Source organism: Protomyctophum parallelum, assembly GCF_964188405.1.
Source record: "Protomyctophum parallelum genome assembly, chromosome: 20".
Lineage (NCBI taxonomy): Eukaryota > Metazoa > Chordata > Actinopteri > Myctophiformes > Myctophidae > Protomyctophum > Protomyctophum parallelum.
In genome coordinates this window covers 27,657,029-27,798,719 of record NC_139718.1, presented here as the reverse complement: position 1 = coordinate 27,798,719, position 141,691 = coordinate 27,657,029, and the positions used below count along the sequence as shown (strand labels likewise).

Sequence of the window (141,691 nt, the reverse complement as noted above, 5' to 3'; positions counted from 1 at the left end):
TGGGGCGCACTGCCTGCATGCCTCTGGGCTGCCTGTCAGCCTGTGTGTTACTCGATGTGTTAAGACTAAAAGCAGGCAGAGACGACCACAACTCTGTTGTGGTCTGGAAGAGTCATTCAAAAGTAAAAACCCTTTTACTTTTATATGACGCTTCCAGACCACAACGGAGTTGTGGCATGTCTCTGCCAGCGGACGGGTTGCGTCAACTTGCGTGAAGGAGCTACCTGGTTCTTCTTGTACGTGGGTGACTGGTCTATCTGGCAGGCCGTTACCACCACCTAGCGACATTATAGAGTTTTCATAAAGTGTGCGTTCTCATGTAGAGTGTCAACAAAAAATGAGAACTCAACAGACTTTGCCGTTTTCTCTGGAGACCGTCGCCGTCTGAAAGAGGCCTTAATCATACAACTGTGTGATGTGCCAACTGTGACAGGTGTATGAAAGCAGATGAATGAAATAAAGTCTCCATTCTCACCACCTAGGCTGGACAATAACTACTAGTAGTGTAACCGAAAGTACAGTAATGAGGAAGTAATGGGCCACAAGACGTTCTGGTAGGTTGGACAATATATAGCCCTGTACTTCTGGTTATACACCAGTACTTCTGTTCCAGGCATTATAAAGTTCATATCCTTGTGAGATGGAGATAAAACTGGAAGGATGGTTACTCACAGTCAAAAGCTGCTCAATGGTGAGGTAATCTTTCAGCTGTGCATTACGTCTGTAACCCCAGGACTTGGTGTCAATGGTCATGCAGTTTTCCCATTTATGTTTCAGCAGGTGTCCAGGCTGGTAGCGATCAGCGCAAGTGTAATAACCACCGTGGGTACAGATGGAGCCATAACCCCATCGATCATTTGTCACCACTGTGTCTCGCACAGGACTGCAGATGACACATGCTTGTTATTCACAGGTTTTAATCAACAGGGTTTATAGTAGGTGGAATGAAAATGAAACTCATGAAAGTCAGGTGACAGTCAGGTTGAAACTAGACATTATTAAACTGTTAGCTTTTTCTTTTCTCTTTACCTGTCATTGTAAAGCCAAGCCAGGAAGCCAGTGCTGTTCCAGTACTTATCAGGAGCATCACCATCCCCATCAGACCACAGAATGTCTGGTTTATACTTGGTGACAATTTCATACAGCTCAGGCAAGGTTTTAGTAGTAGGAAAGTAGTTGGTAGTAAAGACATTGGCTGCATCTTGTTCAAAGAGCGGGTTAAACCACTCAAAGAGAGAGTGGTAGAGCCCTAGATGCAGGTCGCTGTTAGCACGAAGAGCATTTGCCATTTCCCCAACCAAGTCTCTCTTAGGCCCAACATCCACTGCATTCCAGTTCCAGGAGTTCTTTGATCCCCATAGTGTGAAACCTAGGAAATAGAAAATATTCTATTGAAATATCTTTTGTAGGTCAATGACAATAGACATGCACTTCCTTTAGTCACAGCTAGTGAGCTCCAAAAGCAGCCAATAAATCAAGAAACATACTCAAGTGAATCTGAATACTGTACCTTCATGGTGTTTTGTTGTTAGTACAATATACTTTGCTCCTGATGAGACAAAGATATCAGTCCATTCCTTGGCATCAAAGAACTCAGCAGTGAATTGCGCTGCAAAATCTTGATACTTAAACTCCGGTGGGTAGTTTTTGTGCATAAATTCAACATAAGGTTGCATTTTCTGCTTCTGCCAATACCACCTGGAAGAAGTTAAATATCTCATTCATATTATTTAAATTTCTTAACCATGATGTCACTTTAACTGTTACCAGATACATGTTATAGTAGGCCTACACCGATCGTACTGCTATTTTCATAAGCTGGATATGTTTTCCAATTGCACAATAATAATTTCTGCCTACTGTAGAGCAGATAATTATTGGACTTGCACAGTATACTTGATTTAACTGTGCCTTCCTTTAATTGTGTGATTTGTTCCGAGTTCCTTCTTCTCCATTCTCACTTCCCATTATGAACTCTTACTGAGATGATGGGAGCTTGCACACAGAAATAAATATTTCTTTATCTTTCTCACCTGGCTTATTAGTCCCTTTCGGAACCTTGATCATAATGCCTTTTTTGTATTTGAGACGCCAATAACCAAAAATGTAGTACACTAGTACAGTACTATCAGGGTTCCGAAAGGGGCACTGTTGTCTGTAATCATGACGCGTTGAAAAGAAACAAACTTACCAAAACCATTCGCTGCCAAAGCTTGGAACAGAGAACACTCCCCAGTGTATGAAGATGCCAAACTTGGCTTGATCGTACCACTCCGGTAGTGGTCGAGAGTCTATAGATTCCCAGTTAGGCTCATATTTACTTCTGCAGGTACTGGCCATCATCAACACTACAGCAAATAGTGAAGCGATTGACATTTTCACTTAAGTCAAAACAAGGAAACAAACAAATGACACAGAACACGACCTTAGATAGTGCAGGATATCATGAATTCCCAAGGTGCTTGATCGTTACAAGTTCCAGTTTTGTTAATTTGATTCAGATGTGATAATACACTCTGATTTTACGTGATGATGATAGTGCACGAGAAGCGGTATATTCTTCTGCAACTGCCTGTTCCTGCTGGCTGCATAGAATCTGCAGCATAATGCGTAGAATAGATATATGCACGCGCTGCGCACTCCCTCCCCCCTACTTAACTGCTAACTTGAACTTCCGGGTGTCGTCCCTCACTACGTCGCTCTGGTCAAGGCCATTGATTGATTCATTCAGGGTTTGGGATGTTTGATTGCCAAGGCAATGGCTTATGGCTCTGATCATCAAGGGAAGAAAGTTAAGAAACCTATGTATATGGAAGAAACCCCCGCTCGCCCGGGCTGCTCTGTGACATTGAACTAATAGTACCAATTTGCAGACATGCGCAGTGTACATTGTTTTGGACGTTAGCGTGCTCACTGCTCAGCTGTACACATGTATGGATCAATTGACTGCCATTGTCATATCTCTGCAGGGGATTTTGACAAGGTACAGTATGTCAGAGGAGTGACAGTAATATATGCGGATAAACGTATTTGAACTCCTTTGATTTTTGTTAACGTTTCTCCTTTCTGTCAGGATATAGAAGAAGTAATAAAGAATTCAAGACAGGTATGCAGTCAGTCTTATTACTAGTACACTACACACTTAGCCCCATATGTGCCCTCTCCCTAGCTACAGAATGAGCGTAGGGAGAGGGCACATATGGGGCTAACTACACACTATGGCCCCTTTTCCACTATGGGGTGGAACCAGAACCAGAACTTTCCAGGACCCAGAACTACCAAGAACCATGTGTAGTTCCAGAACCAAGTTCTGCTTCCGTTTCCATATAACCAGAACCCAGAACCTGTTAAGTCTGCCCCCCCCCCCCCCCCCCCCCCCCCCTATTCCCCCACTGCTGAGTAGCTCGGCCGGCAGGGCCCCCTCCCCCTTGGCACGGCCGGGGGGGTCCCGGAATACAGAGATATTCATGTTTAAATAATGACTGGTTATTATTCAACAGTGGTGGAAAGTAGCTGTATATAGTATTCTACTTAAATACATTTCGGCCATTTGAAAATAGACAAACTACAAGCTCGATGAGACACGTGAGCTTGTAGATTGTCTATTTTCAAATTTATTTGCTTTATTGTACTTTTTTAAACCAATAATATGAACATATTTTTATATGCCACATGTGCCACAGCTGTGGCAGCCACATGCCACAGCTGTCACATATATTTCCTATACATAATAGATATACTGTATATGCACATACTGTAGTTTATATGAACATGGATATATGCAGCATACATTATATATAGGCTATATTTGCCGATATGGATTTCCTTTCCATGTGGGGAGTGGGACAACAGTAAAACACCCGTTTTAAATGCATTCGACCAGTTGTTCTCCAACCTTTACCTGTCTACAATATTTTGCTTAAACTGCAAGAGAAAAATATATATCATATAGGCTATAGCTCATATGATAAATGATAACCCACCTTTTGAATATAGCATTTAACATTGTGTGGGTTGCAATTATAGTGCCTCTTGAGCAGATTGAGCAAATTGTGCCATAACATCCAGTCCAGTTGTAATGTCAATATCAAGAAATGTGCAAATACAAATCATTTAACCGTTGTGCTAGTTGAATTTAATTCTTCCAATGTGTAGTATTGTGTACAGCACATTTCTAGTAATGATATGCCTAATGCCTTGCCCTGAAAAAGAAAGAAAATTCTGTTCTGGCAATTTAGAATAGATTAGATGGCGCTCTCGCGCGCGAGCACACGCACGCAAACACATACACGCACGCAAACACATACGCACACGCACACGCACACACACACATCTGCAGTTAGCCTAGCTGTTAGCTGTAGTGTAGAACAACAACTGCAAGCAAACAACTCGTCGCGACAGCTTTATGGCTCTCTCTCTCTCTCCCTCACGCACACACAAGCTCTGTCTCTCCCTCTCTCGTGGCCATAGTGTTTCTGTGTGCTTTTCCAGGTTATTTTTCTGTGTGTCCGCTGTCGCTGTGTCGCACTTAGGAGTTTAAAATGTGCGCTGTTGTGTTGTGTGCGCTTCTCCTCGCTCCGGTCTCCTCAGTGCTCAGAGTGCTGTCACCTCAGCTCGACCAATCGAGAGCAGCAGCGCTGCTGGCCCCGCCCATAGGTTCCCAGAACTCAGCGTTAGTACTACCTCAAAAGCAGGGCCGAAAAAAGGTTCTGAGAACCTGGTCTGAAACCGTGCCGTACCGCGCTGTGCGCTGTGGAAACAAACCCAGAACTAAAAAAAATAGGTTCAGGTTCTGGATAGTTCTGGTTCCACCCCATAGTGGAAAAGGGGCCTAAGTTAATATGTACACTTGACTGCATGAAAAAAATGATCAAGTATTTAAGTGATGTACACTACATTCTATGTTACACTTACACAGGCTGGACTGTTGGCAATTTTAGCAGTGGCAGAGCATGCTGGAGAATTTGACAAGATCATCCAGTTATCAGAGAGGTAACATGGTGGCAGTATAAAGTCTTTATCCTGTATTTTATATTGCTATAAGTTAAACTACAATACAGTAAGTAACACATTTCAACCCGGTGGTGCTGTAATGACAACTGCATTTCCCTTGGGAGCAGTATGGTCTGTCTATGAGCCTTGAGGTCCTTGTAATCATATACAGACCTATTAGCTTAATTTGTGAGGAATCTGTCAGTGAATGATTATAATGCATTTTGTTTTTCTTTTTGCAGATTTTCAGGTTTTATATTCCCTTGTTTAGGAGTCCATCCTGTTCAAGGATCACCCTCTGGTCAACAGAGGGGAGCCAATCTCCAGGTAAATATGGATTACTAATACTATGGCTAGGTGAGGACAATCCAAATCTTTGGATTCGTGTATGGGTTTCTGCAATAGTGAAATCTAATTGCTAATTTGCTTTGTTTAATACAGGATCTAGATGCTGCTTTACCCATCATAGAGAAATACAAAGACCACCTTGTGGCTATTGGGGAGGTAATGTACTGTATTCAACAAGTCTTCCTGATATCACTTAATTTAATGGCAGGCAGTGTAATTTCTCTTTGGTTCATAAATAAGCCACGTACATCAGTAACATTTGTGCTTTACTCTTTACTCTCTTTTAACAGGTGGGCTTGGATTTCACCCCAAGATATGTCAGTAATGACACTGATAAAGATAACCAGAGGCAGGTGCTCATACGTCAAGCAGAGATAGCCAAAACACTGGACCTGCCTCTGTGAGTTCTACCATACTGATATACTGTAAATGGAATAGAAAAACACTGGACTAACTGGTTGTTAGTATTGTTGCTGTAGTAAAATGTGTTCTATAATTCATTGTGTTTGTTGTTTCTTGTATTGACGCATAATAATATGGTGTAGAATATGTGAAGAGGTCGCAGTGACACTGATGAAGGCTGAATAGCCGAAACGTTTGTCCTGTGATGTATTGCAGAGAATAAAGCTTTTAAAAGTATATTCTTCAATTTACAATTTAGGCATTTAGCAGACGCTCTTAATCCAGAGCGACTTACATTAAGCAAGAACAAAAGCATGGGAATACATCACATAAAAGCATTTATCATGAAACATGCGTAAGCTAAGAAAGTAACAGTGGAATATCTATATAATGAAACTATACATATATACTACTATGCTATACATATGTACTATGGCGTGCTATGACTATATACAATGCAATTATAGTGCTGTCTACATAACATGCTATAAGTCTGTATCAAATGCTATCTAAGTCTACGGAAGTGCTATCTAAGGGGGTAGGGTAAGTGGCAGTGCTATGGGCCATGATGGAGTCTGAAAAGGTGGGTTTTCAGACTACGGCGGAAGATTGGGAGTGATGCTGCAGTTCTGACTGCAATGGGAAGTGCATTCCACAGTTTTGGAGCCAGAAGGGAGAAGAGTCTGGGACGTGTGGAGCGTTGTCCCGGCGTTTTTAGTGAGGGTACTTCAGCTTCCCTGCGTTGGCTGATCTGAGTGCGCGGGAGGGTTTGTAGGGTTCAATCATACTTGCAAGATATGGGGGAGCCATACCTTTGGTTGCTTTGAATGCCAGCATCAGAGTTTTATATTCTGTGCGGGCAGCGACCGGGAGCCAGTGGAGGGAGTGGAGCAGGGGGGAGACATGTGAGAATTTTGGCTGGTTGAAGACCAAGCGAGCTGCGGCATTTTGGATCAGCTGGAGAGGCTTAAGTGCGCATGCTGGTAGGCCAGTAAGGAGGGAGTTACAATAGTCGAGTTTTGACAAGACTGTTGTCTGGATTAGGAGCTGGGCTTTGTGTGTGCGACCTCTTCAGCTATTCTACAATAGTGATTTAAACTGGTAACGCACCATAAGTCAGAGCGAGGTGGTCACAAGAAAGTTATCTAATAATATGTTGTAGAAATGATCAAATTAAACTCAGCTCACTAGAGTATATATTATATATAAATATATATTATATTATTATTATACAAAGTTTTTAGTGCTAGCCTACTTTAAACATAGTTATTGTCTTGTGTCTTTAAATATTAGAAATGTTCATTCAAGGTCAGCAGGAAGACCTACCATCAACCTCTTAAAGGAACATGGTAAGTGCTAATTTATACTTTGTTACACAGCCATGTTGCTCTGGTCTGAGGACCCTTCGGCCCGAAACGTTACCACATTGAAGTAAAAGATATGTCTGGGAGCAGAAATTGTTGTGCAGAATTCATTATTCTTGATATGCTCGACAATATTTTGACAGATCGTAAAATGTTGTTGCACTGCTTGATGAACTATAAATTAGGCATACAAGTTTGATCACAAGAGCAGCTGTACAGAAGTCTTTCATTTTTCATTAGTCCTACAACTACAACCTATCTCAAACCCTCACCCTAAACCTAACCTCCCACGGGGCAGCACACCTAAACCCATGTCTAACCAATGACTAGTCTAAACTAAGTATGCACCCCTAAAAGGGTATGCATTGATTGGCATCCAAGTTCCTGCCAAACACCGCAGAGAATAGGGGTTCGAATCCTCCACAGTGCATCCTGCATGGCAAGAGCAATCTCTGTCGCTGCACACCCCATTGCAGTGATGCAAATAGCCTGCACCCTGCATCCTATAATAAAATGTCCCTGGGACCCATCTAAAAGACCACCCCTGGGTCCTGGGACGCATTACATTGAAAACCTATTTACACCACTGCCACTGAACACTGAACAAACTGTGTTTGGTCAGGGTGCCTGTTCAGTGAGGTGTGGAACTGAGAAGAATAGCATTTGACTGTCCTCTGCGAAAAACAACAATAGAGGCGCATGCTTAAAGTAAATGGAACGTCGAGTGGCAAAGCAACAGGCAAAGTGATCTTAACATTGTTTAACGTCGTTTAATGCAATCAGATTGGACTTTTCTGTTTGGATGTTTACTCTATAGTAAACAAAAAAAGAGAGATGTGTAAGATGTGTATACAGTATGTAAACTAAATGCAGCACCGTTGACATTTCACCAGGTGTCGAAAAAGTCCTACTCCATGCATTCGATGGGAAACCCTCAGTTGCCATGGAAGGAGTGAAAGCAGGCTACTTCTTCTCTATTCCACCATCTATAATAAGGAGTGAACAGGTATGACAGATTACTTATTTACTGTACACACACCACCAGTTTCACTGTAAAGGAACATACACCTTTTAAAGTTTTGGAGCATGATCCACATTACCTATCTTTCTCAACTGGTTTTACACCAACATAATGAAGTTTCATTTGACTATGGATTCAGGACCTAATAGTTAACTAACACAATATTAGTCTCTTCATGGTGTTGTTAATCGGCGACTCTGTCTGCATATATCATGATGGATCCCGACACACTTGGTTGAGAAACACCTGTTTATTTAGGTATAGTTGTACCAAATCACACCCAGACCGTCTGTCCCTGTGTATATGTCACACATTCAATACTAAACATTCCCCTGTGTTTGTATACAGTACAAGCACTTGTTACATAAATAAAACCACCACGGTCTGTTTAGGAAGCATGTTAACTTTTATTTTATTGACTTATTTCCCATTAAATGTTAATGATTAATGATTCTCTTCTCCGACCAAGAAGCAGAAGCTTGTGAAACAGCTACCCTTAGAGAGTATCTGTTTAGAAACGGATTCGCCAGCCCTGGGGCCAGAAAAGCAGGTAAAAATATCACAATATTGTATTACAATTATGCAATTAATTGAGGTTTTAATTGATTAAGTAGTTAAGTAATTGTAATTGCTAGTGAAGGGTGCACAGCTATTATTATTAATTCTGCCTTTGTAATTTATTTTTAGGCAAGATGTTTTTACTTCTCGTTTGTTCAAATGAATAAATTAATAATTAGGATCTTGTAACTTCAACAAATATTTGTATAATTATTATTTGCAAACTCATTCCTTGTTTTAATCCTAAAACAGGTGAGAAATGAGCCAAGGAACATCTCCATTTGTGCAGAGTACATCAGTAAGATCAAAGGGGTGCCCTTGGAGAAAGTGGTGGAGGTGACAACACAGAATGCCCTCCGACTGTTTCCAAAGCTTAAATCAGCCATCAGACCTTGACACGCCCAAGCCTTGGAAGATCATCTCATCATTAATCTCAGAAAAGTGTCTCTGAGATTATACATCCAAAGCTTTCTGTAACCATGGTCCATGTATCAGATTTTCTCCACATCAACTGAATGGGACTGTGTAGAAACATGGTGGAAGATGTATTCTGAGATTTGGATTGTAAAATCCAACTGGCCTATTATTATAAAATATTTTTTATTGAATTAATAAATATTAAAGTACTGACCAAATTGTAAGATGTGTTTCCTTGTAAAACTTTTGTTAAAAATATTTAAACTCTACTATAAGTAATTGATTGTTTTCCTTTGCCATAACCAAAACGTGTCAGATTTCATCTGTGCTATCACTGTGCTCACTGCTTACTGTAACTAAAATTGCATTGTGTGTAAACAGTGGTGGAATTTTATCATGCATGTAGCCTGTAAGTATAATTTAAAGACGGAGCGCTGTGTGGGCGTGTCTACATAAAAACGTCATTTTAACAAATACTGTACACTTTTTTTTTTTTTTAAAGTTCTTCCTCCTAATATACTTGATGGCTGATGATCATGTTTTAGGGTGGAAAAAATCATGGCACTCCCATCTTTAAGGTAGCCTAGCCTTGGACATGGTATATCATCAGACCCAAACTTCTTTATGCCCAAATGATACAGATATTTTGTTGCAATTTAGACATTTTAGAAACTTTCGACGATCATTCATACTTTTTTTGTTTGTTTTTACATTTTGGACAAAATAGCCAATTTTAAATGGATGACTAAATTTCCTGTTACGCCTTTGGAATGACCTTTTTACCAAATACAACTTTATACTTTTCTTTTGTATGCAGAATAACTTTTACGCTAACTGTGGTATTTTAACCAGTAACCACTGCGTGTGAAATTGGAACCTGACTGAATCTGACTGTCACTGACTCTGGATCAGATTTAGCCCTGGTCCAAGGCTTACAGCGACAGTCGCTGTAAGCCTTGGACCAGGGCTAGATCAGATTCAGATATAGTCCACACAGTTGTGGAGTCTGTCAAGATTTTGGGTCGGGCACACCCCCTGAGCGCAGTGGGCGTCAAGCGTCACGCTTGCTGGAGCAATATTGACAGCCTCTCCGACCATTAGAATATCTGTTGATACATGAAGATGTTGCTGAACTTTGCTTCATTGGTCCGGTCTACATGTACTAAATGTACCGTCGGGTAAATTTGCATGTCCTTCACTGTTCCCCTCGTAGTGTTGTTGAAAATAAACTGTGTCAGGTCAAAGGAAGGTGAACGTCAGCTTCTGTTGCTGTTTGACAATGCTGCATATGCCTATAATATGTACGTCGGAGACGAATAGGATTCTCTAGCTATTCTACTCTACTCTGTTATAGTTTGTGGCGTTTGGGGTAAGTTTTCCTTTGATCGATACATTTCGTTTAATGAAGTGCCATTCTTATCTGAATAACTCCATTTAGCTATATATAGGCTTATAGGCTATATGCCTATTGTGATTAGATATTTAGATAGACTAACTTTGGCATATTATGTTATCTTGGCTCCTTATCACACTGCCAACTAAGTTAATATTACACTTCTATGAGTATTTGTTTTGCATGTTGTTGCAAGGCAAGTGAAGGGTATAAAGTTTTGTACCAGCCATGTTTTTTTTGTTTTTGTTTTACAAACAATTGAAGGCTTATGTATTGTAATGATGCCATATTGTCTAAAACACACTAGCCACCACCTTATTGTAACTGAAAGACAGCTTAATAGTGCAAGTGCCCCCAACCATTATGTCTCTGACTGACCACACAACGCACTGTAAAACAATTATTGTCCCCACTCTTGTTATTTTTGGCTGTGCAGGTCTGAAAAGTACACCATGACAGGTGACATGGTGGTGTGGAGGGGGATGGTCTGGATGAAGCAAGTGGCCAGCAGAACTCAGGCGACCCAGAGACTGGTAAACTCCACTGCCACTATTATGTATGGCACCAGCTCAGCAAAGGTGAGCGTTCAACCACAATATTTATACCTCCGGGCTCCTGCAAGAGGGGATAGAGTTTCACAAAAGATGTTAACCCAGATACTAGAATGCTGTAACATTTTGAGATGAGTGGCTTAAGAATGTGTCAGGCAACAGTACCCATTCATCAGCTTAAAAGTTTTGTAGTGTTCCGGTTGCAATTTTGCATGCTCATTTACAGTATTTGTGTCATCAGCTCATCACTTGTTTATCCTGATACCGTGTCAGATCTCTCTCCTGATTGGATAAAATTGGTATCCCAACCTGAAAATCGATTTTCTGTTTACTAAAGAGCTGGAGAGACAGGGAGACTTCTGTTACTGAACAAATACTTTATAACAATGTGTACTGTATCAGAATATTGAGCTATTTAACACTTATTTGAACACAAATATATATCACTTAGGCCTACCCTAGCTTTAAGCACATGCCATGATTCACATTGTGTTTCTATTATAGGAGGCGCTCAAGAAACTGCAAAATACTGCATCGATTCACAAGTATTCAACAATGGCAGGAGCATGTCTCAGTGTTTCTGGAAACGTGTGTCCTGGACAGGGTTGCGTTGGAAGGTCCAGCAATAAACAAGTATCAAAGTATCAAAGGAACTGGTCAAGTCGTCCATTCTCTGGACATACACGCCTATTCAGCCAGGACAATTCCACTGTAGGACGGTTGACATCCGAGGATATTAATAAAGCAAGAAACAAGAAGAAGATCGACTCCAAGCAACACAGACAAGTGGTATCTCCTTTCAAGTGTTATGTTTAACAATATTGAATCACTCGCTACCACTGTACTTGTACATTCTCTTCCATGATTGCACAGGGATGATTTTATTAATAATATGAGTTGAAAATGTCTTCATTTTAATTCCAGCTCAGTGAGAGTGCCAGAGAGCAGAAGGTGCCTGTCACACGTCTTGGGAGACTGGTCAATTTCGGAGGTAGGTCTGCGGATATGAAGAAGCATGCATGCATGATGGTGTATTATGTCACCGTCCACTTCCTCTTTGTAGTATTATTCTCTTATTCCTATCTGGTCCAGTTTTTGGACCAGTTTCAAATCCCCAGACACTTTTCCCTTTTCACTTGGGTGGCTCAGTGGTAAATTCTGGTGCATCCGGCTTTGTTGAGCGTCTATATTATGAACACAATTGGCCCCTGTTCGGGCAAGGGAAGCCTAGCGAAAAAGTGAGGGTGATATTTCTCAATGTATGTGAGGAGCAGGCCAGAGGCCCCATGTCCTCCCGATGGCGGCCCCTCACTGGCAGGTGAACAAATAACAAATAATTGACCCTCAATTGTGTCAGTGGAGAAACTGTATTCAACATTGCAAGACTGTGGTTACGTCAGGGGGCTCCTAGGTATCAGACATGTTTTTCCATTGCATAATACTGACTCAACTTGCCTTTAATGTTTTTTCAATTGGGTACTTATTGGTACCTAGTACTTTTTTTGGTATCACCTCTGTCAAGGTTTCAAGCAACCTTGGGTTATAACAAAAAGTGACATAATCAAAACATCAATAGAGAATTATCACTAGTGTAATTGATTTTGTAACAAACTTTGTAGCTAGCCATTGTAAATGTGAAATGAGTCAACTGCAATGGCCTATTTCTCACCTAAAATCTTATCAACTTGTTGTTGGGCTGTATAAGTTAAATAGAGATAATGTCCATACATGTTGGCATTGTTCTTTAGCACTCTCCATGCAGAGGGTTGACCTCGCTAGTATGATGATCAGCTACATTGAGGGAGTAGTATCTGCAGTGGAAAACAAAGTACTTGTTAATGAAAGTGAGTTGAGCCGAGTCGTTGTCCAACCATGTAGTGGAAAAGTGAACTCTATGGACGTGAAGCATGTAAGAGCATGAAAGCTTGTCAAAAAAATCAAGACTTCCCAGAACAAATAAAAGGTAAAATTATTTTAAAAGACTTATGTTCCATATTGCTGTACTTATGTAAACAAAGTGTTTCTTATCATTCATCAGCTCTATAGTGCTATGGAGTGTGGGAAGTACAGATGTGAGCTTTTGCACAGGATTGGAATTACATTGACAACATACTGTATGTATGGATACTATAACTGAGGAAATCTTTCTGGGACATATGAGAGCTTCCGGGAACTCGGTTAACCCAAACAATATCAAATGTGTCTCAACCTGTAGCGTTGACTTTATTAGCACCACTTCTAATTTCACACCTCGACTCCCAATGGTTCTCAAAGTCGCCCTTTAGAGGTTAGAACTATGTCAGGTTAATTTAGTGCTAATGTAGTAAACATACTGATAATTCTTATCACAAGTTCTCAAACCCTCAGCAAGGTTTGCTTGTTTTTTGCCCCTGTTACCGGATCCAGCTGTTTGATAAGAATAGGTGTTGGTTCTCAAATGTTAGGCTGAAATATATGACACTTGTTTTACTTTAGAGGTAGATATTTTTGTTACTCTATTTAAAATGGTGTCTTGCTGTTCAGATTAATTGCATTCAAGTGCTGTTATTGAGAGCTGGCATCATCACTGGATCAAATTGTTTGATAAGAATAGGTGTGTGGGTTCTCAAATGTTAGGCTGCAATACTTTAATCCTTGACACTTGCTTTACTTTAGAGGTAGATATTTTTGTTACTCTATTTAAAAATGGTGTGAGGCTCTTTAGATTAATTGCATTCATTGATAAGTGCTGTAGTGTGTTATTGAGGCCTGAGGACTGTTTAAGAATAGATGTGTGGGTTTGGCTGCAATACTTGACAAATACTTTACATTGATTTACTTGGGTTGATATTTTTTATACTCTGTTTAAAGTAATGTATTGCTGTTCAGATAAATTGTGTTAATTGATCTGTGCTGTGTCTTTATGCAGGCCTGGCATTTGGACTTGGCCTTGGAGCAATTGCTGAAGTGGCAAAGAAGAGCTTTACACCCAAACAACAAGGTGGTAATTTAGAGCTGGATGTGTGCGTGTTACAAATCACATGTACAGCCATTTAGTCAACCATTCATTGCACCCCTATTAAATTGATAACATAGTGTCCATTTTTGTTTAGGGGATAAATCGTCTGTTATGGATTCCAATGCCTTTCTCTCAGAAGCAAATGCTGAACGAATTGTCCGAACACTATGCAAGGTTCGAGGTGCTGCTCTCAAAATGGGGCAGATGCTCAGCATTCAAGGTGAGGAGTGACCGAATGGAGATCCTTGACTGTATTTGTCTCAAGTAGGCCTACAATAAAGGCATCAGAATTGTTTTAAGGACTTTGGCATAGAGGCATATTTACAACTTCAGGTTTCAATTACTTAAGGCCTATTCATAGTCTGGATTTTCGGTGGTGAGGTGACCACCGCTCCGGTGGTGAGCTGACCACCGGAGCTGAAATAACGTTGAGCGGTGGTGAGTAAAAACAGAGAGAAGGGCTGGTGGTGGTTTGCTCTTCACCGCAGCTCGTGACGTCATGTTGTAGTTCGGTGGTCACCCCACCACCGAAAATCCAGACTATGTATGAGCCTTAACAGTCAAGGTCAAAGGGACTTTAATATACTGTGCGGCACAGTGCAAGACATGCTGCCCAGCACGTTTCTACAAATACACATTCAACAGGGACCAAAAATATACATAGAAAGTCAACTCATACATCACCTTCCCAACAAGTTGGATTGCTGTATCCTTCGTCTCATCCACAGTCACCAGTAAGCACTAAGCTAGATCCCTGGACCATCAGTGAAATGTCATCACCTAAAATAAACCTCTGGACCAGCTGCACACAAAAGTGCCATTCCAGGAATACTATTGTGGGCCTCAGGGCCTACATTTGCTCTCAGAAAATGATGGGCAGTGTAGTCGGCTGTGCTGTTGTCTTCATAAATGCAGCATAATTGACAGTGTTGTTGACATGTTTGTTGTTCCTTGTTACAGTATATTGCACTACCTTCAAATCTGTAGATAAAGCACAGTTTTATTGCTACTTTGTATTAAGTGCCCTTGATTGTTTCTTTCCTACTCTCTCAGATGATGCCTTCATTAACCCTCAGTTGGCCAAAATCTTTGAACGTGTTCGACAAAGTGCAGACTTCATGCCTACCAACCAGATGCTGGTATAGTGTGTTAGTTGTGGCTAATTAAGTACACTAATTATCCGTTTCACAGATAAGCTATTTGTTCTTTTGCTAATCTCTACAACAGAAAGTTGTTGCCGGTGACCTTGGGCCAAACTGGAGAGACAAGGTAGAGTACTTTGAAGACAAGCCATTTGCAGCTGCATCTATTGGCCAGGTGCATCTTGCAAGGTTGAAAGATGGTACAGAAGTGGCTATGAAGATTCAGGTGAGATTCAGGGGGTTGTGTTGCAAGTTGCAACCCAGGTATCGAATTCATTAGTGTAAGGTGTATGATTTAACGAGATTGAGATAATATTTTAATTTGCCTTTGTCTTAGTACCCTGGAGTCGCCCAGAGTATCGACAGTGACGTGAACAATATCATGACTGTTCTCAGCTTAAGCAATGCACTACCTGAAGGTAAAACACTGATAAATCTAGCAATAATATACTTAAAACTATAATGTTCACTATTCAGACATGTCATATTTTTCATTTTATTTCCTCTTTTGTTCTTTTAACTTGTATTAACAGGTCTGTTTCCTGAGCACTTGATTGAGGTTATGAGCCGTGAGCTGGCACTGGAGTGCGATTACGTAAGAGAGGCACAGTGTACCAAAAGATTCCAGTGAGTTGGCTGACTTCATCATATTGTCGATGTCGGGTGGAAACCTTCTATGTCCAAATCCATTCCTTTTTTATTATCCTAAAGGTGTTTTAAAATTGTGAAAATAACCGATCTACAAGCTTGTAGATCTAAAAAACAAAACGAAACAAAAGGAAAAAAACGTTCTGCCTGACCGTAACGATATCCTCTTGATTTTGTTACGGCTGGATAATATGGATGATATTATATTGTGATCCTAATGATTTGTTGTTTTGCAATGGTGGTTTTAACACACAATTGCAGGTTTTAACTTAGTATTTAATTTAAATAATTCAGTTAGTTTTCTCCATTTATAAACAATCTCATATGAAATGAGATTGAATGGTTTTACTGTAAATAATTTTAAATGTCCACATTGTATGCTATAATGTCTTTACTATTGCAATAATGCTATGAATGTTTTGACTGTGAAACAGTCTTATAAACACAAGGCAAGGAAGGGGAGTTCCCTCCCTCCATATATAGACAAATCCATGGAGGGGTGCCCAGAGCCATAGAAGAAGAGAGTGGCGACATGCTCATACTAGTGTCAACGCTAGTGGCGTCACTCAGACTCACTCTCATACTGGAGCTGGGGGTGCCCTGGGCGCAGCCATAGCTGAGGTGTCACGTAAATCGTGACTTGACACGTCAGCATTGATTGCCTACACCTGGCCTACAGGGCAATGCTCTGTATGCCCTTGCCTTTTACCTGTAGTTTGTTGTTGTGACACAGGGGGCTGTTGAAAGATCACCCTTATTTCTACGTGCCTGATGTGATTGATGAGCTGAGCAGCCAGCATGTCCTCACCTCCAGACTGGTGCAGGGTTACCCCCTGGACCAAGCCACAAATCTCTCTCAGGAGCTCAGGAACGAGGTATACCCATAGAACTTCACACAGCTGTTAACACTGCACACCTTTTCCCTGCCAAGAGGTGGTCCTAGTTTGGGAATGTTCAAGGTTGATGTGCCAAATGCTGAGATGCTCAGCCTTTTAACACGTCTGGTGTCTTGCCAGTTCATCATGTAACTACTTTATACACCGCAATCCTGATAGAAACTCCTGACATTTAACGATTGAGCATAGTACATTGCCATATTACTTCAAGTATAATAATGCAAACTGAGATTTTCCGACAATTTAACATTTTGTTTAAAAATAATACATTGACTTGTTATATTGTTTTGCCTCTACTAGATTTGTGAACAAATCTTGACGTTATGTTTGAGGGAGCTGTTTGAGTTCAGGTTCATGCAGACTGATCCAAACTGGTCCAACTTCTTCTTTGATATACAGGCTAACAAGGTAAGTTTGATACCATATTTCAGTATTCATACACAGTAGGCTATTGCTATGCATGAATATGAAGCTGTGATAAACTTGCATCCATAGGCTACAGATGCCTATAGTTTTCATTTCACTATGTATTTCTACCCTTTTCACTCAGGTTGCTCTATTAGATTTTGGGGCTACCCGAGAATTTGATAAGAGTTTCACTGATTCCTATATTGAGGTAAGTAACCAAGTTTTGATAAGAACTAGTTGGCTTGTGAAATTCATCTTGCAAGAGATTGTGTCAATATAACCAAAAACATTTAGCACTTTTTACGTAATCTGTAACATGTCTGCTTAACTTGGAGGTGGTCTCCCTACTCTTCCATTTTTGACCTGGGTGCTGGGTATGACACCTACTGGTTGACAATGGCAATTGGTTGTATTTTATTGTCTCCACCAGGCCGAAGGCATGGGGAGAGCGTATCTATTCTACGTCCGAGCATAGACATGGTAACGCCCCGCCTGCCTCTGATTGGCCTACCAACACTGCCCGTCTAGCCCCCATGGTCTCATTGACCAGACTGTCCTCCGAGACGCGAGGTTACTCCGTGGTGGGAAACAATACAGTTGTACAAGAGAATGGCAGCTTGGCACGCGCGACAGTAACTTGTAACTTTCATTTTTGTAGAAGAGGCAAACTAATATTGTTTATGCCGTTTGCTTTGATTGAATGATTGATTGAACATGTACGTTGTATGCTTTCATTTAGGTGTGTTCTAATTAAAGTGTTAGTGTTGATTATCGTGTATTAATTAATTAAAAGTAATTATAGTAAACTAATACTATTGTACTAAAAAAGATCAAGGGAAAAGAGACCTTTTTACAGTACAATAATATTTAAAGTTTATACATGTATGTAAATAAACGGCATAAAGAATATTAGTTTGCCTGTTCTACAAAAAAAGAAGTTACTGTCGCGCGTGCCAAGCTGTCATTCTCTTGTATTATATCGTACTTGTATTATTTATTTCCTACCAAGGAGTAACCTCACATCAGACTATCCAGCATAGCCGCTATCCACCTCGGAGGAAACTATGGCAAGGCCGGCATATGGTGTCTGTAGGCCAATCGGAGGCAGGTGGGGCGTTACCATGTCTATGCTCGGACGACTTACACAACCATATACGCATTGGGAGAGAGTATGTTTTGCACACGTCCATGTGTCTGTGTGTCTGTGTGTGCGTCCGTCCGTCTGTTACCAGCTAATCTCCGGCACCGTTAACCGAGTCGATGCCAAATTTTGTACACACACTCCCTGGATGCCAACGATGAACCTCTGCCCCAAATTTCCAGAACAGCCTGTTATAGCGCCAAGAAATGGCCCGAGGGGCAATTTATCTAGTTTAACTTTTATTGAGAGGCAATAAAGTCATTGCGACCGAAGGTCCAAATTACTATGAAAACCTGCATTTCCGTGTGTCACGTCACACCTCCATATATGGTCACACCCGTGACATGCCTGCATATATGGTCACGCCTCGTGACATCATGCCTCCATCTCCATATATGGAGCTGACCTGTTCTGACCACCCATATGTTGATCCTCCCCACGCGTCCTTCATCTTCGATGTCTCCCTTTTGATGGATACCTGTCCATTCAAACTCTAGACGGCCGGCGAAAACTAAACGGGCTCGAAACTAAACAGGAAACTAAACAGGCTCGAAACTTAAGGCCCGGCCCTACCTGGGCCCTCATCAAACCCTGTACACTTAAGCGCTCAGATTCCGATTCAGATTATTTGCCATTGTGTTACACACATAGGAATTTGCTTTGAATGAGTGCATTCAATTATTTTTTCACAAATACCAACAGACACAAGACAACACTGTGCAGGGAAATAAATATAAAGTGCAGGGTTATAGTTCATAGTGCATCAATGCTGCCGATGTTTAAAGTGCCGGTGTCACTAGGGGGCAGGGGTCATTGAGCAGCCTGGCAGCTGAGGGGAATAACCTTTGTCTGTGGCGGGCTTTCGTAGCCTTCGGCGGCCACAATCTTCTCCCATAGGGGAGAGGAGGCCGTGGGCAGGGTGGGAGGGGTCGGCCATAATCTTCCTTGCTCTCTTCAGCGCCCTGGAGTCGTGCAGGGACTTGAGGGAGGGCAGAGGGCGGCCAATCACCCTCTCCGCAGAGCGAATCACCCGCTGCAGCTTGGTGATTCGCTCCATATATGGCCAATACAGAATTCATGGATATGTTGATCTGACCCCCCCCCATGCCAAAGCGCCAGCGCTCGCCCAGTAGTCTGCCGTCACCCAGGCGGATGCGTGCATGCGACATTGCTTCTTGCCCTCAGGGCGTCTGACTGGTAGTATGTGTCAGTGGAATTGCATTGCTAGCGAACAGCTTGGAAGTTAATTTCCTGTCAGGTAGTGATATTCACAACACTGCAACATGAAATAAACATGGTCCCAGAATGTTTATGGTCAAGTGTGAAAAGGTCTTGGAAGCAAACTGGATGTGAAGCCTCTTGCCATGTATTTACAGCAGTAGTAGTGGCTAGATACTGAAGGTAATAGATAACAAATTTAGCCATACATGTGCTTTACTTTAGCTCTTCCAACAATAATGTTACAAGAGATTGTTCAACGGTTACAATCCAGCCAAAAGCCACAGGCAATGGGTTTATTATTACTGTAGTATATGACATGCATGGCCTCTGATCTGAATAATCTGATTCAGTCTCTTATCTTCAGTTGATCAAGGCAGCAGGACGGCAAGACAGAGAAGGTGTATTGCTGAGATCAAGGGATATGAAGTTCCTCACAGGCTATGAGACAAAGGTATGAATCAGAAACACTGGAGAAAAAACTCAAACATCTATTCTATAGTATTCTTATGCTGAAAGGTCTGTAAAGAAAAGAACTGATTTACAGTAAAGTATAAAAATGTACAAGAAATTTGTATTTTTGCATAACATATATCAAAGATTGACAAATGTACTGTAACAATCATTTACCACTTGAACCCTAATCCCTATCCTGGGGGCGAACATTGAACGGAAATCTCAGATCGACTATTTTTGGCAAAGAGATGTTGTGTAAGGGAATAACGAAGGTGGTTTAGACCAGTGATTCCCAACCTGTGTACCGTGGCACTTTAGTGTGCTGTCTGAAATGCCCAAGTGTGCCGGCAAAGAAATGGAATGAATGTAACACCTCCCCGGACAACAATAGCTGCGCTGCATAACTGCATTCCATTGACAACTCGTCCATTACAGACACACAGACAATCGCCTGTCCATTTAGTGAAGTGACTCTCTGCCGTCTTTATTACATCTTGTGTGAGTAAATATATTTGTTCTGGTTCCAAATACATTGTAGCAGCAGGTGTGTGTGTGTGTGTGGATATAGATATATGGTGTAAATAATTATATATATATATTATATACTGTATATATGCGTGTGCGACACACACACACACACACACACACACACACTTCGATTTCTTTATTTGAATCCACAAATTACAATTAATTTTACAAGGAAACAAATATAACAGGGTTGACAGTTCATGTTCACTTAGGGATACACATGGCACCTCCTTCTCCACACAGACAAACTGCCTATAACAGACGAGACAGAACAGTATTTGGCAAGTTGTTTGGCTTTGCTTTTTGTCATGCCAGCTATTCTTAGGCCACTCATGGTCAGTTTATGCACATGGCCCAGGCTTCCGAATATCAGTATGGCAAATCTACAGCGATACCCCAAGTTTGTTATACTTCCAAGTAATGGTTGATACTTAGAATATTTATCTTGGAATGCCTGGTCCATGTACAAATCAAAGACACAGCCCACCTCCAGAATCAGGACCTCCTTGTGTCTGGTGTCAACAAAGACAACATCAGGTGTATTCGGGATGTTAGCAAAGACATCGCATGCACAGCTAAACCAATCTGGTAACACTCTTGAATGTGTATACATTGCTGCACTAGATGGCACATACTTTCGAACTGCATCAGACACTATGTCAACAATCCGGTCGTGGCGAGCAATATATACGTTTTTGTATGCACTACATCCATTTGTTATGTGTGCGATGGATTCTAGGTGTTGTTCAGAATCATGATGGTTTATACAGAGTGGAGTGTGGGTGTCAGGATACCAGATTGACAGATTGTACTTGGTTGGTAATACTTGTAGTCTTGCTTTGATGGTGAATTTTAAAACATCCTCCCCAATAGCAGCATTTTTGTACATTGAATGTGAAACAGAGTGATCAGCTGAATCAACACAGGCCAACTTTCCCTGCAGTCGAAGGCCACGCCAATGTTCTCTGACTTCAGTCTGTTTCGTGCTAAGCAGAACCCTTCTTGCCGTTTCTTCCTGTAGTCTAGTGTCCGCACCCTGGTGGGTGAGGGTAGCCTTCACTACCACGCTGGAGTCTGTAATTAATCCATCAGAGATGGGCACATTTTCGTTGTTTTTTGCCCATTTTAGCTGGACTCCTGTTCGATGGCAAAGGTCGTTGAGATCTGGCCAATCAGACCAGACCCCGAAGCCCTTGGCTTGTGAGTCCAGTTTCCCAGAGTCTTTCCTCCTAAAGCCTAGGAAGTTATTCTGGTCTGCAGCAGCCAGGGGTACCTTCCTCCTGCGCAGGTCCAGTAGGAGCGATGCCCTGGCCATTTCTCTGACGGTGCCATCATCATTATTGAGCATGTGCAGTAGGTGGCTTAGCCGTGTTGCTGCATAAGTCCACTCTACATTTGGGACCCCCAGCCCCCCTTCGCCATATGAAAGGAAGAGTATGTCTCGTGTGGAGTGTGAGTTTAGGCCAACCCATTTTCTGGCCAGCTGGACAGTTCTATTTGTCATGTCTCTCAGTGCATGTTGTGGGATGTGTACATTGGCAAATAGGTGTTGTATCTTCGCCAGGGCCACTTCTCTCACAGCCTCGAGCTTCATGACTATAGGGAGGGGGGACAGATCGATCAGGTCGAGTCGACAGTGAAACTCTCTGGTGAGCTCCTCGACTTGCTCCCCCCACTCACCAGCGATGTTGAACTTATGGCCCAGGTATGGGTACGTCTCATTACGGGCGTACACCCTGATGGGTTGTCCCATAATGAAATGCCCAAGTGTGCCGGCAAAGAAATGGAATGAATGTAACACCTCCCCGGACAACAATAGCTGCGCTGCATAACTGCATTCCATTGACAACTCGTCCATTACAGACACACAGACAATCGCCTGTCCATTTAGTGAAGTGACCCTCTGCCGTCTTTATTACATCTTGTGTGAGTAAATATATTTGTTTTGGTTCCAAATACATTGTAGCAGCAGGTGTGTGTGTGGATATAGATATATGGTGTAAATAATTATATATATATTATATACTGTATATACGCATGTGCGACACACACACACACACACAAACACACACACACACACAGTATATCTAGGTGTGCCCTGGGATATTTTGGCTATGAAAAGTGTGCCCTGGCCGAAAAAAGGTTGGGAAACACTGGTTTAGACCAAATAGTTAAGGATTATTGGAAAATAAATCCCTTCAAGGCAAACTAGGTCAGGCACAAATAACGACTGTCATGGTACATCATCTCTTATTTAAAGGTTGTGTGCACTAATGATGTTGTCTTACAAGGTTATGGAGAATGCCCATGTGGATGCAGTGATGATCCTGGGGGAGGCCTTCTCATCCACAGAGCCCTTCCACTTTGGAGCCCAGAGCACCACGGAACGCATTCACCAGCTCATCCCTGTGATGTTGAGGGAACGCCTCACACCTCCACCGGAGGAGACCTACTCCCTCCACCGCAAGATGGGTGGTTCTTTCCTCATCTGCTCCAAACTTAATGCTAAAATATCCTGCAGGAACATGTTTGAGGAGACCTATGCCAATTACTGGAAAGATGGTCGCCCCAAGCCGGCTCATCGGTAAACCAGATCCAGTCAGTTTCCCCAAGAAGTGTGATAGCATTACCATAATCTTTATCTGTTGGTTATTGTAGATATGTTAGATTTACTTAGTGTTAAAGTTTTTTTTGTTTTTTTTGGGGGGGACGGGACTAAATTCAGTAAAATCCATAGGCAGGAACAGCCAAAGGAGTTGATCTGACCTCTTACACTGGCAGAAGAAATTCATTGTGCAAATGATTTTCACTTGTAATAACTGTCTTGTGTATCTGTCTGTGAAAGAAATAACTTGGATGCGTTCTTTGTCATGAAAGTTAGTGGTACCTGGTAATCATGAATAGATAGAATAACTTGTAGGTCCTCAAGGTCAAAATGACAATCAGTCATATCTCAGGAATGGAGCAACATAGAACAAGAGATGCTAGGTCAGGCAAGGTTGTATTTGTTTGTGTTGACATTTTAGTTTTTGCATAACTACTGTATTATTCAATAACCAATTGTATAACATTATGTGGAAAAGACAATCACTGGGATAAACCCAGTGCTGTGTGCCTTAGATTTAAAGGTTTCATGACATTTTCATTTATTTTTTCTTTTAGGTTTTATAACCTCAATTACACCCACACAACCTGAACTTTGAACATTCTGTGGATTTTCTGTGGCCTGGGGCTTTCTCTGTGTTCTGAAGCCTTTTGAGCTGCAATGAAAACAGGCAAACAGGCCTCAACAGTGACATCTGCTGGCAAATTGTAATGTCATATATGGGATTTGTGGACTCTTATCACAGTCCATAGGAAAATCTGAGCACTTGTTTGAGCCAGAAAACCCCAGACCAAAAATCTACTGAACGTGTCGGGGCTATTTTCGCTACTTCTTAAACGTTTGTTTTCTAATTTATGGATTTTCTTAGATTTCATCTTCATGAAATTACTGAGGAAAAAAATCATTGAATTTTGTATTTAATTCATGATTCTTTTTGTATTTTGTTTTGCTTTTTTGAAAATGTTTTGCAATAATACAAAATGTAGGAAACTAAAAAATAACCCACTGTTTGGGAACCAGTGGGTTAAACTGTTAAAGGACCACACCAGACCTTTTGACATGTGGGCCCTTTGTATTTTTATTGAATATCTTTTTCCGTTATTTATATGTTGGCCTATTCATGTCTGATGCAGCATGCCTCTCAAAACATCTTTAAGTCATACTATGTAATTTAATGGAGTGTTTTGGCAACACCTCTGGTAGCTACTGTAAGTGTCATTACAGCATCTGTTCACAGCTTGTTTTGCTGCTGGCGTAGCTAGTACATTTCTGTGTTATAAGAAAAGAAAAAAGATCACTTCATGCGAGTGCCTGACTGCCATTTTGGGGCAGACACCGGAAGACACTTCACACAAATTGTGTTTAAGGGGCACGGTGGCGCCAGTGCTGTCGCCTCACAGCTAGAAGGTCCTGGGTTCGATTCCCGCTGGGGGCGTGTTCTCTCCTCCACATCATCAGTGCCCATACCCGAGGTGGTGTTGGCGAAAGGGTCTGTCTGTGCGGAGTTTGAATGTTCTCCCCGTGTCCCCTAGGGTAGGTACAGTAGGTACCCTACCCTCACAAAAAATATGCAGTAATCCTGGTCTCTAAACTACCTCCCCCTGGCCACCCGGGGCGCCTGATGGAGGGGAAAGGAACTGCTCAGAATAACGTGTTCCACGTGCTACGTCCGGCCGGGGAAACGCCCCTATCAGGTGATAAGAAGCAGCTTGGACTCCTCATGCATAGAAGGAAGCATGAGGCCAGTCTGCTGCCCCCCAGGTTGGCAGAGGAAGTGTAGCGCCCAGGATTACATTAGATAATTGACACTGGGTGAAAAAATGGGTTGCAAATTATAATGAAGTGTATTCTTTTGATGGGTGTGGCACATTTTGTGTGGTTTCAAAAGATGTTTTGAGTAATACATAACCATGATTTATTTTAGACCGGTATATCTCAATAACAAAATGATATGGTCCCACTTGTCAAAAAAGCTGACCTGGTTTAGTCTTTTACCTTTAATTACTATAAAACTAATCTTTGATTAGTTATGTAGTAATTTTTTAACATTGTGTGAAGACTATATGCATTGTCATGAACATAGAACTACTTAACTATGTAGCTGTACTACATACTGTATTCAACAAATACTAAATGAAGTATCTACACTGTTAAGAGGAATTATTTTTCTTTTGCTCATATGAGCATGATATATGACTCATAACAAATTAGTGATATTTGTTGTAATGAAAGGTCAAAGGAAAATAAAGTTTTCAATTTTGTAAAATATATCTTCAACCTTTTGACTGATTCAGTAGTAGTAATCCAGACAACAGTCTTGTCAAAACTCGACTATTGTAACTCCCTCCTTACTGGCCTACCAGCATGTGCAAGCCTCTCCAGCTGATCCAAAATGGATCAGAAGACCAAGCTCGCTTGGTCTTCAACCAGCCAAAATTCTCACATGTCTCCCCCCTGCTCCGCTCCCTCCACTGGCTCCCGGTCTCTGCCCGCACAGAATACAAAACTCTGATGCTGGCATTCAAAGCAACCAAAGGTATGGCTCCCCAATATCTTGAAAGTATGATCGAACCCTACAAACCCTCCCGCGCACTCAGATCAGCCAACGCAGGGAAGCTGGAAGTACCCTCACTAAAAACGCCGGGACAACGCTCCACACGTCCCAAACTCTTCTCCCTTCTGGCTCCAAAACTGTGGAATGCACTTCCCATTGCAGTCAGAACTGCAGCATCACTCCCAATCTTCTGCCGTAGTCTGAAAACCCACCTTTTCAGACTCCATCATGGCCCATAGCACTTACCCCACCCCCTTAGATAGCATTTCTGTAGACTTACTGTAGATAGCATTTGATACAGACTTATAGCATGTTATGTAGACAGCACTATAATTGCATTGTATGTAGTCATAGCACGTCATAGTACATATGTATAGCATAGTAGTATAGATGTATAGTTTACATGTATAGCTTCATTATATAGATATTCCACTGTTACTTTCTTAGCTTACACATGTTTCTTGATAAATGTTTTTATGTGATCTATTCCCATGCTTTTTTGTTCTTGCTTAATGTAAGTCGCTCTGGATTAAGAGCGTCTGCTAAATGCCTAAATTGTAAATTGTACACAGATTCCTCAGTGTTCATTCTGATAGATTTATTGACATCTTTACTTACAAAATTCACATGAATTGATAAACATTTGTACATACAGTATCTGTCAAAAGGATATAACATAAATATCTAAATAATACAGTATGTAAAGAAATTGTTACAGGCTATAGTTACAAATGCAAACATTCCTTGGTTGCACAGTAGCCTAAGCGTGTTAAAACAAAAAACAAACAAAAGATCCAATCTCTCAAAAGGGTCAATGTTTTTTGCCACAATCAGTGTTCAGTCTGTGAGGTCTTGGCACTGTGTGCAGTAGACCATGTCATCAGAGAAATGTTCCACTTGGACTGTGATGCTGGAAAATCCAAACTCAGAGCGGAGAAGATCTGTTGACTCCATGAGGACCATCTGTGGGTTGGCATCTTCCTCTGAGCAAGAAACAGAGAACATTTGCTTTGTGTTATAAACCAACTAATAAACTGAGCTTTGAAGTTAATTTGTGTACAGTAGACCAGTTGTAGGCAACCGGCCCACCAGCTATATGAAAAATATAACTTTTTTTTAAATAACTAAAAGTCCTCTTCTTGTTCAACATTCAAAGATGTGGTCAGTACAAAATGATTAAGACAATGTTTTCTATTTACACCTGTACGATTTGATTACACACACAGTTGTATCATTGTGCAGTTTAACCACACATCTTTATTAGCTATATCAAGTTATTATAACAATAGTTATTATTGTACAAGATGGTCTGCCACCAGATCCAGTTCCTAAATTAGCCATTGATTATGTTCAGCATCTAAATTTAATACATAGAAAAACATTTGGCCATGGCCAAACTTATTTGCCGACCCCTGCAGTAGACTACAGTATACTTGACATGTAAAAAGATGAATATTATGAATGTTTAAGGACATTTTCAAAATGTTATTGTTAATCCAAAAGCCAGAGACTACTCCGTATTAACTAACGGCCTCCATGCTTAAAATAGAAACTGATACGGTTGTACCAAGCACAGTTCACCATCAGACATGTTTTTTTGTTTCAGCTGGGAGTTTACCGATGGCCACGTGGACAGAGAGCAGCGAATGGCTCATACTGAGCCCCCACATGTGCAGATTGTGTGTAGCCTTGACGCCTCGTACAGATAACAGCAATGCTCTCACAGTGTCAATGTTTGTATCTTTAGGGGCACCTGTTGGGACAAATGATACATATATGGGGAAGAATAATGTGTTGATTCATCGAGGACATAACACCATGTGACACAATATAAGACCATAAAACTACTACTGTACAATATAATGTTGCCACACTGGAGACATGATTTTACCTTCCATGAGTATTCTTAAAACATCCTTTAAGATTTTGAACGTTGTTCCCAGAACAAGAAGAGCAAACAGGAAGGTGCAAAGAGGATCTGCTATTTTGAACTTGGGCTGTGGATCATACAGAAAAAGCACACATTAGTGTGATTAGGGTAGCTTTTAATATTAGACTAAACCGATCCTGGTTGTTAAAGGACCACTTCACCAATCATCACTAATAATAATGATAAAATTGGCACAGTTTTTTTCTACTCAGTCTGTGTCTCATAGGAGGGGTCTGGGCAGTTCAGAAACCCGTCCACCAGTGACATCATCAATGAGGAATCCAAGCTAATAAAAATCTTGTTTTGCTCAACGATGATGTCACCGGTGGACGGGTTTCTGAACTGCCCACAGCCCTCCTATGAGACACAGACTGAGTAGAAATACATTGTCACTTTATCATGATTATTAGTGAGGACCTATTATATGAAGATAGGTTGAAAAGTGGTGAAGTGGTCCTTTAAGGGGGACACTGGGCATGATACCCCACCACAGCAGATTTTCTTTTTGTGTCACACTCCTTAACATACAGTACAGTAGATTGTGTCCCATGCCATACTTCCCTTTGTACTGACCCAAAAATAGATGATGATGGAAGCCAGCAGGACCCCGATACTCTGCAACAGGTCCCCTACAACATGGATGAAAGCTGCCCTTACACTGGTATTGCCATGGGAGTGGGAGTCTCTTTTAGGTTGGCTATAGGAAAGACCATGGCTGTGACCATGTGAGCTTCCAGACTGGTGGAGAATTAGAGCCATTCTGAATAATCAAATGAAAGCCTATTTTTAGAATGCATACTAATACATAACATAAAATAACAATTGAAAGTTGCTCTACACTTGACTTGAGATTTTTAACAATTAAAAACAAATGACAAACAGCCAAATATATCATTACATTACAGACTGGAATGAAAATATCTTGCAGAACGACTCTAATGTATACTTCAGCCATGTTGCTCTCACCAAATAATTATACAGTAAGTGTCATATCATATCACACAGCCATACAAGAACGTATAAATTAGGCATTAGTTGCATCGGAGACAAAATACTGTATGGATGTGTTATGGCTGAAATGCCCCATAAAGAAAGTGAGAGTGACCTCACATGCACACTTACAGGATGTTGACACCCACAGCACAGCCTGAAGTGATGACCATGATGTGACTGTGGATCTCATAATCGTCATTCATGATCCTCTGGGTGGCTACGAACACCAGCACACCAGTCACAGCCCAGATGGACAGAAGTGACATCAATGCTCCAAGAATCTCTGTATTTTGAGTATATTAGTTTAGTCATTGGCACCTGCATACAAGAGCAATCTATAAATGTAATATTATAATATAAAAGTAATGAAAAATACAAAAAGACTAATGAATGCATTGTACAATGTTTAGGGTTGGCAAACATGCACATCATTTTATAGTTCTTGGTCTTTTGAGCAAACCTGCACGATGCCAGCCAAAGGTCATGCTTTTTGTGGGGGGTTTGGATGAAATCCACAGACAAAATAGGCTGATTATAATGCTGCCAAAATCTGTCAGTAGATGTGCTGCATCTGTCATTATGGCCAGACTGTGTGCTGCATAGCCACCTGCAGGGGACGGAACACAAGGAAACATTCATCTAGCAGCTCCATCAAAAGGGAAGACTGTAATTATGTCATCAGAATCACTAAAGTCCTCAAATGTAAAGAGGTTTCTTTTGGTTACATTTTAGCAGTATAAACTGGCACATGGTACACAGTGTGTAGAGGATAAACACACCTAAACACGTTGAACCACACAATGTTTTTTGGAATTGCATCAAACTGATGAAAGTTATAAATAATGTATGCCAATATAAAATACACGAATTAATGATACTAAAGACAAGTAATTTTAAAATGTCACAAGATTGCCCCAAAGTTGTCTAATATTGATCATGAGTGGAAGTCATAGTTTACTCACTTTTTGTATTTACCAGTGAAATATTTGTTTATTTTCATTGTTACAATCTCAATATTATAGAACCAAGACACCAGTACATGCTGGCCTGGAATGTACTTATTGTTGAGTAACTATGACAAACTTACAAATATGACACAAGCGCCCATCTTATCTGTATAACTGCTTTTGTATATTACCGGTATGTACTTAACCACAATCCTGTATTTATTTTCTCCTGTGAGCTCAAGGAATCAAGTTGTCTCTTAGAAATATTAAAGTCTCCAACTCTGTTTGCCTCAATATTCTGATTGATCCAGAATCCACACCACATTCTGTATAAAGACATACTAGTACAACACTGGTAGATACATTCGTTCTGTTCTATATTCTATGTCTTCTCTGTAATGGACAGTGTGTTGAGTAACTTGAATTGCTGTAAAGTATTTTTATTGAGTTTAATCTTACCAATCATTTCTCCTACCATAAATAACAGGCTGACAATACAGGCCAAAATAAGCTTCCTTTTGGCAAAGCGCTTCTCGTGGCTTTCCATCAATGACACGGTGTCATTTTCATGGCAATGTCCATGAGACTGCCTTACATTGTCACCACTAGATCCACCGTCACTGTTCTCTGTAGAAGGGGAGTCATTTCTCACAATGTCCTGATATGGCCTGAGGGAAAATAAGTACCGTCAGGTTACATGGTTCCCATAGAAGTGTATAGAAGTGTTATGTGATAAGCCACGTTTCCTTGCCACGTTTCCTTGCCCACAAATTGTGATTTGCCAGAAGCATGCACGCAATTCTATTAAAACCATGAAACAGCAAAAGTATTTGTGCTTATTACAAAAAATATTGCATGCACCACAAATAGACAATCCCAAAACAAATGGATATAAGATGTGCACACCAACAATTCCTTTAGGTGCTTCCGTGAGTGCTGGTTTTCTCTTTTAGCGATTTTTCTGTTAAAGAATATTTCAGATCCCCATAAATGAATTTTAAACTAAATAAAACTCACACACACAAATTACATCTATTTATGAAAACATACCAACCTCATAAGGATTGAATGAGCTGAAGAATAATCCTCAGTGAGAGGGCGTTTCTCCAAATCCATTGATATTTCCAAATCTTTTATTGCATCGTATAAGAATCAATTTCTTTCCCATGTAACCTGCTTAAAGCTATAAAGCTTTTTGAGCTTAAAAAGGTGTACACTTACAGACGCAAGGCTGTGGCCTTGGCTCAGCTAGGGGTGGAGAGCTGGGGCTGCAAAGAGCCAATGACAAGACATGACTCTAGACACGTTACATGGGCTCTGCAGGTGAGAATTACAACGGAACATAGATCACATCCTGTTGAAGACAATATTTGGATTTTGAGTAGAAATTCTCTCTTTTTTGAGGACAAACGATTCGATTTCCTCTTCTTTGAAATAGAGAACAGGAGCTATTTGTGTATGCCTATTCAAGGAATAGTGTTTCTATAAAATTAGGCACCATTCCCAGAATAGAGAACTTTATTATATTGGACCCATATATTGGATTGCCAATATACTGTACGGGCATATTGGTTGGATGATCAGTTCTTCACAAATGGATATCTGAACTACTCAACAGAGGGCACCGCATTCTCCAGTCTTTGCTGCGCACGGTGAGTTTGCCAAATTTAACATAGGATTACATGATCTTTTGCAATGTTTTCCATTTACTGTAATGTCAAGTTGCCAAAACACAATTGTACTCTTATACTGTAGCGATATAGAACATTAAAGAATTGTACAAATTCATCCAGCCACTGCAGTAAATATGAGCCACTGACATCAGCTGGACCTGTGCTTTCACCTTTTTCAATAAATAACCAGGGCCCCCTGCTGGCTCGACCAGTTCATGCATGGATTATCACAACTTGAAATCAGCATCCATAAAGCACAAATGCTACACACTAAAGATATTTGAATTTGTAGGTACATAAAAATATTTGTGTATACAGTGTGTGCATGCATACAGTATAAGGGTACTTCTTGGAAGAAGAAAACTCACGCAGTATACTGTATGTACAGTATTCCTCAACTTTATTTTATCATGCACTCCGTACCGTACCCGAAATAAAAACTGACAAGAAATATTTGTTTGAAATGTAATAATTTCTGGGAATGTTTTTGAAAGCAAAATGAAGCCTATTCCGTGTTAATCTTTGATCAAAAAGCCAGTTTAAAATATCAGTTTGACAATGCAATAAAATAAAACCAAATAATATCTAGAACAAGAAACAATTGTGGAAAAGAAAATAACAACTTCAGTTCACTGCAAAATAGATTTTCATAAACTACGACACACTGACCTAAACTAAACCTACAGTATGTCAAGTACATTTTGCAAATAACGTTTAGGATTTGTTTTAACACTCGATCATACAGGTTAGTTTACCACAGCAGGACCATTCAGACCGTTTACTTAAATTACTTGCAAAAATATTTCTATGAATTAAGTGTTTTCAATTAATCAAACATATATTGTAAATAGGTCCCAACAGTTATTTGCAATTGCATACAAACATGCCAGCCATTTCTCTTTCATGTCATACTAAGGGGCAGGGAAACCACACTTTTTCAAGGTATGATGTACTGCAAGTGCAAAATGGCTGCCTTTTAATATGGTCCATTGACCCAGGTCTCTGTAGAACAAGTGAACATTAAAGAAAATATATCAAATGAATACAGACCATTATGTTGAGCTGTATTATACAGAACAGAATGAAAAATGTAACTGTACATAAAAACACAATTCCCATCTTCACAATAATTTCACAAGACTTACAGCCAATATAAAACCTCTCTCACACTATGGAGCGAGTATCATCTTTCAAAGAGAGCTTCTTAATAATAATTGACCGGCTCCCTCTCCACACAAAACAGGCTCTTCAGGTATTCTCTCTGACGACTCAGAGGAGTAACCGAGTAATTGAAACTGAGCTTACATTTTACTTGCTTAAAATATTGTTAGCACAGACATGGGTTTAACAATATTTATGGGTATATGTCTCGGGTTATATGAATTCTAAGCAAGAGTATAAACTAGTTTAAACCTACCGAAATCTATGTGCTGTTGCATGGTGTAGGGGAAAGTAGATCATTGGCTATTCTAAATTAAAAGTTCCATGTCAGAATTTTAAGTTGTGTGTCTAGTCTTATGTTACATTTGATAACTCTGATAAGCAATGAGATCCTAATAGACACAGATACAACTCATTTGGTAGTGATGCTACAAGTCTTTATGTGTCTGCGTCTCCATCTATTTTCTATTAGCCTTACAATATCTGATTCTACAATTCTAGTCTTCTGTCAACAAACAAGTCTGCCAAAGCAGACATAGGTTAATCATCCATCATCCCAGGGTAATACAAATTCTTTACAACAATGTAAAAAAGTGGTTTGGATGTGAATTTACAAGCATGTACTGTATCTGGTTTACTACCAGTATTTCTATTTTCTCAGTATGTGTCTATGAGCACCATTCAGTTTTACTGTATCTGCTGTAAATGGATGAGTACCTCACCTCTTGGTCTCTATCAATTTGTCCCAGGCCACTGTGATACATTCAAGATGTAATATTGTAAGGACTTTGTTTTTGAATGTGCCAACAGGCCCTGACCCAACAGTGGTAACGTTTAGACTGAGGCTGAAGGGTTTACATTGCACATCAATATCAAGCATCCAAGAATGCAGAGGGAATGATCAGTATTTGCTCAACAGGCTTTTGTCATTTCTTATACAGTATGTGCAACATAATTCACCCATAAGTGGAAAGTAAATTATAAACATAATTGGATTAAATAAATAGCCTCCAATGTTTGATCAAAGCAAAGATAAACCCTTAGCATTAAGAAAGACTTGCCATATATATATTAAAGACATAATAGCACGATCACTCCTGTAAACAAATAACCTCTGATAACAAGTACATTTTAATAGCAACTGCAGTCTTTGGAAAAAATAAAGAACATTCAATATTGTGATGTAAGAATACCATTCAAACCCATGACCAACCACAGTCAAAGTTAATCACTAAAGGAGTTGGTCATTGTCTATGGATTCATTGTAAAGATTCTATAGTAGCAAGAGAGCCACTCACTTATTCTTCTGTTGCAAGGTGGTAGGCTGCAGTGCCATAAGAGCCAGAAGGCCCTGAATTTCCATTGGCTGTCGTGTGGGGCTGGATGACTATTGGCACATTCTCACCTGCAGGAGGAATCAGGGAAATGTGAATACGACCAGTCAGCTAGAAAACCCATTATCTAAAACATTAAAGCTAATTAAATAGCATAAAGCTAAATGTTAGGTCCTTTTAGGTTGAGTATAATCTCTAATCTGTCAAATACTGTATTAATTCAAGTTACAATTCCCATAATTGATAATCAAACATTATTTCAATAGGAGAAGATTAATGTATGTTAAATTCAGCAGTGTGGCTGGTTATAGGTCCATCCATTATTTACAAATATTGGCAAATAGCTAAGCTGTTAAAACAAGGTATTATAAAAGGCATAATAACTAATATCAGAAACAAGACAAATATTGGGTTAATAATGAATTAATTTGGTCCATGACATTCACAAGAAAAATTAAGACACAACGTAAGAGATTTAAAAGTGATATTTCATATTTCACATTGGTAGCACAATGTTCAGCTCCTATATCCAAAAGACTTCAGACACATAAGCTGGGGTTCCACTGTCACATTCTCCATATTTTCTATGAAGCCTATTTCTAGTTAAATGCTAAAATACATCACTGCTGTACATTTTAAATTTTGTTCAAAACATTTTTTAGAGTTGGTCGTAAAAACGAAATTAAGAGACAAAGTGTTGTTTAAATTATTGGTGAGATATCACTTGAGGTGCTGTTAGTAAAGAAAAGTACATCGGGGGAACAGCAACAGCAGAGAACTCCAGAATTTTCTTTAGTAACGTCATATTTATGCAAGTTCATACACATCAGTGGGTTATATGTTGTTAAGAATGCTCTCTTTATTGCATTTTTTGTATTGTAATTTCTGTGTCTATTATATGCATGTCCTGTATTTTAAAATGGAAAAAACACAACAAATGAAAATAAAATAAAAAATGCTCTGTATAATGCGTCCAAACTCTTCTACAAAGCAGATCAATAAACTTCACCTGAATTGTGAGAGGTAGCATCAGGACTGGGCTGAATCACTATAGGGTCACCTGTTGTGAGACAAAACACACAGTGAAATTGCAGTTTTCTTCTGAACAATGTGAACATAACCACTGTGAGCATGTAATTATCTGTGAGTAATTCACTGTGAGTATTTAATATATATTCTCCAACTTCAAATTTTATTCATTTTTCATAAATCAAAAACTAAAAACACACAAAGGACAACAAACAAAGCAAATGGACATCACAGTATATGTTGCCAGACATCATCTTGTGAATTATAAGATTAAATAAAAAGATAAATGCTGTTGTATATTAATAGGAGATTACACACAGACATGTGAGTATTTAATATCTAAATGTTGCATCAAATAATGCTGTATGACTTCTGTATTCTTATCGGGCATATTCTTATGCCGGTCCCTCACGTATCCGTTTCTTTTTTCCAGCTGCTTGAGAAGCAACTGGACAACATTTACACATTGTTAAATGTTTACCTCACAACAACAACATTTACCTCTAGTAGTGACCATAGTGGACACGTTTTCATGATTGGCTAGTCTGAACGGCATAAAACCCATACTTTTAAAGCCGCAACATGATGCCGTGAGCCGAGGCTGCGACACACAAACTGATTATAAACGAGAGCTTGCTGCAGCTGGCAATTATGACTGAGTCATTCTTGTTTTCCTTCTATCTAATCAGGAAATCTGGCTTCTCGTGCATGCAAATAAACAAAACTTGGCACATAGGTCCAGTCCTATGCCAAACGAAATAAAATAATTCATAACAAATCAGTCATATGTGCTACTGCTATCACTGTGCTTGGAGGGTGTTGGGGAAGGACTGGGAGAGTATTAACATTTACCCGTCACATGTTGTGCATGATCACGCAGTTGTATGTGTCCAGAAAGTAGAGAAAGGGGCTTTATTGGTTTAATGGACATTTTGATCCAGACAGTTCTGCTGATCCACCATTCTGTATTTCTAATTTGTTGTCTTACTGCTTGCTATTTTCCATCTTTCTCTGTCTCGTCCTTTTTTCCTATTTTTTTCTATTGTCCAGGTTGTGTGTCAACACATGCCACATGCTGAAAATAGCAGACCAACAAGCTCACATTGTGTTGCGTTGTAGATTGGCCATTTTCAGTGCACCACACAAAGCATAAATCAGGCTTCACTCACCGCTATCCTGTTCTCTGACCTGTGCCTCCAGGTCATCGACGTCCATATACTCACAGTCCACCTCATCTTCTGGAGACTTGCACCTCCCACAGCAGAAACAGCAGCAACAGAAACAGCAGCAGCAGGTGAAAATACTACAGCAAACCACAAGTGTCTGAGAGGAGGCAACAGAGAGAAAGATTGATGAGCTTGCATGTTTATAATTGCATTGTTTATTTTCAAAATTGAAAAATTGAAAAATGTTAAACAAGCAAAACTAAATGATACTCTTTGTATATCTTCCGGCTGGATGTTGGGACTCTGTCATTTGAAAACCTATGACAGAATTCCTCCAATTATCTTGAAAAGGACTTTAGTGGCAAACTTGGGCAAAGGTGGCAAGGTCTTGGCTTGGGGCAGACTTAATTAAAGTGTTCAGTCTTTATTAAAGTGCTCTATAGTTTACACACTACAGTCCTGGTCCGAACAGGATTCTCACCTTGAACCAACACTTATGCATGAGGAAGTAGTATTTCACACTCTCCTCCCCAAACTGCTCAGCCACGTAGAGGCCCATAGAGCCGTACTCATCATAGATCTTCCGTTTGTCATCGTCACTGAGGATGCTGTTGGCGTTGTTGATCACCTTGAACTTCTCAGCAGCTTCTGGATTGTCTGGGTTCTTATCAGGATGATGCCTCAATGCCAGTTTCCTGTAAATGACATTTCTGAGTGATTCTGGGTAGTGTAGAAAGGAAACTTACAATTTAGGCATTTAGCAGACGCTCTTAATCCAGAGCGATTTACATTAAGCAACAACAAAAAGCATGGCAATACATCACATACACAAAAAGTAGTTATCATGAAATGCGTAAGCTAAGAACGTAACAGTTGAGTATCTATATAATGAAACTATATAACTATACATACTATACTATACAATATACCCGGGAGCAGTATGGGTTGGCACCCCAGCCTGTCTTCCGTGAGGAAGAAGCCCAACAAACCCACGGTGAGGCCTTTAGGAGGGCCATTCAAGCCTCAAGCAGAGCCTGCGGCACCACCAAGGGCAAGGTGGAGCCTGCGGAACTGTTGCGGCTTAAGAATCCACCATTCCTGAATAAAGTGCCTGGTGCTGGGAGTCTGGTGCAACGCACAGGGCCTGACCTGGTGAGAGCAGGAGTGGACCTGGTGAGACGTAGGAGGGGCCCGGACAAGAGTCAACACACATAGTCCTTCCACCCGCCAGAATGGTACCTCCCAGTCCCGGCAGAGTAGTTCAGGAGGAACGGATTGTGTGGCCCTGGTTTTTCCCTAATGGGACTGATCGAGGGTAGCTACTGGGACATAAGTCGGGACTTGATCACCCCGGCTGGGTCACCTGAGTGAGGGGCATGATGTTGGGAGACCCGAAACCCCGATGACCTTGGATACATCACTGAGGATACGTCCGAGGTGCATCCATGTATGTATGTATTTTGTTATAGTTATTCTATTTATAGTGACTCATAGCTAGGAATAGACTATGTGACAACCAGGAATAGTCTGGTGACCACCGGAGAGACGGGTGGCAGCCGGAAAGTAGACAGCACCTGGGAGCAGTATGGGTTGGCGCCCCAGCCTGTGTCTTCCGTGAGGAAGAAGCCCAACAAACCCACGGTGAGGCCTTTAGGAGGGCCATTCAAGCCTCAAGCGGAGCCTGCGGCACCACCAAGGGCAAGGTGGAGCCTGCGGAACCGTTGCGGCTTGAGAATCCACCATTCCTGAATAAAGTGCCTGGTGCTGGGAGTCTGGTGCAACGCACAGGGCCTGACCTGGTGAGAGCAGGAGTGGACCTGGTGTGACGTAGGAGGGGCCCGGACAGGAGTCAACACACAGTCCTTCCACCCGCCAGAATGGTACCTCCCAGTCCCGGCAGAGTAGTTCAGGAGGAACGGATTGTGTGGCCCTGGTTTTTCCCTAATGGGACTGATCGAGGGTAGCTACTGAAGTCGGGACTTGATCACCCCGGCTGGGGGGCATGATATTGGGAGACCCGAAACCCCAATGACCTTGGGATACATCACTGAGGATAGGTCCCAGGTGCATCCATGTATGTATGTATTTTGTTATATACATATGTACTATAAAGTGCTATGACTACATAAAATGCAATTCTAGTGCTGTCCAACATGCTATAAGTCTGTATAAAATGCTATCTAAGTCTACATAAAGTGCTATCTAAGGGGCTAGGGCAAGTGCTACGGGCCATGCTGGAGTCTGAAAAGGTGGGTTTTCAGACTACCGCGGAAGATTGGGAGTGAGGCTGCAGTTCTGATTGTAATGGGAAGTGCATTCCATAGTTTTGGAGCCAGAAGGGAGAAGAGTTTGGGAGTTTGTGTGGAGCGTTGTCCAGGCGTTTTTAGTGAAGGTACTTCCAGTTTCCCTGAGTTGGCTGATTTGAGTGGAGGGTTTGTAGGGTTCGATCATACTTGCAAGCCATACCTTAATAGCATTTCTTTATATTTATTAAATAAATAAAAATCACACCCATGTGAAGTGAGGGGCGCTAATATATTAAAGTCTAATGTTCATGATCATTAGGTGTTCTAATGGTGATGTAAAACAAACGGTGTGATAACAAACATTAAATTATCTTTATTGTTGATGGCATTTAATGTTTGTGTTAGGGATAAGATGACGTACATTTTTCAAACAAACAAACATTGAACTAAAAACAAACATTAAACCTGTATATAGGAGCGCCCCTCAAAAAAGAGTAGGCTACCCATAATATGAACCTAAATTAATAACTGAACAAGAACTAGCCTGGAAACCAGACGAATCTGCCACAGGAAAAAAGGGCCCTGGGGAGATATTGGTCTGGCACTTGAATTACATCAATCATGTTGTATGGACGTTGGAATCTGTTCCCACCCCTTGGAAATAAAACTAACATCCACACTGATATCGATATCCATGCAGTGATAGGCCTATTAGTCTGGCCATGCCAGGTTAAACAAGAACTATAGAGGTCTTCTCAGTAAACATACCTATATGCCTTTTTGATCTCTTCATTGGATGCTCCCTTCTCCAAGCCCAAGATCTTGTATAAACTGTCCCCTGCTGTGGACATTTTGCGTTGAGGTCTGTTTTGGTCTGCCATGGTTTGTTGCTGGCTGTGACATTATGAAACATAACATTACAGAGTTAGGATTTGGCTCTAAACAAGAATTTCACAAATGTCGCCACAACAGTATTACAAGTGACATAAATAAATACTTGAGAAGTTGAGTCATTGAACTCACTTCCTGATAAGCACAATTTGATCTTGACAAAGCAAGAACATTTAATATACTTCCTTAAGATAATATTATTCCCGGCCATTCAATGGCAGCTACGACAGAAAAATCAAGATCGTTATAACTAAAAGTGTCAGGAGAATTTTAATTATTGTGAACATTAATTATGCAGGTCAATGTTTTGCTTTATTTCTTGGTGTTTTATTGCTCGTCTTGTGCCTTCTTTTAACTTGAGTGTTTTATATCGTGGTCCACAGCACCTTGTAACATTGTTTCAAAAGGCGCTTTATATAAAGTAAGTTTACTTACTTGATTGTTTGTGAGCGAAAAGCCTGTGTTGGCGTGCTCTGTGATGGTCGGGGTCCAGGTGAAGTCAACACATGCTATGCCAGTTAAAACATCAGTGGTCCTTAACCTTAACTCGACCTAGGCTTTAATGAGTTGTGTATGTTCGGTATGCTACAGCTACAGCCCGGTAATTTCACAACAACAGCGACACGGCTAAATTGGTTGCATGAGACGGAAGTCACGCCAAAATAAGTGAAGTTGCTCGTTCCGATTATCTTACTTACTTATTAAACAAAATGTTGACGGGTTGGGTTTGCCTCTGCCGTATAATTCATAGTCCGAAACTATAGTTTGCAGAGTGACTTTACGTTCTGTACATGATCTAAAGCTGATACATTATTTATTATCAGTTAGAAATAAGTTTCACTTCACGCACAGTCTATGCACTATGCAGGAAGTTTCAAAGATGAAAAAAAAGAAATGAATCCTGTTTCGTCATTGGTAAAAAATCTGGCGTGCGCACTACTGCGCCTTAAGCCCGCATGCGAAGAAACGCAGTAAAAGTTTGTTCCTACGGTCATTTCACTGCAGTACATTTCATTATCATTAGTGGGTAAAACCTTACCTTAGCTATATTAAATTATGTATAGTGTCAATATAATAGTGAGGCCCATAATTATGAGGCCCAGCCCTCATAATGTTTTCTTTCATCTAAAAATGAAGGGAATTGATTGATTGATTGAAATATTTATTAACAGTTTGTAGAATTTACAGTACATTTTAAGCACAAACTCAATACAAAGACTGTCAACTGTGAGTGGACGACCCAATTAAGCATTACACTTGTTTACAACAGGGTCCACATTGTTCAATTCATCAAAACATTTAAAGACATACAAACATTTAGAGACATACAAATAGACATTTCTATGTAGCTAAATTCATCATATGGGAAGCAAAAAAGGGAAAAGATACAATATACAGTGAGGGAAAATGGGGTGGGGGGGGTGGGGGGGATTCAGATTTTACAGAGGCCAGTTTCGAATTGCAGCCATCCGTAGGTGCCCTTTGAGAGCGGTTTTGAAGGAGTCAAGGGATTCACATGTCTTAATGACTGTTGGTAGGGCGTTCCACATTTTGGTGGCATAGGAGCGAAAAGAATTTAGTCCCAACTCGGGGCCGTTTGGTTTCAGGGGCCCCAAAAACCCTTTTTTTGGTATGTCTCTGGTGGCGAAATTGTGTAAAGGCAAATATGAATTCACAGTTCACTAAAAGTACATAAATACACTTGGAACTTTGGAAGTGTAAAAGGAGCATGGAGTATCCTGACACATAGGCCTATGCGTCACAAATATATATACTTCCGCTTATAACAAATAACAACAAAGATGGTTATTTTCCAGCACATTGTGGTGAATATCACTGCCTCACTATAAGATGACCTTTCTATCTTGAACCAAGTGCAGACTTTCTGTAACCAAAAGTCTGCACTATACCTCAAATCGGTGAAAATTGTATATTCAGTCACTATCAGCTATAGGCCTAAAGTTGGAATGAAATTAATGAATGACTGGGTTTAAACCGACTCCACATTATGGAATATTTCTTGCTGTTTCATACTTGAATAAGCTATGTAAAAAGTTGTGTCCCAACTACCATTGTTATGCAAATTAATCAAATGAGCCAATATTGCACTTAAATGAACAAAACTATTCTTAAAGTGACCACATACCAGATCCCTTATGGCTCTCCTTGGCACTGCTGGAAGGGATGACCTTCCTTTAACATGCATAGAATGTTGTATGGTCGACTTTGCCTTATTGCACACTAGGCGTGCCAACGGTGCCATTCTCCTCAGATGGAAAGATGCTGCCCCGCCCGTGCTCCGTCAGTGGCTTCGTGATATCATGTCCTGTCTCGAGATGGAGATGTTAAGGTTTTCAATTGCCGGCTCTGAGAAAATGTTTTACAAGACCTGGGGCCCATTTATGACATTCTACCACAACAATGCCTCGGCCAACGCCAAACCACAACAGAAACTAAATCTGCTCTGCTATGAAAAATCTGCTCTGCTATCTTTTTATTATTATTATAATTTTTTGTAATTATGTATGCATGCATTTTTGTGTATATGTGCATATAGATATATTTATTTATTTTGTATTTCCTCCAGACTGTTTGACGGCTTCTGTTACGACTTCCCAAAACAAACTTGTCAGGCTCCTACTTGGCCTCACCCCCCGAATCCACCTCACCCCTGACCACTTTGACAGGCTGGAATGGCTTAGGGTCGAAGTACAGCAAATACTTCCTTAATGTTAACGAAGTCCACACCCACAACACCAGAAGTGCAACAAACCATGTGCAACCCAGATTCGGCACAAGGGACTAAATTATTTTCGCTCCTATGCCACCAAAATGTGGAACGCCCTACCAACAGTCATTAAGACATGTGAATCCCTTGACTCCTTCAAATCCGCTCTCAAAGGGCACCTACGGACGGCTGCAATTTGAAACTACCCCCCGTAAAATCTGAATACTGAATACTTAAATTGTGTAATTTCTTGTAAATTAAGTAATGCAGATGTTTAACAAAAACTTAACTCTTTGTCCATTTGGTTTCATTTTACACTTAGAGTACACAAGAGTTAAAGATCTAATCAGGGTCCATTTGTTTGCCAACTCTCCATCATTTAACTTGGACCTGGAACACCTGGAACCCCCTCAAGGACCACTGGTGGTTCCTGGACCACTGGTTGAAATCCACTGCTTTATAGCATAATATAGCGTAACATATTACAAAAAACATCCTCAGTATACACATTATAGATATGGCCTGCACTATGCACTACAAAATACACACAGTCACACAATCCATTACAGTATTCCACCCTGTACACACTCAGGCAAGCAACAGTATGTAAATAGTGACCACCCTGACCCTATACACTAGCCTGCACCATGCAGAACCAAATGCACAGTCACATTAATCAGTCATCGTGTTCATACATAGAACACGCATCTTTGTCTTCTTGTACAGTGACAAGGAGATCAACCAGTCAGGTTGGTAGGACCTGACTGCAGGACCACACTGAATTCACCCCCCCTTTGGTTTTCAACCATCCCTGCCCTTCATCGTTGTTTTTTCCACAATAGCATCAGCTATCAACATCAGCTCGCTTGTATAATTTAACATTAACGTTTAAGAATAGTTTCACTGAGATCCTTGAACATCAAAACATAGGTCTAGACACCTAATTTGTTCATTTAAGTGCAATATTGTCTGATATAGTGAAAATTGTGTTTGAGTGGTGCTAGCACCACTCCTATGTGGAGCTGTGTGTAATGTGTGTACGGTATGCGTATGTATCATGTGTATGTATTCACACACACACACACACACACACACACACACACACACACACAGTACAGTAAGTACTATGAAGTGCAGTCAGGGCTGCCAACTTTCAGAAAAAGCCAAGAGTGAGACTTTAGTGTTTTAATGCGCGCGACGCAAAAAAAGGCCTTTTTAATGTTGATTTGGCCTTTTTTAACATCGATTTAGAGGAATACAGACATCCAACCCTAGAAAAAAAAGTGAGTGATGCAACGCTGTGTGGGGGTCCCCGGGGGTCTCGGAGTACAGTAGTAGTAGTATACTGTAGTACAGTTCTATGAAGTACATTACAATACTTCATTATTTCTATGAAGTATTATTTTATTGTAAAGCACTTTGGTACAACTTGTTGTTATTTAAATGTGCTATAGAAATAAAGATGGTATGGTATGGTACAGTAATACAAAGTACAGCAAAGTACAAAACAAATAGTCAGACAACCAATAGTAAGACAACCAATCATCAGACACCCCAACTGCACCACTCACTTCAGATGGGTCTGATTTTTAGATAATTGCGGCACATAAAAATGACAGATGGGACACTTTGCCAACCATTTAACATATAGCATATAGTCATTCATTCATTTATTCCAAATGTACAGCTGATACGGACTGACCGATTTGAGGTATAGTGCAGAATTTTGGCTACAGAAAGAGCAATTTTCAAGATAGGAAGGTCATCTTGGGCTTAAAGGGATAGTTCAGATTTATTTTAACTTAAGCTGTATGAAGCAATATTACACGAGAGGGGGTGGTTTAATGTCATTAATGCACGCCTGCGATGCTGCAGGAATGAGCCCGCAGGGCGTTCTGTAAGCAACGCAGAAGTTGCTACCCCCTCGAGTGTAATATTGCAATTATACAACAGTTACACTTAAAACTAGTTCTGCTCTGGTTTTGGAAGTAGTTCTGGTCATTTTGTGGGGGGCACTGGGGCCACGCAGTAAAAGTAAATTAATTCACAAAACTAACGTAATTTGTATTGTTTTTTTTAAGATATTTTCTTTGCGGCTTGGTTTTTTGAAGGGACAGACAGTAGACTGACAGGAACCGGGAGAGAGATGGGGGAAGACATGCAGTAAAGGCCGTGTCGGGAGTCGAACCCGCGGCACACTGCGACTGGATTACCAGTCGGGTGCCCAGACGGTTACGCCACCGCCAGGGCCTAATTTGTATTGTTGACCTAGCTCTGATTCCATAGCTCTAAATGCGTGAAACGCATTAGAGCTACGGACCAGAGCTATTGTTCACCTATTTCTAAAATATTAACGCAACTTTTGTTCAACTTTGACCACTCTATCACATGGAACTATTTTTTGGGTGTAGTGATATAGACACAAAAAATAAAGTTCCGTGTAGGGGTCAAAATTTTACTGATATATTCAACTGCAGGACAGCAGTTGCAAGTTGCAACACTGCTGAGTATGTCTTCTCGGATCAACTCAGGTATTATACACATAACCATCGATTTGCCCACCCATTTGGGGCTCTCTCTCATGAACAAACACTGGAAACATAAAGTAAACAAACACACAAAAACATTTTATACAAATGGTCCTCCTGGATATTCATTTCAATATTTCAAATATGTTTACATAGTTTAAATGCGTAAATTGTAGGCTATTTGTAAATTGACTGTGTCTTGTTAGATTGACACCCACAGGATCAGTCATGGAGAAATCACACAGTCAAACTAATCAAACAGTAGCCTAATGTTTTTAATGTAAATTCCAAGAGAACTTCATCACTGACTGAGCTTCCTCTGGTTCTGTTGAGTCACATTAATCACAATCTTTCCTATGTTTCTGTTGGCTTCCATGTGCTTATGAGCATCTGCAATGTCCTCTAGGTTGAACATGCTGTCAATCACAGGCCTGAGGGTGGTTGGCTGGTCTGAGAAGAAAGGTAAGGCGTTTTGTGAGAAAGTCCTTACCAGCTCTGCCTTGTACTGTGAAAAGAGAATTGTAGTGCAAAATGTAAAAATGGGTGGCATACAAAGACACAAACATGCCCAATAACACATCTTTATCTACTCTGTGTCCTCTAGATATTGTCATGCTCTTTGTGGGAAACAAACCTCTTTATTAAAGCCTTAATAAATAAATTTGACTTTGGCATACCTTTTTCTATTTCAACTAAGTTCATCCATGCTCTACTGCTGAATGACCTTCAATTACCAGATCACCAATATTATAGAAACATTTTTTTAAGGATATTCTTCTGGCCTTTTCTGGTTTTATTGATACAGGTGATAGTATACCGACAGGAAATGGGGAGAGAGATGTGGAAGACACGCGGCAATAGCCATCGGGATCCGGAGTCGAACTTGCGGCACGCCGTCCGGCTGGTGTGGCAGACTATAGGTGCCCAGACGGTTGAGCTAACCGTCCGGGCCATATTATAGAAACTTTTACCCCAGCCCAAGTTCAAATCTATAGTGCTCAGACAATGGCTATCTGTAATCCTAGATATTATATTCTCACCTGGAGGCTACGAGAGCGGAGGAGGCTTGTAAGGAGCCTGCCTCGTTTGGACAGCAGCTTTCCTAGCAGGTCTCCCTCCACTGTCCTGCCTCCCATAGTTCCATACAGAACCCACCTGCAGTGTTGGTAAATAAGTAAGTAAATACTCAAGTGCAAATTACTTTTTTTAATTATTTTCTTTTTAATATCAACACATTGCTGTATTGCAATTTCAAACAGTACTCAAGTAAATGTACTTAGTTACTATCCACCACTGCCCACCTGCCATCCGTAGCTAAACAGCTCACATTGTTCGCCCAGCAGCTTCCGCCGATGCAGTCAAGAATGACGTTTGCACCCCTGTGAAGTTAAGAGTGTGGTTGCACAACTCGTCATTCAGAGTGTTTGTCCTCGGTTTGCTGTACAAGCAGGGCGTTGCTAAAAATGAGCACTTGTGCTCAGCACAAATAATAATAACTAAGAACAAGCAGTCGCATAAGAGTTAAATTAATATTCAGGATTTTACAGGGTTCTTCCAGTGCTAGTGTTTGAGGATGAAATGAAGGGGCTATAAGCATAATACACCTTTTGTATAATCAAGAACTTTCTCTGCAAAATCCTCCTCTTTGTAGTTGAACCCTGTTGCTGCCCCGAGGTTCTCAGCCATCTCCAGTTTCTCTGGACTCCCTGCCGTAACAATGGGAATGGCCCTGGCCAGTCGAACCAGCTGAACAGCTGCTGTTCCAACTCCGCTCGCTCCAGCATGCACCAGCACCACCTCTCCTTCCTTCACTTCAGCTGTTGAGGACAGGACACATAAAACTCACACACTTATACCTTTGGACGTGTCCCTTGCCCTCATGCTGTTTTACTGCCACATCTCTCTTGCATCATCACTATAGAATTTCAGAATAAAAATCTACCCCTTTTATTTAAAAACTCTTAGAGATCTATTATTCTTCAGCTGAAGTTGTAAGTCGCTCTGGAAAACGTAATTAGCTACATGCCTGCAAAAAAGTATACATTCAAGTTCAACCACTTGAACCCTATATATAGCCTCCCTATCCTGGGGGGAACATTTGCCGAAATAGCCAATATACAAGCAGTGAAGCACACAACGTGAGCTTGTAAGTAATTTATGGATGGTTTACAGTATGCCTTATTCCGTACTTCTGTAGGCTACGTGTAACAACATCACTTATATCATGGAGTTTCATCTCATACCTATGAGGTGTAACAGCTGAAACGCAGTGAGCCAAGCCTCTGGTATTGCAGCAGCCTGGGAAAGACTGAGGTGAGGGGGAACAGTCATGAGCAGCTCTTCTGGAACAGCAACATATTCTGCGTACCCTCCTCCAGACAGCAAGGCCATGACTCTGTCCTCTGGCTTCCAGCCAAGTCTCACCCCAGGGCCGACAGCAGCCACTGTACCTGCCACTTCCAAGCCTATGATATCACTTTCACCCGGGGGAGCAGGATAAAGACCTCGTCTCTATATTAATTAGGAAATTAGTATTAGTCAGTGGTTCACAAAGGTTTGAGTTGTGCAGTAGTTAAGAACTTGACCTGAACACATCTATTTGCTCCTTGTGATGTGCAACTGTACTGTACTGTACCTGCAGTAAATCTGCCCTGTTAAGGGCAGTTGCATGGACTCTAATAAGAACTTGTCCATCTTTGGGTTGAGGTCTTGGAACATTCCGCAAAATGAGATTATCTGGATCTCCCGGGACATCTACACATACTGCCAACATCAGTCTGTAAATCTAAAACATTCAAATAAAAAAAGAAATGTCAAAAAATACTAAGGATAGCATTAAAACAGCTCGCCTCTGGTTCATAGCCCTACGGAATTAGGGCTATATAGACCAGAACTAGCATTACATTCTAATTAAATTGAGTCTAAGGGAGATTTCTCCAATTTGGTGCAGTAAGTACAATGTTTAATGTTTACCATTGATTGATTGAAATTTGTATTTCACAGTATGGGTACATTTCAAACGAAAGCACAAGTCAATGCAAAAACTGCTACTTTGAGGACGAAACCATGAAAAGCACTCAAGACTTGTTACATCAGGGACCTCCATTTTCAATTGATCAGAAGACGCACAAATATACACTTCTATGAAAAACTGGAAAGCAGTGATAGACTGACCTCACGTGGTTTGAAAGGACCTGTCTGGTAAAAGGTCAAAGTTCAGAGAAATGTATGTTAATTGTTTTGTTGATAATACAGACATAACACCAGCACAACCATTGCACTGTTAATGCACGGACGCACCCCATAGAGGCAGTCTGCGCACACAGGGGGTGGACGCGCCAGTTTGAGAATCGTATAATGTTGGATATGTACACTTTTGAGCTGAGGCTGAGCTGACAGACATTCCGATTTCGCAATGTAGGCCAACTAGCATTTTACCCCGTTTCACGTTGCGCACTAGCCATGGTCCACAACTCCACATGACGTTAGTTGGCAGTCATGTAATGTTCCAAGGCTAGTTGCGCACCAGTTCGAAGTTGTTATTGATCATGACGGGGTAAAAGTCAGTCACATAATTTCACAAACAGCCCAAACCGACCAACAATAGCATACGTTTGCGCAGCTCTTAGTTAGTAACACTACAGAAGAGAACTTACCAACAGAATTCCGTATCGGGTTTCACTTTGCAGACGATGCTAAAGCTGAACCCCGTAGTTAACTTTATACAGTAGCCTACACATTTACCAAAAGGCAAAGCTAGAAATTTCCAAAAGGGGCAGGTTTTCTGCATCACGGGTGGTATTTAAAGGGATAGCTAATATACTGATCGACCTAGAACATTAAAATTCACACCCGTGTGAAGTGAGGGGTACTAATAGTCCAGTATTCCTAATATATTAGTCTAAACTCATGTTGATTATGTGATGTAAACCAAACGGTGACAAAACAAACATTAAATTATCTTTATTGTTAATGGCATTTAATGTTTGTGTTAGGGACAAGATGACGTCAATTTTCCCTTCATGGTCAATGGCGTTTTTAAAACACATATTGAACTAAAAACAAACATTAAACATGTACATTTTCCCTTCATTGTCAAGACCAAAGGGACACGTTTATAACGACATTATTCTCAAATACTAAAACAATTAACCCCAGTTTTGAATTATGTTAACCGCAAAAACAATCTCCTATTTTAGCTTTGGAAACAAATTCATTAGCCTAAAATAAATTGGTGCGAAACAATGTAACAATGAACAAAGGCAAACATAATTACCACCAGACAGAGTAACTGCTCAAATACAATAGACTATTATACACTAGTATTAGACACCATAGCAGCAAGTGCCTCTTCATAGCTCTAGTGGCAGATGGCATTGTCTGTGGAAAAGAAATCAGGTACGTAAACTATAATCTTACCAATTCTCCACTAGAAATTACATCTTTTAGTGTATATATTATATGTATATAAGATTTTAGTTGATTTTGTCCACAAAAATATATTTTGGCAGGCCTTGATGGTGTCGATTTTACACTGATTTGAAAATAGGCGATCTACAAGCTGTGAGCTTGTAGATCTGCATCTGCAATTTTTTTTCATGGTATTAGTCAACAAAACACTCTTACAGAGGAAACATTACTATTAATGAAAAGTTTGTGTTAAACACTGCTTTCCTTTCCAGCAAATGAACAATGGATCAAAGCTACAGTAGATCAAGGTTTGGCCAACACAAGGATGTAAGACTGATGAATCTCAAAGAGGATATAGCTCTTCAGCATAAACTAAATAATTTAGACACAGTATGGGAACACTCTGAAAATGCTTAAGCGGAGGAAAGACTTGCTGATACTAGAGCACTCAAGAGTATCGTTATTGAAAATCTGTGAAACCAAAGCGACGGTCAACAAAGCAATGAAAGATATAGCCACGTTCAAAAAATCTGCAGTTGACTTACGGGATGTCCACAGTCCTGGGAGAAGATTGTACTCCAGTACTGCCTCATACTATGACAGAGGCAGAGCGACTGAATTATACAGTTTACGGCGATCTGTATCGGCACAGCCGACATCATATAACTCCATGGGCTCTGCAAGGCACACAGAGGCTGGTGGAAGGAAGCTGTCCATTTTGGAGCTAAAGAACATTGCTATGATTGACTACATATCACAAAAGGAGCTGGCCAGCTGGCAGCGCAATGCTAGAGGAGAAATGGAGAGACTTCGATCATTTCACAAGGAGGTTTTACAGCAGAGAGTCAAAGCTTTTATTGAAAAGCTTGATGACACTGGTGAAATGGAATAATAATAATAGTTGCTTGAATTTATGTAACCCAAGGACGCTTTACATAAAAGAACTTAAGAGTCCAGTGTTGGAAACTGGCGAATCACCATTGGAATAATTAATGTAATTTCCCTCATGTTATGGGCTAGCTAGAGTTGCGTTAATTCCATGAACCCCATTATGGTGGTCAAGGCAGTGTGCACTGGAGTCTCCATGAGCAGGGTGCGGTTTTTCTTCCACTGTTTAGAATCAAGCTTATCTGCAAGAACAAAGCATGTAGAGAATAGAGATAGTTATTACATAATTATACAACTAGCATGTTGTTAAACAGAAATACTTGATGTATATGTAATAAAGTAATTTTTTGTATTTCTATTAAAAGCATCCTACATTTTTGCATGGCTGAATTGTACAATCAGAATAGATAATAACAAAAGGTTAAAGAAGTAAAGAAAGGAAGTTGATGAGAAATGTGGACCCTGTTGTAAACAAGTGTAATGCTTAATTGGGTCGTCCACTCACAGTTGACAGTATTTGTATTGAGTTTGTGCTTAAAATGTACTGTAAATTCTACAAACTGTTAATAAATATTTCAATCAATCAATCAATTCACTATTTGTTTTGCAGACACTTTGGCTAACTGTCCTCACTACTCAAATTCACACAAATTCAACACATTAATTGGTATTTTTTATTGCTCTTTTAATATTTTGCTTCTACTGCACTTTTTCAAATTGAAAATAGAATGTTCAATATGTTCACTGAATACAAATATTTAATAATAGATAAGCCTGTATTGCTAGTCTTTGATACATGTGCACTGCTACAGCCAGCAGTTTAAACTGCGTAACCATTCTAATAAATATTCAATCTTACCATCCGATTCAATTACAACTTTTCTGGGAAGACAACTTGTGAGGTCACTGTAGTTCAACATGCAGCATATCTTAGTGTTATCTTTTGGCACAGTGAGCATCAACACTAATTTCGAACAAGGGGGGTTGCTCTCCATCACTTCCACAGATGTATGGTGTTCCTGTAGGATAATAAAATATCCCCACAATGGTAATGAATTGCACCCACTCTCACCAAACCATTTCTTCTAACGTCCAAGCAAGATTTTTATACAGATATGCCTCTCAAATAAAAGTGGTTTCTTAGCTTTTCATAATGGGGAACTCAAATGTTACATTTGTTGATTAATAGTTGATTAATAAACTGACCCAAAAATGTGTTCAAAGTAACTATATGAACCCTAGGAAGAAAAATATAATGTAGGTCTTGTACCTTAATTAGCTTCATCTGTTGCTTGCGACCAGAGTAGGCATTTAGATGTAGGCTGAGGGTATCCAGAAACCCCCTTATGTCTGTCTGCATACTCTGTTCAGCCAGGCTCTTCAGGGGAATGAAATGTGGAATGCTGTGGCGACTGATCCTCAGTGGTTCTCTCAGCTCTATCTCCAGGTTGTAGGTCTCCAAGTAGACTCCGCCATATTCAGTAGCTAGTGAGATGCATACTTTTCTATCACGAGTTTTCATGAGATCATACCCCCCTAAAGTGCATAAACATGAGAGAGAAATTGAGATAGAAAACAAGTTAAAAGTCAGTAACATGGTACTGTAACTGATTTGAACACAACCAGTGTGAAATTGTTATAGAAGGCTTTATCTAAATCTAATTCATATCCAATGGGGGAAAAAAGTTGTAGTACCAATGAGGTGATGAGCACGAAGAAGGTCTTTCAGTTGTGCATGTTGTGCCATCAGCCTCAAATATTTATTGTTCTCTGAGCCATTATCCATGTCCTCGTTCCCTTCATGTGCTCCTCCATTGTCTAAAACCGTCCTCAGTTTCGGCAGAAACTGAAGTGTGGCACAAGTAAAAAATAAATCAGCAACCAAAATCAATTGGACAACATTGCCTCAGCACCTCATAGTTTGAACAATGCGCAATTTAATTCAAATCTGTCTTTAGATATGTTATAGCACAGGCTGCATTTTGTGAGTGTGTGACTCATGTCACAATAAACAGCATGTTTATTCAATTACAATATTTCAAGAATGTTCCATGGCACAAAATAGAAAAAATACGTATTTCCAGCATTTGTACAAATTATTCACTTAAGCTGAATGTATTGAAGTGAGCTGTTTTCTCAAAATTGTTAAAGAATACAGCATGTATCAATGTGTATTTTTTTTCCTCCATGATTTTGCAACCCATTTTGTCACCCAGTGTCAATTATCTAATCATTCTAATGCAATGCTGGGCACTACACTTCCTCTGCCAACCTGGGGGGGCAGCGGACTGAACTCATGCTTCCTTCTATGCATGAGGAGTCCAAGCTGCTTCTTTTCACCTGACAGGGGATAGTTTCCCCGGCCGGACGTAGCGCATGGAAGGAAGGAACACGTTATTCCAACCAGTTCCTTTCCCCTCCATCAGGCGCCCCGGCTGGCCAGGGAGGTAGTTTAAAGACCAGGAGTACTGCATGTTTTTTGTGAGGGTACTAACACCACACAGAAAGGCCCTTTCGCCAACCCCGCCTCGGGTATGGGCACTGATGACACGGCGGAGAGAACACGCCCCCAGCGACCCCACAGCATCCCCAGCGGGAATCGAACCCAGGACCTTCTAGGTGTGGGGCGACAGCACTACCGACTGTGCCACCTTGGAATACCAACCAACTCGCCCTGGGCGTACAGCCGGCGGAACTGCGCAGCCTGGTATTCCTAATGTAACCTAAATAAATTATGCTTAAACGGTCAAACCTAACCTTATTCCTAACCTTAAACTCAGTAAAACTATGCCTAAACCCAACCCTATACCTAATCTTAACCCCAGTAAAACTATGCCTAACCCTAAACTTATTTCTAACCTTATTCTCAGTAAAACAAAATAAAGAATACAAGAACCGCGGCACCGAGCGGTCGACGTGAGGTCGGCGGAAAAATCGAGGGGCGAGATGGTTTAGGGGCGACCGGGCCTGATGCAGACCTCACTGTGCCCCCCAATGTGTATTTTCTATTGTGAAACTTGCCATAGCCTAGTTAGTTACAGGGGTGCAATAACAATAATCACTAAGTAATAGTAGTCACAATCACATGTAGTGTAATATTTGCCTTTTGATATACTTTTTCTCTTTCCTTTTTGTTTTGTTTTACATAAAAACGTTTTGGTGATTTATTCACCATCGCACAACAGTGTTGCTTGCCGACAATAGCAGATTTTCAAGCTAAGAATCAGTTCTTGCCGGGAAGCAACACTGTAGTAACAAATTAGGCTTACATCACGTGGGGGAAAAGTCTTAAAATCTATTAGAAAACAAATGTTTAAGAAGTAGTGAAAATAGCCGATCTACAAGCTCACAAGTTGCATGAGTCACAAAACGTTGTGAGTTTGTAGATGTGCTATTCTCACTGATTTGGGTCCTGGGCCACGAGCTAAAAGTTTGGGAACCACTGCTTAAGTTTAAAATATCTTCTCTCATTGTGTTATGAGTCTGACCTCTCAGCTGGTCTCTTGTGTTGACTCTTTGAGTAGTGGTATCCATCTTTTAATGTGTTCTCACTCACTGTGTTTTTTTGACCATCTAACTCTTCTTTCAGTTGGTCTCTTTGAATGGTAAGTGAATCCACTGTTGCCTTCAGATCCTCCACACCACGGTGACCGTGCTGCTGGGTTTTAGTCTTACGTTTCCGTCCCTGTTCTTCCAACACACTCAAGTGACTGATAAGATCTGTGTGTGTTAAATACATTAAACATAACATAATTAACACTTTTAAATCCAATTTGATAGCACTCATTTGGCAGCATCACATGACGACTCTACCCTTACAACAACTTGATATGCTGCCAAGAAAACGTATTAAATTATGCTAAACGTAAATATAATACCTTAAAGGGATTTGCTAGTAATGATTTTCATGGGACACGACTCTGCAGGTAAAACTTTTTTTGGAATCTCACTAAATCTCGCTCTCCACGATGGGAGAGCAGAGCTATGTTACTTGACTGTAAAAAGTTGTTTCTCCACGGAAGTTCCACAAAAGGCGCATCACTTACCCGCCATGATTCACTGCGAATGTACGGTAACCAAAAAGATACATCAAACTAAAATGAATACGTTTGGTAAGTTTGTTTACATGGAGTCCAGAAAAACGGTTCAAATGTTGGCGCCCCGCGGCAACCGGCATAAGCTTCTTTGTCGAGTTCGTAATCGGAACTTCAGAACCAACAGCTTTCTTGCAACCAACCCGGAAGTAAAATGACAATGTTATGATGCTGCTGTAGCGTAGTGGGGTCACGTGGAGTCCGAGTCAACCTGAACCACCGAGATAACGCCAGGGCTCCACTGGGCGCGTTGCGTCACGCGTGCGTCACGCGTGCGTGCGTCAAAAAACGAACCGGTTCAATTTTATGGTGACGGAGACGCGACGCAACGCGGGCAGTGGAGCTACCCTCCATTGATTAAAAGGGCACATTCCCGACGCTGACGGAGACGCGATGCAGACGCGCCCAGTGGAGCCCTGGCGTAAGTCGTCTGATCAGGATGCCGATGGAGCATTGATTTATATTATACCACCACAAATGCAAATAAGAAAGTTAGATCGATTGGCGAATGTGTTCATAGTAGAAGTTGCTGGTCTACCTTTAGTGTTGTACTAGAGAGAGTGGACACCGTCACCAACAGACTCACCAAGACAAGTTTGTGTGAGCGTTCTTGAATGTCACTTTGCTCAGGTTTACAACCTGCTTCCCTATCTCGTCTTCTCGGGTGGTGTGGCTATTTCTCGCCTCCTATTCGCATTTGGGTAATGTGATATCACTTTATTAACTGGTTTAGTTTTCTAACTTAGTGGAACTATCCTCTGTACTATTACAGCGTGTGGCTTTAGTAGTTTAGTAGTAGTAGTACTCACACTCACTACAAACAACATTATACACACCGCTACAGCAAAAGAGCGCCCCCTTGTGTGTCTTGAACCTATCCTACTAGTACCGTGAACCAGTCCGTATATGTTTGCGTCCCCAAAATGAAGCTAAAGTTCACGTAGAGCTTGTTGTTTGACCTTGGCCTCTGTAGTCTGTAACCATTCTCCTGCCAAAGATTAGAGTTTACTTCCCTCTGCTTTTCTGCAGTGTGCCTCCAGTCAAATAACAATGACTTTATTTATCTGGGAAGAAATGGAAAGAAATGTAGCAAAATGTGGAGACAATCACTCTTTGACACCTGGCTGGCAGACTGGAAGTCAGGACTGATGAAGGTACAGTATGTGGTTTCCAATTGGTTGGCTTATTTTTGGAGCCAGATATATGCTCTTATAGCCGTAGAATATGGACTTTGTTGTGCATGATTTAATTGGTTCGCTCATTTTTTGAGCCAGATATATACTCTTATAGCCGTAGAATATGGACTTTGTTGTGCATGATTTTACTTAAGGAAACAAAACTTATGTTATTATAGTATTACTTATATTACGAGTTTGTGTTTATTGACTTACTTATATTCAAATGAAATATAAATGTTAATGATTTGATTTACTCTTCTTCAAGGCTGCAGGGACGTCCTAACTGATGGGAGTGGAAAAAGGCTCTGCTTATTCCTGCCATTATCTGCACCAAGTGCTCAGACACTGGCCAGATGGATCCTTCTGACCAGAAGCACTTCAATGTTGTGGATTATGTTATATTTGCTCTCCTACTGGCTGCCTCTTTGGGCATAGGGATTTACCATGCACTGTCAGGTGGGCGCCAGCGTACCACACAGGAGTTTCTGCTGGCAGACAGGAGCATGCACTGCCTCCCCATATCCCTCTCGCTCATTGCCTCGTTCCAGTCGGCTGTGGCTATTATAGGTGTGCCAGCTGAGATCTACACTTATGGGACTCAGTATTGGTTCATAGGCTGTGCCTACATTCTGGGCCTAATCATTCCTGCCCATGTGTTCATTCCAGTGTTCTACAGATTGCATCTCACAAGTGCTTATCAGGTATGACCAAGGTCAAGAAAAGCAAAGGTTCACTATGAAATGTATATGTATCCTAGAGCTGATTTATTTTGTTATTATGTCTTTTGGTGAGAAATAACTTCGTTATGTTCCCCATAACCGTGTAGGTGTGAACTGTTGTTTTTCAGTATCTTGAGCTGCGCTTTAGCAAACCAGTACGTATCTGTGGGACATTGACCTTCATATTTCAGATGGTAAGTTCCATCCTAGACATAACAAATAGGCACTAAAAGACAAAATATAATCTGTTATTTCCCGAAAGAAGACCTTAAATAATGTTTTACAATGCTCACATGGCATTCTGTGTAACTCCAGAAGGTCCCTATTTTCGTCACTGCCTTACTCCTTATCCCTAAACTTCTTTGCCTTTTTTTTACGATTTTGAAAAACATTTTCGAATAGTTCATATAGCCAATCTACAAGCTCAAAAACGACAAAGAAGTTTAGGGATATGGGGTAAGGCACTGGCGAAGATAACGCCCTAATGCCAAAATTCAAAAAAGAAAAAGAATAAAAAGTCACAGACCGATTTTTTTTATTAATTAACATATTATAACATGCCCATATATGGAGACCACTTTAAACTAGATTTTAAACCAAACAAAAAATCTAATTACAAAAAAGCTCTCATATACCTTGACACAATAATTTGATGACCGGCAGACTCCTACTGAGAATCCTATTGACCGATGACCCAGCCTCTCCATGGCTCCATGGGGTGTGCAATTGATACAAAATAATTGTAACCATAATAGATTAATCGAAAACACCTTGGTTCTGGTGACTCATAGTGCCCTCTTTAATCTAATGGGTGAGGAGACAGTGTTTTTGTTCGCCACATACTTTTTTCATTTATTTTATTAAAGTATTTTATTGTTTATTTTATTTATTAGTAAGTATTAAAAAGAAATGAAAAAAGTAAGTGGAAAAAACAGGTCTCCTCACGTTTTGGCATGACAACATCAGTCACCAGAACCAAGAATGTGCATTTTTGATTAATCTAAGATGGTTAGTGGTTTGAAGTTACAATGGGTTAAGGGTTTGTATGGGAAGGGGGCCTGTCTGATAAAATGATTGGAATGAATGGAGCAACTGAAAAACTGGGGTGTTCACAAAAGCCTGAGTAGATGATAAAATGACACTTGTATAATATGTGATATACTGTGTATAACGAGTTTGTGTTTATTGCATAGGCCTTTGGAGACCCTGGAGAAATCTAGTCTTCCATCTATCTCTCTAGATAGATTTTACTCAGTAGATATGAACCGGCTATACAGTATATAGTATACTATGTTTGAACTGGCTATACTTTGCAAATAATGTTATTCTGTTTTATTATAGGTTATCTACATGGGGGTATGTGTATATACTCCTGCCTTTGCACTCTATGCAGGTAAATCACTCCATCTATTTGTCTTCTACAAACCTGAGTAAACATAAGTTCTTCTTTCTTCAATTATTTTTGTTTTGTTCTCTTTCTTTAGTTACTGGATTTCAATTATGGGGAACAGTGCTGGCCACTGGACTAGTGTGTGCATTTTATACAACACTAGTAAGTAAAATAATTCATGTTAGATGTAAAACAGTTCCCAAGAGAGATGAATATCCATACCCTATATACAGTATATATATATATATATATATATATCTGATGGCACACAAGGCATCAACCAAGCACGTTCACTTCACTTACTTCCATCTACATTCACACACCAGTTCAATGAGCTGAATTAGAAAAATAAAATGTATTTTTTGCCCTTTCACTAGAGTAGACTAAACCATATCTGATTCTAGAGGGATTTAATGCAGGACATAAGCAAGATTCTTATCTACAATTTAAAATCCAATCCATTTAGTTTCACTATCCCTTTATCAAACAACTAACAAGCTTGACCATTGTGATATTACATTTCCAGGACAATACTTGTTGTTCAGTGTAACACTATAGCCTAAGATGTGAGTTATACTTGGTTGCGAGTGGTTGTCACGCACCAAAATAGTAGATTTGAGAAGTTCCAAGACTGATACTGGCACTAACACACCCTTAGATATACTCTAAGAACACACCGGCACTGGTATGCAACCATAACCCTTAAATCAGGCATAAGAGAAAACTACATTTAGTTTCTGTTATACCGGTAATAACAATTCTCACACCTGGACTTGTTCTTGCCAGGGGGGGCTGAAGGCTGTCATTTGGACAGACGTGTTTCAAACTGTGGTGATGTTTGCGGGCCAGTTGGCTGTCATAGTGGTAGGAATACAGCAGACTGGAGGGGTCTCTGAGGTCTGGACCAAAGCACGGGAGGGGAACCGCATCTCTGGCCTCGAGTGAGTGCACTTATCCACTCAATACTGCAAAGAAATGTGCAAAAGAAAATGACCCCAAATTATAAATGAAAATATATTTTACACCCTGTATAACTTTTCAAAAATAAGTATGATCAAAAATTAATATTTTCTTTGATATTCTTTTCTTGAATGTTCATACTGTACTTAATCGTGAAAAAATATATATTACATTTTATTTGAACTAACACTCAGGATTTTACAGACAAGTAATTGTAATTCTGTTCATCAGAAAAAAATAATTCTTAACATGCTGCTTGCTGTCAGTCTAAACCCAGATCCTACAGAGAGACACACCTTCTGGACACTGGGGGTCGGTGGGGTGTTCCTCATGTGGTCATTGTATGGAGTCAATCAGGCTCAGGTTCAGAGATACCTCAGCTCTCGCACAGAGAGAGATGCTATCAGGTACTGTAAGGCCAGTAGGCCACCTCAAAATAATAAATACCGGTACATACCACCTTTCATTACTTAATATACAGACCCCTGATGTGTGTGAATAAGCAGTAAAATTAACCTTTTTGTATCGATGTCACCAAGATAAACCCCTGAACAGATAGGGGAAGAAAACTAGAATAAGGGTTACTGCTGACATGAAATGCATTTGTTCTTGCCTCTTTGTTTTACATGTCTTTATTGTTTTATTTTTTGGCAGGTCTTGCTACATGGTATTTCCCTCTCTGCAGGTGGCTCTGGGTCTGAGCTGTGTGATGGGACTGGTAATGTTTGCACGGTACTGTGGAGAGGATCACTCCAGCAGGCTAGGTACCACTTCAAGAGATGCGGTTAGTAGTACATAATAATGTAATTATGTATCGTAATTAATTGGAACAGCTGTTTACATTTTGTGGGGAACCAGAACAATGAATTGTCAGTATGGCAGTTGTTTTCCTGGTTCCTACACTTTTTCAAAATGTTCCTACTTCTCCATCTTCCATGTTATGGAACTGTTTAATTTAGTAGAAAGTTTATTATTTGTCAGAATTCTAGACTATCTACTACTAATTCACCAGGATGCAGAGCATACCCCACAGTATCCCAGGCCATCATGATGGCACATTTATGCCAAATACATTTTACACTTTGCTTGAACTGTAAATATTACTACCCGTTGAACTGACTGCCTTGTTTTCCATGTGGTGGAGGAGTTGAGATTCTTCCTAGAAAGTTAATAACATCTGAATTACCAGGACAAACATGGTAATGCAGTATCCATGCTCTCCACAGATGGTGCTATACTTTGTTATGGATATGCTACAAGGTCTGCCTGGTCTCCCTGGCCTTTTTGTTGCTTGCTTATTCAGTGCAGCACTCAGGTACTGTATGTGTATTTTATTCTCAAAATGTATGACTGGTTTTGTTTAGCGCTCATCAGTGATGTTCTGGAACTTTACGGAAGTAAAAATACTATTCATTATTCAATCCCAAGACATTTTTGTAGAACTTTGCACGATAAAGCTATGAGGAATGCTTGCAGTTTGGCTAGGTTATCAAGGGTATTTAGGTTGAGTTCACCGTCCTTTACCATTTAAGCAGTAGTCATCTTTTGTTTGATTCCGGCTGCAGACCTGTTTGTTCAAGTTTGTTTGATCTTGTTCCACAGCACCATCTCTTCTGCCTTTAACTCACTGGCCACAGTCACAATGGAAGACCTCATCAAACCTCACTTCCCTACAATGACAGAAGCAAGGGCTACGCTGTTGTCCAAAGCCCTAGGTTCATCAATTTAGCATTTCTCACTATATTATATTTACAGTGAATTGATCATTTTCCAAGTAATGGGTGATACATATTGGACATATATGAGATTGGTTGTGATGATGAAATTCTCAGTAAGCATTTGTTCTAATATTAATTGATTCAAAAAACCTTCCCTCCCATCTAGCAATGTCCTATGGGCTACTGTGTCTGGCCATGGCATATCTAGCTCATTTGATGGGCGACTCAGTTTTACAGGTAAGCATACCAAATGCAAAATCAAATGATCAAATTAATTTGTATTGACTATTTCATTATGCTAGAACTAACTGTCATTAATGTTATTACACTCCAGGTGGCTTTGAAAATCTTTGGAATGGTTGGTGGTCCTCTTCTTGGGTTATTTTGCCTTGGCATATTCTTCTCTTCAGCCAATTCCAACGTAAGTTCTCATTTATCTAGAGTGTGATTGTCCATTATAGGACACAAATTGTGTTTTGTTTCTGTCTGCACATTTAAATAATAAATACCCATTGTGATGTATTGATTTAGGTCTAGTTGCATGTCTCCATATATGTAGTGGCTATTCCATCCCATCATGTTGTAGTGAAAGCTATTTCCACTGGTATAGTGTGGTATTAAAGATCACATCCTCCTTTGTAGCCTACAATCTAAGCTAATATGTCTATTGACAAATCCTCTATGATGCTTTTTTTTTGTTCTGCGTTTCACCAGGGTGCGTTGGCCGGTCTCGGGGCAGGCCTGGTGGTGGCTTTTTGGGTTGGTATTGGGAGCATTGTCACCCAGAGCTCCAGCCCCAGATCTGTATCTCATAACTGCACAGCCACGCTACTGTCAGGAAATGCCACAGCAGTTATTCAAACTACGCTCAGTTCAGCTGTGTCTGTCACTTTGAAGTAAGGGGAAATTGTTTTGTTTAAAAGTTGCTCATAATCTACTCTACTTTAGTTTCAGACATTATTCAGAAAACATTGTTGTCATCATTGTTTAGTTTTTTGTCATTTAGGAAAGAAACTTATTTAACTTAATTCATTATAACTTAATTGACATCGTTTATTCTTCAGCAGGCCCACTGGGCTGAGAAGATTCTATTCTCTGTCCTATATGTGGTACAGTGCACTCGGCTGCTTCACGGTCATTCTTGTTGGGCTGGTCATCAGTTTCCTCACAGGTAGGGGCTTAGTAGAATAGAGTAGAATACATGCATGTACATTTTGTTACCATGGACCTATCCCATAAAAAATCCATCTTCTTAATTTGAGGTCCAATGAAAGAAGAGGATGTTACACCTGGCACTGTCTACCCCCTGTTGGGAAATGTGCTGTTTTTTCTACATAAACCTAACAAACTGAAGCTGTGCTGTGCCACCCCACCAGGACAGAGAGTAAGTAAATCAAATAATGTACATGTTTATAACACTCACGTGACGGCATTAAGTCAACCAACCACACAAGCAGACACAAATTGAACTTTCTTTGTGATTTCTTTGGCCACTGTCTCCCCTAGGGGGCTCCACACACCCTAACACCTTCTCCCCCACACAGTGGGGATAGTATACTATTGTCTTTTAAATATTGATTAGCTTTGCGTACCCAACATTTTGTTAAATACCTGCAGTTCATTTGCACACCCAAAATGAAACTCCTGTTCTGGCTAATCTACTGTCTGGGAATAGATCTTTCCACGATTTGTGAGTGCTGCGTAAGGTGATGAGGTCGGCCCAGTGTAGAGTGTACCACAGTGAACTCTCGTAGAGCAAGAAGAATTATTATGGACAAATGGGTGACAAAAGGTGTCTCGAAGTACAAAGACAATTGAAATAAACAAATTAAATTAATGTATATGGTATAGACAGCTCGATGGGTTTCTAATGGTCACATGGTGTTGGGTGCTACGTCAGACAGGTAGTAAAGCCAGCTGTTCATCGGTGGCATTTCATGAATGGAATGGAAGAGGGGATGAATGACGGGGAAGTCCAACTTTGCTGACAGCTTTACAAACGCAAACGCTAAGACAACACCATGCTGCAGTGCTACCTGTATATTATTTGCACTATGCACTTTGTTGTGATGTCGCTTTTAATAATAAATGAACAAAACGCAGTACACTGGAGAAGTGAGTTCTTGGCATTTCCCCGCTTTTAGCCTCTCGTGACTTAATAAGTTTGTCGCCATACAGTATGCCTTCTACCTTCTTTCACATATTACCCATGGCATTTACCCATTGCTGCTATAGTTTCACTTCATACCTGATTATTATTATCTTGTTATATTCTATTATTGTGTTATGGCAGAACATGTCCCTCCAACATTTCTGTTGCTTGTACCTGTGAGTGAGTGAGAAATAAACCCCTCTTGATTCTTGATGAATGAGTGAGAGAGATGAGTTGAACGGGAGAGAAAGAGGTTGACTTGTGCACACCAACTCACAAGCTGGATTTGAACCCACAATGAGTCCTGTGCATAATTAGCAAATCCACCTTGGCAAAAATAATAAGGATATTAATCTGTATCTCACCAGAACTGTGTTTTGTTTTGTCATAGCTACCAACCTGTCAAAATGGACCTCCACCACACAAAGAAACCAATGGATTGGTGAACCCTCTAGAAGATGGGACATTACAGGAAGAGAGAGCAGGTTTTATTCTCAACTCTCACACAACTCTGACAGAGCATGAGACAGCTGTCTGATGTCAAATGAAAAGAGAGAAAATATATGTGACATAAAGTTGTTTTTTCTGCTTTACACTAATCTAGTGACTGACAGACGGTTAAGAGAAGGGGTTAAATAGAGATATAGGGCCACCTACAGTATACAGCTTTAAAATCAGTGGTTTTCAACCTTTTCTGTATCAGGAATTCAGGATCCACTTGAAAATGTCACTGGAACCAGTGATATAGATACCACGACATGCGTTTGCACGTGTTGATCTGAAAATAAGGTGTGGTCTAGCGCGATCAGGACTGTCTTCCCCACAGACTGCGCTCCAATTTAAGACAAACATGGAGCTCGTATTATCAGGAGAGAAGTGAGGCACAAGTGTTTAGTTAGTATACAGAACTTGCTTTTTCAATAATCCAGGTAATAAAACAAACAATTTGCCTAGCTGTGTGCATGCACACCGAAAATATCTGATTGACAAGCTCAACACAATGCGTTTCTTTGAATTGTCCTTGAATTCTGTATTTGCATTTTAACTACAGTTATTTTATATATATTTTTACTATATATGAAAAACATGAATACAGAATACATTTGTATGTCAACTTGCTCAAATATATACCTATATACTGTATGTATTTTTGAGGGGCGCTAGTCCCTCCTATGTCCAGCTTTGAGGGTTTGTGTAAACACAAACATTGTGTTAACACAAACATTGAATGCCATTGACAATGAATGGCCAGCTTTGAGGGTTTGTGTAAACACAAACATTGAAGACGAAGGTGAGGACGCAAATTGTGATTGGCCAGATTGAGGTGATGTATAAGAGCACCCCTCACTTCACACGGGTGTGATGTTTATTGCGACCTAAGGTCGCAGTTAACTATGGAATTGCGCATTTCCCGTCGGTTTGTGTGTTGACACCTGACATCACATGACATCATCAGGGATGGAGCACGTGACATCAGGGATGGAGATCCCTGATGTCATCAATGTCGGGTTATAACTGGCTGTCGATGGTGATGTAATTAGGATATGTTTCAGTGGTGGGTGAATTAATGGTAATGTCTGTAATCTGAAACCTATCTTTATTACTACTACTAAAGCCAGTTATAACCCGACTTTAGTATTTAATTTCAATGTTTTACAGAGAGGCTGAGATTTGTTCGTAGCGGTCGACAGTCGACAGTACTTGCGTGCTCTGCTTGCGCACTAGTAGACCATTTATGGCCTACTTGTGTGCAACGCGCAAGTAGGCACTCGACAGAGTGCAGTTCTAGTTTATTCTGCATTTGAGCCATGGACCACCATCTGATGACATTTAGCCTCTCAGACCCAAAACCTTTGTCCACAATTCCATGCTATTGAAAACAGGCAAACTTTGATCAAAATAACAACTCTTCTACATTCTCCAATTGTGTAGACTTCTTGTAAATTAAGTAATGCAGATGTTTAAAAATAATTTAACTCTTGAGAGTGTAAAATGAAACCAAATGGACCCATACATTTTACACTCAAGAGTTAAAGATCTTTAAATGTCCATTTGGTTACCAACTCTTCCATCATTTAGCTGGGGATCAACTGGAACCTCAAGGACCACTGGTTGAAAACCACTGATCTATACCAAATCTATTTCATGAAAATAGCCGACCTACAGGCTTATAACAACTGTGATGTGCTGTGTTGTGAACATCAAATCTTTCCACCAAATGTTTGCCTATTTTATTTATTTTATTACATTCGATGACCGTAATACTTGTGCATGTTTTTTAACGGCATTTATTGGTAATTTGTTTTGTTAATGCAAAATAGACAAAAGTTTTCCATTGAATTGTTGAGACGAATTGGTCAATAATGTATTTCTTTGTGCAGCATTGTAAATCATCAGATGCTTATACTGTATTTATCAGTCTGAACACTGTACAGTTGCTTAAGCTACAGAGCCATGTCTGAACATTTTTTGTTGTTAAAATGTGGTATTATTCCGAGCTGTATGAGAGAAAATTTTTATACTTTTTATACTCTGTGTGCAGTATTACTTATATACTGTACTACTTTGTTGACCACGTGTCCCCTTGGGGTCTATACTTGGCCTCCTACTTTTATCCCTTAACAGTTTACACCAATTCTCTTACCGAAAATAGCAAAGCTCACGTGTCGCAACACGATCCATTGTGACCTTGTAGATTGGCCATTTTTGCCTATTATGAGATCTGGGGTTGATGTGGTACTGCTGTACGAATGGGCTTCAGTTGTATATGTCAGGCTTTGTATGTGCCTTAGTTATGCTGAAACGCCATTGTTGTCATACGATTGTTAAGCCTGAGGAAGGTCAATAAATGCTCTGAACCAAACAAGTGGCGGTGTGCGGGTGTCCCTCCTTTCCATGTTGTCATACGATTAAAATATTTCGTAATTTGTTCAACTCAATATTTTCTCCATACATTTCCATACAATCATTGATCAATCCATGGAATCTTATTGTTCTTTTAACTTGTAACTGGCATTCTTAATAGCAGCATAAAGGAAACCCAAACTGACATACACGTACAATAAACAAAACAACAAAAAACATAAGGCAAACAAAGATAATTAAACATTATGGCAGACTTAAACACAGCTCTCTCAACTTTTCAAATGAGGGTACTGCATCAGACTTCCAACGTCTTAAAATGAGTTTTTTTGCCAGTGACTACTTCTCCCTACCAGAGTACAAGGCAAGCCTACATTGTTTGAGGACCACAGGGGGGCAGGGAACCCACTGTCAAATGCTTTTGAGTCAAAGTCAAATATAGAGGACCAGAATGTAGTGATTGGGCAAGGCCATAATTGATGAGTTAGAGTGCCATCATGGCTTTTACATTTGTTACATAATGCTGACACACTGTGATACATCTTACTTTAACCTTCGAGTAGTCCAATCTATGTATTCCTTTGAATTGAATGAAATTATGTTGAGTATTTATGGAATGAATATTCGTAAAACATGTTAAAACTGTTTAAGCAAAAATCCTCACTAAGGGATAGTTCCTGTAGTTCCCTGTCCTGATTGTCACCTGCTTGAACAGTGTCTGGTATAAAATTGACATGGCCGCTCTACTACCTGGACTTACATTGATTATTCTATCAAGTGCTTGATGCTGTTTAAAGTCTGATACTGATAGTATAGCAACATGTGTCTTAGTAAAACTGCTTATCTGTATATAGCGAAAGAAATGTCAAGATGGAAAATCATATTTGACCCTCATTTGTTTGAATTACATAAATTGGCCACTTTTGTCACATTTTGCACACCACTCCCTTCGATCTCCTTACATTGTTCAAACCCAAGGTCGAAGCTGGAAGGCTTTAAAGTGTGATTATCACAGATATGATATATTTTGGGGTAATGGGCATTGTTACGAAGGAACGTAGTGCCTCTCTGACATCACAACCAGGACGTCAGGAGTGACATCACTCTCGACATCCCAAAACCATAAATACTGATTGCCTACGCAGGGATTCACTGGAAGAAAGGAATAGAGCGAGAAGTAGTAGACCTTAGATACCATATCAAGACCTCACTACTGACCCTGCGCTCAAAGAGATAGATAATCCAGTTCTATCTCTTCGGCATTCTCCCCGATAACTAGACCATACCTCGGTCTCGGTTACAGGCATCATTGTAGGCCACTTTAAGTCTCTGCATGCTACCGTTCTTGTATGTGCACCACAAGAAAGCTGTATACATGATGGGAGTGCGAAATGCTTTAAAAGGTGCACTGTTGCACACTTGACAGGACCTGAACACATATTGAACCTACAAAGCAGCATATTAGCCTGGGCAGCACTGGCTAGAAATATCTATCATCATGGAGATTATCAGTGAAAATGTGGCCAAGGTACTTACTTTCTTTTAATTATTATACACAGTAATAGTATAATGGCAGGCTTTGAATAGGCCAAAACCATGGGGAAAACAACATGCAAAATATGCATGCAAAATGTTTCCAGTCATAATTATTTACATATCAGATGACAGAGGAAATGTACTTTAACTTTATGCATTATATCAACAGTGAACATACTGTATTATTCTCAACAACATGCTAATTTAGACAAAAAATAAATCACACTCGTGTGAAGTGAGAAACGCAGCGAGTCCAGTACTCAAATCAGCAAGATGTACGTCTTACATTGTCATTTACTGCCTTAAACAAACAAACAAAAGTCCATAGACTTGGCTGGTGACCGGTTATTTTTATTTAGGCTTTAAACAAACATTAAAAGTCCATAGACTTCCAGATATTGACGTAATTTTGGAAAGCCATGCTTTGGAGGGGCTAGCAGTTGTACTGTGGTATACACAGGCCTCTTTTTCAATATAGATGTTGACACTAGAAAACGGTTTAACATTTTGTGATAATAATCTTTATCTATATAATGTGAACTTTTTTATATATTAGCATCTCATATTTCAGACATTAATTTAAGACTGGATAATAGTATTACAGCTTAAATGAAAAGATTGTGGAACTTTGGACTGAATACTCTAGAATACCAAACACAAGCATGCCATACAACGTTCCAATTTTGATAGTCAAAGTAGAAGGTCCACAAGTCACATACACAGTACTACTTTGCATGTTTACAGCAAATTTGACTGTACTGTAAATAATGCAAAGAGGACAGGGGGGATTTTGTATCTAGAATATAAGTATAGTTATAGTGGCTCTCTGCAAAACTTCAATCAACTTATGTGGGTATTGATGCAAAAAGGATGACAAAGCGTGCTTATGTTTTCTTGATACAAATCAAGTACAGGTAGGTGGATCTATCTTTACATTTATGAGTAAGAAAACAGGTAGTTTTTCCAAGTACTGTATATTATGAAATATAATATCAGATTAGAAAAATATATTTTTGCCAATAATCCTGAATAATACAGTATAGTTGACTGCCTGTTCCACTTGGCAGGATCAGAATGAGGACATTCATGTTTCTTTTCATTATGGGACTAATCTACAATCAGGTTGGTCACAGTTTTAGCACATATATATATATAAAAAAACATTGGTGTTCAAAATTGGAATGTTTTCCTTTGTTAGACATTGATTTAAACTTCATCTATGTCTTTTCTAGGCTTCTGCGCAAGGTGGAACAAAATAGTTTGAAAGAACTCATTATAATCATAAAATTATACTTACAAATACAATTACTTTAAATTATATTCCACTATTTCATATATTTTAACTTTTTGTGTGTATCTTTTAGGCAACTCAACACAAGTATACTATACTATTCTAAGTGTTGAGGAAAGTGCCATCAGCAACATAACTAAAATACTCAACACTTTCAGTATATCTAACTCTGCAATGCGTGTTGATCGCCTTAAAATGACAACAAGTAAGCTATGTGTATTGCTGTAAATTCTACATTCTATTCCTCATTTTGACTGAGAATGTGATAAACCCAGTTATTAAATGCATAATCTTCTTTCTTTTTAGAATGTCAGACTCTCGGGGATGAATTGAACTGTGCCTGTGAGCCAGATCACAAATGGAGCACTGTAGTTTGTGAGTCTCACCCCAAGTGCTGTGGGGAGATAAATTGTACTTTTCCAGACAAAACCCCTCAAATGTGTTATACAAACAAAAGAGGTATTGTGAATAACATATATTAGGCATACCGTTTCCGTTTGTGTGTACTGTATGTGTTTGGGTATGTGACTTTGTGGTCATCCTCACTTTCCAAGTTTCTATTTGGGGCTTAGCTCTCATGGTTATGCCCCTGCTTAGATGGTAGGGAATAACTATAGTGAATGGAAAGTCCCAATAATAATGCCACCTATGTATGTATAGTGTGTGTGCGTGCGTCAGTGTGTGTGTGTGTGTGTGTGTGCACGCGCCTTCTTACATAATTGCTGACTACTGAAACTAACATTATTTGTCCTCTTAGTCGTTATCACTGGCTCATGCAGACTGCATAAGGAAAAATATTTCGACAGCATGGCAGACCCAAACTCTGACAAATTTAAGAAGCTGAGTAAAGAGCTGCTAGATCAGGTATGCTGAAGTATTTTATTTCATTTAAACTTTAAATGTATATATAAAATAACTCACACTCTAGGTTTGAAATTCAAGGGGTAAGAGTTTTAAAATGAAATGCCCCTTTAAGTGAATGAGATATAGATAATTCCCTAAAACCCAATTTGACTTCGTCGTACACAGTGTTGTATGCCAAATATAGCCGATCTACAAGCACAAAATGTGTAACATAATCGATACAGTCAGCAAAATAACCACAATAGTAGGAAGATTTATCATCGGAACACATTATATAGGCAAATAAGGCAATACATCTCAGAAGAATCTCTTAAATTAATGCAAATACAAACATTATAATAACATTATAATTATAATGTTATTTATCTTTTAGATGAAACCAGTGTACAGCACTTTGAAAGAATTTGACACTTTGAGAATAAAAGAGTTGAGGTAGGCCAAGCATTTTTACAACTGAAAGTACACTTTGTAGTAGTTTATCTAACTTGTTTTCCATAGCTAACAGAATTGTTGATTTCTATCTCCATTGTAAGGCGTGGATCTGTGATTGCAATCTTTGAAATTACACTTAATTCTGATGTCAGTTCTGAGGAACTGGCCAAAAGATCTGAAGAGTTGCAACGTGTAATCAACGCTACTTTTATACTGAAGACGACCGGTAAGTAAAGTATGGAGAACTATAGCATATAAATTGCAATGAATTAGCAATCTCATCAGAAAATATAATTAGTTTACTAACATCCGAAGTAAACCTCTGAGTCTCAAAAAGAGGTTCTCAGAATTTCTTTTTAAGATTTTTCTTTTCCTGTATGCCTTGACTTAGGTTAGATGATTCTTCTTCACTTTGGTTCTCATTCTCAATGCCATATGGAAAGAAATCAGATTTTGAAGTACTACTTCCTCATGCAATTTGTATGGTTTACCTTTCTTAAAGTGAATCTGGAAAAAGCCAGCTGCAACTCTTTTAAGTTTTGTTAAATGTTAGCATATCGTTAATATTGGGTTCATTGTGCGCATTTTCCCACAGGTCATGTTCAAATGTACATGCCATCTGACCCTGTGTCTGTTTACGTTCATACCAAAATTAACTGCTCAGTAGATGAAGAAATGGATCAAGAGCCACAATGGACCCTGACAAAAACACATAGGACAAAACCGACACAAATATTGATCATAACCAATGGTTCAGAGTCTGACCTGACATCAACAACCAGGAGTGCTACACTCACTCTGAAAAGACCATCGGCAATCTGGGAAGGTACGTGCATTTAAGCCATAGGCTGAGCTCTGAAGCAGGTTTGGACTGGAACAACATGTGAAGGCGTGTTTCCAGTTCAAATCTGCTTCGGACACGATCGAATGAAGCTATCTGAAAATGAACTGAAACTGGACACAGGCATGCCACCTCCTGAAGACTGGGACTACAGTTATGCACAGAGCTAATTTGGGGGTCCTTGACATAAAGATGTTTGAGAACCACTGATATAATAATAATACTACTCATAGTATTTTCAAGAGGCAATTGAAGTTCAGTCAGGACTCAGGAGTCAGGACAACTCATGAATGGATATATATTTATTGAATATAAAATGAGCAATATATAGTTTAGGTACTCAGATCAAGCGCAACAGTCCCAACCATAGGGACTCGGAATCCCCCGTACCTAAACAGCAGATGCAAAACCACAGGTGGTAGCTGGGGTGGAGGAGGGTGAGCAGCAAAAGTTTAAGCAGACAGCAACGCAGCAATATCAGTATGCAACATCAAGCAAGCAAATTGAGCAGTGCAAACTTTCAGTTTAAACAGCCGGTATGAAGATGGAATGAGTGTGTGATTGGATGAAGTAAATCATGTGAATGAGAATGTGATGCTGAGGAGGCCCAATTAACGGCCGGCAGCAACCGGCCAGTCGGCAGTAGCTCAGGGGTAGAGTGGCTGGATGGTAACCACAAGGTTGTCAGTTCGAACCCGGGCTCCCCCAGAGTTAGGTGCTATTTACACGAGGATGGTGTTCATAGAAAACGGCAAAATAAAGTACCGTTTGCTGTGGTTGTTTAGACGAGAACCGTGTTCTCATGAGGTGAAAACGCAACAAAGTGAAACCACCTTCCAGAGTGGAAATCTTTGAGAACGCGTTTTATCCCTTCTCCGTGTAAACAGGCAAAACGGTGAATCCGCAAAACTTATGACATCATGGCTCACGTTGGCTGACAGCGCATATGTTTATTACATTGATGCAGAGCCATATAATTATGATATAATGGAGTTCCTGAACAAGCCTCCCTCCTCGCCTACAAAGTGCTGCTCATCAGCGATGGTGAATGTAAAACCATGATGTAAATAAAAAGCCTTGTGATAGGCGGCAGCAGCAGCGTTTATGTAGCCTAATGTATTATAAAATATATACCATCCCGTGGCGCTTTTGCCTGTCAGTGTCAGCCCAGAGCAGTGTTGCGCCGCTTACACTGTTTTTTGGCAAATCTAAGCTAGCAAATTTAAGACCATCTCTTCAAAATAAGAGTATCCTCTAGAGTATTGAAAAAAGTTTCATTTGCACATTAAAAGTACAAATTAAGCATTTAAATGATGCTATAAGACACACATTATGTTTCTGTGTTATTTAATTACTTATTTTTACACAGAAACATAATGTGTGTCTTTACAATAGCTGTAATGTAATAATAATACTAATAATGTAATGTAATCATTATTTAATTAACGACACTTTTATTCTGAAAGCAACCGGATGTCTTAAATTTGCTAGCTCTCAAACAGGAAGTTCTAGATTTGCCAAAAAGACGGAGCCGTGTTGCGCAGGCTTGCGTGAAGGGGTTCTTCTTCTTGTACGTGGGTGACCTGTCTATTTGGCAGCCCGTTATCGCCACCTAGCGACATTATAGCATAATAGCACATTATAGCATAACGTGTGCGTTCTCGTGTAAAGGGTACGAAAAAATGAGAACGCAAGGGACTTTGCCATTTTCTATGAACACCATCCTCGTGTAAATAGCACCTTAGTGTCGAAGTGTCGTTGAGCAAAACACTGAACCCCTAATTGCTCCTGATGTGCTGGTTGGTGCCTTGCATGGTTTCCGCTGCCATCAGTGTATAAATGTGTGTCTGAATGGGTGAATGTAATGCACAATCTATGTAAAGCGCCTTGGATAAAGGCGCTATATAAATGCACCATTTACAGCAACTGCACTGAGTTTCCTGACTGAACTTGCTCTGCGCATGTCTGTGACAGGCACGATACTCATATATAGATAATATTCTATGTAGAGGCATTGATGAGACCTAGCTCTGGTCTATGCTCTAATGCTGTCGCATTTAGAGCTATGTTACTGTCGACTTCCGTCGCTCGCATAAATGCAGACCAGCCTCTCATCTGTAGCGTAAATATAAAGAATGTTTTACCTACTCACCAATACAAAGGTGGCTTGTGTTATTAGAAAGCCTACTTACCTTAGTGGACGCACTCTGAGCCCCCGGCCCCCACCACATGTATAAAATGCACTTTTTAGCCAGAAAGGGATTTTTTTTCACCTTCACCGGAAGGAAAAATCTTGTCTATGAGGGTTTTCTCTTGACAATATCGGTAGAGGGCGGAGTGGCGTAACTAAAAAATTTCTGGCCAAAAAGTGCATTTTATAAGTGTGGACTGTGTGGTGGGGGCCGGGGGCTCAGAGTGCATCCACTAAGGAAAGTAGGCTTTCTAATAACAAGCCGCTTTTGTATTGGTATTGGTATTGGTAAACGTTCTTTATATTTATGCTACAGACGAGAGGCTGGTCTGCATTTATGCGAGCACCGGAAGTCGACAGTAACATAGCTCTAAATGCGATGGCATTAGAGCTGTGGACCAGAGCTAGATGAGACCTATGTTATCTGGATTATTATTAACAAAACTCTTTCCCTTATTGTGTTTTGCTTCAATCTACAGGACTCTTAACATGCACCTTCAAACCAACAAATAGTTCTGTGGAAATATTTCACTCAGCCAGTAAAACACTGGATATAGCAGTCCTGCCAGACATTGACATCATCAGTAACCCTCAGTTCCCACTCTGTAAAATGTCTTCAACAGAGGAAGTTATGGTTGCAGTTAAATGTGAGATAAAGAACAACTCTGAAACGTATGATGTCCAATGGGGAGGCTCAGGAAACAAAACAGATTTAAATGTAAACGTTTATGGTAAGTGTGTCATCACACATTCTTATGCTCATTGATTTGTTTTCTTTTCTTTAATTCATCCATTCATTAAAACCAGTTGGAATGTATATTCTTATTTACTGACATGACAAATCTCCATCTGTCTACAGAAGATGGAGACCGAGTTACGTATGTAGCGAAAACAAAAGTAGGATGCGAGAAGGTGGATGAAAAGCACCCAGCAACTATAACATGCACGTTCAGTAACGGGATGCAAAACATAAGTGCTTCGCTCAAAATTGAAGTCATTTACTGTATGTTTCATTGCTTCTACTTATCAACATATACAATTATAGATCACATAAGTTTTAACTATGTTAGTAGGAAAGAATTAGAATTTTCTTATGAACACTACAGTCCTGAACATTTCTGTGTGTTTTTCAAAAATTGATATGCAGCCTTTTGTAAGTAAATCATTTTAACTGCTGGTATTATTATTATTATTTTAACAGTTCATTCTACATATTGTGAAGAAGAGGGCGACTGGCCAAATGCCAAAGCTGACCATACTGCTAGATTGAGGTGTCAGGAACGTCATGGAGAAAGATTTAGGAAATGTGCAAAACATGGAACGTGGAAGGATGAGCTATCACAGTGTGTGAACATTGACCTATTTAATATCCTTGAAGACACAACAGTAAGGCCTACTTTAAATTCCTTAACATTGTCATTTGCTAAGCACTGTAACTCAGACAATGGACAATTGGACATGCACTTTGAGAAAATTTAATAAATCATAATTGTTTCTACAGATTCTTGACAAAGGCCTTGGAAGTCTAGATGAAAATGCTGGAAATGTATTTGTTCGTCTCAAGAATTCCACTACTGACACAGAGAAAATAAACACTTATGCTAACGTGAATGTGTCTGTTAGCATTCTCTCGAACATGCGAAAATTTGGATCAGATTACACATACAAAGGGACAGTATTGGATGTAAGTTAAGCAAATTTAGATGTCCTATATTACCATGCTTTTCATTTCATTTTCATTTCATCACTAGTAGATTTGCAATTCAACTATATTCTCTTTTCTTTTCAGGACCTTGTCGAATCAGCAAGTAATATCCTTAGTGACTCGCTTGAAAAATCATGGAAAGAGGACCAAAGAAATCACAAAGAAAATCTGTCAATGGCTGAAAGATATTTACACTCAGTCGAGGGACTGATTAATGCAACTATAACAGGTGTCAATGTGAGTAAGCCAAACGTAGAATTAGTGGCGTGCAGCAGTACCCAGGAGTCTTGTACAAACACAGTGTTCAACATCACTGTCTCTGTGGAGAACTCAGGTTCCAGCCCTGTGACAACAGCAGGGTTTAGAAGGCTGGGTGAATACCTGCCATCCAAGAACCAAGAGAGTGAGATTAATAGCATTGTTGTTTCAACAACTGTTGACAAGAACCAATCTCCGAAGGTAAAAATAGACTTCCATTTGATCAACAAAAGACCTCGTAACAGCGAAATGGAGTGTGTATCATGGAGTGAAAGTGAAAGACAGTGGACTAAAGATGGCTGTAAGTGGGGTGGTCCCACTAATGAAGCATATTGCGAGTGTGTTCATTTGTCCTCTTTCGCCATCCTCATGTCCAAGGACCCACAGTACGTTCCAGGGATGGATAAGATAACCTATGTAGGATTGGCTTTGTCCATCATTTCCCTTGTAACTTGTCTGGGAATAGAATTGGTAGTCTGGAATGATGTCATCACAAGCAAAAGCTCATGCCTTCGCCATACTGCACTCGTCAACATCTACTTGTCCTTGCTGATTGCAGATTGCAGTTTCCTCGCATCTAGTTTCCCTGACAAAATTACAGAGAATTGGTGTCAGATATTTGTGGTGGTAAAGCACTTCTGCTACCTGTCCATGTTCTTTTGGATGCTGTGTCTGAGCTTAATTCTTTTACATCAAACCTATTTCCCACTACATCAGTTTACCAAAAGAAAGTACATGAGCATCTCATTTATTCTGGGTTATGCATGTCCTTTCTTGATTGTTGCAATCACATTCATTACCAATGCCAGTGGTTCTGAAGGCCTCTACTACACCTCTGAGACATGCTGGCTGATTTACTCTGGGCTCCTGAAAGGGACTGTACATACATTTATTATGCCGGTTGGTATAATTGTGATGTTCAATATGTTCGCTATGGTGTTGGTAATCTTGAAGCTTTTGGAATCTCCCGAGGGTTTAACAAGTAGCCTTCGTGCTGAAAAAGCAGCTTCCAAACACATCCTGAGGACAGTTATCATCCTGACTCCAATCTTTGGTACGACATGGATTTTTGGATTTGCCGTATGGGCTGTTGACCTCACATATGGAGTCATTGCTTACATTGTCAATTACGCCTTTGCCCTGCTGAATGCATTCCAGGTATGATCCTGAAATCAATAAAATCATGTTCAAGCAAACATTTAGATATATGCGTGCATTGACCATGTTCACATGACGGCCATTGTTCTTACATCATACAGTACATCAGACCCTGTTTAGTAACATGTCATGTTTATTTTTTTCTTTTTTTAGGGTTTCTTCATGTTGCTGACAACATGTTTGGCAGATAAAGCGGTAGAGTGCCATTAATTTAAACATGGTTTAAACAATCATGGTCATTGAAAACATGATGCACAAAAAAATGTTAAACCTTTTTTTTATTCTATTTAAACAGATACGAGATGCATTGATGAAGCGTGGTAAAGCTCAAGTGAGTCTACAATGCATTTAAAATATATTTTAGATTTAACACGACAGCTGATCTTATCCTGTTCATTTCAACTCTTTTCCCTAGAACCAGTCACAAAATACCAAGGACTCCATGAAGCTTAAATCAGCATCAAAGAAGAAATGAAAACTGGTTAAAATCTGTGTACAATATTCCACTTCAAGCTACATTTTACTCTATCTGTATCTGTAAATTAGATGTTGCCTTATAGGCCTATAATCATTATTTAAAGAGATTTTTGTACTGTTGTTTTTGTTTTGTTAATTTAAATGAAACCTGTAGCTAAATCTACGATCATTACGGCATACTGTATACTTGGTAATCTCAGTTTTGTTAAAGATTATGTTTATCTGGTTATTGATAAATGCTTTGAGTAATATTTTCATACCATGACCATACACAAATCTGATGCATATGGTCTGTTGAACCAACAGTTTTGTATTACTGTAAAATACAGTTGATATATTGGGGGGGGGCATGACTTCCACTGACTTCCACTACTGACTTCCACTACTACATTTCAAAGGCAAATATTGTGCTTTTGGCTAATTCAATTTCAATTTCAAATTCAATTTATCCCTAAGCAAGCAGGTAGGCTCTATTAGCTGGTTGGGATACTAATTTCATCCAATCAGGGTATGGGCTCTTAGGCGCTATATTATTTAATAAAGCTTCTGTATGAAATATAGTGAAATTGGAAGTGATTACACAGAAATGAGCAGACCAAATTGGAACATTGAAGCTGATAAATGGGTACTTTCTCCTGATTGGATGAAATTGGCAACGCACCTGAAAATATATTTTGTTTATATAATAGCTAAACAGATGGGGAGACCCCTAGTAAACAAATATAGAGCTTTTACAGTTTAACACGCACCCCTTTTAAGTAAATACTGGTTCTGCCCATTCTTCATCGGCGTCATCCACAGAAATGTCTTCATGTGCTGCCATCTTGTGGTAGGCTTTGGACTCTGACTCAGCACTGCAATATAAACAGAAGTACTATAGTCTACTGTCTAATTGATTTGATATACATTTGAAGGTTTTGTATTTTTAAGTAGACTAGAGAAAGAGCAATTGTCACATGAGGACAATTAAAGTCCTAAAGACCATTTTCATGGCCAACATTACTTTAGAGAGATATGAAGAAATTAACCATATTCAATGTGTTATTTACTTTTGAAGAAAACGAACACAGTTCTCATGTCCATATATTTCGGCTATCCTGACAGGTTTGTCGCCACAGCGGTCCTCCTTGTCTATAGGGGCATGGAGAGAGTGGAGCAAACGCAACACAGACAGTCGCCCTGCCTCTGCAGCAAAGTGGGCAGGTGTCCATCCTTGATCGGTCCTGAGGCAGGACCTGGCTCCGTTTTCAATGAGGATTCTAACAATTTCGGTGTGCCCTGAAACAGTGTAAAATACAGTTGTCTTTTGTACAGATAAAAACAATTAATTCATTTGACTAATTAGTTATTTAATTTTGAGCTAAATTAATTTAAGTCAAGAGGAGGGCATAGCTGTAAGGGTAAGCGGCCTATCCCGTGGCAATATACGCTACCTTTCGCAGCAGCCCAATGGAGAGGCGTCTTGTAGTTCCAGTCAATGTCTCTGTGATTGAGGTTGCATTTATTTTTTCTCATAATTTCCTCAACTACATCAAAGTCCCCAGCCGCTACTGCCTGGTGTAACTCTGTCATTTCTCAGGGCGAACATGTTGCCAAGCAACGTATCAACAAGAGGGTACCAAAGTCTGGGTGGATGATCCCATGGCCGGGGACATGGCTGGCCGAGCTGTGATTGGCTATTGATTTGGTTGTCTTGTCAACATGCACATAACCTCTATGCATAACACAAAACAGCAGAATTATTTATATTAGTTGACTCGTCACATCGGCTAAAATCAGCGTTTTCAACACGAAAACTCCCTTCTGGAGATGATCTCTACACTAAAGACTAGAGTAACTGGTCAACTCACGATGCTGCTGCTTCCTATGGCGGGCGGTTTGGTTCACTTCCAAACTAAAGATGTATTGCCTACCAGTGGTCACGTCAAACTGAAATGAATTCTTAGCTTGCATTAGTAATTACAACCTAGGCCTAAATAAACTACTATAGGCCTACACTAGGGTGGAGGCCATTGAACTTGGTGGTGGTGATATTTGTTCAAATGATAGCTAGCTATATTCTGAAGTTTTGGTTTTACCTTTATTATACAGGTGAAATCCCATTGAGATACACAATCTCTTTTAAAAGTGAGCCCTGTGGGTATGCAAAGTTGCAACTTACAAACATTTACAGAAAAAAACACTATTTAAAATAAGTGGTCATAAAAGGCAAGACAAATAGCACACACACACACACACACACACACACACAAACATTCGAGAATCAGGTTCACTATCCGACAATGGCATTTGCGATCACATCGGACCATAAACTGTTAATGCCCAAAATTGCCTCATCATTTTTAAATCTATTAAAACCCATTTAGGACTGAGGCAGATTCTAAATACTGAAATAAGACTGTCAAATATTTATTCAAAATCAGACTGTCTGTCTGAAGTGAGTGGTGCTGTTGTACTGTAACCTACTGTACAAGCCCTCCTCCCTGGTGTGTGGGTCAGGCTGCACAGCAGTGACAACCAGCGACACATTGCTGTGCATTGGAGTGACTCAAATGTTATGCTGACAATATACTGTACATACAAGAACCCCAAGAGATTCCCGTCCTGAAGGGGTGAAACACCAAAAGGGGTTCCCGTCCTGAATGGGCACACATTTTGTTTCTATAGTCTTTGCAATATAAGAAATAACTAATTTCATTTATTTTCCTTGAGTGAGACTGACCTTGACCAGTCTCTCACACCCCAAAACCATGCCCTACTGTTTTTTTCTTGAAGTTGTATTTTACATTTATATTTTTATTCTGCCGTCTTGTTTTGATCGGTATAGCACTTTGGTTGACGTTGGTCTTTATAAAACTACTTCATAAATAAATCAAGTCTCTCCAAATGTAAATTACCTTTACATGTTGTGACACCAATTTTGTCCAAACAGGACAGGGAACTGAAATTGTAAGTGATGGCAAAGAAATTAACATTTTTAATCTGATGAATGATCTGAGTTCTCCCTCCTTGTTGGATAATCAAGATACATACTGGGGTGGAAAAAAACAAGCTCATTTAACTCTGCCGATAGGCAACTTTATTGACAAATTGGAATCAGTGGGAGGCTGAAACGCATTTAGTTAAAACAATACAAACAAAAATGGCATGGCCAGGTTGCGTCAGCTCAGCAAATCCTGACAATTTGTTTATTCCCCAGTCAGTGAAATGGTCAGGGTTCAGCTCTGAAAACAAATGAACAAAAACCTGTATCAAATATACAGTATATATCAACTATAGAGCATTCTGAACACAATGGAGTACTATATGTATTGTATCCTTTGTAATTGCTGGTTTCTCCCATTTTCAACATGAACGCATACATATAAAATTGTATTAGGCATGAAACTCAAATTTGAACTCACGTGACACTAAACTAGGGATGTCTGATATTGGCTTTGTTTTTTGCCAATATCCGATATTGTCCAAACCTTAATTTTCAATCAACTGACAATATATGCTGGATTTTTCACCAAAACCAATGTCTACATGTTGTGGAATTAACACATTATAATTTATTTTATTTATGATCTACTCATTTATTGTGATGCCGCACTGGATGCAGTCATAAATTAAACAAGGCTTTCCTAATCTAAACATTCTGAAATGCTGAAGCATATATGTACACATTACATTTTTATGTTTCATACCAGCTGATAAGACATCTCTACTGTAAACCTGACAATGTCAGTGAAACCCAATATAAAACTACCATTTCATCACCTGCTTCCATGGTTGTTGTTCCAACATTCTCATGCATGTCTTGGACCCCATGATGATGCTAAACCTGAGAAAACAGAACAAGAAGGTACAGATAAGACAAACTTTATCTCCCAACTTTTTATTCATAGGAATGCAGTTCAGTATTGTTACAAACATACAAAATCAGATTTAAAATCTGACATAAATCAATTGTAGTTTCAGAAGCGACAATAGATACTGTATAGTTGACTGACCCGATTCAGGATGGCCGTCTGCTGCCAACTCTGCATCATCTGTGGAAGACACTTTCCAGTATTCTTCCATCAATTTATTCACATCCATCTTCCCAAGCTCAATTTTCACAATATATTGAGGAATCCCACTCTCAACATTATCCTCCACATGCAGTGCCGTCAAACTGAGCCGTTTATCAACTATGAGCTCATAGAATTTATCTACAGCACTGTCATCCCAGGTGCCCTTGGACTCATCAAATCCATCCAGAGAGCACACAAATGCTTGTGGGGCCCTCTCCATCAGAGTGGTAGGGACTGACTTCACGTACTTGATGTCAACTTCAGACTCATTTCCATAATCAATAAACAGGACATATAGAATATTTCCAGTTTTGTGAATGACCTGTGCTCGGTACCACAATTTGTCCTCAGAATAGAGTGCGAGACAGGCACTCCCAGGTTCCAGGGTCTCCAAATATGACACATCCTGCTGTCCTGCTTGACCCAATTCCTGAACCAGACTACACACACTGTCCAGTTCCTCAGAGTTGGCACGCTGACACCAGAAGTAGTAGGGTGCCGCTATGGTGGAAGAATACACCTCCTCAGTCTTATGTAGAGAAATGTTTGGCTTATTGTACCTATTGTATTGTGCCTCAGGGAATTTAACCTGTGTCACCTCCGATTCAATTGGACCACTTCGGACTAATGTGTTTGCCAAACTAATACCTTGATCCTCCAACTCGATGTCCCAAGTATTTCCCATCTCCTTAATGAATGTGCATGAAAGTGTCTTAGGATTCTCCGTTATGGCCTTTTTAAATTCAGACACTGCACCCTCATCCCACTGTACATCATTGTTGCATCCGCCCTCAAGTGTGCAGGGAACACTGAACCTTGGACTCACTGCAAACATCTTGTCAAGGTAACGTGTCTTGAGACGTGACACTGCCAATTCATTACCGTGGTCTATAAATTCAACAGCAACAACGTTGTCTTCGAGTTTGTGTTTGACAACTGCACGATACCAGGCATTGTCCTCTGGAAATTCTGTGAGAACCAAATCGCCAATCTGCAGGGCACTAAACTCTACTGGTGTGTCACAGAATGACTGGAGTTTGTTTAGTTTCTCTTCCAGATAGTATAAGTCATCTTCTTCATTTTTCAGTTGAACAAAAAGACTGCCGGGATTGTTGAAATTAGACAGATACACCTCCGTCACAAAGCCTTGTTTAATGAGTCTTGGTGGCAATTCATCAATTCTGATATTCCTTTGCTCGTTAGCTTGTTTTCCATGTTCATCTATACCCTTCATACCTTGTGGCACAGAGATTGAAGGTGTGGACTGTGCATCTGTCCTGACTTCACCTTCAGCACATCTCTTCATACCTTCTGGCACAGAGATTGAAGTTGTGGACTGTGCATCCGTCCTGACTTCACCTTCAGCACAGACTCCATTACTGCTCTTCATACCTTGTGGCACAGAGATTGAAGGTGTGGCCTGTGCATCTGTCCTGACTTCACCTTCAGCACATCTCTTCATACCTTCTGGCACAGAGATTGAATGTGTGGACTGTGCATCCGTCCTGACTTCACCTTCAGCACAGATTCCATTACTGCTCTTCATACCTTGTGGCACAGAGATTGAAGGTTTGGACTGTCCATCTGCCCTGACTTCACCTTCAGAACACATTCCATTACTGCGTTGGACTTCATTTCGTTTCACAATCTCCCTTAATGGTGGTACAGTCTCTTGTTCGTCTCTTGACACACCCGCTATAGTGTGTTTTTCGCTGTAAGAGGGGTCGTGTTGACCCTTATGGACTGGGCCAGCTGGTTTCCGTATTCTCGAGATCCTCTCTCTGACTTCTTTGTTGACATTTAGGCTACCATCACAGAGTACAATTAGCAGCTTTCCACTGTCGTCTTTTGCTACCACCGATATGTTGAAGACATTGTTGACAGCATGATAACTAAACCATCTATTGATCTCATCTGGCACCTCTTCTGGTACCTCAAACAGTGCAAGTCGAACAGCCTGCACAGGAACAGATTGGACTGTACTTGCTTGGAGAGGAATGGGAAGAATATCAGATTTGTTTACCACGAGTATGTCACCATAATCTACAAAACATACCTGGATGTTTGGATGCGTTGCTATAATTTGACCTCTGTGCCACTGATTGTCAGTGTATTTGGCAAAGCAAGGGGTGTCAAGCATTAGTGGGTGAGCTGTGTGTTGCGGCTGGTTACACAGCTGCTGAATCTTTCCTGACAGTTTTTCAAAACAACTGGCATTTCTGTTCAGCTGGCAATAGAAGTGATGAACAGTCTCAGAACATGTTATCCACACATGTTCTTTCCCTCCCACCTCAATGTTATCTGTACAGTTATCTGTGTATGGATCACACACAAGCAGAATAGGATCCTCCTGGACCAGATTTTCTCCAGGGGTATGGCATCTCTCAGGGTGTGGTTGTTCCCGTTTAATTTGTGCTTCTTCTGCACGCACAGCCATCTTCATGAAACATTTGTTGATGTTTTCACTGCAATCTCCATAAAGTGTCACATAATAGACACCATTTGGTTCATCAAGTTTCTCAAAATGGGCTGCAACAGACTTGTGCAGGATCACTGATTTCAGGTAATCGACTTGCTCTACCGTCCATTCCACATCCTCTTCTGCTACTCCATGGAGGCAACAGCGGAATGTTACTACTGGCATCCTGAAGAATTTTCTATGTAGTGGTCTGATGTTGCATACTGGGACAACTTCACTCCTTCCATTATCAACATGCAACACTTCCACAGTGCCATCACTTGTCACAATGTCATGCTTTAGCAGAGAGCGATACCACTTTCCGTTCGTACCTTTTGCTGCACATGGAGCACAACAGGCCCGTGGCTGTCCCTTCACAAGATCTAATGTCCTTTCATAGTACTGCTGAATCTGCACTGATACCTTCCTGAGCTCTGTGGAGAAAATTGAGAGTTGGACAAAGATGTGCCGTGTGTCACTGATCTCCGTAACTTCAACACTTTCAAATGCACCCGTTTGCAGTTCTGGGTAGAAGTACTGCTCAACTTCCAGGTCAACATCGCTTGATTTTTCCTCTGGCTTTTGAGCACTGGCCTCAGAACCCCCTCCTTTTGGTGAACGCTGAAACGAAAGGACAAGACTTTTAAACTGGTCTGCTGGAATCTTCTTTGCAAATCCACGTTGACGTAATTGCTTAGAAACAAGCGGAATGTTGAGGACAATAATTCTATCTGCCATCAGTACATCTTGAACAGACCCACTAATTGTTTTGCCAGGTAATGATTTCAAAAATGTATCTTTTTCAGAGCAATTATTCTCAAGGAATTGAACATTAGCAAGAACGCAGTACTCCATCTCAGGGGTTAGAAGAAAAAAGTAATCTTGGCCCCATGCCAACATGGTACTTGTGGTGATGTGGTCATGTCCCTCATCAATGAGAAAGACATTGTAATTTTGCCTGTGAACTGATTTAATCCGAGCTCTGTGCCATGTTTCACTTTTCTGTACCAGACACAGGTCTCCAGGTTTTCCTTCCGACTTACAGAACCGCTGTTTGGGATTCTGAATTTCCCTTCTCATTTGTTCATAAACAGGTTTGCGTCCATCATCGATGTAAGCCCACAAGAATACAAGACCAGAGGAGGTTAAGTTTACCCGTGTTATAAGAACAGACACTTCCTTGTATGGTGTTGGAATCCCAGGAATTGAACACATTTTCAGGCCATAAAGATTCACCTGCAAAAAAGCAGAAAGACATGGATTTTTAAAATGCAGCGATTTACACAAAATCTATATCCACTCAAGTATTTAATTCTGAAACGGCAATAGCTAAATGGATACAACTTTTGTGTTCAAGCAATACAAATAAAAACTCAATGTTCTGATGTCATGTATGCTATTGGAAGTGGTTGTTGATATATTTAACTGGTGGGTGGGCCTAGGCCAGGGGTCTGCAATGTTTTTCAGGCCAAAGTAACCAACCCTTAACTGAGAGATTGTAGATCTGCCATTTTAGGCAAATGTTCCAGAATAGGGATGCTAGGGTTCAAGTGGTATAACACAATTTGACAGTCCCCCTGCAGTAACTCTGAGGAACCACTGGGTGTCCCAGAAACCCAGTTGAACTATAAACAAACATCTATCCATTACATTTATTGGCATTTCAATAGCATATAAGCTGGAGTGGGAGAGTTTCCTAATTTTTTGACAAATCTCTTGCAAAATATTTTCATATGGGGGTCTGTGGCCAAATATAAATCCATTTGGGGTCCTCGACATGAAAATGATTGAGAATGAGAACAACTTTATACCATACCAAGTTAATGTAAATCCGTGTTTTAAATACATCTATGCTCTATGTTTTGATATTACTGATTGCTATAGAGCAATGATTCTCAAACATTTTTATCTCAAGGACCCACATCCTGGTAGGTTCTTCAGTTCTACCAGGGATGCACATAAGATGCGTTGTGACTCGAGCTTTTTGAATAGCCTAAGTATAAAATGGGTTAAAATGGTTTGATACATTTTGCTAGGGAGCCCGTCGGACCCCACTTTGAGAACCACTGCGAGTGTTCAGTACCAGAACCACTGCGAGTGTTCAGTAGGAGTCTCGCTCCCCATCTGGCCGTCTATGGCTTCAGTAAACAGAAAATGCATTTTCTGGTTGGCATACCAAGAGATAAATCTTAGAGTACAGGACAAACAAGAAATTGGAAGGGACACAATCTAGATTGAGGACACAATTAATTAATAATTATTAATTGGGTGACAAAAGCACAGGGCAGCTGCTTCCATTGACCATATTGCAGACCGCATCCATCTTGCCAGCAAGGTGCCAACTACTGTAGGTGCAACCAAAGAGATTCTATATAAAGAGACGACACTCCCATTAAGTCCCATAGTAGCAATCAGTGCCCCTGCCATATTGGAGTGATGATGTATTTTCCAGTTACTTTCAAAAACATTAAAAAAGCATGTACAAAACAAAAAGTAGTTTTTACCCTATTCTACTCTCGTATTGATTCTCATTTATCATATTTAGCAGAAATATATATATCAGAAATTCAGAATGTCAGGGTGCATGTGGGCACACGCGAACATGCATGTTTACATGAGTGTTTGACTTTGAAGTGTTACATAGAAAGTGCTGCCGCCATATTGGAGTTATGCGCTATTCCAAATATTTAAGGACTGTCTCTTTATAGAATCTCTTTGGTGCAACTTCCCATTCATCCCAACAGAAAAGTCCTATCTAATTGTATTAAACAATGTCAAACTCAACATTGCAGCTGTACGAAAAGCTTGAATTATCCTCATTCTATCTGCAAAATGTTTGCAGAAATCCACTGTACAGGTAAACATGTTATGAGAATTTCTTGACAGGAAGTAGCTCATAACTAACCTGACTCGGCCAGATGGGGCAGCAGAGAGTACACTGGGTTCCCCCTTCCTGACCCAGAGTACTCTCTGCTGCCCCATCTGGCGGAGTCAGGTTAGCTCATAACATGGTGGATTCTTATCAAAACAACTTTACAGATTGAAAGGATAATTCAAGCTCTCCGTACAGCTGCAATGTTGGTGAGTTTGACGTTATTTAAACAATACCGAAGGCAGGCACGGGTGCCCACTGCCTACCTTAAAGTAGGCCTAACTAATGCCCGAGCAAAAATGTTAACATCCGTGGCCAAGGGGTGAGCACTTTATATTTGAAATCTCAACGTTTATGTAGATGTTGTAAATAAAGCACTGTGTAAAACAGGGTGAAGTTGTCATGTTTCAGGGCCTGCCCCAGACTCAGTTGATGTGTGCAATTTCGAAAACAGGCGTAATCTGGATTTTGACAGAAAGTAGGTAGGATTTTTATGAAACAAAAACTTGACCGATACAAAGGATAAACCAAACTTTCCGTACAGCTGAAATGTTGGTGACTGGTGAGTTTAACGTAGTGTAGGGCAGGCTAATAATACGATCCGATAGGACTTTTCTGTTTCAATGGCCTCATCCCGCAGCATCTATAATTGCTTGCGGCTACACACAACCACAGTTGTTGCTTTCATATTCACATAAATCTGTGCACATAATAGGCCTATATGCCATCTACTGTAAACATTCTAACATCTGATTGTGATTTGATTTCCTATGGACTAGTTGTATTATATCCTCTATTTCTTTTATTTTCCTCACCGTTTGATGTAGGCTGAGGTATCTGTTTGCTCTTCTTGGGCGGCTTTACCGAAAGCCACACTTCTGTTTGTACATTCTCCTGTGACAAACCTAATTAGATTTAATTGGAACCAGATGGCAAGTAACCTAGATGGCAGGGCGGTTCAGGTTCAGGCCGAACAGGTACGCGAAAAGGCGTCATCCTCTGCATCGGCAACGACGCCTTAATTAGGCTACACTTCCAAGTTCCAAAGGAAGCGGGCTCAGAATGATGTTGTTGGGCAACTTATTATTAAAACGTGACATGATGATCGCATGCATGACTGGATATATGCACCATGTGTTAAAACTTAAAAGAAGTTAAAATATGAAAGTGTATGTCCCAAAACGGGCAGTGCGTGTGAGTGACTAGCTGTGTGTACACTGTACACATACAGTCACACACACACACACACACACACACACACACACACACACACACACACACACACACACACACACACACACACACACACACACACACACACACACACACACACACATTCAAATTATTTTCTCTGAGTACCCTAATTAATTTATGCCTATTTGGAAACACGAATAGCCTACTTTTTGAGTAGCCTATTTGGCTATTTCCTTTTGTATATACTTTATACACATTACATTCCAGTGGAAAATATTGTACATTTTAAGCTCACTACCTACAATTATTTGACAACTAGTTAGTTACTTACTTACTTACAGATTTGTTCATACTAATTATATGTATGCTACAATGTTACCCAGCAGCACATAAAATAATTAAAACCACCCCCACCTTTACCATCTGCAATATCAAAGTAATTAACACATTGAAGTGTTATTAATTACAAATTTACAATTCAATAATATATGTGAAATGGGGGTGGTTTACAAGGCCCATCTACAAGCTCATGTAATTGCAATACCGTTGTTGCAATGCAAGACTGTGACACGTCACGTTGTGAGTTTATATTTCAGCTATTTGTGGTGCCAACAGATTACTTTGCAAATAACAGTGTATACAGTCAGTCCTAAACATCAGATTTGAAAACAACTACATTTATTTTACCTATGTAGTCTGACTCTGAACAAGGCCAAAGAGATCACATGATGGAGAAAAGGATCAGAATTCAGGAGCATGCACCACTCACCCAATGAAAATACCACACTCTCTCTGGTTTTTAATTCACTTTGGCTGTCATGCTAAATCATCTGCTTTGTTGGGTTCACACATGCACAGAAATCTGAAATATGGGAGAAGCCATGCATCCTCCTGGTTCAGATAGTTTATTAGTTGTGATGTTTGCCAGATTGTGGCCCAAACTAGTGGTGTATCATGGGTTTTGTTCAGATGTCCTTATTACCTTTCTCTACACTCTTTCCTGTCTCTTTTGGATTGACCAAAAAAAGACATAATGTGTTAATTGTTAAGACATTTTTGTCAAATAAATAGCAAAAATAAAATTAAGTTGTTACCAATTGTCCTTATGGTCGTAAACCAAGGCCCTCGCAAACTACAGGGACAAAACCAACCAAGTTAGAGAGATGAAGAGGTTTGACAACAAAATGTCACACTGGGAAAACCAATACAAACTAGAAAAAGTGCCCCTCGGGGCACAGGTCTCCACCAGGCCAGGTCAGGTTGTGGCCTCCTGGTGGCGCTATAATAGGCCAATATGAAAAGGGTGCCATTTGTTCTTACACCATTGATGGCAATTGGGTGATTTGTTTGGTGGCGCTATAGAGCGTCGCAGTCCCGCTCCCTTTCATGACGACGCCTTCGGCCTTGTGGAGACAATTAATGAGAAATTAATAGAATCCAGATTAACAAGTGGTAGTCTACAGTGCATTTTGCTACACTTTTCTAGATCTGTGTCAGGAACTTTGTGAGGTGCAAATATTTAAACACATCCTGTCACTGGATGCACATTAATATTTAATTTCATTACCCTACTGAGTACTCTTTTAGTTAACATTCATTACAATATCACTATATCAGGTGGTCCATCAAACTCTTTGCTCCCAAACAACATATCTAAAAAACTACCGTATACTGTATATCAGCAGTCAGAACTTGTTGAGCACATATGCTCCCTAAATGGAAGATGAATCCTATTTGAATGAGCCCATGTCCTCCTGTCTTCTAGCAGCCTTTCTTAAACTATGGATCTACAACTGGCGGCGTAAAATGTATAATTTTTTGGTGTAGAGTTCTCTCTTTTTGCTTTGCTGGTGTTTGCTTAGCTCTGCTATGTGTTGTGTGTGTGTATTTTTATTTTGGTTGGTTTCCAGCCTCAGCATAAGGGCGAGGCAAGACAGCTTTCCTAGATAGTCAGGTATGTTTGATGATGAGGCACAGTGATAGACTCCCTTTGTTCTACAAAGCCCTTTGAGAGCGGTTTTGAAGGAGTCAAGGGATTCGCATGTCTTAATGACTGTTGGTAGGGCGTTCCACATTTTGGTGGCATAGGAGCGAAAATAATTTAGTCCCTTGTTTGTGCCGAATCTGGGCTGTACATGGTTCGTTGCACTCCCTCTGGTGTTGTTGGTGTGGACTTCGTTAACATTAAGGAAGTATCTAGACAGGTACATGGGTATCTTGGTGTATCGAATCGTGTGGACCAGACCCATTGCAAGATGCCGTACTCTGTCATCGACCCTAAGCCATTCCAGCCTGTCAAAGTGGGCAGGGGTGAGGTGGGTTCGGGGGGTGAGGCCAAGTAGGAGGCTGACCAGTTTGTTTTGGGAAGTCTGGAGCCTAGTTTTAAGGGCCTGGCTTTGAGGTGCTGTGGTACCAGGAGGTGCATTGTACCTTGTACGAGGGCTCCTGTTAAGGTCTTCAAGGTGTTTTTGTTGACCAGTGAGTAGATCCTGTAAAGCAGGGGTGTCGAACTCAACTTGGGGCGAGAGCTGCATTGTTCAAAAGGTCACTTGATGGGGGCCACAACCAGTTGCGGACGCACACTCGATGTCTCAGTCAGTCACTGACTCACTGCTATAATATCCATCCATCCATCCATCCATCCATCCATCCATCCATCCATCCATGCTCAGACCCAGCCAGCCAGCCATCAAGCCACACACATAGTGCTCAGACCCAGCCAGCCACACACATAGCTCCGTACGGGAGTGGTTGCTCCACTCAAAGAATCTTCAAAAAACTGAAGAGGCTACTGGAGATTGGAGAACCTGATTTGGACATGATCTGATGCAGGACAATGTCACTATGACAGAAAGAGAAGATGGGTCTGGCCACATTCATTCATCCCATAATCTCAGTGGAAATTGGGGAATATGGAATGTGGGAAAATGCCTTATTTTTACATTTTCTTAGTTCAAACCATTCCACATGCCATGGTCCACATGCCATGGTCACATAACCATTATATGTTGAGTGCATGCTTTGATGTAAAGGAATCTTTGTTTGAATTTCTTTATTATGTTGGTGGCCATTTTATCACCGGAAAGATTAGCCTCCAGGATGGAACCTAGTTGGTTCCGTTTCTTACTACAGTACATTGTGTGTGTGTGTGTGTGTGTGTGGGGGGGGGGTCTCCATGCAAGGTCCAAGCATCACATCTGCAACACGTCGTGAGCTTGTAGGTCTGCTATTTTCCGCGTGTGACACCGATGTGCAATGGAGGTATGAAGCATAAATTAGGCTTCAGGATATAATTAAAAAATAAATCCAAATGTAAATATTGAGGTTGAATAACCAAATTCACAAAACATGAATGTGGTTCCAACTTTTGACTTACCCAAATATAAAACGGTGAGCACAAGCTTTTTTCCCCCTTTTTCCCAAAACTGTAAAAGTCTCACTATGCACATGTGTCATCTCATCTCCAGACAGCGCTGACTGTAAAACGCCCAGTATGATCTGATGCACTTGACAGTGTGACGTTAGGCCATGGCGTCCGGTCAGTCTATAAAGTATCACACATAGTAGGCCTATTTCATACTATAAGTATTTCATACTGTAAGTATTTGGAATCATATAAGAAGGAGGTACCTAGCTAAGGTCAAGCTACTGACTAGTTCACACGGCCTAGCACCTAAGGAAAGGTATGATCCCACAAGCCGCAGGGTCCACAAATAGGAAATCTCAGTTATAGTTGGTATAAAATTTTAATAAAACAACAACCTTAGAGACAATACTCAAGTAAAGTGTCATGGAAGTCCGGCTTTGGCTTTGACTAACAAGTAGTTATTCTACTACACAGTAAAATTATCAGTGCTAATGACAGCGTACAAATGGAATCAAATAATGTGCTATACAAATAAACTTGCCTTTGCCTTGCCTTAGAGATCCATTTGGTTCTGTTTATCTATTATATATTAGAGAACTTGTACCCAACACATGGCAAGAAACCCAAAGCCACAACAGCTACGTCGCTATTGCAACACCCACAACACCATCTTACACACTACACCCACACACACTCACACGGCAGTGACGTCACACACTTACCTTTGCAGTGTGCGGGACCTATCTCCTCCTATCGCGCCCAACACCAACACTCGACACCACCCGCCAAAAAATGATCATTGCAGTGCCACCAAAGATGCCTCCCGTCCACACTCACGGCGGCAATGCATTTGTTTACTACAAACATTATCGCCCGAAGCACCCACACCCCCGGAACACTGTTGCCCTTTCACCACGCTAAATTCGCCAGGTCTATGCAAGTGAGCACAAATTACATGTGAGAAAATTCATTCACAAGCCCACAAATGCCATTCAAATGCCATTCAACACACACTACGACTCGCTTACAATTCGCAAACCTGGCAACACTGCCCTGTCTTCTAATAGGCCCACACTAGCTCTCAGAATCTCATTCTGATCTCCAGCAGGAGAAGAGAAACGAGGAAGGGGAGAGGAATTGTAGCCTCACGATTTTGCTTATTCCTTCTAAATCTCTGTATTTAAAATATCGCTCTCTCAGCGAATCTCTTAGTTACATCAACATTGTACTTTGTCAGTAGTTTGTTTGTGCCTACATATTACGATTACACGGAACGCTTTGGCTATCTTCGCCTGCCAGCCAACTGCCGAGTACACACGCCTGCACACACACGCACACGCACGCCTGGCTTGCACACACACACACACGCACGCCTGGAAGCCACGATCTCTCTCTCTCTCTCTCGCCACGCCTCTCTCTCTCGCCACGCCCCACACACACACACACAGGCTATACACGCACGGCGGCGCCGCGGCAGCGAGACAGGACGTTATAATCTTGAGTTTCATTAAATAACTGTCTTTCTCCGCACGCGCACGTGCGCACACAACAATATTATATATATAAAACTATCATCCCATTACAGAAAATAGTTACAAAATGTAATTGAGGCTACATACAGTGGTGTCCCCTTCGTCTGTACCAGGCTGACTTCTATAGGTTTTCTTTTCTTTTTATTTATTTACCCAGGGAAGTAGCTGAGCACAGGTGCTCATTTTCAGCAACGCCCTGCACATCGAAACACACACACACACACACACACACACACAAAATGTCATGTCAAAGGTACCTCTGGAAGCCACAACTCTGATTGGTCGGGTTTAGTCTTAAGGGGTGTGTTTTTTTCACCCACTGTGTAATACAATGAATGGACGGTAGGTAGCAGTAGTACAGAGGCCAGAGAAACTATAAGACAAACGCACATGGAATGGGAAATAGAGGGGGGAAAATGGAAATGGTAGGGTTTTCATTTTTGGTATTTGACTTTGCTACTGATGATTGTACGCAACAACAACTATTGCATTGTGTGTTTGAGCTGACAGGCCCTTTTTATGTCAATCAATCAAGTCATCTCAGGTCATCTCAAGCGGCAGATGCAAAAATAGTTTTTTATATTAAAATTATATATATTTTTATTGCCATGTCATGTGCTCTACCTGCAAAGCCTTTGTGATCTATAACTTTTGGGCACCGCTTAACGTCAGATCAGGGGTTTTGTCGGCCAGCGCCAAAAATGCTCCCCGACAGCATAATCGGAGCAAATACCGGGCAGTGTGTATGAGCCATAACGTGTTGACTACACTACACTACACTAATAAGGACACATAATAATAACTAATAACCCATCCGTTACTACATGTGGAGTCAACTCCCGCAATTTCCTTCTTCCCATAGTGCGCGGCAACGTAACTCTGGGATGAGCGGCCGCGAAGCAGCCGCGAAATTCTACTATATACACAGGATTTGATCATTTATTTTCTTTACAAGATCTTTTTGCAGTTCATTTCTTTTGACGTGCGAGCACTCAGTTGACTCAGTTGGGTGCATGGTTCTGGCAGAAAAAGATCACCTTAGGGGCGGCGGTGGCAGCAGATCACTCATGGACGTTTCGGCCTACTCAACAAATCAGAGATCCTAATGAGTGAGATCTAAATAAATCTAAAGTAATGATAAAATATACTACATTAAAAAATAAAATACTACATTACATAGAATACATTCTGTAGGATATGCACAATTGGATGGAGGAGGAGTAGGACGAAGGCTCTATGTCCTCCTGTTGGGGGCTCCTCACAGGCAGGTGAGTCAGTAGGAAACAACAGTAACGACAACACAGAAATGTGTGTGGGGAGGAATTAATTGGCATAACTAAATTGGGGAGAAAAATGGCGTAAAAGGCCCATTGGTGGACCTTAAGGCTTCTGGCTTTGAGAACCGCCCTGAACCCATGTCTCTCCCTTTCAGCTTCTAATCAAAAAAAGTTATAATAAATTCTGATCAATAGTTGCACCATCTCAGTGACAAATTAATACAATATCTAGGATCACACACCTCGGCTATGAGATATCATTCGTGTCATGTATATTATCGGTGTGTGTGTGTGTGTGTGTGTGGGGCGGGGGGTGTTGATAGACAATAACACCCTGTCATCTAAGCAGAAGGCATATATCAACAGACGGGATGAATGAGCATGTATTTTGTCTTAAAACTGGGATTGATGAGTCTTGTAAATTCTATTCTGTCTTCTTGGACTTTCGCGATACTTTCGGTATCGTGACCCATAATGTCATGATTAAAGGTATATTCAGTGATTTCACTTAATTCAAATATCACTTATTTTTTTGTTTTGTTGTGATAATCCTCTCTACTATAGAGTGTGCTGACCATATAAGGAGTTCCTCCCTGTCCCCAGTTAACCCATGGGGGTCAAAAAACCTTAGGTTTCGCTTTTGGCTCTCTATCCTGATTGGATGAAAGGCTTAGGTCCCAGCCAAAAACGAAACCTAAGGTTTTTTGAGTGAAATCACTGAATATACCTTTAATGCGTTAGAGGTATTTATCGACATAGTTAAGGATGTATAAAACAAGTTAATCTGTGGAAAACAACTCACAGACCCCGATACCTCGGCATTAAAACAGGCTGCCCATGGAGTGCCATTTACTTGGTACTTTCCATCAATGACTGAATTAAGTGGTAGTGCGACTGCCCCACCCAATGTATTATCCCCAAATCCCATCCAAGGTTACAATTTTAGCATTTAGCAGACGCTCTTAATCCAGAGCGATTTACATTAAGCAAGAACAAAAAAGCATGGCAATACATCATAAGTAGTTACTTATAATGAATCGTAAGCTAAGAATGTAACAGTGGAATATCTATACAATGAAACTACCGTATGCATATTGTATATATACACATAGTGCTATGTTTACATAAAATATAAGTATACATAAAAATCGATCTAAGATACATAAATTCAGACTTTGCATACGCCTGTAGGAGGTCGAGGCTAGGGCAAGTACTACGGCAACTCAGCAAGTGCTATGGGCTAAAATGGAGTCTGAAGAGGTGCATTTTCAGACTGCAGTGGAAGATTGGGAGTGAATCTGTAGTTCTGATTGCATTCCATAGTTTTGGAGCCAGAAGGGAGAACTTAAAAGAAATGGTTTCTCCTGAATTTCTCTTTATTAAGTGCTAGAGAGAACAGGAGACCCTTGCCACTGAACAATCTGTAGCATTGTATAGTTTAATACCTTTAAAGGACCACTTCACCACTTTTCAACCTCCCTTCATATAATTGGTCCTCACTAATGTTCATGATAAAATGCCACAATGTTTTTCTACTCTTAGTCTGTGTCTCATAGGAAGGCTGTGGGCAGTTCAGAAACGCATCCACCAGTGACATCATCGGTGGGGAATCCAAGCTAATAGAAACTGCAGGCTTTCTATTCCTGAAAGTATCTAAATCTAAATATATATATTTTAAATCTGCCTAACGATGATGTCACTGCACTGGTGGATGGGTTTCTGAACTGCCCTCCTTTCCCTCAAACAGGAAGATAAAGCTGAAAAGGAATGCTTCCTTTTCGGGTTTATCTTCCAGTTTGAGGGAAAGGAAGTTCCAGATGATGGTTCCCATAGATATACTGTATATAAGAAAGCTAGATGGCTCACCCGCGCTCTGGCCAATGGAGAGCGACATTGTATTATATATGTCTATGATGGTTCCTGCCTGATGACTACAAAACAATGACTACAACATGACATAACAATATCATCCGCTCCAGACCGGTTCGCACTGCTATTTTGTAACACAGACCAGGCTTTCCTCCTAGGTGGAAAGCCTGGTGACACGAGGTTAACTGCCCACAGCCTTCCTATGAGACACAGACTGAGTAGGAAAAAAGTGTGGTATTTTATCATAAAATTAGTGAGGACCAATTATATGAAGATACGTTGAAAAGTGATGAAGTGGTCCTTTAACCTTTTAACAACCCCAAAATATCACTTATTTGATTCTGTATCAATCTAACTTGAGATTTTAAAGAAGAAAAATAAAACAATCCATTTGCTTGTTTATATTGTCTTGAAGAACATCCTTTCTACCTCTACTTGACTCTCAGTGCTCACATTTATTCCTATAGCAATTTTCTCATGTGATTATTCTAGGTTCACAGGGATATTGTCAAAGAAGCTTTTATCTTACATTTGCTTGTCTGTAATATTGGTAATCTAGAAATGGAAGCTTCTGCTCATTAGTCGTCCTGGGTGGGAGCACCAGCTGACTCCCTTGAATTGTAAATGTGAAATGTTGATTCTGCTTGAATAATTAACAGCTCTCACTCATCATCGTCAATCATTACCAGTAAATGCAACTCCTAGACCATGTCTTTTGAAAAAGCCCATTGATTTATTGATTTTTGATCACTACAGAATTAGTTTTTGGGGTGCAACACATGCCACATGTATAAAAGAACAAAATAAATACAGTCACTTGTGTTTTAATTCTTCATATTAGATATAAACATTTACTAGACAAAATTTTGGACATGACAATTGGATCAGACTGTATAAATACTAAGGATGTATGAAGAGTATGGGGTTTGGTCTCAGTTTTGCTGTATACAGAACAGTGAAAAGCTTTTGTGACCACTAATGTAATGCTTAATTTGAACTCTGTCTTATGATGATGTCGCTCACTGACAATAGCTGATCTACAAGTTCACAATGTGTTGCGATGCAGTGAAATGTAAGCTTGTAGATTGGTTATTTTCGGCAAGTGACACAATTGTACAAAGAAGTATAAATCAGGTTTTAGTGGACTATACAAGCAGACACTCTTCGTCAATGCTTGCATAGCCTAGAATTGGGCAAGTTAAACAGCCTTAAATTATAACATAACCTGGTTGCCACCCTACACCAAACACTCTTTCTGAGGCTTTGCCAAGCATTTCTCATGAAATGCCTGAAAAACGGAATAGATTAGAAGATGAAACCTGCAACAATAAAAGGTTTTTCTTTTTCTTTACAAAAATCTTTGTATGTAGGAATGCAGTGTGTCCAGTAAACATATGTAAGGCTTTTTCCTTTTTGTTGCAATGGAAAAAGAGCCCCTGTCACCAGGTGGCCTAGAGGATGGGCTCCACGTATCACGATTGTATTCATTTTGCAGTGCTCTTCATTTCTGTAAACATACTGATATGTATTGAGTAATGATACTCAAGTTGAAATCAAATAGGCAGTCTGTAAAATTGTAAAAATCAACCAAATCTGAGTTTCGATGGGGGATGATGCATCCAGCATATGGGTACTTTTCCTATGGCTGGTGGTAATTTTAGCTTTTGCCTAATTTCAGTGACAGCAGTACAATTAACCGCAAGACAGTGTATTATAAACTACTCTCTTCCCAGATGTCACTGAATTTAAATTCAAAACAAATATTTACGTATAGCTCTCTGTCTGAGATTATTCCAACACCATTCCAAGCAGTCTTTCACAAACTCAGTGGCACACATACACATGTATCAATGGAAGGAAGCATGCTCCTGTGGTGGGTAAAATAATAGAATCACATACTGTACATCCCATGCAACAATACTAAACAGATTTTTTGGAGGGCTTCTCTTTTGTTACCCACCTAAGGATGCAAAAGGTAAGAGATCATATTTTTTTCCGACACATAATATATGCATGCAAATAACCTACTCTTCTTGTTCCATTTGTATGAGAACACCTGGAACAAACAGGAGCCTCTCTATTCTCCAAGAGCTCAAGAAGCCTGGACAGTATACAGTTACAATTATCATAGGAGTTATTGTTTGTTACTATTATGCAAAGCATACGGTAGCTGCAGCAGTGAAAATTGGGGTTTCTAAATACTGCAGAAACATAATTTAATGCAGTGTTCCACCGATATACAAGCTAGAGTTGAATGAGAAATGTATAGGATTTACTGTGCACAACTCACATTGGCAGGTTTTTTGAAATATAAATGTATGATATTGTATAGCTAGATTCAAAATTATTCAGCATTTGACATTCTCATGCATACAACCACAAGAAGCAAGTCCATTGAAAAATAGTCCAAGCATAATTAGTATTATTTTTTTCCTGTGGAAATGGCAGAGAACTTAATAAGACATTAAAACATGTGCTGCTGTCCAGTGTGTAGATACAGACAGGGAGACATGAGCAAGCTCACTTCTGCATGTCACATTGCAAGAGGAGGACAATGGACGGGTCGCTCTTCGCTGCCTCTTTGAATTCGTCCAAAGAGATCTGTTGATCGTTGTTCTTATCCATCTTGCTGAAGATCCTGTCCACCCTCTGCTCAGGTGTCAGGCCATCCTCGTTCATCTTCATCATGATCACAGTGCCCACCATTTTGTAAATTGCCTGTGCACAGGGGGTGAGGCACAGAGAGATGGTACTGTAGCTGACATATCATTAAAGTGTTGAAAGAAAAGTTGCATTTGTTCAGGACATTTAATGATTCTTATGGTGCGCTCCCTTCAGATTGTTAACCTTTATTTATCAGTCTTTCAGCAACACTCTGCTTCACATTCATGCAGGTAGTTACACCAATACACATTGCACACCTGGCGACCGCCTAGGTAAACTACAGCCTCCTGCTAAATGTCCATTGAGCAATTAAGGAATTGCCAGTGTTGCTGTGGCAGATATAGATGTAGCATGGTGACAAAGGGGATTCCATCATGGATTGAGGATTATTGATCAGATAATCTCTTACCTCAATTATCTCCAGCATCTCCACCCTGGTGATTTTGCCATCACCATCCAGGTCATACATGTTGAAGGCCCAGTTGAGTTTCTGCTCAAAACTGCCACGGGATGTGATCGACAGGGCACAGATGAACTCTCGGAAATCAATGGTTCCATCGCCATTTTTGTCAAAGGTTCTGAAGGCATGCTGTGCAAATTTTGATGCATCACCATAGGGAAAGAACTGAAAAAGAGATAGAGGGGGTTTAATCATGTGTTTCTATCCAAAGATTCAGCGAATTGGACTACCAAAAAAGGTGATATTGAAAAACAGTTACTGGTAAAAGAAAATAATGGTTAAATAAAAAGTCTAAAACACTGTTGAGAGTGAAGACAGTAACAGAAGACATTACAAATGGCAATATGGTATGTCATAATTCTTGGACACTTCGACAGACCTTCAGGAAGCCAAGGGATAAGGAGTGTTCACAGACCTTGACATAAAGCTGCTGGAACTCATCCAGGTTGAGCCTGCCAGTAGGACAGTCCTTCAGGAAGCCTTTGTACCACTGCTTGAGCTCGTGTTCATTAAATTCTGTGTTCTTCACAAGATCCTCCATCACCTCAGGAGTCAGCTTGCTGTTCTGTTTTCCCATGGTTCCTGTGGGATGCAAGAACATGTTAATAACGCATTTATGTAGACCTATGCTTGAGTGGTGTGACAGTATGAAAATGTTCTCTGCTCAGTGAGAGAACCACACCTTTTCAATTCTTCAAACACGAGCCACAGTGAATGTGTTGGCTGTTTTTGATGAGCACCAAATGGTTCCTTGATGCCACTGATCTATTTCTGGTTCCCTGAGCCTGTTTTTACTGCTCTGAATGACAGTACATACTTACTACACTGACCTGAATCATTACTGTCAGCAGAATCAGTTCATTAATGTTCGATCTGTGCTATCAAGTTTCTATTACTACCACTGTCCTATAACCTGACAATGACAACAAAGCCACTTCACATTTGGGTGTCCTATATGAGCTGCAATAACGCTTGTCAGCCTAAGACAAACACTGGCCCCTCAAGGAGCCAGTGTAGCCTTTACTGTAGGCCTACATGTGAGTCAGCTCACAGATCTTTGCTGCATAATTGATTTGTCAATCAATTTACCCTAGCTTAATGATTAGGTAATTCATCAAGAGACGAATTAGCTGATTGTATCAGTGAATCCACAGACCATACCAATCGGTCTGCAGTTGTTGGTTCACACTGCAGGCATGAAGGTCCCTACAATATTACAATATTGACTAGCCAACATTGTCTGGGTTCATGCATATGTGTCAAATGAGAGAATGTGGATCTGAATGCGTCAATTCTCGATATGTACCATAATGTGGCAAATGAGACTGCAGAATCGCGGTGGAACCCATAGAGCATGCGATTGCAAGGTTGTCCACGGCACCACCTGAACCATATTATGATCCACGTCTCTGGCAGCAGCAGCAGCAGTGCTGGACAGCTCTAAGCACACTGCAATGGCTTGGGCCTTTTTATAGCAAATAGCAGAAATGCGTTGTGTAGCCTTAAAAAAACAGTAGGCTATAAAGCACATTACAGCTCTTGAATTACATAAGCTATCAATTGATTATGACTGACGAGGCCAAATTATAATTATAAAACAATCAAGTCTTAATCTTTTAAACAGGCTACAATGACCTTGAGGGGGGGGGGGGGGGGGATCTTGCAGGAGGATGACAAAACGAAAATATGCTCTGAGCTGGAATATTGGTTTGTCTAAGAATAATGCTTGTCGTTCACGAAATTTGCGCATTTCGCGAAATATATCCGCTAACTCAACGCGGTCACTCAACGCAACGAGTCGACTTATAAATAGAGAAAAGTAGCAAACAAATGTATTACATCATTTGAGCCACATCATCCCAGTTATGTTGTTAATGCTAACTACCTCAGATTGGGGCAAGAGGGGCGCCACTGCATTCCGATAGAAACGACGCAGTGAGAGAATACTGCTGGAGATAATAGCCTGCCATCCTTTTTTTAAATTACATCTTTCCATGCGCGCATCGGATGAAAAATATGTCAACATTTTATTTCCAACGGCACGGACATAAAAAAAAACAAGACAGATAAACTCAATGTCTTTATAAAATATCAATATATATGCAGATCTATTCTAATCTAATAAAACAATTTGGATGTCATTTTGTTCATTCCCCAAATTATATGTCGATGTTTTTTGCTTATTTTCAAGCGAAACGTAATGCTTTCATTTTAAGGAATGCGCAGGTGGTAAAACCTCTCCCCGACTGCATGCCAACCCAGTCTTCACACACTCATTCAAGGGGTAAAAAACCCCAAATCTCATAAATTAGAAATAATCCAATGTAAACGCTCAGTCAAATCAAGTATAATTTGACATAGCCCACATCCCACTGCCGATAAGATACATCTACAGGCAATTACATCTTACTTACCTTATTACAAGAGATTCTATATTGCTATAAATCTGCACTGGTGCCTACAGAGGAGAATGGCAAGCCCCGTCCGTTGAATGCGTTTACCCAAATGGGATTATTCTCCCCCAAATCAGCTTCTTAAAATGCTGAATGATTTCTTGATTTCCCGACGTTATTCCAGATGAGGCGCAGCAGCCAGGGACCGATCCCACGCTTGTCTTTGGTCTTTAGGCTCTGCGACTATGGCACATGTACGGCGTCAACCGTGTGCATCACATTCACACACAGATCATAAGTTCACTGTTGCTCTTCATGTGCTAACACCACACATCTATACGGGCTGACGTCCACAGCTCCTTGAGCAATGCAAGGCCCAAGTTATATAATTAGAGAATAATCATTAGTCTTTTTTTGTTGGCCAAAAATATAAATAGTCTACTTTGCAATGCAGGAAGAAGTTTCACACCTCGTTAGCGACAACTATTATGGCCAAGCCTGCTGGCTCTATAGTGAACCGGTGCTTGGGGGATTGAAGGCAATGTTAAGAATGTTTCTTATAGCTATCATTTAGGTTGAATGGAATCACATCACATTTGCATAATCCATTCTACCATAATTCTTGCTGATAATGCAGTCTATACGCAATGCTCAGATGATATCCTCAACCAATTGTCACTTGGTGGCAAACATAACACACACACAAACATTTTTTTTTACTTGATTAATTAATTTAATACTCACATACAGTACAGTATACACATGGTTTCATTTACATTTCACAAACACAAAAAGCAAACAGTCAAATACATACAGTAGATAACTTTAGCACCAGAATAGAATATGATCCACTCAGCTTCCTCTAAAATTCTTCATAATGATTTTTCAAAATAAAACACCCTAGGTTGATCTCACTTGGCATGGCTTACATGTATTTCAGCATCTTACAGCAGCATTCACTTACAAAGGTTATTTGATTAAAAAAGGATGCATACTGTATGCCACAAATGGCATACAAAAGCAATACTATAGCCTTTAGGTTCTTGTGTGACATTTATGGTGTTTGTCAGTCATTCTTTACCTCAGCTTCAACACTAATGCTCGTTAAAAACATATAAACATTGGAGATTTAAAAAAAATCTGTTTTTCATGAGTATACATGATAGGCTATGGGGAGACACTGTAAAATCCTGAGTGTTGATTTAACCAAATACTAGTTAAATCACCCAGGATTTTTGCAGTGGAGTTGGTCTGTATTAATCTTGCATATTCAAACATAGATATTGTATAACATTCACAATGCTCTCCCTTATATCACGAGAGTACAGTATATCAGAGAATTCCTTTGTCTTTCTATATTGGCTATCATTTGTCTTGTTTAGGCTATATTGTTTTGTACTAAAATGATATTACAAAGAATGATTATTTCACTAACCAAATGGCCTTTCTTTTTTACAGTGATGTGAAAAAATAGTATCAAAATGATTTTTTTAACCTCTTGATAATAAAACCACCATAGCAAAGAATGTACGGCTTCCCATTGGATTGTAGAATTGATGCGTCTTGAACTTAATAAACAAGGTAAACCTTGTGAGTTTTCAGAAAAGTGAACACTTGAAGTATAATTTGTATCGTATAATACATTATCTTGTCAAGCAATAAAAGCACCGCATCACAAGCAAAGTAAAATGTGCAGTGTTAATTTAACTGTAAATGAACACACACACACACACACACACACACACACACACACACACACACACACACACACACACACACACACACACACACACACACACACACACATTTTACTGTGCAGCTGTACTGTAAGTCTGTGGTACTGAGTTACAGTAGGAGACCTGCAGGGTAGTACTAATAGACTCTTAGACTTACACTGTTCTTGTCTCCTCTGTTACATGTGTGTTGGGTATACAATCCACAAGATGAGAATTGTTAACTCCAAATCTGTGCTAAAATCATACAAAAATGAAGACTTGAATTACTATTAAGAAAAACAAGGCTGAATATTTGGATCATCAACACAAGACATTATGAAATGCAAAATTGTCAGTGAAATGTATTGTTTGTATCATTCCACATCCACTTTGTGAAAGAAAATGATGAACGGGGTGTTTTCAGAACTTCGTCTGCTTTAGTTTATCGATGTGGTAGCAGAGTTTCAAAGCTGGCCCCAGCTTCAGTCCAAGGTATTTCATTATCATGTCGCTCTTAAGGAGCAACAAAGCATTGCCGTCAATTTCCTGTGAAAAACAGAGCTTTGTGTTAAAATAATGAGAAATATACTGTATCACAACATGTGCTATAGGAGTATATGTACATTCACTCATGTATGCTCTGTTTAATATTTATTCTAGCTGGTTAAATCAAGAGAGACATGAGGCATCTTGTTTTTCTGCCCCGACATGTTCTGTTATCATTTATACTCTGTTTTATTGTGTCTCGGCTTGTCATCTTGAATTTGTTGTTCCTTATTCTGCTCCTTTTGTACTTGTATTTTTTTATCTCACCGGTATGAATTAGTAATGAGCAGACCTGCCCCGTCAAATAATCTATATCGAATCTGATTGGCCAAATGTTACCTATAGTCGACTCGTAGTCGAATCATGGAAAAAAAAGAGGATATATATATATATATATATATATATATATATATTGCATGATTTGACCGATTAGTCGACTAATCGAGGTCAGGCCTATAATGAGGATATTTATTTTTATTTTTATCATTTAATGCCATTATTGTCTCCACCAGGCCGGGGAGAGAGTATGTTTTGCACTCCGTACGTGTGTGTCTGTCTGTTACCAGCTAACCAGGTCGATGCCAAACATTGCACACACACTCCCTAGATACCAACATGAACCTCTGACCCAAATTCTCCAGAATGGCCTATTATAGCGCCACCAGGAGGCCGACGTTTGTAAAACACATTTTTTGATATTACTCATCCAAAAATCCCGCAAAATGTTACGCAGTATCTCTATAGTCATCTGTTCAAGACGGTTCTATCCGATATTTCATATTCCAACATTAGCTTTAAAAAATTGCAGGATTGGCCCGTTTTGAACAAAAATCTTTCATGCATCAACAATCTTTCATGCACTTTCATACTAGGCTGAGGAATATATATCCCACCTTTTTCACATTGGCCTGTTATAGCACCACCAACAGGTGGATTTTTGCAAAACACATTTTTGGAACAAAATGCCTCAAATCATCCAATTGCCATCAAAGGCGTAAGAACAAACGCTACCCTTTTCACATTGGCCTATTATAGCGCCACCAGGAGGCCACAACCTGACCTGGCCTGGTGGAGACTTGTGCCCCGAGGGGCACTTTTGCTAGTATGGCAATGCAATGCATTGCCATACCAGCAAACTTCTTTTTACTACACTCAACTATAATATTTCTCAATACTGTAAATTACATTCTGTGTATCAAAGGTGCTATTATTATATCATTCATTCATCACAAATTCAAGTCTTCCATAAACATGGTAAAACCTACATGCTTTCTAAAGACGTCTGAATGAGGGCCCAGGGCCTGAGGGTCAGCATCTCTAATAAACCAGACAACATCCTCCACAGACCAGGTAGATGGGTCCTTACTAGGAGGGGCCTTGGAGTCCTGGGACTCAGAAGTTGCATTATAACCTCCTGGCAGGACAAAAGGGGAGAGGGGGTTAGATAGATAGGCTAGATGGAAGGAGGCAGAGGGAGAAAGGGGATGGAAGGAAGCAGAGAGAGTCTATTACAGTGGTTCTCAAACCTTTTCATGTCGAGGACCCCAAATTAATTATGTATTTGGCCGCAGACCCTCATCTGAAAAGGTGTTGTGCCAGGAACCCCCATGAGAGAAGCTTTGTGTTGTTAAAATATTCAATATGAAAAATATTCAAGATTTGACACATTTATTATTATTACTATTATTATTATTCCATTTTTGCGGGGCCTTTATTTGATAGTGTACGGTAAGTTGACAGGAAATGGGGGGAGAGAGATGAGGAGTGACACGGAGCAAAGGTCGTAGGGATCAGGAGTCAATTAGCAGACTAGGTGACCGGACCAACACATCAAGATTGTTTGAAATTTGTAGATCTACAAGCTCACAACGCATTGCACGCATTGCATAACGTGCCGCGTTATGAGCTATTTCCAAATAGCCCATGTACGTATATAGGGTTAAAGTGGCTGGCTATACTGTTTCTGATGCTATATTAATTTTAATTAATTATTATTTAGCTGGGGACCCCCTGGAACCACTTCAATGACCTCCCTGAACCCCACTTTGAGGACCACTGGTCTATTATTACACATAATAACACTGCTTCTCATGAACCACTCACTCACCTGTCCTGTTGTTTTCCAGGAACGTGTTGGGGCTGCTGGATGTCTGCCTGCACATGCCCATGGGGGCAGAGCCGTTGGAGAACTGCTGTGATGAGCGGAACCCATAGGAGGGCTTTGGTGTGTACGAGGAGGTTATGGAACTGAAAGCAGAATCACCTGGATCCACCGAGTAGCGCTTCACATCTGATTGGTCTAGATGGTACTCCTCAGCCATAGACGTTTCAGCTGTGTGTGTGTGTGTGTGTGTGTGTTGGAAATAAGACAGAAACCATTAACTTTACAATAAACTTCATACTTCATAGATACGTTTTAGTTTTAGATCTGATATCAACTTAGCATTGAATTGTCTTCTGTGGTATACACATTTACAATTATTAATCATTGATTTCTGATGTGCGTATCTCTATTTGTTTAATCTCTATTAAAACAACTTTGCATTGAATTTTGTAACAATATTTCCCAGTAGATTCATTGCAGTTTGTAGAAGCACTGCAGGGATTTCTCCTTTAAAAGACTAATCTATAAGGACAGGATAGTACACCGTTATGCTGTGTGATGGGCTGGTCACTGAAGAGGTTTTCACAATGCAAGCTGCGGCATAGCTTCTTCAGAAAACGTAGCACATAGCCGATACTGTTCACTACAGGGAGACTCAGAAGGTGCTGTTTCCCATCAAATGTAGCTGGAAAAAGCAAAGCATATGAACACACAAAACAAACCACGTTAATCCTGGCGTCCCTATTTTGGGCATGTCATAATAGGTGAAAATTCAAAGAAATAGCCTAGGCCTATATGCTTAATTAATACAATTCAGACGCTGGTGTCACGTGGTGAAAATTGCAGGCTCACCAAAATGACAAGTTCACCATGGTCTGCCCTTTTTGTTGTACAACGGTGTCAGGCTTAAACCACTTTAACCCTGGTGTTAAATTGAAATTTTGTGCATGTCATTATAGGGGGAGGGCGTAGTGACGCGTTCAGTAGGATTTTGGGAGCCATCTTCCTGCCTACATGTAGGCTAGTAGGATGCTAGGCTACTTGGCTGCCAGTCTGTAGTTCGTAAGTTTGCTTGTCAGTGACACTGGTGTGTACACTGTCACTGCAGTACGCCATCTTCCATCTCTCCTGTCTTTGACTTGTCACGACTCTTCTACTCTATGGCTCTGGATCGACGGCGGTATTATTATTATTCGCCGTTAGAAAATGTTCGGGTGTTCTGATCTGATAGCCGCCTCCCCTCCCCTCACATCAAAACAGTTCTCAATGTTTACATCTTACTTGACGAGAAGACATGTGGACATGGAACCAGGGAGAGAGGGAAAAACACCACGAAAGTGACGAGTGATCAGTCAAACATGTGTTCTCTCCGCAGTAAATAAATAATCTGTCTGTATGCGATCTGACCATTATTATTTTGAATACACTGTCATGCTCGTTTGAGGACAGGTAGAGAGCAGAGCATACATGTGTTTGGGAAGGTTATGTTATTTTGTCATCTGACACCCAAACCATACAGTGTTTATTTAATTATTTTATATCTACAATGGTATATGTCTCCACAGTGAGGCTGGAAAATGTAGCCTAGCAATAGCAGCCTACTACTATAGCCTACTAGCCTACTGGTAGGCAGGAAAATGGCAACCAGAATAACCCGTTCTGAGCGAAACTCCTCCCTACGCTAGGTGGAAATAGGTGGAAATAAAAATAGGAAAACAGACAATTTGTCAATTGTTTTTGCTGATCTACATGCTCACAATGCATCACACTGTGATGCAGTGTGCTTGTAGATCAGCTATTTTTAAAATCTTCTTTATGGTTAAGTGGCTCAGTGGTTAAAAACGTATGGCTCCTTGTGTGATACCTGATATCTTCTCTCCCCCGTAGCCTTGTGTAAGGAGAGTGAACACGGCTTTCTGCTGGAAGGCGCTGTCGATGCAGCCTTGGACGGCCTGCTGGAGCACCACAGAGGGCCTGTCTGGCCCAAAGTGATCCGGGAGCTGCTGGACCTTCTTCCTGTCCAGGTTGGGGCCTGTGTTGGCTTGCTTGTTAATGTAGATACAGACTGGAGGCAGTAAAGTGGTAGACGGAGGGCAAAATAAAGTACAGGAGATAGATGGGAGGAGAGCATGGTCAGAGGGAGAGGGAGAAAAAACAAGAGGGAATGGGAGAGAGAAAAAGAGAAAGATGGATAGAAAGGAATGGCGAGAGTTTTACTTAAATCTCTCTGCTTGATTTTTATTTATGAGGTCCTAGTGTTGTGAAAGAAATCCTATCATGCTGTTTACGTTATACACATACACACACTATAAGGTTGCATATAAGTTGGGACAAGATGAAAGCAAAGACAGTGGCTAAGTATAAATAAGGCCTCAAATGAACACCATGGTCCATTCTTCTTTCTATTAGAATGTGAGTGTCTTCTGTCTTACCTGTAAGCACCTGGGGTGTGGCAGAGTGGGGGATGGTGGCAGCATCTTGAGGAATGGAGCTCATGTCAGGTTCAGGGGTGCTGCTGGGTGGAGAAATGGCCAAGGGTGTCATTACCATCCTGGGTTTCAGCTGCAGATGGAGAGACAGAAAGCATGTTATTTATTTTCTATATGTGAGTGCAGGATTTGACCAACTACTACATTAGCCCAAAACTAACACACATAACACAGTTTTATACTTTGCTGTTGCAGATATGCATCCACTGACAAGTTAAAGGGCTATAAGATTAGGGATAATCTTTCCATGCTAATTTCTATTTACTTACAGATGTATTTGAATACAGATGCTAACTGCCCGGGATGTCAGAAAAATCCGAAGTGCAATGGAGACTTTGTGTACACATGCATTTTTATCAAGCTGTATGCACAGACTATACATCTCATCCCCCTTTCCCCCCATCTAGCTGACCTTGAAGCCCGGCTTTCTCCCCCTCTTCTTTGGCACTTTCAGGGGAGGGAGGGATTCTGGGTAACGGTTTGGAAAATCCATTTTGGCGACATTGCGGAGCGGGGGTCTCCCTCGCTTCCTGCCTGGTATCTTTCCTGACTGGCTAGGGATGAAGGAGGGAGTCACTGCGGCCGATTGCATCTCACTGTTGCTGTCTGCTTTCTGTGCTGTTGCCGCAGGTACACTCATTTGGAGCTGGAGACATGGGGGAGAAAAGCAAAACACATTTCCCATTCAACCTAATCCATAACAAACCAAATAGGCTAACCAATCATATTATTACAGTGCCCTGTTGGCATTAATGCAGAGCAATAATGTGCACATTTTAATGCCGTGACCGGGTGGCAATAGCAACACAACATCAGCAGTTTGCAGAAAACTCAGCGGAGCAATGCAGAGAGAGAGAGCCAGAGAGAGAGAGAGAGAGAGAGAGAGAGAGAGAGAGAGAGAGAGGGAGATACAAGAGAGAGCACTTAGTGGAGCACCGTAATCAAACAACACAAAGGGGCAGCCATGCATAAGCTCTGTGGAGGAAACAGCACCTCCATCCATCCTGCTATGATAACACACCATATACCATGGGAGCTTCCATTACCTGCTGTCTTCTATTGTGAATGCCTCAGAACCAAGCCCCTATTGTTTCAGGTCCCAGGAGCCCAGAGGATGAGTATGGAGCAAAAGAAAAGCTCACAAGGCTGTGAAAGCCATCTTTTGCTGTATGTGTTTCTCCCTGCCTTTGCTCACGATCTCTTTAAGGTCTATGCTGCCGCTGCTTGCTGCTGCTGCCGCTGCTTGCTGCTGCTCGGCACACTGGCTGCAGACATCTCATTAGACTAATGCATTCAGCAGCAGCCACGGGAGGGGGTGAAATTGACTTCACCATGGCTACACAGCTATGAATTACCATTACGATGACAGCTTTCAGCCTAATCTTGGAAAAAAAAGAAGCCTCAAGGAAAGAAACATGTGGCATGTCTCCCGTTTAGCGGCACATATCGCAGGGGTGAATGAAATGCACTTTGAATCTCTGAAATGATGACATGCTTGTTATGTTGCATTCTCATTTTATTTCTCATGCAAACACAAAGACCACAGGAGAATAAGTAAACAAATGACTTTAGATCATTATGCACTCACCATCAAAAAATAAATAAGGTCTGAAGAGTATCCCTTTTGCCTTTCTGTTATGCTTCCAATAGCAGAGCACGAATCTCAAGGCAAGGCAGATTCTACTGTAGTGTGTGTGTGTGTGTGTGTGTGTGTGTGTGTGTGTGTGTGTGTGTGTGTGTGTGTGTGTGTGTGTGTGTGTGTGTGTGTGTGTGTGTGTGTGAGAGAGAGAGAGAGAGAATTGAGGGGGACAGTAAAGTGTGTGTATCAGAGGAGAGGGGGAAGAGAGAGAGAATGGCTCCTCTGTTGTCATGGCAACAAGCCTGTAAGTCTGTAACACCCTGAATGCTATCTCTTATGTTTTGTCTGCAGCTGAAGCTCAGGGCTGCGTGTATATATAGGCCTAATTAGATTGAGGGCAGCCTTGTGCTGCTAGTGACAATGTAAAATTTAAAAGTCTAAGACAATAGAAACATTAAATGGAAAGTTTACAAGTTGTGTATCTTGTAAACAAGGCCCATTGCAAGTTGCTGGTACTCTGTCCCCTAACCATACCCTGAGCCATCCCATCCTAGCATAATGGGCAGGGGTTAAATTAGTTGTGGGTGTGACTGAGGCCAAGCAGAAGCCTGACCAGTTTGATTTGGGATGTCTGAATTAGGGGTGTAACGATATATTTTAACAGGAAAACCCATGCATCACCATACATGGGTGACGATACGATACGGACAATATTGGTACATTCATGGGGAGACGATACAATATGATTCAATGATTTAAAATCAATACAATAACTATTTAGCAAAAATAAATAAGTCTGTGTGAAACATGTGGATAGTGCCGTTTTTTTAAGTAGAAAATAAATATGGATATAATTTAGTACACAGGGTGATTCTCCGTCAAATACATAGACATTGTATCTGAACACAACTCGCACCTTGACATGAACACAACTTATAAGAACAAGTGTAGCGATATGGAATTGAAAAGTAATTAAACCCCTCTTTCTTTATTTGTTGTTCTTAAAATAACTAAATACAACGCACAAGTACTTAGTATTGATGCAATCGATTGTTTGCATTGCAAAACGATACGATACAAAGTGAAACGATACGATATGTTGCTGTTTGCATATCGATACAGTTTTTTCAGCTATCCAATCAATCCAATCCACTTTATTTATATACGTAGCACGTTTCAAAACTCAGAGTTTACAAAGTGCTGTACAGGAGAAAAATAAAAACAAATGCACTGGCCCAGGCCGTAGCGTAACGGTCTGGGCACCGGACTGGTAATCCAGTCGCAGTGTGCCGCGGGTTCGACTCCCGGACCCGACACGGCCTTTACTGCATGTCATCCCCCCATCTCTCTCCCGTTTCCTGTCAGCCTACTGTCTGTCCCTTCAAAAATCAATAAAAAAGGCGTAAGCCGCAAAAGAATATCTTAAAAAAAAAAAAAAAAAAAATGCACTAAAGCTACCACACAGAAAAACAACAGCGAGAGTACAAACTGTGAAAACAACTGAGACACATTACAGAAAAACAACAGAAAAGCAACAGCATCACAGTGAGACAAAACATATACAAGGACCGAAGGAACTCAAGCTGGATTAAAAGCCAAAGTATAGAGGTGGGTCTTTAGGCGAGATTTAAAAGTCTCGATGGAAGGGGCCAATTTGACGTGCGTTCCATAGTTTGGGGGCTACAACAGAAAAGGCTCGGTCGCCTCTGGACTTTAAGCGGGTCTTCTTTGTGACCCTGAGGTTTAGCTGGCCCTCAGACTGCAGTGACCTAGGAGGAGTATAGACCTCAATAAGGTCAGACAGATAAAAAAGGAGCCAGACCATTAATAGATTTATAGACAAATAAAATAATTTTAAAATCCACTCTAAAGCGGACAGGGAGCCAATGAAGGGAGGCCAAGACAGGTGTGATATGCTCACACCTGCGAGTACCTGCTGTGAGTAGACGAGCTGGACTGGCGAGCTGGACTGGCTGGACTGGACTGGCTGGAGTCGAGCAAGGGAGGCTTGGTTTAAACCAGCGTACAAGGCATTACAGTAGTCCAACCACGTAGAAATAAAGGCATGGATAACCCGCTCAAAATCTAAAGTATAACATAATTCTTAAAACACCAAAAGGGGTTCCCAAGCCTTTGTGGCGCTACAATGGTACAATGAGGGGCATGCGTAGTCGACGTGACATTGGGTGAGTGCTCCAGCTAGTCCTCTGTGTACTTTACTACTGACCAGCAAGGATCGAGATCCAGTGTACAAAGATCTTGTACTTTGGTTTACTTTTTTTATTACTTTAGTTGCCATTTTCTCACTGGAAAGATTTTGTCTAAAATACAACACAGGTAGGTGATTTCCTCTTTTCTTGTGATAACATTGTCAGAATGTGTCACCCACTTTGACTGTGAAGCCATTGGCCTAGCAGAGGTTTATTCTGGACCCAAAGAGAATTGATGTGTTCTGTAGATGCACCAAAGCCCAAAGGCAAAGGTAATTTGATTTCTATTGCTGAGCACTACAGTATCAGAGTCTCAAAGACACAAGCAAAGAAAATGGTAAAAACATGAATTATGGCAATCCATAGGCACTTGAATGAAAAGCCTGTCAAATACTTCTAGTCTCAAATCTCTCAGCAGAAATTAGTTGATGACACGATCAACTAAATATGATGAGCTGGCGTTGAAAGCCTCTCATCAAGTTGCATTGAAGGCTTTCTAAAAAAGAATATAGAACAAAGTTTTATAAGCAATACAATTGTATACAGTATAAGACTGTGACTGTAACTGTTCCTGTTCGCAGATGACTCTGCACTGCTAATCTTGGACAGGAACAAACTGCAGGTTGAAAAGGCCCTCAGCTCTGAACTCGGTAGAATCTGCACCTGGCTCGCTGATAACAAACTATCTTTACACCTGGGAAAAACTGAATCCATTCTCTTTGGATCTAATAGTAATCTCAGCAAGGCAAATGACTTGAGTGGGTGACAATGTTATCACACATAAAGATGAAATTACCTACCTAGGTTCCATCCTGGAGGCTAATCTTTCCAGTGATAAAATGGCCACCAACCTGATTACAGGATCTTCTCACTGGTCAACAAAAACACCTTGAAGACCTTAACAGGAGCCCTCGTACAAGGTTTCTTTGACTATGAATGCACCTCCTGGTACCACAGCACCTCAAAGGCCCTTAAAACTAGGCTCCAGTGTTCCCAAACCAAACTGGTCAGGCTCCTACTTGGCCTCACCCCCCGAACCCACCTCACCCCTGCCCACTTTGACAGGCTGGAATGGCTTAGGGTCGACGACAGAGTACAGCATCTTGCAATGGGTCTGGTCCACAAGATTCGATACACCACCAAGATAGTAGATACCCATGTACCTGTCTAGATACTTCCTTAATGTTAACGAAGTCCACACCCACAACACCAGAGGGAGTGCAACGAACTATGTACAACCCAGATTCGGCACAAACAAGGGACTAAATTATTTTCTCTCCTATGCCACCAAAATGTGGAATACCCTACCAACAGTCATTAAGACATGCAAATCCCTTGACTCCTTCAAAACCGCTCTCAACAGGCACCTACGGACGGCTGCAATTTGAAACTGGCCCCTGTAAAATCTGAATTCCCCCCACCCCTTTTTCCCCTTACTGTATATGTTTCTTTTCCCTTTTTACCTCCTTTATGATGAATTCCTGTTCTGTTCTTTGACTATATAGAAGTGTCTATTTGTACGTCTCTAAATGTTTTGATGAATTGAACAAGGTGGACCCTCTTGTAAACAAGTGTAATGCTTAATTGGGTTGTCCACTCACTGTTAACAGTCTTTGTATTGAGTTTGTGCTTGAAATGTACTGTAATTCTGCAAACTGTTAATAAATATTTCAATCAATCAATCAATCAATCAAAAAGATCTTATTGTATAATAATATTGTGTAATTGTATTACTTATCGAGACCCCATATAATTTATTATGTTTCAACCAATATTTTCTGGTGGGCTAGTCAATTCTACTGTGTAAGGACAAGGCAATTTTATTTTTTTCATTGCTAAATTAAATTCATGGAGCCACATAACTAACTAAGTGCAGTACATTGAATGCAACAGTCCCCTCTGCTGGCGAAATAACGAGGCCCTGCTTTGTTTTGTTTTGCCAATAAAGCTTTTCAACGAAATTGTAAACCAAGATGGCGACGTGCATACCGCTCTCAGTAAAGATGTCACCCTCAATTGCACTAGGCTTACGATACATGTTTAATGGACGATATTCTTCGAGAACGTTATTAAAGGCTTTGTCAGACCTTTCCAGACGAGGTGAGACTATTATTTTGGTGAGTTACTTTGATGGTCACATTGTGACAAATGTTTTGTTTAGTGGTTTTGAGTGAACGATGTTGTTTAAGTGACAGTGAGCTACAGTAACAGCTGTATAATACGTTTAAATAAGTTTACGTCAACACATCTCTGAATATTTAAACTTCGGAATAAACTTACCTCGTAAAGTTTAGCCACCTTGATGTTCTTCTTATCCTCAAAGTAGGCCTACTGGTGGTTAGTGTTGTTGGTTAAGATGTCTGATTCTGTACTACTTAAATACGCTATTTAACAGAACAGTCGATATAACCTTTGGACACCGTCTGTCTATATAGACTAACGCTGGAATGACCACATACATATAAACGCCACTTTGTCATACTGTGAGAGGGGAAAGAGACTTTGGAAAAATGGACCTTGTCGTCATGATCTTTGTGGTTTTATTCCCAAGGTTATTCTGCGAGTGCACCGCAGGCGGTTGAGGACCTGAACGCAAACGGCAGCTTCAGCGGGCCACTGGAGCACTACAACGGTCTGATCAGAGACGGCAGCCTGCGGGAAGACGAGCATCAGAAAGCGGTGGTGCAGAAGTTGGAACAGATGCACAAAACCCTGAGAGGGTACACCAACACACCAACATCTTTCTTTTCAAGGGTATGGACTATGGTCGCTATGGTGGTATTAAGGCTGCATTCTTAGAATACTGTCCTGGACTAATATACAAATGGCTCATCATATTCTTCATAAACCACAACTAACCGAGAGGGAGCATAACATAAGTGTTTTGTTTGTTTGTATTGCTTTTTTTTTTCTTCCCCTGACAGTTTTTCACAAAACCTAAACCACCAAAAGGTTACTATATCTATGGAGATGTTGGTAAGTAGTTAACTTGAGGTTAGCAGTATTATTCGTTATATAATAAAGTTGAGTTTTTAATGTTCCTAAATATGTATTCTCTGTATTGTATAGGCACAGGGAAAACAATGGTAATGGACATGTTTTATTCACATGTTGAGACGGAGAAGAAAAAGAGGGTTCACTTTCATGGCTTCATGTTGGATGTTCATAGACGTGAGTATTACTAATGTATTACAACAATCTCTTTGAAAATGTGACTTGAATGCACTGCCCGTGGTGAATTCTGATTGGTCATGGCATGATAGCCAATCATAATGCTCCTGTTTTGATCTTAGATGATGTCATATCAAATTATGGGAATCATATTTAAGCCTTTATGCTTGGTTGGACATGTGTCATGCACCAAAAATAGCCTATCTACAAGCTCAGCATTGTGAGGTTGAAGATCTGTTGTTCGTGCACAACTAATGGCACAACACTGTGTGTTGTGCCATTTCAGCCAGCTGCATAAATTGCATAATGGTATATAGACTAAGGCTAGAATGGATTTTATTCCTGCATTTGATTGTAGGGATACATCGGCTGAAACAGAGTATGCCAAAGAGGAAAGCAGGGAAAATGGCCAAATCCTATGACCCAATTGCACCTGTCGCCGAGGAGATTAGTGAAGAGGCTTGCCTTTTGTGCTTTGACGAGTTTCAGGTAATGAATGAACCTTTCTATGTGTAATATACACACCATGCTAGTATGAATGGCTTCTGTGGTAATGGAACCTTAAACTTTGTCAGTTTTGTGACTATACTCTATCCATTAAGTTACTGGATAACTGATAAAGTATTGGGTGAAAACAACACAATCTTACAGGTCACGGACATCGCTGACGCCATGGTTCTCAAGCAGCTTTTTGAGAACTTGTTTTTGAAGGGCGTTGTTGTGGTAGCCACTTCTAATCGTCCTCCTGAAGGTAAGTAAATATTTCATAGGTTAATTATATTGGTTATTTTATGACAAATAATCAAAGCAATAAGAAATCTCATAAAGGTCAATTCTTCTCCCTTAGACTTGTATAAAAATGGTCTACAGAGGGTCAACTTTGTACCTTTCATTGCTGTGTTGCAGGTAAGGAGTTCTGCAATTGTATATCATAACATAATTAGGCTGCATCTTTGTAGAAGCATAATACTGTTCATATACTGTACATCCAGTTTGCATTTAGAGCCAGTTGGGACAGATTGCTGTTCTCACACCTTGCATTAGAATGCCTCACAAATGTGTCTTGAGTTACCGCTTTTGATTTGGTCTAAAATCAACTCACTCAATATTCAAATAACCACGGCCATAGAATCTCACCATGTGAAGTTGTAAACTGACTCATTAAATATGTTTCACTCTCAATATATTATAGGCTATACTGGAGTATGAATTGAGTTGACTGTTGAAAGTTTACAGGGCTGAAAATATTTATTTCGTCTTTGTGATATGGTTTCATGTAAAAGAAAATAAAGTTACCTTGCATAATTGAACGAGACCCTTCCACAATTCCATTATAATGAATGCAAGAATTGTTCACACACCACAAGAAACAATTAAGTGTAATTGGAGTTGCCCTTGCATGACATCCCCTTATAATCATGTGCTTGTTTTGTGAAAGAACATTAAATAATGTATATTTTTTTAATGGTGCCCGCTCTGAGAATAAAAATACATTTTTTTTTGTTTGCATGGGGCTTATTAGACATAGGAGACGGCCATGTCACTTGCATTTGTTTGACATTTCAGCATAAGCCATTCTACCAATGGTATTGAGAATGGCTCGTGTTGAAAATGTTGTATATTTACTGTTTTTATTTTTGTTGTGGGTCTCCTTTATGTTCCAAAAAACTGATTATTAAAATGGAGAAAACAAGGAACAGGTTTCTCATAGGAACATAAAATGGCATGGAAATGTCTAGTGAAAAATATCCAGTGCACAATGAAATTACTTGAACTGATTTATTTATTTTAGCTCGGGTCCACACACAGCAGATCAGTGAAAGCATATGCATTGTTTGCTCCTGATTGCAGGCATGAAATAAATATTTAAAAACAAAATCTGAAAAGTAATTTCAGTGTGCTGTGAATCTTTACACTGCACTTTTCAACCTATTATGTTTCAATGTATTTTAATACAAAGTCTGAACAGGCCCACGTTAAATACTGCAGTATTCATAAAGATCTGGGTTGTTCCTATTATTGCTCAAATGTAGGTAGCATTGCTGAAATGTATTTTACTTTTACCAAAATATAAAATTTGTTTTTCAGTACCACTGGTTAGTGAATACTTATTTAAATATGTATTATTGCCGTATATTATTTAATGGCAATCTTTTTTCTCTTGCTTACAGCAATATTGCCAAACTCTTCGCCTGGATTCTGGAATTGATTACCGGAAAAGGAATCGTCCATCAGCTGGAAAACTTTACTTCCTGTAAATTGAAAATTATGCAAATTAGTAGATTTGTTCTGTTAAGTGGAGAATTTCATGTAAACATCAGTTTGTGTACAACCAAAAACAAGGCTTCATAAGTTGTAAACCTGCTAAAAGTTTAAATTGCTCCTCGGCAGATGTTATGTATGACAAAATCTAGATCACTATGAATTGACAAAGGTGTAAGTAGTGATTTTCTTTTAGATGGTACGTAATAGCTAGACATTTAAAATGGGCAAAGAAACGTAAAACTGTGACACTGGAACATGATATATTCTCTCTCAAACACTTAACATGAATCATGGTTGAACCCTAACCAAACAAACAGCCTGGGATTATGTCTTTTTGACAGTTAATAACCTGCAAGTTTACCTCAGCCATGGGTTCCCACTGAAAATGTTCAATGGAATTACTGCATTGTGTTTTGGATACTTCCTATATAATAATTGGCTAATGGGAGGGCTGGCTGGCGGATGGACCACGGCCACGTCTCTCTGACTCGACATAACCATAAACAAACCACATATACCCATATATAACCTCTAGTTTAAGAAAACACAACTGTTTAAAAATGCATGGCTGAGATAACAGTGGGTGAGAGAAACTCTCTTAGCCTTAGGCTAATTATAACCAGAGACCCTATTCTCTGCGGTTCCTTTTCCACTGGTTGGTTCCCAATGGGAACCAGGTCAGTTCTTTTTGGTTTTCAGTCCATGAGCCAGGGCTCCAAAATTGGAACGTTAATTATGAATTGAGTGGGCAAAACCATACCTATATTAGATTGTTATCACCATGAAACCTCCCCAATTGAGTACTTACACGAAGACAATGATTTATTGTATTACAAATTTTACATTTTTAAATATGCAGAAACTATAGTAAAATACGCACGGGAAGGGAACCCGCACACTCATATGCTCCAAAAGATAAATGTATTGACGACGTTTCGAGCCAAGGCTCTTCATCTGGTCAAACTCGTTTTAAAATATGCAAATGAGGCATTATGTAGGAATATATGCAAAATAATCGAAAATATGAAAAAGATACTAATGTGGAAGGGTTATCATGTATTAATTTACTTTTATTGATCCTATAAACAATTTAATATTGGTCTAGTTTTTCCCACCAATTTTGGAGCTCTGGCTCATGGACTAAGAACCAAAAAGAACGGAACCGGTTCCAATTGGGAACCAACCGGTGGAAAGGGGGTCTGCATGAATCAACATCCCTATGGTCTCTCTGTAACTCACTTCTGGGTTTTAGGACTACAAACTGTAGCACCTTCTGTAATGCATATACTTTTTTCCCCCTATATATAAATCCTGTTTTATTACTTTTTATTGCAGCTCAAGTGAGCCTGATGTAGAGGACACACTGGATAAGATGTTTGATGAACTGGCCTTCAAACAGAATGATAGTAAGTAGAGTTGCCAGTATTAATCAATCTGAGATTTTGTGTGTTGTGTACAATATTTTGTTTAATTGCAACTTATTACATCACAGTGCGTTTCTTTCTACAAAATACTTTCTTATTCCACATCAGTAACGAGACCAAGGGTCATGAATGTGCATGGCAGGAAGGTAGGCCTGGACAAAGCCTGCGGGACCATAGCTGACTGTACATTTAAGGAGTTGTGTGATAGGGTAAGTGCTTTTGTGAATTACGTATATAGTCATTGTATGATGATTACCAAGGTATATCACCTGAAAACAGTACTTAAGAACAGCCGGGGTACTAACAATCGTTGTATTAAGTTGTATTATTTGATCAGTCTGGTACACAACTAGAAAAAGGCACTCCCTGCGCCGAAAAGAAAGGGAAAGTTAATGCAAACTCATATAACTGCAGGAGTCATTTGTGACCTCTGATCTCTAATGACCACATCTCAGCAATAACACTGATCTGGCAAGTGTATCTGTACTAGCCAGTATTAATGACATGCACAGTACTTTTAAATACAAGTCCTAACTTTATTGACTCTTCTTAATTTAACTGACCCCAGGCTGTTATTTAATGTCATGCTTCAGCCTTTAGGGGCCAGTGACTACCTGGAGATATCTCGGCTGTTCGACACTGTCTTCATTCGACACATTCCACTCCTGACGCTTAACAAGAAATCACAAGCCAGGCGGTTCATAACACTCATAGATGCATTCTATGACCAGAAGGTAACATTATGCAAGGTTATGTATTATCAAATTTATCATATATATAAATGTGTGTTTGTGTGTACTTGCACATGCAGTTTTTCTTTATGGTATTGATATCATTATCATATGGTATATGTACCGTATAGATATGTTTGAACTTAATTTGAATAAAACTTATTTATATTTACTAAGGTGCGTGTGGTGATTTTGGCTGATCACCCATTGGAGGATATGTTTGTACATGATGGTGATCATGATGAGAGCCATGAGAGCCATGTGCTCATGGACGATCTGGGACTGAAAAGGGTAAGCAAAGTTAATTGGTTCTTGAGTAACCTGTTTTTCATGGTTGGGGATTCCTAAACGTATCAAAACATACTGGCTGAAGAAGTTTACCCCACAGAACAAACATGACTACAAACAGGAAGGCATGACAAGGGGGAGGGTTTGAACACTACAATTGATATAGCCTCAAGACTTGCAACTACTCGCAAGACACCAGCACTTCTGAAGAAAAAGCTGTCTCAACTTTCTCACCTAGACTAAAATTACATTAATTCAGAGTAAAGGTCACTGATTGAAAGAATTCAATAGTTTTCATGAGACGTTTGAGATTGAGAATAAATTTTTGATTTCAATTAAATAAAAGCTTTTCCCCATCGATGGGGTCATAAATTCAGTTTATCAAGTTGACTTGAACTTGAACGATCTTGCACCCAAATCCTGTTTTAACGTTGTTGAAGACATAATTAATATGATGTTGGAGTGTGTTTTTATATATTATATTTTGTGTCCCTATTTTGTGACATCAACGAGGCGATTGTCAGTTTACAATGGACTACTTTGTAATATTGTATGTAGTGAATAGGACAGATAGTGCACGCATGTAAAATGGTGCCATGTCATTGTTCCGACAACCCATTATTCCAACGTCCCGTTCATCTGACTGGCCCCTTTACTATCCCTAACCACATGCGGAAGCCACGTAGTCGGACTAAAGGCTGAAGGGATGTCGGATTTATGGGCAGTCTCCTATTCAAGTGTGCCAGGTGTAGGACAAACAACACTGCATCAAATATAAGTAAGGTCTGCACTCTGCACATTGTTTTTCGCCAATATTATATTATAATTGAAATAAACAGGTATTCTCTACAATATCCATTCAGACCGGCCCTCCAGATTCACCTTTTTAAGACTACGAATACCTTGTCTACCAGCACCTCCACAGTGAAGGGCATCATGACACTACCTCAATAACTTCAGAAAAGAAGCTATGTAAACACCATTTAACACACTACTATTTGCAGACACAATACAAATGACTGTTTGCATAATACAGGTTACAACCAAACTAATAACGAATTAAATAAATGAAAAAAATATATATAAAAAAGAGAAGAAAAAAAAGAATATATATATATATATATATATATATATATATATTTAATTGGTACAGTCTGACATGATACTTGACACTCTTAACATCAGCTGGAGTGGCCGGTCTGACTTGAATTACAGGAAACATGGACTGTAGTCCATTGTAGTTAATGAAGAACAGATTTCCCCCTTTACTTAGTGATGTCACAGGGGAAGAATTAAAGAAAAAAAAACACAAAACACACTCCAACTTAAAAGTCGGTGAACTGCCTCTTTAACATGTTTTTTCTTGATAAAAGAAAAGGAAACCACCTCCTTCAGTTTTGAAGTTTTGAAAATGCACCGCCACTAATTGTGCTGCTTTATTAACAGGACTCTGCCAGTGACCTGACCATCTTCAGTGGAGAAGAGGAGGTCTTTGCCTTTCAGAGGACAGTGTCTCGTCTCACCGAGATGCAGACAGAGGAGTATTGGATTGAGGGGGACAGGAGCATAAAAACCTAAACAAAATAAGGTGTTATAAGCTCAGTAACAAAAGCTGCGCTCTCAGAAGCTTACCTCTTCTGTCTGCCAAGAACTGTCAAAACGGAACACTAGTCTTACCACATCTCATCTGGCAGAATCCGCACAAATAGAATAGACCTACAGGGTGTTCAAAGAGTGTCTGGAATCATAGAGAGAATTTATTTAAAAACTACTATAAAAAAAAAGGAACCCGTTTACTGTGAACAGGGGTGTCTAATCAGAACCTAAGCAGCAATGCCTGACTGTACATTGTACAGGCAGGCATTGCTATTTAGGTTCTGATTACAATGCAGAGATAGCTACTGTATGAATGACTACCAGCAGAATATGGCGTATGTATGGGCCAGAGAGGTTATTTACTCTTGAACACTCAGAGTGTTCACTCTGATGGGAGTTGGAGGTTCTTGAAGGCCCTGGTCATAGAACCTGCATGACTGCATTCAAAACCTGTTCTGTGACCCGCAGTGGACCACCGTAGAGGTCCACTTTCTGATGTGGTCCTCCCATCCAATGTTACATCAAGTGCCATTCGTTGTCGTCTTGTGTCAACAGTCAACTGAATCGTTGATGGAAGTGTTGGATGTCGGTTGAAGAGTCGAGAGTGGAGCACTGATACGCTATTCTAATCTCTCACTATGACCTTGGGTGCTTATACAATCTGGCACTGACACTTTTGTCGTCGCGATTAGTTAGCCATTCTCAACCCCCTGAATTCCGGGTCAGACTTGCCCAACTATGTAGCTTAATCTCAATTTAATCCCTAATGATTCTAAACAGTTTGAACATCCTGGTCTGTGGTTAATGTACATGCAGTGTGTACATATTGTACAGAGGAATGCAAGAAGATTAATATATTATGTTTTATCTTTTAAAATTATTTAAATTTTACTCTGCACTTTTACATACAGTAGTGAACATATGTACAGATCAAGGATGAAATTTTATCAACAATATGCTTATCGTTCTCAACTCCACTGTAATGGTCCAACTGTACTTTTATACACCCCAGGAAAGAGGGCATCTAAGTATGAAAATGTGTGGATTTCTTTGGAAATGAAATTCCAAATGTTTTTTATGAAGATACTGACATTTTAAATAATCTCTATTGAGATTAATGTATTTATGGTTTTGGAAAGTTATCCATTTTCAAGTTAAGTTGCTTACAACACTGTAATAAATCCAGTGACTGCAGAACAGTCTGGTGTGGTGTTTTGAATGTCAAACAGTCCCTAATATCTGTTGGAATTTATATTTGTCAAAACATAAAAACGTGTGCTATGTTTAATTTCAGTTTATTTAAGTTTCTTGTGCTGTGACTGAGCCCAGAACAGGGTTTACCCTGAGGTAACTTGATTTTGTTTAATTGTTTTAAGGTTCCTGGAAATGTGTATACATATTATTAATATAGGCCTATATGTGCTATGGTTCCTTCCTATTCAGACGTACCGTAGGCTACTGTATATCGATTATCAAGTAGCAAGTCTCGAAAGTTTTACAGCGAAATACCGCAGGAAACAAAACAGGATTATTTATTGTCAAGCTAAAAAACAAAATTCTATAATATATTTTACTGTTGTGGGTGCTGCGCAACAAAATGTATATCCAATCGACGCGTTAAACTTGTGAGCTTGTAGTCTGTAGATCGTCTATTTTAGCCACACGACACCGTCGTACGATGAAGTCTGAATCGGGCTATACACTGTCGCTTTAATTTGATTCCAATCCAGGGGGCAGGTCTCTTCTCTTGGCCAGAGCGTTTGCGTCTCTCCACACAGCAATGATTGAATGAACTGGGTTTCACTGTTTCACACTGCTTCTCGCCACAGAGGTTGCCTTGCTGGACAATGGTCAAGATGTGAAAGGTTGTACCGATCGAAACAATTATCGATCATTTTTCGAGAGATGGTGGCTTGTTGAGTCTCGATACATTTCTAGGAGTGTTTTTTTTTTTTTTAGTTGGGCCTATTGAAAAGAATCTCCGCCTTGATGGTATCAGTGCTGCACACACAGGCGACTGTATGGCAGCTCTCTGCACGGATGATAAAGAACTTGGGGAAGGATCTGGTCAAGATGGCAGCTATATATACGGAATGATGATAAGGTGATGCAATGACATTCGTGTGGTAGCAATCATTTTAAGACATGCATGGCGTACAATCGACGGGCGCTTGTAAAGGAACGCCGTTTGGATTCCTCCCAGGACTCTTTTGTGACTCTTCGTAACTACACGTTTCAGTGAATTGCAATGCATTGTCCAGGGGGTGTGGGCTGTGCACACGGAATGGTATTGTTTCTGATAAATCAACAAATGGATGACAACTGGCACGGTCTATAATTGTGTAACACCGCCAGACTGGAGCTTCAGTGGGACGGAAGGCGCACGTGAGAGCCGTGGAAAGGTGTTAATTTGCATATCGTGCATGCATAGCAAACTGTTCTCGAAGCAAAACACACAACATTGATGGAATGCGACTCGGACGTCTTCGTTCGTTGTAATTCTACATCCCTTTGTGCAACCACCAAGACAGCACGAGAAACATGGCCGAGGCGTCGCACAATGAACACCCTCTAAATGTTGAAATAGATCCAGATTTCGAACCCCAGAAAAGGCCACGGTCCTGCACATGGCCCCTGCCTCGTCCAGAGTCTGGTGCGGGAAAGGCTGGAGCCAATGACACTGACGTAATCCCAGAGGAAGAGGATGATGAGAATGACCTCGCTCAGAAAGACAGCGCTTCGCCCAGAGAGCCCACCACACACCCCGTGGAAGTTCAGAGGACCCCCGTTAAAGAGGATTCCACTGATGGGTCCCCGTCAGCATCTACACAAACCCCTGTCACGGGTCTCGGTGGGTTGGCATCCCAACAGTTGAGAAAGTCCTCTGCCCGCAGGAATGCCTGGGGCAACTACTCCTATGCAGACCTCATTACCCAAGCCATTGAGAGCTCCCCTGAGAACAGGTTGACATTGTCCCAAATCTATGACTGGATGGTGAAGTCTGTGCCATATTTCAAGGACAAAGGCGACAGCAATAGCTCTGCAGGCTGGAAGGTGAGTGGTACTGGTAGTGACATGCTTTCTGTTGTCAAAACAAAGACCCTAGTGTAACGCTCACTATGTGACAGCCTTTTATTAGATCATTGTACAGTAGACAGGGTTTAGGATGATCTATTATTCGCAGTGGCATTTTATCAAATAGGGCTAATCACTAGGATTAACACATTGAATACTTTGTAGAGTGATTATATGGTCTGTAGACTGTAGCCTACTCTGTATGGCTGTAATGTGGACTTTCCTATTGCATGCACAAAGCCAATTGTTCTCCCTGTCCTTTTGTGTAAATATGTACTTTTGTCACAGTATGTATTCGTCCCTGTATCTGTCAATGTATATACCCTGTACCAATGTCACCAAGACAAATTCCTGCACAGCTACTACAGCACAGTGTTTGCTGAATAAAGCAGGTGGTCAGATTCGTATAATGACTGCATGCAAAACCTAAGAGTGAAAGAAATTGGATGCTTTATGGTTTAATGTCACTATGGGTGTCTGTGTATGCAGCTTTAGGATAGTGTGCACTGTTGATAACCAGCAGTGACGTGGAAGACATGTTGCAGTCTGATAGACACAAGGAGAGTTGATACAGTAATGCCAAATTATCCAGATCAGTATTGCACAAAGCCTAGCTGAAGGCATTGCTTTGAGTCACCTTAATAGGAAACAACAAGGAAATATAACTTATGACTTACTGTATGTCAAATCCAGTCCAGGACCTCCAGATAAAGCTTCCTAGGGCAGCAACTAAAACACCACCATAATGCGTAATTGTTATGTTGTGTGACATCTGAAAATAGCAGATCTACAAGGCCTGGGAAACCAACTAAACTGTCATGCTCATGGAAATGTAATCAAGTCTGATGAATGCTGTGAGCTTTGCAGGATTAAATTGAGGCTTTATCATTCTGTACAACTAAGATTTGAAGTGTTTGGCTGTTTGTGGGAGTAGGTGGGGGAATATTCATGAAAAAATAACATTAATTATGGTAATGGTGATGTTTTTCAACCTTGATGAAATGTTCGTCATAAGATGCGCACAAAGTATATTTGTGAGCATCAAGGACAGTAATTAATCTAATTATGCAATACTGTATTTTAGTTATATAATGTATACAGCATTGTTTTGCCTATTTTAATTCAATCTTTGTTTACAGCTAACAGTATCTGGCCATTGAGATTTGCATCTTCCCTTGTGAACTATTCTACTTGCATAGTAAAGGGTTAATGTTAGGGTTTCAGAAGTGCTGACATCAGCATTTGCTAGGAGATGCTATTTTAGCAGTGTGTGACATTCAGCAATTATCTTTAGGTTGTCCCATCGTTTCTCTGTTTGGGAGGGGACAGCCTGCATAATTTTCCTTTTAGGTTATGGGTATGATCATCTGTAATCATGTTCAGTCTCTGACTGGTGTGTTGTAAATACAGAACCCCCCTATCTCCTCTGGGAATGCCATAATAACATACATTCTTCCTTCAGTGATGCCATTTGTGCATTGCAGCAATGTTTGGCTTAATCTTGCAAATTGAAATCAGATTGACACTGAATTGAAACAGACACATTACAGATGTGTGCTACTTGACAGTTGTCTGCGCACAAGGTCCCAGATTAGAATTCTAATGCTAACATCACAGCCTGGCTAATGCCATTGGCTGCTACTCGGTCACCACACCATCTTTCCATGTGGACCCGGCACCAAGAATCAATCAGCTGACTATAAATTATGTAGGTCAATGTGTAGCAATGTGAGAGAAGCTTGCAGTTTCACTTTGGATGTGGCCTTGGCTAAACTGGCATGGCTCCAGTCCCCTGCTCAGAATGAGGCTTTGCTCAAAGGGTGCTGCAGCACTGCTGTGGCTGTGTGGGGGGAGGGGGACAGGCAGGAGTTGGCCCTTTGTGATTTATCTTTTAAAATGCTTGCATGCCATGTACCCACCAGAAAACACAAAACAAAATGGGACATTTCTCAGCAGCTGAACAAATACAATGCAGCATGTCATTTCTACTCGGCTGGCCCTGGTAGATTTAGCTACCATGCACCATTTTTTTTCCTTTTTTACCAGTCAGAGAATGCAGAAATGTTATGTCATTGGTCATAGAAACCCTAACTGTATAGCAATGCTATGGGTGCAGCAAACATCAAGCTAAAAAAGTACACTGAAATGTTAATGTTGGGTTTAAATATTTTTCCTTTAACAATGTTCTTGAAATTAACTCAAATGTGAAATATTTGCAATATAGTATTTACATATCTAATGACAGGCTTCATGCATGTTGAAATTCCATGATGCACCTTGAAGTGTCCTTTGAAATAAATATACTAGTATATTCTTACCCTTTTTAAGGTTTGAGGGAAACACAATGTTTACAGTACTGAGGTCAGCGCTCTGTGAGGTTACTATCCTTGGCTGCTAGACAAAATGGAGTCTTACCTATATGACCACATCGACTATGACTGCATCCAAAAGTATCCAGCAGATGATTTCTATGTAGTGCTTTAGTAAAAATCTAATCTTAAAATGGTAGTTTTGGCAAATTTGTCTCTTACATTAGTTATTGTACCTTTGAAATTCTAGTTGACTAATAGAGACATCATTGGAATTTGTTGACTAATCGATTAGTTGATTTAATCAACAAATCTATACTGTTTGCTGTTGCAATCATGCAGATACCAAGCATTCTACTTCAGATTTTACAATGGCTACTGTCTATTCAAAGTCAGAGACTGGAAGAATTAGTTATAATAGGAATATGTATGCATCGCTGCAATTATATATGCATTGCATACTGTATTAAAATAACAAAACGTACATACCGTATGTAAATATTTTAGTAGAAAATGTGAATTTGGAGAACGCAACTAATGTACATTGTAGCTTCACAGGACGAAAGACCATGGGGGTAAACTTAAGTTTATCTTCATGTGAGCATGAAGGCACTGGGCAAGGTTCACTGCAATCCACCCCTTGGATTATTAGGGTTAGGGCAAAACGTTGTTATTGTAGGTTGAAATAAAAAGGACGAGGAGCATAATTATATCGTGTGCGGACATTCCACTTTTTATTCCACAGTTAGTAGACACCCTTACAAACACATTGGTGAAGAAAATTCTTGGTAAGAAATGTATTCCCAGATTTTATTAATATCCCCTGACTATATGAGATATTTTGTGTGCAACTGGATATTTTGGCCTATAAGTGGTACTACAGAAAAGCCATAGGGTCATCAAAATCGGTACTGGTCCTCTGCAGTGCATGAAGACGTACATACAAATTCCATGGCAGTTCAGCAAGTAGTTTTAGAGATGCGTATCTTGTTTGGGAGCAAGTCCTGGACAGACGGAGGGATGGTGGGACCAACCAACATCGATGTCCTTTGAGTCACGTGGCTAATGGGGATAAAAATATAAAGATAATACCGTGTTTACTGTTTACTTTGTTTGGCCTATGTCAAAAGCAAATTGAGTGTTTTGCAAAAAACTTGCAGTTTGTGCCATTTGTGTTCTCACAATATCACCACAAAAACATAGGCAAGAACCAACTCACCATTAGCACAATCAAATGAATGGCACAAATACACATACAGTGTAGGGATGCAAAATTTGCAAATTATCGATAACATTATTAATTGATAATCTTCTCCAGACGTCTTTATAATTACACCTGTTTGGCCTTTCCTTCTTCAGAGATCTTGTGTTTTGTGCATGTGCACTACCGTTCACTTCCTTGTTTACTACCCGACTAAAGTGGCTCATTCATTACTCTAAATCTACGGCGCTCTCCATGGTTTTGATGGAAACGGCAATGTTCTGTCTTCATTTTTGACTTAACCTAGTATCTCGTTTGGAATATAAACGCTTCTAGAGAGAGTTTAAATGTGACAGGGTGACGTAATAATGTGAGATTATGTCTCCCTGTTTTGGGGCTTTTCAGAGTAAAATCTGCCTCATCTGCTGGGCACTCTAGCTCCTTTATTCTGAAGGATTCATGGGCAAAGAAAGTGTTAAGCTGTGTTTTTTTTATCTGAGAATTTTACTTCCCTCAATAATGTAAAAATCTACATTTTGCTGATATACAGAAATAATACAAAAAGGTATATTATATTCTTTAATCTTTGACCGTTTGAGATACAGGGCCAGGTAATGGTATCTTTTATGAGGAATACAATTAAGTGAAATGTGTGCTCTCGTCTATCACATCACATGCAAAAGCAGAGACGTTTCTGTGGCTACCAAACCAACCTGGGGTTGGTTGGACATTTTGATGATGAAAGGGTGGCATTTCTTCCTCAGCCTATTATGTTCAAAGCGAGCTACTCCTGCAAACTTTGGAAGCCAATCTTAGCCAATCACGGTGGAATGTGACAAATCTGACAGATCCGCCGTGCTCACCCGACTATAGAGATAATGTAAAATGATGATGTAATGATATAGTAGTAATAGTAAGCTTTGCAGAGCCATGAGGCCCATAGGGCAGGAGCCTATCTCCTGTTTCTGTAGCTTGATGTACAAGTACACAAGTAGTATGTCGCAGGGACCCAATGTGCTTCACAGATTACAAATAGAAGAGACATTAAAAGAAAAAGAAAACAAAGATGCGTGATGTTTTGACAATATATGTAGGAGTAATATTTAAAATGTGTTTCTGCGCAGATTGGTTTGATTATAGGTAAAAACTAACTCTGGTCCATAGCGTTAAGCAGTTTTCCTTAACGCTATGTTACTTTCGATCTGTTGCCCACACCCCCTGCTAGAGCAGCCTCTTGTCTTAAGTAAAATACACTTTCGCTACTCACCAAAACAAAGACGGTTTGTAGTTAAAAGCTTACTTTCCCTAGTGTACCCACGGATACGGATACACACACACACACACACACACACAGAAGGACGGACGGACAGGGGCGAAAACATAGTCTCGGCCACTGCTTCAGCCTGGCGGAGACAATAACACACATGACAATGATTACATGGATATGAGTGGGATTTGCAATATACTGTCAAATCCTGTGTATATGTGTTCATTTAACTGAGTGTAAAAAATTAACCAAAAGGACCTGTGAATAAACACTGCATGCCTCTAGAAAGATACAATATTCCCTCCAAATTGAATATGTGTTTGGTCCAAGAAATCATTAGGTATTTTGGCAATAAAAACCTGTGTTACCATGCATCGTTTAGAGAAAATTATTCCTTTTGTTCCAAGAAGTGGCCAAAGTTAACACTATACGGGAGTTGTGATTGGAAGATATGCAGTCATTATGCAACAGATTCGTAAAATGTTTCTTCAAATAGATCGTTAATGTGTTGGCTCATTTGAGTAAGTTTATCGGTGTAACCACTAAATCAGTCATATACAAAACAAGTTTTTGGAATCCAGTCTTTGGTTAGATTAAAAGCGAAGTTACCTTGGATCTCTCAGTTGATCTGTTCTATTTGTCATCCAAGCCTGTATGTGACTACATGCTTATGAGAACATACTGGAATTTGGTTTAGAACTAGCCCATGTTTAGTGTTAGCCATCAACCCACAGAGTAGTTGAAAAATTTGTCAAAGATAGTTTGAGTGAGAAACAGACAAACTAAATGACCATAGGTTTATTCTGAGTGCTGACAAATCCCATCAACTGACAACTGTGCCAGTTTACGTAGAGGGAACACATTTTTTGAAAGTACCTGTGTGTTGGATATAATAGTCACGCGTGTTGTCCTAACTGATGAAAGTGCTCGCCAGGTGACTAATCCTATAATTAGCTTTGAACAAGGGCTTTGCTGGAAGTTTGATGTCAGCAGGCCAGTTCATTGACTCATACATGAGAAGACCATAGCCAGTAATCACCAGTGATGTACCACCATTAACAAAACCAGAGAGCTTTCATTCATAGTTACGTTTACAAATTGCCATACCTATTTGTTGTACAGGTAGGCTATATGCCCATTGCAGACCAGTCTGATTTGAGTTTCCAATCAGGGCTGCATGGTAATGACAAAAAATGGTAAAACTGATTATGTGGCTAGATATTGTGATCAGTTATTATTCAGGATTAGTCTCAATTATCATTTAGAATATTATAATAATATAGTTTTCTATAAGAAACAAAGCGTATGTGATATACATTTGGATATGATATGAATTTGCAATATACAGCCTTAAGTGGCATAGCTCTTTATCTTTGTCTTGATCCCTTTTGTGATGCTGGGCTATGGACTTTGAATAGGCCCACGTTAATACAATTTTATGAGAATTATACTGGCCTCTCCCAGAGCCCTCCTGAAAATGTAGTTTTTGAGTGGTGCAACCACTCCATTACAGAGCTATGTGTGTCCCTGGGTCTGTCCGAGCACGAAAACAGATTGTTTGGTTTTCACCATTTCTCAACCGTTTCGGAAATGTTCGCTGTAAACAGCCCGGCCCCCTGGCTGCATTCCTGGGTGTCTGGATGTTCCAACCGGGCCAGCCCCCTGTGCACATTCCTGGTGGTCTGGATGTTCTGGGGACCCCCCCGGGGACCCCCACATGGTAACTCTGTAATTTCTCGATCGTTTCGGACACGGAGCGGCTCGCCGGAAACGGCCCGGCCCCCTGGCCGCATTCCTGAGGGTCTGGATGTTCCAGGGACCCCCACACTTTAACTGTCATTTTTCGACCGTTTCCGACACGGGGCGGCTTGCTGCAACCGGGCCTGCCCCGTGGGCACATTCCTGGTGGTTTGGATGTTCCAGGGACCCCCCGTGGACCCCCACATGGTAACTGTCATTTCACGACCATTTCGGACGCTGGGCGGCTCGCCGGAACCGGGCCGGCACCCTGGCCGTGTTCCTGTGGGCCTGGAACTTCCACGGACCCCCCCGGGGACCCCCACACGGAGTTGCACCACTCACTTCACACGGGTGTGATTTTTTTTTCTTCTGCAGAGATCACTGCAGTTTCTTTTCTGCTCCTGCAGTCTCATTTAGTTGAGACCAAGCGCGCAGGCTACAGCTGTTTAATTTTGTACAGTGTTGAGAGTGTCTCTGGGGAAATCCTATAGACCTTTCACAGAAGCCAAAAATAGGTCATAGTGTGAGGTGCAGAGAAACCTCTTCTTAAAAGACAGATGCTTAACTCACACTGCAGTGGTTGTATTGTCCCCATAGGCGAGTAGTTATTTTTCTTCAGTGGTATTAAATGGGACAGCGCCATTATATTAGATTTAGTCAATTTGTAGTCCTGAACACACATTACACAATACTAGTATACTACCGAAAACATGTTACACAAATTACAAAGATCTGGATATTATGAATCACTACTGTATTGTAGCCTAGCTATTCCCTATCTTTTAAAGATTTTCTTCCAAAAAGTGTACAGAAAGTGTTTTTATGTGGTCACACCCACCAGTTCATTAAGTATGCCTGAACTGAAGCCGCACCCAGAACTGTTGTATGATAAAGGGGGAGGGATTAGGGGATGATATTGTGATTGTAATGTGGTGTATTTAGATTGGGCCTTTTGACTCAAAGGCTTTCAGCTTTCAGGAAGAAACAAAAAATACACAGGGAAGACATATTTCAATATTCTAACCACACCCTGGTATGGGGGTCTATTTGTAATGTTAACTTCATAGACACATACAAAACGAAAAATCACTTTAATAATATACTGTAGCTGTACAACTAAAAGAGTGCTCTCATTGATCAGCAAAGGGGAGCATTGCAAATCAATGGCCTACAGGTATAATGTCCAGATTGGTATGTGCTGTTACAAACATTGTTTTGCCCAGATTATTTTTTATCTTTATTTATTTTTCATAAAAAACAGAATCTGCTGGTCTCCCTCTGTGTTAATGTAACTCCAAGAGTTCATTTGGTTCCATTTGTATATACTCTGTCAGATTGAGTCTACAGATTTTACTGTGTTTGACCTCTCTTCATTCCCATTTGTTTCAGAACTCCATTCGACACAACCTGTCCCTCCATAGTCGTTTTGTCAAGGTTCAGAATGAAGGAACGGGTAAGAGCTCCTGGTGGATGGTCAACCCAGAGGGGGGGAAAGGTGGTAAAGCTCCACGACGACGGGCCGTTTCCATGGACAACAGCAAATACATAAAGGGCGCTAGGGGGCGTGCCACCAAGAAGAAGGCATCGCTGCAGGCCGCCCAAGATGGCAGCTCAGAGAGCTCCTCCAGCCTGTCCAAATGGACGGGCAGTCCCACCTCCCGCAGCAGCGATGAGCTGGACGCCTGGACGGACTTCCGCTCTCGCACCAACTCCAACGCCAGCACGCTGAGTGGCCGTCTCTCCCCAATCTTGGCCAACCTAGAGCTGGACGAGGTGCCTGATGACGATTCACCCCTTTCCCCCATGCTTTACTCCAGCCCCAGCAGCATGTCCCCCTCCACAGGGCCCACGGGGCTGTCGGACCTGGCTGGCACCATGAACCTCAACGACGGGCTCTCTGACAACCTGATGGACAACCTCCTGGACAACATCAGCCTGACTGCATCCCAACAGCCTCCTCCTGGTGAGGAAGAGAGCAGTGCCGATGGAGAAGGGAGCTCCGTGTTTACCTTCAGCTGCGCGGGAAGCGGCCTGGGTAGCCCCCCTGGCAGCTATGTCCCCAACTCTCTCTTTAGCCCTCCGTCCATCGCGAGCCTCAGGCAGTCGCCCATGCAGACCATACAGGAGAACAAGCAGACCACCTTCTCTTGTGTCTCCCACTTCAGTGAACACCAAACCTTGCAGGAGCTGCTCAACTTGGAGTCCCAGAGCCCCTCCGATGTCATGCTCACCCAGTCGGATCCCCTGATGTCGCAGGCCAGCACCGCCATTGCCCTGCAGAACTCCCGTCGAAATGCCATGCTACTCCGCAAAGACCCCATGCTGATGAACCCGGTCAGTGCGAGTCAGGCACAGGTTTCATCAGTGCCTGGTTGGCAAGCTGGCTTGCCAACTTCCACCAATGGAGGCTTGGGGTTGAGAGCTGCTGATGCCAAACCTCATCACCTAAAGTCTCCCAGCAAGAACGCTTCTATGCAGCTTGGTTCAGCCATGTTGGCTCAGGACCGCTTCTCTGCCGACCTGGATCTGGATGTATTCAATGGCAGCCTTGCCGAGTGTGAAATGGACTACATTATACGCAATGAACTGATGGATGCGGACTGCCTGGACCTGAGCTTTGACTCCAATGGCACCTCTTCTCAGAATGCTAACAGGAACACAGGTAGCTTCTCAGGCTCGAAACAGACCTCACCTCAAAGTTGGGTTCCGAGCTGAAAGGTAAGAGGTCAAAACGGTGTGAGGAAGGGAAATGTATATTAGCTTTCATCGTCCTGCATTAATTGTGCAACTAGAGGAAAGAAAGAATATGTGAAGGTGTATTCATGTAGTGTGAACCCCCTCCCCCCCGTTTTCTTTCTTTAATGTCACAGGCATTACTTTTGGTACTGTATTTTAGTGTCAAAGACGCAATGTGGTGTCTTCACAAAAGAGGAAAGGTTTCTTTTAAAAAGATTAGTGTCTAGGCAGTATGAACAGCATTACTGACTGGTATGTATGGAATAGAAGGACCCTCTTTTGTTTTACGCAAAACATCAACTCTTGTTAGTCTCAGGGAACCATTCATATTATCACAAAGTGATAACACAAAACTGATGACGATGATGAATTATGTTTTCACACCCTGATTCTTCTCCAGTTCCACGCCCTTTTCAAACCTGCACCAACAAAGTTTTTTGCCAAACCAGCTGTCAGCCATTTGGGGATGACAGCCTGTTTACAGAACAAGCTGCAGAGAATGTTACATGATGTTTCCGTGAAAGACACTTGATATGTTTTTTTTTCTTGTTTTGTTTAGTATCTTTGAGAGACATAGCCTAAGAGGACTAAATGTTTAAGAAGTGTTATTGAATAGCTTTCTTTCATCAATGCACCACATCATGCACCAAATATCAATCTGTAGAGGTGGGGGAAAAAAAAGTTTAATCAAGATGTGACGCGATCTACATTGTGTGGTTTTGTATGTAATAATGTTTTCTTATTTTGAGAATTTAACCCTGTGATTTTTAGTGATATTACTGTGAATTCCGTTCCTTATAAAAAGAAAAGATAATGAGCTGCATATCGGACATCCTGATTATACATTATTCCTTCTGCAGCTCCTTTTCCATGTTTCCTGCACCCTCGTCCTCCCTCTGCAATACCCAAACTACCGCACAGTAATCAGAGTTTAGGACAGATAAGGACACTATTAATAATCTACAAGATCTAAGCTAGTGGACACAAATACTGGTCCTCAGGTACTACTGTTTTTCTATCATATCAGACGGATAATTGCATTCGCCTGGTGTCCCAGGTCTAACTATAGCTAACCTAAATGAAATGGACACCAGTCGCAATCCTGGTTATATAGGAAACTAAGGCCTGATTTATGCTTAGTTGTGCGCTGGTGTTGTGCATCGACAATATAAGATCTACAAGCTCACGATTTGTGACCTTGTATATCGCAAATCTTTGATGCGTGACACACTGCATCCATGTATAAATGGGGCATTCGTGTCCCTGAGGATTAGGTTTGCTAACCGTAAATATAAGCTATAGTTGCCATCATTTACATTAGCAGTCACCTAAGATCATTCAGTATGAGAATAAAGATGACCATCACACTCTGAGATTCCAGAGCACTTAAATATAGTATTGTAGTGTCCATAATAATTTTGGGAGAGTACTTGGTGCTATAAATAAGATAGCAGGGTGTGGCTGCATATAGAGCAGCATTAGTAGCCTCCCTTTGTTATCAGCACTATAGCAGGTGCTGGACAAATGGTGTTTTTGTGTTGTTTTTGCTTTTTTATGAGTTGGAAGTTGTATGGTAACTTAGCATTTAAATGGGTAAAAGAACAACCACAATATTTAAATTAAATATTGCCAAATGTTTCTGCATTTTAAATAAGTGGGAACAGGGAAGGAGAGGGTATGCAGTCTATAGATCCAGTGCTAAGGGCAAATAATTTACATCAGCACAGTTTTTGTAGGAACAGGAGGATAAAGTTTGAGTTTACATGTTTTTTGCCAGCTGAAAATGACTAAAGGGTCATTTTCAGTGAATTCTTTATTAAATTGAACTTTACCATCAGTGTTTCAGGGAAGACATTTATTGAATGTTATTTTTAATTTATTTTCTTACATTTAGATAAAAACATTTCCATTAAGGATGTGTGGTTGTACTATGGTAGGTACTGTGTGTACGCACTTCTGTTTAACTAGGCCTACATTGTGACCATCTATTTTAAGCATTTATTAGCACATACATAACAATACAGACACTAGTCTGATAAACTGTTAAATATTTAATTTAGCATTTTTCATTTACAGATGCTACACTTTTTAGGGTTAAGTAACCCTAAAACCAAAGGGTTCATAATATTAAGTAAATCCAAATCAGATATGTTACTATTGTATATCAGACATTTTGGATTGATTAATTTCATTAGTCCTAATTTTCTTTCAATTAGATTTAGCTCCATTGTATTTTCAGATCTAGACCTTTTTGTATTGTACTGTGGTGTATTTCATCATAAAATGCAACAGCCAAATATTATTTTCAAGGTCACATTCTCTGATCTACAGTATGTTTGAGTAACACTCACTGCCAATGTCCATACTGTTCTTTTCCCTATTGCTCCTACAAAACAATAACAAGAGAGAACAGACTTTACTGGGTAAATTTCCTATTGCTATCTTGGTTGTATCAGACGGTGCATGTAAATAAAGCTTGAAGAAGCACTGAATTTATGCCCTCAGTTTTTTTATGTACATTTTATTTGTATTCATACTGAAAGTACCACACAGCTGTAGACATGATTCTGCCACTGAGCAGGTGATTTGCTGTTGGATAATTACATCATGAGCTGAGCACCAATCATATGCTGTATCCAAGAAGACTGGACATGCAGTAACTAAGTGAATAAATAAATATATATATATATATATATATATTGTGTGTGTGTGTGTGTGTGTGTATATATGAAAGAAGTTTACTGACATGAACACTGCTCAACGATCTCAATCAGCAAACGTTTATGTAGTACATTCATAATCATTTTAATATATATTTTATCACTGCATATTGTGCAGTATCACAAAAACCCCAAAATATTGGAAATATGTTGTTAGGCTCAGCAAAGGATGGCTCTGATGCGACTTGAGAGCCATCTACAGATCAAATGGAGTCATGTCTTGCTGATGCACAAGTGTCCTCAGGAGGAATGGGGAGGAGGGTGTCTGTTGTAGGGCAGTCTCCATGGATACCCTACAACAGTTCAGTAGTAGCTGCAGAGATTTTGATGGAGCCCATGGAACAAAGAAGCTGAGTTTTAGAACGTTGGAGATTTTGAAGATCAATCTTATAACATTTTCAATTTTGCTGATTAATCTTAGAATGTTAGGGATGTCAAAGAGATGTATCTTAGAACATTGCAATCTCAACTGATATAGATCTGTTGAACAGCCAAAACGATTCTGCCATGCCTAATGTGTACAAAGTTTCTTCCACTGTTAAAGTGGAGCAGATGGAAGCTGAGCTGTCTGCTCAGCTTTCAGCTCTTAGGACGGAGCTAGAAGAGAATGGAGTTCCCTTGGGAGAGGCACCCACCAAATCTTACAGGTATGAAAGCAGTTCTGGGTGAAAGTTATGGCTTTGATTAGGTTATGTGCATGTACATTTGTGGGTCAAATAGAACTAGTATTGTAGGGAAACTCACATACAGTTCTTGTTGATTTTGCAGTCATACAAAATTATATGAATGATTTGGTCTGTTTGAATTGAGTCTTTTCAAAAACTGTTAGATCCAGGTTTGATATACTTACTTTGAGTTTTGTTTCAGTTCTGTTCCACTCCCTAAGGACATTTCCTTCTTCCGTACTGAGAGGGAGCAGGTCCTTAAGAGAGGCCTTCAGGTGAGGATGAAATTAATGGTTGATAATAATATACTGAACATACTGTATATCAGCCTTATATCCACTGTCAATAGCATCTCCATCAATGAATTGATGAAAGAGCTTTGTACTTGCATTATACTCTATTATATTCAGTAATTTGTTCATTCATTATGCTAAAACTCAGTGAGTTCAATTCAAGATCTTATATTTTATTTATGTTACTCTTATCATACACAAAATATTGGGGTGTTTGAGGTTCCGTACAAAGAACCTGTTTACCAATTTATTTAGACCTGATTCTACATATTACAAAATGTCAACTAAATCATGACAGTTCAGTATCAGTGGTTCTCAAACTTTTTCATGTCAAGGATTCCCAGAATTATATGTAATTGGCCACTGACCCCAATCTGAAAATATGTTGTTCCAGGGACCCCCCCTGTTGTGAAAGAATAATATATTCAAAGATTTGCACGTTTTCAAGAAATTTCTAAAATAGTGCCGCGCTATGACTTTGTAGATCTGCTGTTTTGCAACAGCTGACGTTTAAAATAAAGTGGTGAAAAGCTATGAGGTAACACCACTGAGTTCTCACGTCTAAATGGGTTAATGGTGCTTAACCAAGTCTACTGGTTCTGTGCTGGTTCTTCAACTTTAGTTTAGGCAGCTCTAATGAATCTATAATCATCATTTGATGTGTTCTACACCTTTAAATAGGTGCTATTCCAAAATAACTACAAGCCAAATAACCACTTTAGGTGCTACTTGAGAGAACAAAAAATGTGTGCAAAAAATTTGCATAATATGCTACTTTGGGTAGTACCATAAATATAGTTGGTATCTTTCTTATCTGTATCTGTCTTATCTTTCATGAGTACTTCATGTATAGGATGATACCTGCCCTGAATTTCCCATGGGGATCAATAAAGGTCTATCCATAGCACGTTTTATTTAGCTGAAGGTCAAATATACTGTAGAATAAAATGATGAACTAAGGTTTAGCTGCAGGGGTTTAGTTTTTACATACCATGGAGTACGAGCCTTTTCCATATTTTTCCAAACCATATGGGAGGAAGGTGTCGGAAGCATTACCGGTGATGTCTCCAGCCCAGGTCATACAGACAGAATTGGACAGTTGCCTGAATATGGAGTATACAGCTGAGAGCCTACCTCCTTTACTGCACCAGGTAACCTGCAATTTAACAATTGTGTACAAATGGTTCACATTTGTATACTTTAGGAATTACAAAGGGATAAATTAACACTGAAGATTTGTATATAAATGACAGAATAATATTAGTAAAAGAAAAACAAAACGCACAAAAATAAATTGAAACCACCTATTCTTAGAAAAATGGATTTAAGTTGCTGTACCAAAAATAGCCAATATACAACCTTACAACGTTGTGACACGTGATCTTGTAGATCGGCAATTGTTGGTGAATGTTCCCACCAGAATAGGGATGCTGGGGTTCCAGTGAATTCAAGAAGGATTTGCTGTGTTCTGGCTTTTCCAGTTCTATGCAGACAGATCATACCAGCTGGCTCAGCTCAAACATCAGCTCATGCTGAGATGGACGAGATTCTGTCGCCACAGCATTGTCATTGAGAAGATGTATCCACACTACAAGGTGACACTTCCATAATAAAATGCATAAACTTAATGCTTCATTTAAATTATACTCTTCAGGACGACAGTGTCGCTTGACAAGCTGGAAAGTGACACCATCGATGGAGTATGAATTAAGATGAAAGCTGCATTGTGTGATATTTCTGAGCACAAGCCATAAGGCCTCAAGTAATAATTCTCTATGAAGGCTTCATTGACACACTACTACTGACCATTATGTGCACTTGATGTTCTACCATGTGTTTTTTGTGTTTTAATGTTATAGAGCAGTAATTCTCAACTTTGTTTTATTTCAAGTACAATTTGATAATATATTGGTCTACTGTGAAATTCCTTTAGTGTTAATATAACTATGATCACCTTTTCTCATAGAGTGTATTTGAGAAGGTCAGGCAAGAATTGATCATAACATGAAACCTTCATAATGATTATGATTGTTTTTCACTTTGTGTACAAGCTAGTACTTTCAACATCTTTAAAAGCTTTGGAACTCACTTTTTTTGTGGTCAGGACCAAATGTCATATATGATGAATGAGTATGAGGATGCAGTTCAGAGGGCACGTAGGCTGGCTGTGTCGAGAGAGAAGATCCTCACAGATCGAGGAAACCCAATCAACGTGGTCACTCAGGACGACGTTGTCATTTACCTGAAATGGCTGGTCTGTCACCTGCACTCAGTGAAGACCATTCATAACTTCCTGCATGTAAGGACCTCAAGTTGGTCATCGTTATTATTTTAGTTTTATTAGTCCAATTAAAGATTGGTTTGCTTGTGTGCGTGCGTGCGTGCGTGCGTGTGTTGCTTGCATGCATGTGTGTTTTTGTTTTTACATTAAATGTTTGTAAAACATACACAACTTATTTCACTTGTGTCTGTTTTCGGTTTACAGGTGCTACACTACATCCCATCATGTGATAGAAAGGATAAAGGAGAATCATCTCAGCAAACCTTCCCAAAGGATCAGTTAAATGAACCTCAACCAGGCACGTGCACACATAGACATCAAAAGGGGATTCAGCCCCTGACCTTTTACCCGTCTGTAAAACAACTGCCCTTTCCAGACCAGGAATGCAGCATTTACTTTGCTTTTATTCAAAAGTGTTTGTTTACACCAAATAATAATGAATAATCGAACACAAGTAAAACATACGAATCAATGAAAACAAAAAACAGAAGAAAGAAACAAAAAACATAACACACACACACACACACACACACACACACACACACACACACACACACACACACACACACACACACACACACACACACACACACAAAAACAGAAAAACAGCTTGACATAACTACTATAGTACAGCATTTTCCAAGTTGAGTTAGGCAGGAGAAGAGCTGGAGACATGACTCACAATACACTTCAGTTATATAAAAGCATTTTTTTCAGACACAACAACCACTACATGACACTTTTACAGACCCAACAACCTCTACACATATATTGAAACACCCAAATACAAATACATCACAGAAGTCCATCTAAGTATGAAACTTTCCATTTTTAATTGTAACCTTGCGGTCATTTCTTCCATTATGGAATGCAGCATTTACTATAGTGAAAGAAATGCAAATGCAACTCCTTATGCCCTACCCGAAGTAAGCGTTCAGGAGAATGCCTTTTTTTAACTTTCCTGAACTTAAATGCAGCATTTTCTTGACATAATTTGCTTAGAAATCCATGTCGGTTGCCACATCTCCAGTAGATAAAGAGTGCTCCGGAAATAGCCGATCTACAAGCTCTCATCGTGTTGCAGCACGACTTGTGAGCTTGTACATCTGCCATTTCTGCAGTTTTTGTCCAAAAGTGCCCTCTTACGGAATCTCAGCCCCTGCCTCACTAACACTCTCTGCATGTCCCTGGACTCAACATCTTTATGGTCAGGGACAAATCACCACCAACCTCAATATCTAAATTATTAAATATTGGCTCTTACCTACGAAGTCAAAGTGCAGTTTGCAGTTAAATAGTTTTCTTAGTTAGTGCACACTAGGCTTTGTAGGGCATTTAATACCATACAAAAATCCTGGTCTAATGTCACCCTAATGTTTTTTCCATTGCAGGACTAGTAGAAGATCTTCCTATACATACTGTTAAACTGAAACATTTTCGTGCTGAACTGCACTCCTTGGTTTCCTATTTCCACCTGCCTTACAACATTGTAAACCTCAGGACCACTGGCGATGAAATGGAGCTATTCAGCATGGTAGTACAGTTGTTTGATCCACATATCCACTATACTGTATATTACAATATGACACCACTACAGAGACATCTCTTGCAATATACAGTAATTATTCTTGGAACAACCGTGGGCATATATCTGCCATCAAGCACAAACTGTGAATACGGAACTGACATTCAATACTACCACTACTAGACACACTACGGAGTGTTTGCCATTAGAATAGATCATCAGAGCTGTTCTTTGTACAGGTGTCAAGGGAGTTCAGAACAATCTTCAGAAAGCAGGAGCTGATGAGGACCTTTCCCCAGTGTGACAGCACAGAAGTCAAAGATAGCCAGTGGGGGAGGAAAAGTCCAAATTTGGCTTTGAAGAAAGAGGCAAACTGGATCCCCTTCATCCAGGTCTGGATGAAAAGATCTCATAACCCAATACTTTAAACGTTTAGATAATAACAAGACATTATTTAAAGACTGATATGTTTTCATATTAGGTGTGGTAGCTTTGTGCTGTGCCTGAATACGATTGCCCCCCACCCTCGGCTCTCCCCTCCCATGCTTCTCAGCTTTCACATTAGTACTATTGTTCTGTACCAGAGTACTTTCTGAGTTACTATGTCTTCAGGTTTTAAAGGTCATTTCAAATGACATGGCATTTCAAGAAAGCAGTTTACTGTGTTTTTATGCAGATTAAGCCCTTGAAACAGGATCCGTGGCAGAAGAAACTCATCACAAAGCTTAAGGAACATCATTCTGTTGATGAGTTACTGAAAATGTACTGCAGATTTCTTCAGGTAATGATGGCTATGACAATTACTCAACCAGGAATTTGGAATAGTTGAAAAATAAGGATTAATGATTGATGAAATGAATGAAAGTATTTGAGACTTTATGTATTGAACTAGTATTGCAGTCTGCACCTGTTGACACATTTTCAAGTAATATTTGGCCAGAGGTTTGCAAATAATTTGTGCATATGTCCGTCTCCGTACATCAATGTTTACCTCTGCATATGTTTCCTTCTGATTCTTATCTATTCAGGCCTCAGATCTGCTCCAAGTATGTGAAGCTCTAAGACAACATGCTGCTCATGTTTGTGAAATGCAAGGTGGAAGGTCTTCTTCAGTGGCATCACACACAAGCAGACCAAAAGAACAAAAGACTTTGCAGATCTGGGCCAGTATTTATAATGTTGCTGCTATCTCTGAGGCATGTATCAGTACTGTTGTTTTGGAAGGGAGGAAGTACTTGAATTCTCTCAAACCCATCTGTGTCAGACTTTTATAATATACTTTTGTGTCCTCCTTAGGACACAAAAAAGGTCGGCTCATCTAGACTCGGAACCACGAGAGGCCCGGACAAAAGGGATTGGAAATGCAAAGTCACGTCTGTAAGCACAAAAAGTAAAAGGTTTGTACAATGCACAGAGAAAATCACAATCCTATAGAATAGGAATAGAATGAAGAAAGGCATGTCTCACTGTTCTAATTACAGTTACAGTTATATGGACAGCGTACAGGTCCTGGGACTAGATGGCAGCCCAGAGGAGGGTACCTCAGACCCCATCATAACCAGGGGGGCTTACCTGTCCCTTATTTACTTACGCCATCTCAAGATCCGAGAGCTACAGGTGAGCTACACAGTGAAATCCTCAGTGTACAAATGAAACCAAATTCTGTAGACCCTTTATGGGTCAATTTGGTTACATTTGCACACTCTCATCGGTTTAAATAGATGGATTAACATTGAGGATATTAATGTGTATATAGTTAGTTAGTTTCTTCCAGGAAAATCCTATATTCTGTTCTACAGAATAATATTCATCTTTTTATGTGAACTTCAAATGTTGGTTTAAATTCTAATCCATTATCCGTAATGGAAATCCGTAATTTACAGTTGTTGTTTTTTTTTTAAACGCAACAATTTTATTTTATAATCAACAATTTACAAAATGTATAACAATATTTATAAAAGTAGTAAAACAGATTATATACATTTATTGACCTAGTCTGACCAGCACATTGTATGTGCGTCAGTAGAATCACATTCATATTTATAAAAGTTGGTGTTCCTTATTAATGTATTTTGTGTCATACAACCAGCACATTCAAGTAAGTCACCATATAGTTCAGCCTTATTGTTATGATTCTCTAATATTAATGTTTATAGTTGCTCTGTGTGTCATACTTTGCATCTAAACTAACCCAATAAGCCCTGGGAAACGTGCTAACCACGTGACT

At 40.2% G+C, this 141,691-nt stretch overlaps 14 protein-coding genes across 20 annotated transcripts in view; 6 read left to right on the top strand and 8 right to left on the bottom strand.

Moving 5' to 3' along the window:
- Positions 1-2,643, bottom strand: part of fuca2 (alpha-L-fucosidase 2) — a 4,896-nt gene extending 2,253 nt beyond the window's left edge. Inside the window, exons 1-4 of the mRNA XM_083791406.1 lie at positions 2,192-2,643; positions 1,511-1,698; positions 1,030-1,369; positions 673-883 (exon numbers count right to left, since the gene is read on the bottom strand). Coding sequence (XP_083647532.1) covers positions 673-883; positions 1,030-1,369; positions 1,511-1,698; positions 2,192-2,376 — 924 coding nt within the window. The 5' untranslated portion in view covers positions 2,377-2,643. The remainder of the gene's footprint in view (positions 1-672; positions 884-1,029; positions 1,370-1,510; positions 1,699-2,191) is intronic.
- Positions 2,644-2,891: 248 nt separating this feature from the next.
- Positions 2,892-9,570, top strand: LOC310877923 (putative deoxyribonuclease TATDN3). Of its 2 annotated transcripts, none has more exons than XM_083791929.1 (10): positions 2,892-2,983; positions 3,074-3,106; positions 4,919-4,992; positions 5,235-5,319; positions 5,434-5,496; positions 5,631-5,740; positions 7,036-7,091; positions 8,000-8,112; positions 8,600-8,677; positions 8,938-9,570. In XM_083791929.1, exons 1-10 carry the CDS (start codon positions 2,930-2,932, stop codon positions 9,079-9,081), a joined length of 810 nt encoding a protein of 269 aa, XP_083648055.1. In that variant the 5' UTR covers positions 2,892-2,929; the 3' UTR covers positions 9,082-9,570. The 2 variants fall into 2 exon arrangements, with proteins under 2 accessions (XP_083648055.1, XP_083648054.1); XM_083791928.1 differs by having other exon boundaries at positions 8,597-8,677.
- Positions 9,571-10,215: 645 nt separating this feature from the next.
- On the top strand, positions 10,216-25,368 carry coq8ab (coenzyme Q8A-b). Its single transcript, XM_083791304.1, has 15 exons — positions 10,216-10,471; positions 10,932-11,073; positions 11,551-11,835; positions 11,971-12,037; positions 13,955-14,026; positions 14,139-14,264; positions 15,098-15,183; positions 15,272-15,412; positions 15,524-15,605; positions 15,720-15,813; positions 16,568-16,709; positions 17,031-17,138; positions 17,281-17,346; positions 19,865-19,951; positions 22,773-25,368. The coding sequence occupies exons 2-15, from the start codon at positions 10,948-10,950 to the stop codon at positions 23,067-23,069; spliced, it is 1,779 nt and encodes a 592-aa protein (XP_083647430.1). The 5' UTR covers positions 10,216-10,471; positions 10,932-10,947; the 3' UTR covers positions 23,070-25,368.
- Positions 25,369-26,216: 848 nt separating this feature from the next.
- Positions 26,217-29,308, bottom strand: LOC310877471 (proton-coupled zinc antiporter SLC30A2-like). Its single transcript, XM_083791345.1, has 6 exons — positions 29,024-29,308; positions 28,693-28,846; positions 28,144-28,330; positions 27,532-27,637; positions 27,259-27,393; positions 26,217-26,623 (listed from the first exon to the last, which is right to left on the bottom strand). The coding sequence occupies exons 1-6, from the start codon at positions 29,196-29,198 to the stop codon at positions 26,478-26,480; spliced, it is 903 nt and encodes a 300-aa protein (XP_083647471.1). The 5' UTR covers positions 29,199-29,308; the 3' UTR covers positions 26,217-26,477.
- A 2,258-nt stretch (positions 29,309-31,566) lies between these two features.
- On the bottom strand, positions 31,567-39,864 carry dnajc5gb (DnaJ (Hsp40) homolog, subfamily C, member 5 gamma b). The gene is made up of 6 exons (XM_083791515.1): positions 39,446-39,864; positions 38,888-39,013; positions 36,355-36,568; positions 35,877-36,030; positions 34,688-34,738; positions 31,567-33,749 (listed from the first exon to the last, which is right to left on the bottom strand). The coding sequence occupies exons 2-6, from the start codon at positions 38,998-39,000 to the stop codon at positions 33,643-33,645; spliced, it is 639 nt and encodes a 212-aa protein (XP_083647641.1). The 5' UTR covers positions 39,001-39,013; positions 39,446-39,864; the 3' UTR covers positions 31,567-33,642.
- A 4,392-nt stretch (positions 39,865-44,256) lies between these two features.
- On the bottom strand, positions 44,257-47,044 carry tp53i3 (tumor protein p53 inducible protein 3). The gene is made up of 6 exons (XM_083791931.1): positions 46,902-47,044; positions 46,510-46,777; positions 45,869-46,083; positions 45,568-45,647; positions 45,307-45,421; positions 44,257-44,771 (listed from the first exon to the last, which is right to left on the bottom strand). Exons 1-6 carry the CDS (start codon positions 47,037-47,039, stop codon positions 44,568-44,570), a joined length of 1,020 nt encoding a protein of 339 aa, XP_083648057.1. The 5' UTR covers positions 47,040-47,044; the 3' UTR covers positions 44,257-44,567.
- Positions 47,045-48,839: 1,795 nt separating this feature from the next.
- cenpo (centromere protein O) lies at positions 48,840-51,404 on the bottom strand. The gene is made up of 4 exons (XM_083791382.1): positions 51,260-51,404; positions 50,835-51,100; positions 50,424-50,583; positions 48,840-49,806 (listed from the first exon to the last, which is right to left on the bottom strand). Exons 1-4 carry the CDS (start codon positions 51,348-51,350, stop codon positions 49,697-49,699), a joined length of 627 nt encoding a protein of 208 aa, XP_083647508.1. The 5' UTR covers positions 51,351-51,404; the 3' UTR covers positions 48,840-49,696.
- Positions 51,405-54,108: 2,704 nt separating this feature from the next.
- Positions 54,109-64,601, top strand: slc5a6b (solute carrier family 5 member 6). The gene is made up of 17 exons (XM_083791904.1): positions 54,109-54,359; positions 54,699-54,812; positions 55,102-55,537; positions 55,684-55,749; positions 56,897-56,948; positions 57,040-57,107; positions 57,732-57,886; positions 58,172-58,312; positions 58,560-58,689; positions 59,132-59,220; positions 59,508-59,620; positions 59,790-59,860; positions 59,958-60,044; positions 60,338-60,519; positions 60,688-60,794; positions 60,886-61,007; positions 62,167-64,601. The coding sequence occupies exons 3-17, from the start codon at positions 55,190-55,192 to the stop codon at positions 62,311-62,313; spliced, it is 1,878 nt and encodes a 625-aa protein (XP_083648030.1). The 5' UTR covers positions 54,109-54,359; positions 54,699-54,812; positions 55,102-55,189; the 3' UTR covers positions 62,314-64,601.
- A 2,909-nt stretch (positions 64,602-67,510) lies between these two features.
- On the top strand, positions 67,511-75,563 carry adgrf3a (adhesion G protein-coupled receptor F3a). Its single transcript, XM_083791579.1, has 14 exons — positions 67,511-67,669; positions 67,771-67,923; positions 68,222-68,328; positions 68,702-68,760; positions 68,862-68,986; positions 69,356-69,586; positions 72,272-72,523; positions 72,652-72,795; positions 72,994-73,178; positions 73,294-73,476; positions 73,582-74,913; positions 75,067-75,108; positions 75,209-75,244; positions 75,329-75,563. Exons 1-14 carry the CDS (start codon positions 67,639-67,641, stop codon positions 75,386-75,388), a joined length of 2,940 nt encoding a protein of 979 aa, XP_083647705.1. The 5' UTR covers positions 67,511-67,638; the 3' UTR covers positions 75,389-75,563.
- An 872-nt stretch (positions 75,564-76,435) lies between these two features.
- On the bottom strand, positions 76,436-76,962 carry ankrd66 (ankyrin repeat domain 66; the record flags this gene model as incomplete). The annotated part of the gene is made up of 2 exons (XM_083791671.1): positions 76,436-76,668; positions 76,824-76,962. 2 exons carry the CDS (start codon positions 76,960-76,962, stop codon positions 76,436-76,438), a joined length of 372 nt encoding a protein of 123 aa, XP_083647797.1.
- Positions 76,963-96,537: 19,575 nt separating this feature from the next.
- Positions 96,538-97,718, bottom strand: LOC310878386 (visinin-like protein 1; the record flags this gene model as incomplete). 2 transcript variants are annotated; one of them, XM_083792703.1, is made up of 3 exons in its annotated part: positions 96,538-96,735; positions 97,091-97,306; positions 97,557-97,718. In XM_083792703.1, the coding sequence occupies 3 exons, from the start codon at positions 97,716-97,718 to the stop codon at positions 96,538-96,540; spliced, it is 576 nt and encodes a 191-aa protein (XP_083648829.1). The 2 variants fall into 2 exon arrangements, with proteins under 2 accessions (XP_083648829.1, XP_083648830.1); XM_083792704.1 differs by lacking the exon at positions 97,091-97,306.
- Positions 97,719-100,253: 2,535 nt separating this feature from the next.
- scml4 (Scm polycomb group protein like 4) lies at positions 100,254-112,835 on the bottom strand. 3 transcript variants are annotated; one of them, XR_014570823.1, is made up of 9 exons: positions 112,458-112,835; positions 106,801-107,034; positions 106,332-106,461; positions 105,764-105,964; positions 104,444-104,584; positions 103,903-104,127; positions 103,061-103,209; positions 101,278-101,795; positions 100,254-101,241 (listed from the first exon to the last, which is right to left on the bottom strand). XR_014570823.1 is itself a non-coding variant. In XM_083791520.1 (8 exons), the coding sequence occupies exons 2-8, from the start codon at positions 107,026-107,028 to the stop codon at positions 101,670-101,672; spliced, it is 1,200 nt and encodes a 399-aa protein (XP_083647646.1). In that variant the 5' UTR covers positions 107,029-107,034; positions 112,458-112,835; the 3' UTR covers positions 100,254-101,669. The 3 variants fall into 3 exon arrangements, 2 of the variants coding, with proteins under 2 accessions (XP_083647646.1, XP_083647647.1); XM_083791520.1 differs by having other exon boundaries at positions 100,254-101,795; XM_083791521.1 differs by lacking the exon at positions 112,458-112,835 and adding an exon at positions 107,435-107,566 and having other exon boundaries at positions 100,254-101,795.
- Positions 112,155-120,879, top strand: afg1la (AFG1 like ATPase a). Of its 2 annotated transcripts, none has more exons than XM_083791518.1 (13): positions 112,155-112,294; positions 112,729-112,931; positions 113,102-113,153; positions 113,247-113,348; positions 113,707-113,837; positions 114,000-114,099; positions 114,196-114,254; positions 115,520-115,602; positions 116,949-117,019; positions 117,146-117,246; positions 117,631-117,771; positions 117,946-118,059; positions 119,503-120,879. In XM_083791518.1, exons 2-13 carry the CDS (start codon positions 112,878-112,880, stop codon positions 119,632-119,634), a joined length of 1,140 nt encoding a protein of 379 aa, XP_083647644.1. In that variant the 5' UTR covers positions 112,155-112,294; positions 112,729-112,877; the 3' UTR covers positions 119,635-120,879. The 2 variants fall into 2 exon arrangements, with proteins under 2 accessions (XP_083647644.1, XP_083647643.1); XM_083791517.1 differs by having other exon boundaries at positions 112,156-112,277.
- A 542-nt stretch (positions 120,880-121,421) lies between these two features.
- foxo3a (forkhead box O3A) lies at positions 121,422-134,448 on the top strand. Of its 2 annotated transcripts, XM_083792296.1 has the most exons (3): positions 121,422-122,706; positions 130,634-131,962; positions 132,381-134,448. In XM_083792296.1, exons 1-2 carry the CDS (start codon positions 122,194-122,196, stop codon positions 131,957-131,959), a joined length of 1,839 nt encoding a protein of 612 aa, XP_083648422.1. In that variant the 5' UTR covers positions 121,422-122,193; the 3' UTR covers positions 131,960-131,962; positions 132,381-134,448. The 2 variants fall into 2 exon arrangements, with proteins under 2 accessions (XP_083648422.1, XP_083648421.1); XM_083792295.1 differs by having other exon boundaries at positions 130,634-134,448.
- The last annotated feature ends 7,243 nt before the right edge of the window (positions 134,449-141,691 follow it).

Bases quoted from the DNA above. Each gene is read 5' to 3' on its own strand.
- foxo3a (XM_083792296.1), top strand. From the start codon at position 122,194: ATGGCCGAGGCGTCGCACAATGAACACCCTCTAAATGTTGAAATAGAT. The intron at 122,707-130,633 runs GTGAGTGGTACT...CATTTGTTTCAG, and splicing joins ATAGCTCTGCAGGCTGGAAG to AACTCCATTCGACACAACCT.
- scml4 (XM_083791520.1), bottom strand. From the start codon at position 107,028: ATGAGTGTACCTGCGGCAACAGCACAGAAAGCAGACAGCAACAGTGAG. The intron at 104,585-105,763 runs GTATCACACAAG...TGCTTTTTCCAG, and splicing joins CGGGGGAGAGAAGATATCAG to CTACATTTGATGGGAAACAG. The intron at 103,210-103,902 runs GTGAGTGAGTGG...TTGTCCTGCCAG, and splicing joins CCTGGAAAACAACAGGACAG to GAGGTTATAATGCAACTTCT.
- cenpo (XM_083791382.1), bottom strand. From the start codon at position 51,350: ATGGATAATGGCTCAGAGAACAATAAATATTTGAGGCTGATGGCACAA. The intron at 51,101-51,259 runs GTACTACAACTT...TATGCACTTTAG, and splicing joins TCGTGCTCATCACCTCATTG to GGGGGTATGATCTCATGAAA. The intron at 50,584-50,834 runs GTACAAGACCTA...ATTATCCTACAG, and splicing joins AACAGATGAAGCTAATTAAG to GAACACCATACATCTGTGGA.
- tp53i3 (XM_083791931.1), bottom strand. From the start codon at position 47,039: ATGTTGGCAGTATGTGTAGATGTCCCGGGAGATCCAGATAATCTCATT. The intron at 46,084-46,509 runs GTATGAGATGAA...TGTCCTCAACAG, and splicing joins TCAGCTGTTACACCTCATAG to CTGAAGTGAAGGAAGGAGAG. The intron at 45,648-45,868 runs GTATTATGCTTA...TCTTAACTTCAC, and splicing joins TTCTTGATTATACAAAAGGT to AGGGGTGCAAACGTCATTCT.
- LOC310877923 (XM_083791928.1), top strand. From the start codon at position 2,930: ATGTATGGATCAATTGACTGCCATTGTCATATCTCTGCAGGGGATTTT. The intron at 2,984-3,073 runs GTACAGTATGTC...CCTTTCTGTCAG, and splicing joins CTGCAGGGGATTTTGACAAG to GATATAGAAGAAGTAATAAA. The intron at 3,107-4,918 runs GTATGCAGTCAG...ACACTTACACAG, and splicing joins TAATAAAGAATTCAAGACAG to GCTGGACTGTTGGCAATTTT.
- dnajc5gb (XM_083791515.1), bottom strand. From the start codon at position 39,000: ATGGCAGACCAAAACAGACCTCAACGCAAAATGTCCACAGCAGGGGAC. The intron at 36,031-36,354 runs GTGAGAATCCTG...GCCTCCTCTCAG, and splicing joins TGCATAAGTGTTGGTTCAAG to ACACTTGTGGTTTGCTGTAG. The intron at 34,739-35,876 runs GTGAGTGAAGCC...GTCTCACAACAG, and splicing joins GGTCAGAGAACAGGATAGCG to GTGACCCTATAGTGATTCAG.
- coq8ab (XM_083791304.1), top strand. From the start codon at position 10,948: ATGACAGGTGACATGGTGGTGTGGAGGGGGATGGTCTGGATGAAGCAA. The intron at 12,038-13,954 runs GTAGGTCTGCGG...GTCTTTATGCAG, and splicing joins GAGACTGGTCAATTTCGGAG to GCCTGGCATTTGGACTTGGC. The intron at 17,139-17,280 runs GTAAGTTTGATA...CTTTTCACTCAG, and splicing joins TTGATATACAGGCTAACAAG to GTTGCTCTATTAGATTTTGG.
- LOC310877471 (XM_083791345.1), bottom strand. From the start codon at position 29,198: ATGTTTCCTTGTGTTCCGTCCCCTGCAGGTGGCTATGCAGCACACAGT. The intron at 28,847-29,023 runs GTTTGCTCAAAA...CTCAAAATACAG, and splicing joins CTTTGGCTGGCATCGTGCAG to AGATTCTTGGAGCATTGATG. The intron at 26,624-27,258 runs GTAAACTCCCAG...TTTCTTGCTCAG, and splicing joins CTCTGTCCACGTGGCCATCG to AGGAAGATGCCAACCCACAG.
- slc5a6b (XM_083791904.1), top strand. From the start codon at position 55,190: ATGGATCCTTCTGACCAGAAGCACTTCAATGTTGTGGATTATGTTATA. The intron at 55,538-55,683 runs GTATGACCAAGG...GTTGTTTTTCAG, and splicing joins ATCTCACAAGTGCTTATCAG to TATCTTGAGCTGCGCTTTAG. The intron at 55,750-56,896 runs GTAAGTTCCATC...GTTTTATTATAG, and splicing joins TGACCTTCATATTTCAGATG to GTTATCTACATGGGGGTATG.
- afg1la (XM_083791517.1), top strand. From the start codon at position 112,181: ATGTCACCCTCAATTGCACTAGGCTTACGATACATGTTTAATGGACGA. The intron at 112,932-113,101 runs GTATGGACTATG...TTCCCCTGACAG, and splicing joins CAACATCTTTCTTTTCAAGG to TTTTTCACAAAACCTAAACC. The intron at 113,349-113,706 runs GTGAGTATTACT...ATTTGATTGTAG, and splicing joins CATGTTGGATGTTCATAGAC to GGATACATCGGCTGAAACAG.
- adgrf3a (XM_083791579.1), top strand. From the start codon at position 67,639: ATGCGTGTTGATCGCCTTAAAATGACAACAA. The intron at 68,987-69,355 runs GTAAGTAAAGTA...ATTTTCCCACAG, and splicing joins TTTTATACTGAAGACGACCG to GTCATGTTCAAATGTACATG. The intron at 72,796-72,993 runs GTATGTTTCATT...TTATTTTAACAG, and splicing joins CAAAATTGAAGTCATTTACT to TTCATTCTACATATTGTGAA.